This window comes from Arachis hypogaea, chromosome 3 (genome assembly GCF_003086295.3).
Source record: "Arachis hypogaea cultivar Tifrunner chromosome 3, arahy.Tifrunner.gnm2.J5K5, whole genome shotgun sequence".
NCBI lineage: Eukaryota > Viridiplantae > Streptophyta > Magnoliopsida > Fabales > Fabaceae > Arachis > Arachis hypogaea.
Window position 1 is genome coordinate 128,785,141 of NC_092038.1, and position 141,654 is coordinate 128,926,794.

General features: G+C 33.0%; 17 protein-coding genes across 24 annotated transcripts in view; 11 read left to right on the forward strand and 6 right to left on the reverse strand.

Annotated features, from left to right (window-relative positions):
* The first annotated feature begins 3,350 nt into the window (after positions 1-3,350).
* LOC112782387 (uncharacterized) lies at positions 3,351-4,460 on the forward strand. The gene has a single exon (XM_025824748.1). It carries the CDS (start codon positions 3,351-3,353, stop codon positions 4,458-4,460), a length of 1,110 nt encoding a protein of 369 aa, XP_025680533.1.
* A 141-nt stretch (positions 4,461-4,601) lies between these two features.
* LOC112782397 (uncharacterized) lies at positions 4,602-7,868 on the forward strand. Its single transcript, XM_025824758.1, has 2 exons — positions 4,602-5,582; positions 7,413-7,868. The coding sequence occupies exons 1-2, from the start codon at positions 4,602-4,604 to the stop codon at positions 7,866-7,868; spliced, it is 1,437 nt and encodes a 478-aa protein (XP_025680543.1).
* Positions 7,869-8,170: 302 nt separating this feature from the next.
* Positions 8,171-10,165, forward strand: LOC112782405 (uncharacterized). Its single transcript, XM_025824768.2, has 2 exons — positions 8,171-9,183; positions 9,496-10,165. The coding sequence occupies exons 1-2, from the start codon at positions 8,171-8,173 to the stop codon at positions 10,163-10,165; spliced, it is 1,683 nt and encodes a 560-aa protein (XP_025680553.2).
* Positions 10,166-15,919: 5,754 nt separating this feature from the next.
* On the forward strand, positions 15,920-19,655 carry LOC112791522 (transcription factor VOZ1). Of its 2 annotated transcripts, none has more exons than XM_025834382.3 (5): positions 15,920-16,243; positions 16,829-17,076; positions 17,227-17,376; positions 17,965-18,466; positions 18,571-19,655. In XM_025834382.3, the coding sequence occupies exons 2-5, from the start codon at positions 16,849-16,851 to the stop codon at positions 19,122-19,124; spliced, it is 1,434 nt and encodes a 477-aa protein (XP_025690167.1). In that variant the 5' UTR covers positions 15,920-16,243; positions 16,829-16,848; the 3' UTR covers positions 19,125-19,655. The 2 variants fall into 2 exon arrangements, with proteins under 2 accessions (XP_025690167.1, XP_025690168.1); XM_025834383.3 differs by having other exon boundaries at positions 15,973-16,243; positions 16,833-17,076.
* Positions 19,656-20,410: 755 nt separating this feature from the next.
* On the reverse strand, positions 20,411-21,911 carry LOC112791523 (transcription elongation factor 1 homolog). Its single transcript, XM_025834384.2, has 5 exons — positions 21,583-21,911; positions 21,062-21,184; positions 20,907-20,977; positions 20,767-20,788; positions 20,411-20,655 (listed from the first exon to the last, which is right to left on the reverse strand). The coding sequence occupies exons 2-5, from the start codon at positions 21,172-21,174 to the stop codon at positions 20,595-20,597; spliced, it is 267 nt and encodes an 88-aa protein (XP_025690169.1). The 5' UTR covers positions 21,175-21,184; positions 21,583-21,911; the 3' UTR covers positions 20,411-20,594.
* A 467-nt stretch (positions 21,912-22,378) lies between these two features.
* LOC112782416 (protein FAR1-RELATED SEQUENCE 5-like) lies at positions 22,379-25,037 on the forward strand. Its single transcript, XM_025824779.3, has 3 exons — positions 22,379-22,390; positions 22,501-24,882; positions 24,969-25,037. The coding sequence occupies exons 1-3, from the start codon at positions 22,379-22,381 to the stop codon at positions 25,035-25,037; spliced, it is 2,463 nt and encodes an 820-aa protein (XP_025680564.1).
* Positions 25,038-46,329: 21,292 nt separating this feature from the next.
* LOC112782425 (uncharacterized) lies at positions 46,330-52,472 on the forward strand. The gene is made up of 6 exons (XM_025824797.1): positions 46,330-47,755; positions 47,908-47,963; positions 48,045-48,180; positions 48,274-49,204; positions 51,056-51,188; positions 52,242-52,472. Exons 1-6 carry the CDS (start codon positions 46,330-46,332, stop codon positions 52,470-52,472), a joined length of 2,913 nt encoding a protein of 970 aa, XP_025680582.1.
* A 1,554-nt stretch (positions 52,473-54,026) lies between these two features.
* Positions 54,027-56,105, reverse strand: LOC112791525 (transcription elongation factor 1 homolog). 4 transcript variants are annotated; one of them, XM_025834392.3, is made up of 5 exons: positions 55,834-56,105; positions 55,089-55,216; positions 54,865-54,935; positions 54,432-54,453; positions 54,027-54,319 (listed from the first exon to the last, which is right to left on the reverse strand). In XM_025834392.3, exons 2-5 carry the CDS (start codon positions 55,199-55,201, stop codon positions 54,259-54,261), a joined length of 267 nt encoding a protein of 88 aa, XP_025690177.1. In that variant the 5' UTR covers positions 55,202-55,216; positions 55,834-56,105; the 3' UTR covers positions 54,027-54,258. The 4 variants fall into 4 exon arrangements, with proteins under 4 accessions (XP_025690177.1, XP_025690178.1, XP_025690172.1 ...); XM_025834393.3 differs by having other exon boundaries at positions 55,089-55,211; positions 55,834-55,978; XM_025834387.2 differs by having other exon boundaries at positions 55,540-55,945.
* Positions 56,106-59,043: 2,938 nt separating this feature from the next.
* On the forward strand, positions 59,044-61,461 carry LOC112791529 (uncharacterized). Its single transcript, XM_025834396.2, has 8 exons — positions 59,044-59,427; positions 60,087-60,124; positions 60,336-60,422; positions 60,535-60,618; positions 60,714-60,748; positions 60,888-60,973; positions 61,066-61,131; positions 61,217-61,461. The coding sequence occupies exons 1-8, from the start codon at positions 59,361-59,363 to the stop codon at positions 61,249-61,251; spliced, it is 498 nt and encodes a 165-aa protein (XP_025690181.1). The 5' UTR covers positions 59,044-59,360; the 3' UTR covers positions 61,252-61,461.
* Positions 61,462-62,520: 1,059 nt separating this feature from the next.
* On the reverse strand, positions 62,521-64,571 carry LOC112791528 (ras-related protein RABA1f). Its single transcript, XM_025834395.3, has 2 exons — positions 64,042-64,571; positions 62,521-63,204 (listed from the first exon to the last, which is right to left on the reverse strand). The coding sequence occupies exons 1-2, from the start codon at positions 64,260-64,262 to the stop codon at positions 62,772-62,774; spliced, it is 654 nt and encodes a 217-aa protein (XP_025690180.1). The 5' UTR covers positions 64,263-64,571; the 3' UTR covers positions 62,521-62,771.
* A 2,712-nt stretch (positions 64,572-67,283) lies between these two features.
* Positions 67,284-70,092, reverse strand: LOC112791527 (WUSCHEL-related homeobox 9). Its single transcript, XM_025834394.3, has 6 exons — positions 69,860-70,092; positions 69,315-69,357; positions 69,011-69,155; positions 68,119-68,946; positions 67,769-67,988; positions 67,284-67,539 (listed from the first exon to the last, which is right to left on the reverse strand). Coding segments are annotated over exons 3-6 (1,176 nt in total). The 5' UTR covers positions 69,138-69,155; positions 69,315-69,357; positions 69,860-70,092; the 3' UTR covers positions 67,284-67,538.
* Positions 70,093-79,365: 9,273 nt separating this feature from the next.
* LOC112791530 (rac-like GTP-binding protein RAC13) lies at positions 79,366-81,401 on the reverse strand. The gene is made up of 7 exons (XM_025834397.3): positions 81,156-81,401; positions 80,958-81,045; positions 80,381-80,490; positions 80,221-80,284; positions 79,992-80,056; positions 79,819-79,884; positions 79,366-79,751 (listed from the first exon to the last, which is right to left on the reverse strand). Exons 1-7 carry the CDS (start codon positions 81,252-81,254, stop codon positions 79,653-79,655), a joined length of 591 nt encoding a protein of 196 aa, XP_025690182.1. The 5' UTR covers positions 81,255-81,401; the 3' UTR covers positions 79,366-79,652.
* Positions 81,402-84,052: 2,651 nt separating this feature from the next.
* On the forward strand, positions 84,053-87,824 carry LOC112791531 (GDSL esterase/lipase At5g45960). Its single transcript, XM_025834398.3, has 5 exons — positions 84,053-84,465; positions 84,564-84,694; positions 84,879-85,112; positions 86,253-86,532; positions 87,513-87,824. Exons 1-5 carry the CDS (start codon positions 84,180-84,182, stop codon positions 87,704-87,706), a joined length of 1,125 nt encoding a protein of 374 aa, XP_025690183.1. The 5' UTR covers positions 84,053-84,179; the 3' UTR covers positions 87,707-87,824.
* A 22,678-nt stretch (positions 87,825-110,502) lies between these two features.
* Positions 110,503-119,362, forward strand: LOC112791532 (negative regulator of systemic acquired resistance SNI1). 2 transcript variants are annotated; one of them, XM_025834399.3, is made up of 16 exons: positions 110,503-110,825; positions 111,015-111,081; positions 111,201-111,294; positions 111,386-111,469; positions 111,581-111,670; positions 112,225-112,296; positions 112,624-112,693; positions 112,774-112,823; positions 113,018-113,230; positions 113,310-113,380; positions 113,487-113,556; positions 113,766-113,831; positions 113,971-114,123; positions 114,524-114,633; positions 115,100-115,216; positions 118,365-119,362. In XM_025834399.3, exons 1-15 carry the CDS (start codon positions 110,702-110,704, stop codon positions 115,170-115,172), a joined length of 1,407 nt encoding a protein of 468 aa, XP_025690184.1. In that variant the 5' UTR covers positions 110,503-110,701; the 3' UTR covers positions 115,173-115,216; positions 118,365-119,362. The 2 variants fall into 2 exon arrangements, with proteins under 2 accessions (XP_025690184.1, XP_025690185.1); XM_025834400.3 differs by lacking the exon at positions 118,365-119,362 and having other exon boundaries at positions 115,100-116,500.
* On the reverse strand, positions 115,306-119,334 carry LOC112791534 (peroxidase 19). Its single transcript, XM_025834401.3, has 3 exons — positions 118,623-119,334; positions 118,342-118,542; positions 115,306-116,078 (listed from the first exon to the last, which is right to left on the reverse strand). Exons 1-3 carry the CDS (start codon positions 118,905-118,907, stop codon positions 115,500-115,502), a joined length of 1,065 nt encoding a protein of 354 aa, XP_025690186.1. The 5' UTR covers positions 118,908-119,334; the 3' UTR covers positions 115,306-115,499.
* Positions 119,363-131,968: 12,606 nt separating the features above from the next.
* On the forward strand, positions 131,969-138,856 carry LOC112791535 (apoptosis inhibitor 5-like protein API5). Its single transcript, XM_025834402.3, has 17 exons — positions 131,969-132,124; positions 132,307-132,414; positions 132,570-132,731; positions 132,981-133,080; positions 133,170-133,235; positions 134,207-134,304; positions 134,422-134,496; positions 134,607-134,756; positions 134,960-135,025; positions 135,119-135,184; positions 135,263-135,373; positions 135,871-135,960; positions 136,046-136,152; positions 136,945-137,059; positions 137,140-137,205; positions 137,304-137,404; positions 138,064-138,856. Exons 2-17 carry the CDS (start codon positions 132,328-132,330, stop codon positions 138,281-138,283), a joined length of 1,680 nt encoding a protein of 559 aa, XP_025690187.1. The 5' UTR covers positions 131,969-132,124; positions 132,307-132,327; the 3' UTR covers positions 138,284-138,856.
* Positions 138,857-139,117: 261 nt separating this feature from the next.
* The window catches only part of LOC112791537 (protein FAR1-RELATED SEQUENCE 5-like), a 4,017-nt gene continuing 1,480 nt past the window's right edge, over positions 139,118-141,654 (forward strand). For 2 of the 3 annotated variants that reach the window (XR_011880352.1, XM_072233514.1), the window contains exons 1-3: positions 139,118-139,316; positions 139,492-139,828; positions 139,969-141,654. The exon at positions 139,969-141,654 is cut by the window's right edge. Coding sequence is in view for 2 of the 3 variants with exons in the window: in XM_072233514.1 (XP_072089615.1) it covers positions 140,047-141,144 (1,098 nt within the window). In the remaining variant the exon portion in view is untranslated. Of the gene's footprint in view, positions 139,317-139,491; positions 139,829-139,968 lie in introns of those variants that run through there. The other variant, XM_072233513.1, reaches the window with a different exon arrangement.

A 141,654-nucleotide genomic window follows, 5' to 3' on the forward strand; every position in this document is an offset into this window, starting at 1 on the left:
CTAAGTGTGGGCTTAGGTGTGGACTGAGGAGTTGGCTCAGGTGTGGGCTCAGGTATGGACTTAGCTGTTGGTTCAGGTGTGGGCTTAGGTTCGGGTTGAGGCATGGACTGAGGAGAGGATAACTTGGTGGGCTGAGATTTGTTCCTTTTTGGCTGAGGTGATTTTTTTGTGGTCTTACAATAAGGTTGAGACATTGCTTCATTATGGTCCTTATTCACTTTTTTTGGGGGTTCAGGGATAGTTGGCAACTATAGTACATCATCATCATCCTCGCTCATGCAGTCAACCACGTGTGGCTTAGAAACTAGTCAACTACATGCTCAAAATAGATGTTTATGAGGTGATGATTCTTCCTGCAGTCCTTAACCAATGCCAACAGATTAGCATCATTTTATAGCCTCCTCAAGCCATTATCCAGAAGTGTTCTAGGAATACAAAGGTCATAATATTCCTTCACAAAAAACACATCCAGAGTGTCTGCTTCTACACCCATTAATACTTCAATATTATCTGGTTCATAAAATAGATATCCTGATTCATCTGTTTAGAACTTCCCATCATGGTGAAATACAAAGGTCATAGGAGGACCTTCCATCTGCAACCAAAACAGCAACACACTAAACTATTGGATTTTTTTCATAAACAAGCAAAGTAAATTCATCATCAACTACAAAAATGAAAACAAAACACACACATGCAGCTATACAGAGCGCAACCATTGTTCTCAAATTTCGAAAAATAGAGTCATTCATGGATCACCACGAAAGCCCTAAGCCTGAACATATTTTTTCAAACTCTAACATTGCAAACAGTAACAATGGACTTCCAACGATCATATAAGCACATTCATCAAGAGATAAAACCACAATCAAATTCAGAAAATAACAAAAAAAGGCAACCTACCTCTCACGCAAGGCGATGGTGTGCCCTTTTCGGTTGACCAAGGTTGTCGCAAACCGGTCACCTTCAACTCCAACACAATGTCGTTGTCTGTCTAGGCTGATAGTCGCCGTTCAATGCTTCGTCTTGGTGGAGGTGAGAACCGAAGACGAAGGGATTAGAGAGATGTTTTATTTTCAGAAGAAGGTTGAAATTAGAGAGATGAAAACGAAATAGGGATGGAAAATGAAGCGTTGTAAGGGGTGAGAAAAGAAAACGACGTCGTTTAAACGTTGGCTAACATGTCACGCTAACGGTCAAGTAAGCAAATGGTAACACCATCAATCAAATAATAGACAGAAGGACTAACATTATCATTTTTAAATTTTTAGGAGACAATTTTGATTAATTTATTCTTTTGGAACCAATTTGGAGATTGAGTAATCTTTCAGAAACCAATTTAAATATTTACTCTAATGAATATCTATGGGGCGGGAATTCTTTTCCCGTTTTTCGTTTCCATTTAAAAAATTGCCTCCCATTTATGTCTATTTTGTCCCTGTTTATTTTTTTCGCATAAGAGGGCGGATACTCGTTACTATTAAACTAAAAAAAAAAACAACCATGAATACCTGTAGATTATTAAACCTATTCAATATTATTCAACTAAATCTCCAACTAAAATAAAATGAAATAGAAAAATTTGCAACATAACAAAATTTGGTCGATAATTATAGCTTTGTGATAGTACTTTCTTCTTATAATGATACAAAGTTAAATAATTGGTTGGTACAAATTTAAATATTATACATATCATTAATTTATTTCTAAATACAATCTAAAAAAAACTAAACATATACTTACATTATATATAAAAGGTATTTGAATAATTTCACTCTAATAGGGATTTAGCGAATCTCCATGAAGCGAGTACTTTAGTCCTTGCCTCTATTCCCACGTTTATTTGTGAAGATGGATTTTTGTCCCCGTAAAGATTTAGTGAGTCTTTATTTTCTTTTCCGTCACGGATAATTCCCATAAATACCTGCAGATTCGAATTTTTTTTGCCAATTTCTATTAGTGAGTGGTGACTAGGTAGCGTTTGGTTACTGTCCATGTCCCTCTAAGACATGGACACGGTAACATACGACCTCCGTTTTGTTTGGCGAGACATGAAAACTTGATGGACATGGAAAGACATAGATGGATATAAATACAAAATTTGTGTACAATCTATAAGTTGAAACACTAAGACATAGATACAAGACTGATTTTCTTCTCTTTAAATTTCAATTTTAACCCTAAACCCTAGTAACGTTTCTTCTTATCTCTCCTTTCCTCTTCCCTCCTTCATCTTCTTCTGCCTCTATCATATTCCTTCAATCACTCTTCCCTCTGCCACCGCTACTCTTAGCCACCCGGAAAGATCTGTCGCCCATCATTGAAACAGTCACAAAGTTGTCGCTGTTCAGCCCTCATGAATAGAAAGTTGCTGTGCCGTCGCAGAGCCATCATCGTCCATCCCTCGCAACCCAACAACTCACAACACCGTTGTCATTCACCCCTTGCGGCCTAGCATCTTGCAACGCCCACCTCTTGTGACACAAGAACATTCGTATGTCGTGTCTACTCATTTTTTTTCTATTTCACAATTGCCATCGCCATCAACTTGTAGCCGCTATTGTCTTCTTCTCACTTTTTATTGCGTCACCTCATCTCTCTTATCCTCTTAATTTTTTTTAATTTTGGTTAATTATTACTGTGATTACTAGTTGTTTTTCTGTCAATTTTTTTAGAGAGACAAATAATTATTATTAAGAAATTTGTTTTAAGAATTTTTGTTAAATTATAGATGATGATGATAATAATAATAATAATGATTATAGTAATTGACATGTATCGCGATATACTCAGCCAAGGAATCAGCACTGACTAACCGCGATATACTCAGCCAAGGAATCAGCACTGACTAACCGAACATCTACAAAACAAATCAACACTTCCCTGCTGAGTCATCCGCACACCAAGTGATATCTTCTGTCCGTTACCCACAAGACCGAACACAAGTTAAAGATACCAATAACAGCACTTGGAAAACAAACCGGAATCCCAACACAACTCGCACCTATAAAGCCAAGCCCCATACGCCACAAAAAGACAGGTCACAAATTTCACTTCAGTTCCATTACTCTTATCTCTTAACTCACATACTTACTTGAGCGTCGGAGTCCCTTTTGCAGGTGCTCCCGCCGCCGTGTTTCGAAGCGCCGAGGTTATTCACAACACTGCTTCCTGACGACTTATAGTTCAAATTGGAAGCCCAGCAACCTCCTTGAGATTCTCAAACCTCGGTTTATTCAGGACAGAACATTTAGCGCCCACCGTGGGGCCCGAAAGTTACGCTAACCCCACTTTTGTTTAACCACATATTGCTTTGTATTCTTCTACACAGGATTTCACAGCTCCTATCCATGGCTGACAACGGAGTCTTTCAACCCACTCAGGCCGAACTCATGGCCCAGTTAACTGACCTACAGGCAGAAGTAAAAAGACTTACCGAGTTATCCACTCAGAATAATGTCAACAAGCAAAAGGACAATGGACACAATGGGAAAGGCAACGCGAGCCTACTGAGCATCAACCCACCAAAGGAGAAACTGACCTTGGATAACCCATTTTCCGAGGAGATTACCAATTACCAAATGCCAAAACATTTTACATTACCTTCATCACTCGAGCCATATAAGGGGATTGGTGACCCCCGGGCTCACATTAAGAAATTTCAGTCTATGATGTTCTTTAACGGACCTAAAAATGAACTTGTTCTTTGCAGGGCTTTTCCGACCTACCTCGACGGTGCGGCCCTACTTTGGTTTTCAAAACTACCTGAAGGATCAATCTCTTCCTTCGAGGAATTGGCAAGATCCTTCATAGACTACTTTGCGGCTGCACGCATTTATGTCCACGGGTCAGATTACCTCGGCACCATCCGCCAAGGTCCACAAGAAAGCTTGAAGGACTATTTAACTAGATTTGCTGACGCAACAATGGAGATACCTGATCTAGATCCTGCTGTCCATCTTCACGCCATAAAAGCCGGCCTCAAGCCTGGAAAATTCAGAGAAATAATTGCTGTCACGAAACCGAGAACCCTGGAGGAATTCCGAGAAAGGGCCGCAGGGCAGATGGAAATTGAAGAACTTTGCGAGGCCGAGAAAGTAGACAGAAAGCAACCCCGAAAGGAAGAGAGCCGAACAATCAGATCAGGGGACAACAGAGACACCAGAAAAATGTTTAAACTTATACCGAAGTTTGACAACTACACCAGGTTCAACACAAAGAGAGAAAGGATCATCAAGGAAATACTCAACGCCAAAATCATCAAACCCCCTGTTAGGGCCGGAAGCTACCAGGACCAAAGATTCGTGGACAGGACCAAGCACTGCGCCTTCCATCAGAAATATGGTCATACCACCGACGAGTGCATCGTAGCCAAAGACTTGCTGGAAAGATTAGCCCGACAAGGACTCCTAGACAAATACATCGAAGGCACGAGGCACAAAGGAGCAAAGACAGATTAAGATGAGCAACAAACTCCGAGGAACAAAGAAACCGACAAATGGCCAAGCAACAATCCCCTAAAAGGAGTCATCAATTGCATATCAGGAGGATTCGCATGTGGCGGAGAAACAGCCTCAGCACGAAAACGAAGCTACCACACTATGTTAGCAATCGAAGGAACAACTCCACACAACAAAGAGGTGGATGACCTTGAGATCACTTTTAACCAAGCAGACATATGCTCGGCCGCACCGCATGCAGACGACCCAGTGGTAATTTCCATCCAAACAGGAGAGTTACTGGTAAGAAAGGTCCTTCTGGACCCAGGTAGCAGTGCATACGTTCTCTTTTATTCTACCTTTCTAAAAATAAACTTATCTGAAAAACTCATACAACCCTCCTCCGGAGAACTAGTAGGATTCTCCGGAGAAAGAGTACCAATAAAAGGCTATATATGGCTAAAAACGACGATAGGTGAGAACCCATCATCCAGAACCCTCGATATACAATACCTGATAGTCGACTGCATTAGTCCTTACAATATTATTCTCGGGAGACCTGCTCTGAACATGTTCAGAGCAGTAATATCAACTTTTCATCTATGTGCTAAGTTTCAGGCACAAGATGGCAGAGTAGCAACAATCCACTCAGACCGACAACAAGCTCGGCAATGTTATAACTCAAGCCTAAAAAGGTCGGATACGAGGAATAAACAACATGAGGTCAAAGTAGTACAAACTATGGAGGAAGTCTTATCCCTAGCCGAGCTTGACCCCCGGGGAGACGCAGAAGAAAGACCGCAACCAACAGATGAACTTCAGAAAATCCAACTGACATCAAAGCCAGAACAGGTAGCATACATCGGTCAGGCGCTACAAGACCAAGAAAGGCCGGATCTCATAAAGTTACTACAAGCCAACTCTGACCTGTTTGCTTGGACCCCAGCGGACATGCCTGGAATAAGTCCAGACGTCATCTGTCACAAACTTGCCACCAACTCAGCAAGCCGACCTATAGCTCAAAAGAAAATAAACCTAGGAGCAGAGAAATCAAAAGCAGCCTTAGAAGAAACCAGCAAACTCTTACAAGCCAACTTCATCAGAGAAATCCGCTTCACCACATGGCTCTCAAATGTGGTAATGGTAAGAAAAAACTCAGGTAAATGGCGCATGTGCGTCGATTTTACAAATTTAAATAAAGCATGCCCTAAAGATGCCTGATGAGCGGATAATTTGTACGCTTTTTGGCATTGTTTTTAGTATGTTTTTAGTATGATGTAGTTAGTTTTTAGTATATTTTTATTAGTTTTTAGTTAAAATTCACTTTTCTGGACTTTACTATGAGTTTGTGTGTTTTTCTGTGATTTCAGGTATTTTCTGGCTGAAATTGAGGGACCTGAGCAAAAATCTGATTCAGAGACTAAAAAGGACTGTAGATGCTGTTGGATTCTGACCTCCCTGCACTCGAAGCGGATTTTCTGGAGCTACAGAAGCCCAATTGGCGCGCTCTCAACGGATTTGTAAAGTAGACATCCTGGGCTTTCCAGCAATATATGATAGTCCATACTTTGCCCAAGATTTGATGGCCCAAACCGGCGTTCAAATTCACCTTCAGAATTCCCAGCGTTAAACGCCGGAACTGGCACAAGAATGGGAGTTAAACGCCCAAACTGGCATAAAAGCTGGCGTTTAACTCCAAGAAGAGTCTCTACACGAAAATGCTTCAATGCTCAGCCCAAGCACACACCAAGTGGGCCCGGAAGTGGATTTTTATGTCATTTACTCATCTCTGTACACCCTAGGCTACTAGTTCTCTATAAGTAGGACCTTTTACTATTGTATTTTCATCTTTGGATCATTTTAGAGCTTTTGATCATGTTTTTATGATTGAACCCTCATTGGGAGGCTGGCCATTCGGCCATGCCTAGACCTTGTTCTTATGTATTTTCAACGGTGGAGTTTCTACACACCATAGATTAAGGTGTGGAGCTCTGCTGTACCTCGAGTATTAATGCAATTACTATTGTTCTTCTATTCAATCCCGCTTGTTCTTGTTCCAAGATATCACTTGTTCTTCAACTTGATGAATGTGATGATCCGTGACACTCATCATCATTCTCACCTATGAACGTGTGCCTGACAACCACCTCCGTTCTACCTTAGATTGGGTGAATATCTCTTGGATTCCTGATACACGATGCATGGTTGATCGCCTGACAACCGAGTGCTCGCCTGACAACCGAGCCAGCCATTCCGTGAGATCAGAGTATTCGTGGTATAGGCTAGAACTGATGGCGGCATTCAAGAGAATCCGGAAGGTCTAACCTTGTCTGTGGTATTCTGAGTAGGATTCAATGATTGAATGACTGTGACGAGCTTCAAACTCCTGAAGGCGGGGCGTTAGTGACAGACGCAAAAGAATCACTAGATTCTATTCTGGCCTGATTGAGAACCGACAGATGGATAGCCGTGCTGTGACAGGGTGCGTTGAACATTTCCACTGAGAGGATGGGAGGTAGCCACTGACAACGGTGAAACCCTTGCATAAGCTTGCCATGGAAAGGAGTAAGAAGGATTGGATGAAGACAGTAGGAAAGCAGAGAGACGGAAGGGACAAGCATCTTCATACGCTTATCTGAAATTCCTACCAATGAATTACATAAGTATCTCTATCTTTACCTTTATGTTTTCGTATATCATCATTCATATCCATTTGAGTCTGCCTGACTAAGATTTACAAGGTGACCATAGCTTGCTTCATACCAACAATCTCTGTGGGATCGACCCTTACTCGCGTAAGGTTTATTACTTGGACGACCCAGTACACTTACTGGTTAGTTGTGCGAAGTTGTGTTTATGCCATGGTATTGAACACCAAGTTTTTGGATTCATCACCGGGGATTATTTGTGTTGTGAAAAGTATTGATACAATTTCGCGCTATCAATGCCTACCCCTTACCATGCATTGATAAGCTTGTAGACAACGCATCAGGTTTCAAAAGCTTAAGCTTCATGGATGCATACTCTGGGTATAATCAAATACTTATGCATCCTGAAGACCAAAGCAAGACAGCATTCATAACGGAACATGGAAACTTTTGTTATCGAGTAATGCCGTTTGGCTTAAAGAATGCAGGTGCAACCTATCAACGCTTGATGGATAAGGTCTTCCATCACCAAATAGGACGCAACATGGAAATCTATGTAGACGACATGGTCGCCAAGACCACCAAAGAAAAATCACATTGTGAAGATCTCAGCGAGATATTCAGACAAATCCGAGCATATAATATGAGACTAAACCCGGAAAAATGTGCTTTTGGGGTAAAAGGAGGAAAATTCCTCGGATTCAAGCTCACCTCACGAGGAATCGAGGCAAACCCTAAAAGTGTTCGGCAGTACTCAATATGGCGAGCCCTAAAACGATAAAAGAAGTGCAACAGTTAGCAGGAAGGATAGCTGCATTATCTCGATTCATACCCGCAGCATCAAACCGAGCATATCACCTTTTTCAGACAATATCGAAGAACAAAAAATTCCACTGGACAGAAGAGGGCGAGAAGGCTTTCTCCGAGCTCAAAGCAATCCTATCAGCACCACCCGTGCTGCAAAGGCCAGAAATCGGTAAACCTCTATATTTATATTTGTTTGTTTCAAATTATTCTATAAGTTCGGCTCTTGTCCTCGAAACAGGAAAAATATAACGGCCAGTGTACTTCATCAGTAGAGTCATGCAACCAACAGAGCAACGATACCCGAAGATAGAACAACTCGCCCTGACGCTAATAATCACAGCAAGGAGACTAAGACACTACTTCCAAAGCCACACAATTATAGTGAGGACGAACCAACCATTAAGACAGATACTGACGAAACCAGAGCTGGCCGGACGTCTCATCAAATGGTCCATTGAACTTTCAGAATTTGACATTCAGTTCCAACCCAGGTCGGCCTTAAAAGCACAAGTACTGGCCGACTTCATCTCAGAACTAACGACCGATGAACGCGACAAGTTTTGGGAACTGCACGTGGATGGGGCATCAAGCCGAGAAGGAAGTGGAGCAGGGGTCATTCTCAAAGAAGGAGACAAGGTAATAGCCGAACAGGCACTCCAGTTTCACTTTCCAGCAAGCAACAACCAGGCCGAATACGAAGCCCTCATTGCAGGACTCAAACTCGCCCTGAGCTTCCAAGTACAGAGCTTGACAGCACACTGCGACTCCCTCCTCGTGGTCCAGCAAATCCGAGGAGAATTTCAGGTAAAAGATCTGTTGCTTGAGCGATACTGGCTCATAGCAAAGGATCTCATTTCAAAATTCAATTCATTTAGCATACTGCATGTCAATAGAGAAAAAAATGTGAGAGCAGATGTACTATCCAAGCTCGCAGCCACTAGGGCAGACACACAAACATCCACATTAACACAACTCTCACTAGAAAAACCAAGCACCGAACTACTACACGTGATAAATATTAACCACCTCCATGATTGGAGAACTCCTTTCCTTGAATATATTAATACAGGCGCCATACCAAGAGACGAGCTCAAACCTCAACATTTCAGACGAAAGGCCAGTCTTTACACAAGCGTAGGAGGAAAACTCTATAGACGAGGATTCTCACAACCACTGCTAAAATGCCTAAGCAAAGACGAAGCAAAAGAAGTAATGGACGAAGTACACGAGGGAGTCTGTGGAAACCACATCGGAGGACGAGCACTTGCGGCTAAAATCGTCCGAACTGGGTATTACTGGCCAACCGTAAAAAGGGATTGCATAGCAAAAGTCAAAGCATGTGACAACTGTCAGAAACACGCAGCTATATCTACAAGACCAGCCGAGCTATTACATAGCATGGAAGTAAGCTGACCATTCTACAGATGGGGGTTCGATATACTCGGCCCATTTCCAACAGCGACAGGCCAGGTAAAATTTCTCTTAGTAGCGGTAGACTACTTCTCAAAATGGATAGAGTCACAACCATTAGCAAAAATAACGGCCGAAAAGGTACGATCATTTATATGGAAAAACATTATATGCCGATTTGGAATACATAGGGAGATAATATCTGATAATGGTAGGCAATTTACAGACAATAAGCTTGGTTCATTCCTAAAAAACTTTGACATAAAGTATCATTTTAGCTCAGTCGAACACCCACAAACCAATGGGCAGGCTGAAGCTGCTAACCGAGTTGTATTGCAGGCAATAAAGAAAAAACTAAATGATGCTAAGGGAGAATGGGCGGAACTGATCCCAGAAATATTATGGGGCTACAACACAACAATACAGACCACCACGGGCGAAACACCCTTTAAACTAGTCTATGGGTCTGAGGCACTGATCCCTATTGAGGTCGGCATCCCCACCTTGAGAACCGAGTTATACAATGAGCAGCACAACTCGCATGCAAGGAATGCCGAGCTTGATCTAGCCGAAGAAGCCAGGGAGCTAGCAGCCATCAGACAAAGAGCAATAAAACAAATAACCGAAAAGAAACACAACAAGAGAGTATCGCCGAGGACATTCACAGAAGGTGACTTAGTGCTCAGACGAACAGAAGAGGCCAGACGTCCCCCAGCCCATGGAAAGCTCGCCGCTAACTGGGAAGGTCCATTCCGAGTAATAAAGGTGCTCGGCATGGGGGCTTATCAATTACAAACATTACAAGGCAACCCAATATCCGGAACCTGGAATATCTCCTCTTTAAAGATGTACCAATCCTAAGTCGAACAAATCGCGGATGAGGGTACTCTTTTTCCCCCTTAGAGCTTTTTTTCCCAAAAGGGTTTTTGCCTAAGGAGGGTTTTAACGAGGCCTGACGCACAATATACTTAATCATCAATATTCAAGTCTAATCAAACACTTCACATTTCATCATCGAAATATGCAAAATATACATTCAACTACGAATGATTCCGTTACGAACTATCATACTTACTATCATAATAAAGTAAGATCCCAAACACAAAACATAGGCCGGCCTAAACATGGTCGGAACCAGCAAATAAGTTCAAACTAGCTAACACTTCGTCCACAATTATATAAGTTCGCTTACAAAGAAAACAAAAAAGAACAACATCCAAACTAAGAAGGAGGAGGAACATTCTCATCATGCTCCTCTACACTCCCATCCACAACCAACTTCCCATTTACCACTATCTTCGTCATATCAAGTCGATCAATATCAAATTCAGGAGCCAATAGAGAAATCTGGCTCACAGCCCGTTCAAAGCCATAGGAGAACATCTCCATACCGTTCTCTTCCAACTCATGAATACGAGCTGTGAGCCCTCCCTTCGCAACATCACTTTCTTTCACCTCAGTTTGCAATAGCCGAATTTGATCCCTCAGCCGAGCTATCTCCTTTTTTGACTCCTTTGCCTTCGCAATAACATCATCTTTCTCTTTTATTGACTTCTCCAATTCTTCCACCTTTGACTTATACGACTTCTCCACAACCGCAGCCTTATCCACGACCTCCTGTTGCTCAGCATCAATGAGTTCGGTAGTGCGATCGACACACATCAAGCGGGACCCAATGATCTGTAACCGCCACACCAAAATAAGGACAAAACTATAAAGAAAGAATGAAGAGGACTTCAAATAACAAGAAACAAACCTGAACGAATTTGCCAAGTCCTTCCATACCAATCCGGCGAGTTATAAGCATATCCCCTGGGTACTGAAAGGCCCGGTCAGAAAGTTCAACAAAGTTGAACTGCTCGCTCCAAAGAGAATGAGAACTTGACTCCGCAATAAAGCCATGAAGTTTTTTCTGCCGTTCAAAAACAGGGTCACCACCGCCAAGGACTTCCTGGTCAGCCTCAGAAATAACCTCCAAAGACACATCGTCCCTCTTCCTCTTGAATGAAGAAGCCGGACGACCAACGGAAGAAAAAGCTTGATCACCACCCTCTTTATGCTCGGCAGGACCAACAGTTTTCTCCTTTTTCTTGTTCAAAAAGGATTGCAACTTCGAGGGGTCCAACAGAGGTACTCGCCCACCTACAAAATAACCAACAACATCAGTAAAACCAAACGAACAGTGGTATGGACGAAAATCAAACACAACATTACCTATATACACTTTCAAACCCTCAATGTCACCCGAATCATACAAATGCAGAATGTCAGAAATAGACATACACTCCCCAGCGGCAACACTCTCAACCAAAAAATCCAACACAAACTCTTCCTCCTCACTCCGCTCAGACGCCTCAAGAATCTGACTCGGCTCAGAGCACCAATAAAGAGGAAACCTTTCACTAAACTCATCGTCCAGATAAAACGGATACTCGGACTCAATGGACCGGACTTTAACAAAAAGGGATTTGAAGTTTTTAAAGGAAGATTTGTAAAGAAGAAATATGGAACGACCAGGGAAACTGCTCAAGCAAACCCACAAACCTTTTCGAGTACCTTTTGCTTGAAAGAGTGAGAAAAACAACGTAAGAGAACAAGGAAAAGACAGATAATCCATTAAAACCTGAAAAGCGCGAAGAAACGCCCAGGAGTTAGGGTGTAATTGCGAAGGAGCACAGTTCAGTTGGATAAGAACATCGCATTCAAAGGATGAAAATGGAAATCTCACACCAAGTTCAACCATGCATAGAGTATACATATAAAAATATAACCAGTCCCCCCTTCTCTTAAAAACCCTATCATCACTAGAGCACGGGAGAAGTTCAACAGTAACCCCAGAACCACTCCTTACGAAATTCAATCATCTCAACTCAGAAAGGGAGTCAACACTAGTAAAAGAAGATGACCGGGTTCTAACATCTTCATTAACCCAATGGTAAGGATCATCCTCCCTAACCTCAACAGCCTATAACTTCTCTTTCAATTTTTCCCCCGCCATGAACTCACAGAGGCAGTAACAGTAAAAGACGAAGAGAGAGAGAACACTAACCTTTCGAAGACATAGCAAGGATAAAACGGTGAGAAGACAAAGCAGTAAAGCGTAAGTTCCAAAAGATGTGATTATTGCAAGCCCACTATTTTAGTGGACAAAGCTAAAACCATACCCATTACAAACGTGGAAACCGAAACGGCATTAATGCACAATAAAAACGACACGGTTTACTAAAATGAAAAAACCCCTCAAGCAGGCCCACTATACATTTACCGCGCAAAAAGAAAAAATAAAAATTCAAAATTCTCAAGAGCTCAGCTGCCGTTCCTAACACACCACCAGCCAAGCTTGGGGGCTATGATGTGTATCGCGATATACTCGGCCAAGGAATCAGCACTGACTAACCGCGATATACTCGACCAAGGAATCAGCACTGACTAACCGAACATCTACAAAACAAATCAACACTTCCCTGCTGAGTCATCCGCACACCAAGTGATATCTTCTGTCCGTTACCCACAAGACCGAACACAAGTCAAGGATACCAATAACAGCACTTGGCAAATAAACCGGAATCCCAACACAACTCGCACCTATAAAGCCAGGCCCCATACGCCACAAAAAGACAGGTCACAAATTTCACTTCAGTTCCATTACTCTTATCTCTTAACTCACATACTTACTTGAGCGTCGGAGTCCCTTTTACAGGTGCTCCCACCGCCGTGTTTCGAAGCGCCGAGGTTATTCACAACACTGCTTCCTGACGACTTATAGTTCGGATTGGAAGCCCAGCAACCTCCTTAAAATTCTCAGACCTCGGTTTATTCAGGACGGAACAGTAATATTGATGATAATCGTAGATAATAGTAGTAATAGTAGTATTTTATAAAGATAAATTTAATATTTTAATATAAATAAAAATTTAGTATATTATTGTGTATATTATTACTTAACACAATGAAATATATATATTTATATTTAAGTTTATATGTTGTTATATTTTTGTGTCTATTTGGTAGCATTTGTTTTTGGAGGCAGCACAGAGACATAGACAACACATGTTTAAAAAATGTTTGGAAGCAGAGACATGGACACTGAACAAATCATCTCTAAGACAGTTTTTTATACTTTTGTGTTCATTCTTTTATGTAGGACAATGATGGATACAGAAATTTTTATAAATTTTGTTTTCTTCTTTCTGCTCTTTCTCTATCTCTTTCTTTTTGAGGTACTCTCTTTCTTGTAGAATTTTTTATTGGGGTGGATAATTCTTTCCTTCTTATCATTTTTACTTCAATACAATTTTAACCTTATATTATATTATTTGATTTGTAATAAAAATAACAATAAAAATAATTAATCTTAAAACTTTTGAAAGATAAATATTATCAAAAATAAAATTATCTTTTAAAATACTAAAAAATAATTTATAAGTTGTAATTGATTTTATATAATTTAAAGAAAAATTAATTTTTTAAAAAGAAAAATCAGTTTTTAGATAAAAAAATAGTTTTCTAAATAAAAATAGATTTTTATATGCAAAAACTAATTTTTTTTATCTCAAAACGGATTCTTTTTTAAAACTGATTTTTTTATTTAAAATTAATTTAACTTATTAACCTAAACAAATTTTTTTTATTAATCAAACTCAGATTTATTTTTTTTATTAATCTTAACCATATATATTCCTAAATATTAATAATAAATTTAAAAATAAAATAATTATATTTATAAATTTTATTTTAATATAAATACTATTATATATTTTTTTACTAAAATTTTTAGTCTCTTCAAATATTTTTTTAAGTTTCATTTGTACTCTTATGTACTCTCATTTTTTATTAAATTAGTTTGTACTTGATGTAAAAAAATTTAAAATCATATAACTATTATAATCATTTCATATAATATTTTAATTTTATTTATGTGTATTCAAACATAATATTAAATATTACATTATTATTTTATATATCATATTCAAATATAATACATAAAAAATAAATTTTAATATCTTTATTTTATTGTCTTTATCTTAATATTGTGTTTTGTCTTATCTTTAAAAACAAACACAACTTTTATTTTTTGGTTTGGTGTCTTAATTACCAAACGAGGCATTAATAACACTTCGGAAGAGCAGTCTGAATGGCCGCACTTGTTGAAGTACGTGGCCTTTATTTGAAAAGCGCGAACCATGCATTATGGAATATATTGGAATTTGGGCAAGTTGTCAAACAAGGCTTTAATTTAATTTATTGACACAAGTCAAGTAAGAAAATACTGTACAATTACAATAACTTAATTAAAGAACAAATTCAATTTTATATTTATTAAACTTTCCAAAAGTTTCCATCATTATTTTCTCCTACCAATGTTTTTCCCCCTCTTCTTCATGTCCTTTCCATGGTAATATTCTTGTAAGATATTTAGAACATGGCACATATATATAAAATTTAAAATATTTTTTAAATAAATTATAATACTTTAATATTTTATTAATATTAAAATATAAATTAATTTTTTAATTATTTTACATACTTTTTAATTATATAAAAGATTTGAATTTTTTATTTTAATAATTAATAATATATTATTTTAAATTTATTTTAATAATATATATTAAAAATAAGACTAAATACATTAATATATGATAATATCTAAATATATTAAAATATATTTATAAAAAGTTTTTTTATTAAAATACAATTAAATATAGAAGACATACGTATTAAATAAAATATCAATAATATGTGGCATCTAAGATTTATTTAATATACAGACATAATAATTTAATAAAGTGTACATATTTCATAGATCACTGTAATTGTGACATGCAACAAAATTTGTTTTTAAATCAAATTACAAGAATAATTAATCTATACTAGTATTTTTACCTATAATAATATTTCGAGAATATAAAACTTTTGAAATTATATCGACTTTGTTCTTATATTATAAATTATAACAAAAAAATTTATAAAATTAAATTATTTTTACAAAAATACCGTAAAAGACAAAAATTTTCGCCAACTTAAAAGATCAGAATTTATATATATTATTTTATTAATTTTATTTTTTTGTAAAATATAAATGCAGAAAGAGATATAAAAAGAGAGAGATTGTTAATTTTAGAAAAAATATTTTATTCTAATAATAGTAAAAGAATATCTAGTAGTATATTTTAATATGTCAAATTAGTAATATAAAATATAAATTATAAATTATATATAGAATGAAAAAGAATGAGAAAAATAAAGAAGAAAGAAATGAAAGAAAACAATTTATTAATTTTGAAAAAAAAATTTGTTTTAATTTTAACGAAAAAATATCATGTGATATATTTTAGTTGTTAAATTAATAATAGAAGAAGCTATATTTTTAATTTTAATTTTAATTTTTATTTAATTTTAATTGTATTTAAATAATATATTATATATTTTAATTATTAAATTTATAATTAATTATTGATAATGATATGTTAAAAAAATTGAGTTGGCTGAAAAATAAAAAAGACAGACAAAAAGAGAGAAAAAAAGAGAATACTTTCATTTTAGAAAAAAAATATTTGATTTTAATTTTAAGAAAAAATATTATTTTAGAAGAAAAGAAAAGGAAGGTTTTCATTTATTATAATATTTTTGTTTCGCTTTATTATTAACTATAACTCTTTTACGAAGATATATTCATCGTTCACAGTGGAGTCACCATTGCTTTATTGGCTCAGCACAGTGAGGAAGAGAATGAGAGAAAGTCACTAACACAAAAAAGCTCTCTCTCTCTCAAGTTCAAACCCTTTATATTTTCCTGGCCTTATCAATCTTTTTTTTGTAAGAGATAGAGAGAGAGAACCGAACTCTTTCTTTCTTTCTTTTCAGCTCAAAACTCACACCAGCCATTTTTATTCTTATTTTTCTCTCTCTGGAAAAAAAGTGGTGTTCACAGAATCTCAGGTAATAATATTTCCTGTGTTTCAGCCTTATGCTTAATCACACCTTTTCAATCGATCTCCTATGTTTTGTTGCGCTTTTATTGTGGTTCATCCAATTTAGGTTTTGGATTTTTCGATTTCTTACTTGATATTGACTTGGGTCGGTTTTACTTTCTACCTAGTGGATGATCCTTCAAGCTATGATTATGTGTTTATTCCAAATTGGAGTTCATTTTGGTGCTTTGCTCATCCTTTTGCTTTGTTTGTAATGAACTTTTTTATTTTCAGTTTTGGGTACCGATTTGTGATGATGTGGATTCTGAGTAATTTGATTGCTTCGATCTACATATTTGGGTTTCATTTTTACATCGGTAAAGGGGTTTGTGGTCTTACTATGTGTTTAGTTGATCAGTGAAAAATGGAGGCGAATTTTTATGTTGGATTCTTAGTTTTAAAATTTATGGAGTTTTTGGGATTGTAGAGTGGATTGGAATATGCTTCTGATCATGATAACCCTACCTACACGTTGCAAAATCTTTTGGAGTTTTTCTGAAGCATGTTTTCTGTATTTGTTTTATTTGTGACGAACTGAAGCTCATTTTGTTAGGAAGAGCTTGAGGCAGAGCAATGAAGAAGGTTTCCAAGACCAGCTGCAAGTCTGTATCACACAGGCTCTTTAAGGACAAGGCGAAGAACCGTGTTGATGACCTGCAGCTGATGTTCTTAGATCTGCAGTTCGCAAGGAAGGAGAGCCGTACAGTCGATGCGGCTGTCCTTGAGGAGCAAGTTCATCAGATGCTTCGTGAGTGGAAGGCTGAGCTCAACGAGCCCTCGCCTGCTTCTTCTTTGCAGCAAGTAAGCTAATATAGTGGACTTCATTTGATATATCTATCATGGGTGCTTTCCTTTCTAACCAATATTTGCCAATTGTGATTGGCATGTGTAAAATTGAATGACAATGTTAGTGGTAAAGCTGTGATTGTGAATTGTGATATTTAAATATAGGGTGGCAGTCTTGGGTCATTCTCCACAGATATCTGTCGATTGTTGCAGCTTTGTGAGGAGGAAGATGATGCATCTAGTCCATTAGCTGCCCCTAAGCCTGAACCTAATGATCAGACGCAGCAGATTGGGGCTAAGGTTGTATTCCAAGAGGTGAGAATCTTTTTCCCTAATTGGGGTTAATCATATGATATAATCGGCCATAATAACTATCTGGTCTTTGTGGCATGCACTGTTTAATTGTTAACTTTTTTAAGTTTATCTGTTTTTATTCAGTGCATTAGTGTAACTTGTATTATAAATCAGGGGTGACTCTGGCAATACAGGTGTCTAACATCATGTCAACATTGTCATACAATACGTTTTCTTATCACATGCAATTCTTTTGGGTTATCCTTAGTAAATTTTACTTGATGAACCTGGCCTTTGAAATATGGTTAGGAGAAAATTGGAATTGTTGATTCTGACTATTTTGGACCAACTAAGTAATGAGTAAGTTCTTGAAAGTGATCAAAGTATCAAACCAAAGATTTGTGCTTCATTTTGTTTTAAGGAGGGGCTTTTAATTTGTTCCTTGTTTTACCTCCTTGGAGTTGTGCCTTTATTCAATTTTATAGATAACACCCCCCCCCCCCCAAATAAGTGGAGTTCTACATGTATTTTCATCCATTATATCAAATATTGTATCCCATCTGTAATTGTAAATTTGTAATACGTATCATTGATTTAAACGTAACGCAGGGTCAGCAGCAACATGATTTCCCATTGGTTGATGAGCGCAAACACTCCATCTCAGGAGTTCAAAATGTGGCAGCTAACAACCTGGAAGGACCTGCTTTAGAATATCACCAGTTTGATTTGCATCAGGACTTTGATCATGGTTTCTATACTGGTTTTAATGGGATAGGTTATTGTGAGGAGGATGCTATTCCTCAAATATCTAGCTACCTGCCAAGTATCTGCCCTCCGCCTTCTGCTTTCTTGGGCCCAAAATGTGCACTTTGGGACTGTCCAAGGCCTGCACAAGGGTTGGACTGGTGTCAAGACTACTGCAGTAGCTTTCATGCTGCTCTAGCCTTGAATGAAGGGCCACCAGGTATGTCCCCAGTTCTACGACCAGGGGGCATCGGTTTGAAAGATAATTTACTTTTTGCCGCTCTTAGTGCAAGGGCACAAGGAAAAGATGTTGGCATCCCAGAATGCGAGGGAGCAGCAACTGCGAAGTCTCCATGGAACGCACCAGGTAATATCATCTTTTTTTTCTTTGGCTATCACTTTGGAAATGTACCAGGCACACAGGTTGACAAAGTTGTCCTTTGTGATTACTTCACTTCTTGTTTGATGCAGAGCTCTTTGATCTTTCTGTTCTCGAGGGTGAGACTATCAGGGAGTGGCTCTTCTTCGACAAACCTCGAAGGGCGTTTGAGAGTGGAAACAGAAAGCAGAGGTCATTGCCAGATTATAGCGGACGTGGTTGGCATGAATCTCGAAAGCAAGTGATGAATGAATTTGGAGGTCTGAAGAGATCCTATTATATGGACCCGCAACCACTGAACCATTTTGAATGGCACCTCTATGAATATGAGATTAGCAAGTGTGATGCATGTGCTTTATATCGGTTGGAACTAAAGCTTGTTGATGGGAAGAAGAGCTCTAAGGCAAAGGTTACCAATGATTCAGTTGCTGATTTGCAGAAGCAGATGGGACGGCTTTCTGCCGAGTTCATGTCTGATAACAAAAGGCCTGCAAAAGGCAGAGCTAAACTTAATGCCAAGGTTGGCTTAGGTGGTGTCTATTCCTCTTCAGGTAGAGTGGCTCCACTAAATGGAACATATGATTATGGTTTAGCTGCACCATATGACTATCTTGTTGATAACATGGGCGACTACTATGGAACATGATCTTCTTAAAGGGATGCGTATGATGATGCATTCAGCTTGGTTATACATTATTCTGTGCTGGGTTTTCTTTGTCCTCTTTTATCTTGGTCCTTTTATACTTTGATTCTTAGTAACAAGAATACAAGGTCATTTTTTTGCCTTGTTGAAGATATTGTGAATAGCTCATTCTCACTGGAAGGCGGCTGCAGAGGCTGCTGGTTGCTGAATTCTAACTTCGGGAGATGATCACTTGCAGCAAAAAATTGCTGTATATCATTTATGATTAGCAACTTGGTGAATGTTAGCATTATATTGCCACCATCAGAATTGACCTATTTAGGTACAAAATTGATGTATTCAGCGCTGACTCTATTTTCCAAACCATGCTAATATAAGTCATTTACATTATTTTATGTTATCAGTTACAGGACAAACTTTTCGAGTTACATGATGTTGGATGTGTAATAACTAAAAACAAGTTTCGGTTCCTTTTTTGAGTAATTTTTCAAACTCAAAAAGGAATTGCAATTTTAAAGTCACCATTGATAGATCTACCTTGTGTTTCTGTTGCACAAAATGGGTAATGCTAGTTCAAATTCGAGCAATTTATTAGCAAAAATTAAGGATTTGCCATCGATGTATAATTCAAATAAAGGGAGATTTGGTTGGTTTTAGAGGGGTATCTGGTTATCATTAAATGTTATCTCATTATAGTTAAATTAGTTATGTTGAATGGAACAGAAGATCGAATGGTAAAGAATGAACATTCCAGACGATAATATTTAGTATAATGGGGTTTATTATCAAAATGATGGTGGAATTTCGTGTTAGGTAATTTAGACATGTGATGTGAACGGTAAGAGATTTGTAGAACATTTGGTCATGATGATAGATAAGTAGTCATGGACAAAAAGAAACCTAAGAAGATTTTGTATGAGACGATTAGAAGATAATTAATTATAAGTGCTTATTTTGGACCTGAACATTATAGGATACAATAATATAGTTTAGGAAGGTTATCAGGTGTACCGGAAACATCGGTGTTCCAGTTGTTTTAACCGTTGATCTGAATTATAAAAAATATATATAATATATATTAATTAAAATCAATGGTTAAAACAACTGGAATACCAGTGTTCCTAGGTACACCTGATAACTTTCCTATAGTTTAACTTATATAGCCAATCTCATTCAAAAGACAAGGATAATACTGAAAACCTCGTCCGTAATGATACACTTTCAGAACTACGTTTAAGACCTTGTCTTTCCTTAATGGGAAACATAATTAGCTATTTGCGCATTGAAAATTGACACGAGACAAACACACATTGCAATAGCAATTATTCTCATTGTTTTAGCGTACATGTAGTTTTACAAACTCTATTAAAGAGTAATATAGGAACAAAACATGTAGTTGCACCAGTAGGAGCTGACACAAATACAGAATTTTCCATCCACTACTGCTCGAAATGGATTCTTATAATCACACTACTAAGCACCATCATCTTCCGGGTTGTTCACCCGTTCACATTCATCAATCCATTCACTGTATCTGCATTGTTCAAATGAAACTTCTTGAGTCAATCAAGTGGTTGTGTTTGTAAGACAAAGCGAAGAAAGAAGGGGGAAAGGGAGAGGTTTTCTATAGAAATATTTAACTTACATGTCTATTGGTTCAGATAAAGCTGCAAAAGACAACAAACATTCCATGATCATCAGCAGATTTAAAAAACAAACTTGAATATGGGTTCAGATGATCGGTTAAATTGGGAGGCTAAAACTTTGATGTCTTCAGAAACAAACCTGTGACAGTAGTGCTAAAGCTCTCTTGGCAAATCCTGCAAGAAGCTTCCCCTATCAAGTTCTTCATATCACTGTTCAAAAGAATCCCAACAATTAATCCTCCAAGGAAATACAAAGCATGGAATCCTCTACAAACGCTAAACGAAATTGCTTACATTCGGCATTCGACACTGGTGCCGTGATTGCAGAAAGGGCAGCTGAAAACAGTGTCAAGCTTATCCATCCGCTTCTTTGGAGGTGGCTTTGCTGATGATTTCCTCTTTCCCATTGCTCAAATCCTGATTTTTACATAAATGTTTGAGCACATAAAATCAAAGCTAGAAACTTCAATCAAGCTCTCAAAATCTTGAATTTTTTTTACAACATTATTCAAACTATCTAACCACCAAAATTCTAAGATATTTTTTATTTCCCCTCTAAAAAAACACATTATTAAACCAAAAAGGTTGAAAATTAAAACTTGTTAATTCAATGAACCCTAGAATGCACATAATGAATCAATGATCGGAATCTACAAGTACAAGCAATGGAAAGGCGAATAGAGAAGCAAGAACTAAAGATGAATCCAAATCCCAGCCTTTTCCCCATTCGTTTTGGCGAATTGTGTGGATCAAAACAGCGGCAATGTAAACAAGATGAAAGGAAAACGTAAGCGATAAGGGAATAGAAAGCATACAGAGGTGGAAGATGAAACAAGCGCAGGCGATGAGAGAGAGAGAGAGAGAGTGGATGTGATTTGAGAAATTGAATGAATGAACGAATGGAAGGAAGGAGAAGGGAGAAGAGGAATGGGTAGAGAGTGGAGACAGCAAAAGATTGTGTTTTATATTGGGTTGTGAATCCCACGCGTGATGCGCTCATCGTATCATTATTTTGAAAAGATTATATTAAAAAAAATGATGAATTGACCTGGACCATGACCAGGTGAAGCGAACCATGGATCTGATGATGGATGATATGAATGAGGGAAATTTTATGGTGCTGACAGAAAAAAAAAAAAAACATGCTATGAGAATTATACGTGTCTTGTTTAAGGTGAATGATTCGGTGGTCCTCACTTGTTTTTTCACCAATTGTGGTGAAAACTTAAATCAACGGTTAGATCATTATTAAATTTGATCCAACGGTGGGTTATATTTTGTCAATTATAATCAATTTTTTTTTTGCAATTAGTGGTATATGAACTACGGCCCAATAGAATTTGTTATTTCCATAAAAAATTTTACTAAATCCTAAATTTCACCCACACACAAAATTGAATTTCATAATTTCCAACTAGTTAAACACACAATTGTCTCCTTCGTCAACATCAACATCATTATCTTCTTCTTCACTCTAATATTAATTCTGTTGATGTTCAACTATACATCTCCTAAGTTTCATATTTTACACCCTTACAAGCTTTTTTCTTTATAAAATTTACGGCGTATATCTTATCTCTCAATCTCTGCGAGGAAGTAATCTGAATCCCAATGTCTAATGAGGTAGGTTTTTCATCAATCTGAAACCCTAAGTCACACTCTTAGGATTAATTTTGATAGATTTCTTGCATCATGCCATCAAATACCTAGCCTAAATTAATTTGTTCATGTAGGATTATGTAGATGACACCAATAATGTTGACGGGTTTCACGGGAATTTGGAGAATCCCTTGAGAAACAGTGATGAGCTCCTGGACGACGATATCTTCATGGATGCTAACTTGGCAAATGCAGAAGTTGGTGCTTCTGAATCCAATGAAGGTACCCATTTTGATCAATTGGATGAATCTTATAAGATTGACGGGTGGGAGGACATAGGAAAGACTGAGTTCTTGAATATTGTAGATGTTGATATAAAAAGATATCATTTCAGTGATCTAGGAGTGGCTTTTGATTTCTACAATGCATTTGCCAAGTCAAAGGGATTTAGTGGTCGAAAAAGTAAGACGCGAAAGCACAATGGGATAATCAATCGACAGAATTTTGTTTGTTGTCGCGAGGGCTTCCGACGAAAAAAGGCAGATAATATGCATACCAGAAAACAAGAGCCTAGAGCTGAAACTAGATGTGGCTGTAAGGCAAAGGTTCAGGTGTCATTTGACGTTGTTAGTGGTCGCTGGATTGTTTCAAAATTTTCTGATTTGCACAATCATGACCTTCTTCCTCCAATTTTTACTGCAATGCTTCCTGGTCACAGAAAAATACCTGCTGCAGATATTGAGCAAATAAATATAATGAGGAAGGGTGGATTAGGCACTGCACATATTTTTGCAGCACTCTCAAGCCAATCTGGTGGTCACCACAATGTTCCCTTTTTGCCCAGGGACTTGTACAATCAAGTCGCACAGCAACGTCGACGATTGAAGGGTGATGCTAGTGCAGCTCTTCAATTTTTGAGGAAGATGAAGTCCATTGATCCTGTCATGGTTATAAGATATGAGGTTGATAGGTTTCACTCGATAAAGAATTTATTTTGGTGTGATGGAATAAGCCAAATGGATTATCAATTGTTTGGTGATGTATTGGCTTTTGACGCTACTTACAAGAAGAACAAATATCATTGTCCGCTTGTCGTTTTTTCGGGTGTTAATAACCATAACCGCACAGTTGTCTTTGCGGCCGCTCTTGTGTGTGATGAGTCAGAGCAAACATATATTTGGTTGTTAAAAAGTTTACTGGAAGCAATGAAGGGGAAGGCCCCAATTTCAGTTATCACAGATGGTGCCCTTTCAATGAAAAATGCAATCGAAAAAATTTTTCCTAATGCACATCATCGCCTATGTGCTTGGCACCTTATTCGCAATGCCACAAGTAATGTAGGTAATCCTAGGTTCACATCGCAGTTTAAGAAGTGCATGCTGGGTGATTACGAGGTTGGTGTATTCCGTAGTAAGTGGGATCGGATGGTTGAAGAGTTTGATGTGCAAGACAAGCAATGGATAATTGATATGTATGATAACCGTCATAGTTGGGCAACAGCACATATCCGTGGGAAGTTCTTTGCTGGGTTTAGGACCACTTCTCGATGTGAGGGGTTGCACTCAGTTATTGCAAAGTATGTCAAGTCCAGGTATAATTTAAGAGATTTTGTAGAGCACTTTGATAGATGTGTTGCCTACATTCGTTTCAAAGATAGTCTAGCAGACGTTGAATGTGCACATGGAGTACCTGTGATGCAAACTCATTTATTGTCATTGGAGAAGTCTGCAGCTAATTTATATACAAGAGAGGTATTTTTTCTATTTCGCCCTATTATTATAAGGTCTGGTTCAATGAAAGTGTTAGATTGCATTGATGTTGGTTCTTATATGTTATACACGGTGGTTAAGTATGGTAGTCCTAACGATACATGGCAAGTATCTTTCTGTGATTTACCAATGGAGTTTACTTGCTCCTGTATGAGGATGGAGTCATTTGGCATTCCTTGCGAACACATTCTATCTGTTTTAGTTACACTTGACATTTGTGAATTGCCAAAATGTTTAGTTCTAGATAGGTGGACCAAAAATGTGAAACAACAAATACAAGATACAAAGGGGTTTACTTGGGATTGCTTAAAGTCTACCCAATACTGGTGTTTGATGGACTGGTTTAGATTGGTGGCTACACTATCAGCAGGTAAAGATGATAGGTTCAGGAGCATGAGGGATTGGGCGATAAACACAGTGGATAAAATGAAAGCCGATGATACTGCTAGTGCAGTTGCTTCTAATAGTGCAATTCCTGCCACTCATACAGATCCTCGTGACCCCCCAATTCGTAGAAGAGCTAAGGATCGTGCCGGACAACGGTGTAGTATATGCCGGGAGCTCGGACATAACAAAACTACATGTCCAGATCGGAGTAAGTATGATAGGGGTTCACATGAACGGCATAGTCTACCTACAGATGATGATGCATATGAGGCTATGTGGGATGAGGAAGAAGACTTCATTTATGAGGAAGATGAAGGTGAATGTGCGGTAAATTCTAGTTCTGAATCTAGCAGAGATCAAGTGAGACATTTCTCAACTTTGATATTTTATTTACTGACTACTTTAAGATTTTTCATGTGTTGCTCATAAATTTTGTGTTATTTCAGGATATGGAGATAGATGACTCTAATTATGAATTTGGAAATGAGGACGATGGAGCCAATGAAATTAATTAGTCCTATATTATTTTTGTTTCATTTAATTTGTAATGTGTATTACGTATTATTTACTTGTTCCAGCTCAAATTACCTTTGATTTAACCTTTAGTTTTTTTTTGTCTTTTTGAAATATGGATATCTTCTATTTAAATACATCACAAATGTGGGAAACTAATCCTGTCTAATTTGGTGTATGTTGGGTTTAAGTTCTAACTTTTAATTATGTCTAATTGAGTTTTTGTAGTTACTGATTACCAATTTTAAGCTACATTGATGAAAGATGAAAGATGAAAGCTGGGAATAAATATGGTGTTTATGTTAAAATTTGAGGGATTTTTTCATCTTGTCTTTTGTTTTGGGTATTAGTGTTTCATAAGTCTGAATGCTTGGATCTTATATTACTCTTCATATAATAACAAGGATATTCAAATTCATGCACTAGTAATTTTATGTAAGTTAGTTGGTGGTAGATCATACAATGGCAAAACTCAATCCTTTTAACTTCAATTCATTCATTAGTTATGCTATGCAGGTTAGTTAGTGATAGATCATACAAAGACAACAATGGACTCTTTTAAATTCATTATTCTAAGTTGTCTGCTGTTTTATGATTATATTTCTATTTTAAAGTGCTACTTTTTCACTAGTATGAGACACAAGAGACTTACAAAAATGCATCCTGTTAGTAAAAAATAGTCACTCAATTTTTTTAATTCATCTCAATTTTTGAGAAATTGAGATGAGTTAATTATTTTTTCACACATTGAAGTCTCTAAAAATAGAAGAAAATAATGTAAAATAGTCCTTTGTTATCCTCTATCATCATCTCTGTGACTATTTCTATGACAGGTTTCTTTTTATGTTAATAACATAGTGCTTTAAACTATGTGCTCTCATTTCATTGTTCTTTAATGATGAGAAGATTTTTAGTTATTAGTTAAATTTTAATATTTTTTGCACCTTGCAGTAAGATTGCTATGTGCATCGGTTTAATTCAATGTGAAAAATGAGTAAAAAATAATTTAAATATGATTAAAATAGTTTAAATCATAAGCATGGATAATTATCTTATCCATAAGCAAAATAAACATTTTGGAACTTAAATTCAAATACCTAAGTTAATAACTATATGATAGAAATATTTTTGTACTCAAATTTAAATATCTAGTTAATTTTTTGCCACAACTGCATTCCACCATCGATCTGTGCTTATTTGAACGTCTCGCTTCCTTTCGTTGCTCTCAGATAATACAAGCTTCAAGGTGCTACTCATGCGGACCTTCTCATCCTTGAGCTACATATTCACCAAATTGGCACTTTAATAATACGATGATTATAAGTAGAGCTAAGACAACTCAAGGTGTGTACCCTTACCACTCCGAGGACAGATGGGGTGAAGTGAGATTCCATATTCAGCCATTGCATAACCCAACAAGCAGAATTTTCACTGTGTCAGATTGTTAAAGTTTGATTAAAACCTGAATGGAAGGATGTGCATTGACAAGAGAAGCGAAAACATACTAATAAATGGTCTACCTTGATTCCAGTTGCGGTAATCCATATCCTCTGAGTATATCCCATTTTTCAAAATGGTTCTTACTTGGCATTCCATGTTTGACATAATCCTCTGATAATATTATTTGAACAAGCACTTGTCCCTGTAACCATGGCTTTATGAGACACAATGGACCTTGTTTTAGCATATCATGTTACTTGCTATATTGAGATACTTACTATTACTTTCATGTCTTGGAGCCTTTGTTCCTCGCCATGTTTTGGTGATAACACATCGAAATAATAGGTTACCTTGTCTATGATGCTAAAGACTATAAGATACCAATGACCAACCTTCTCCTTAACTGGTATATATACCTAAAATTTAAAAATTTCTTTGATTTAAATATCATGTACACAACAAATGATATATATACCTAAATTAGTTTTGTCCTCTAATTTTAAATATTTAAATTAGTTAAGGTCAGTGGACATACCCACTTAATATTCTTGTTGGGTTGCATAAAATCTTTTCCATAGTCTCTGAGCAAGTCATCCAGTGTTTTATCTCTAAAGATGTCCTCCTGGAATTTGATAAATAATGTATAGCATAACACACAAAATATGAGACTAGTCAATTCAAATTGTATTAAATCCAGTTAATCATTCACACAATTGTACAAGTTTCTAGACATAACACTCATATTAGACTTACTATATGCTACATTGTTACACATATTTAGAATTGTTATACTTAATAATTGAGATTACCGCAAATAATGGTGGTAAGCTCCACAGTATCCTTTTGTTACTCTGTTCATGTGTTGTTCTAATAGCCATCAGTGTAAACACCTGCAGTTTTAAGGTAATTTATATTATTGTTTCGATATGTAAATCACCGAAGAATTAATGAGTTAGTGTTGTTAATTTTATGAAATTTTAATTCTTAAATGCAAACCTCTTCTGAAATCTCATGCCCCGGGCACATGCATGTTAGCTGCGCTCTAGAGATTCTGCAGTCCCCATGCTTAATGATCTCCTCTCTGCAATAGAGTTCAGTGAATTGGATAAACAAATTTTAGTTCAATGTCATCTTCATGTAAGGTTTCTCATGGAGACACTTAAAAAGCAACAACTTACTCCCCATCAAGTGATGAACAAAAGATATATGCTCCGATTTTCTCATGTTCTTTTCTTAAATTCATCTCAGGGACTGGTTTGAAAGTGAATGATAACCCCGCTAACGATGCAACATCATGATTGACTTTTTTCCCTGATAGGATTTTCCCTCTTGGTGCAGCAGCTTGGAGATGCAGTTGCGTACTTAGTGTTTCACCGAGGGTGCTGCGATGGTTATTCTTTGGTGGGACAGTGCTTGAGGCATTTTCATTTGACAGCATATGCTATGTTTTCCCCATCCATCAACATTAGTAATGGAACCATATCACAAGATAAAAAATGATATTACAAATCAGAAAATTCATGAGATGCAAAGTGTTACCGGTGTTCGAAATCTTGCCGTGCTACCTATTGCCACTAAATTTCCCTTAGAATTGTTGCCAGCGGGAGCTTTCTGGGTTGGCTTAATCCTATGCGGTGGCTGAGACATGGTTGTAATCACGTGACTCCTTGGAGTTACCACCCTGTTAATGGATTTTGGAGGTGGCATATCAACTGTATTGACTTCAAAAACTTCCTTTGGGTCCTCATCGACATCAGTAAGCAAGGTAATCAGGTCCATTTCTTTATCCGTGAGCTTAAAATTTTTTTCCTGTGCATTGAGTTTGGTAGTAGATGCTGATTTTAGTTGTTGTTGGACCCTCTCAGTGACACCTTCACTGAACACACCTGGATGAGGTGACCTCATTCTCTGTTTCTTCCTCTGCCCTCCTTTGATCCCACTACTTGAGTCACCGTTGGCAAGAAGGATAGACTCAACGTGAGCCAGGGCGTTTATCTGTGTATCAATTTTTTTTTCAATGTCGTCAACTTTTTCCCGGAGTAGTCGTATCTCAGACAGCAGAATATCCATCAATGTGTTATTCCCCTCCATATTGAAAATGGCTGAATCGATGATCCTTGCATTCTATTGCGTACGCATTCTTTTGTGGGGGTGATTTACTACTGAGGAGTGTATGTGTCTTTTTGACTTCAGCCACCTTATTTGCTTACACATGGCTACACAAATTCGCCAAATTAGAAAAGCACATATGTAGACACTAATGTCCTACCACTGCCAACGAGTGTGACATAATTTTGTCTCTTTTGTGAGTCTTAGCAAATAGTACTGCATGCTCTCTCTTTTTAAAGTGTGTTTGTTGAGGTTGTACCTGTATACCAGTCGCCCAGGCTGTATTGGCAAAGTTTTGGACATATATGTGGTCTGGTTTGTCCTTGACATATAAGCTTTGGGTGGTGATGATATGAATTTTTGATTAAAAATCATGCCTTTTCTTAGAAATTTATTCTAATAACTGTGTATGGTAGTGAAATTAAAGAATTTAAATGACCTAAAAAAGCTTATGTGGAAGTGTATAAACTAAGGTGTCGTTAGCTTAATTAATAGTAAGTTTAGACATTAGATAAAATTACATTAAAATAAGACAATAAAATTAGATTAATTAACAGTAAACAATTTGGCAAGAGGTGAACCCTTTCAAAAATACTAAATGACAATCAAAATTTACCATTTTAAACAAATATTTAACCAATTATAAATCTTAAATACTAAATTTTAAATTATAAACTTATAAAATAAATTCTTGTATGATATTATTTTATTAGTAAGAAAGATTTAGCAAACTTTTTCTATATTACTTTATTTGATCTTCATTTAATACTCCCTCAATTAAAGACAGGATCAGATGTGTGGGATACTGGTATCACATAGGCTGTATAGTAATCCGATAGTAAGTAACTATTATAATCAAACAATAGGCTATTTTCATTATGTAATCATATACTATGACAACCATAACTCATGCGACCATCTCTCGCATTTGTCCTCCCAACTGCATTGCTCGATATTCGTACATGATCGTGCCTTGTCCAGAAATTTTCTGCACAACCATATTTTGGCGCCAATATGAGTCCATACAACTTCCTATATCCCATATTATTCCCTATATAACATATGTTTCACAATTCAGTATTACACACAGAAGGAAAATCAGTCACAGAAAAAACTCTTCAATGGAATTCCTGAACTTGGAGGCATTTGACATCACCGGCTCTGTTTCACAAGTTTACGGCAGGTAACAACATTAAGATTGCAACTTCAGTGTGTATTTTAATATAAGTTTTCATTTGTTGGGTCCAGGTATACTAACTTACCTAACTATATTGTTCACCATATGCTTGTAGTGATGCTTTTGCCAAGGTTGAAAGCAACCATGACCATGCTGTCCCAGAAAAATTGGTGGACGTTGGACAAGTTGACAACACCAATGGAACAGAGTCTTTGCGTGGAGAGTCTAAAGAAGGGACACATGCAAACTTCAATTCTAATGGAGTTTCGATTGAGATCCCGCATGATGCACAACAATTGAATGAAGTAGTTGGAGGTGGACAAAACATGCTCTTCGTAGGCTCGCAACAGCTGGATCCTTCCCAACACGGCTTTCAGATGTTTAAGGAGAGTTTGGCCACTGGGACGTGCCAACAAGTGGATATGGAGACAAGGCAATTCATGCGACAGCTGATAAGACTCTTTGAGGTAAAAAATTCAAAATAAGATTATTATTATTATTATTATTATTATTATTATTATTTAATGGCCTGTCATTCACAATGTTCTCTGAAGTTTTTTAAACATTTATATCAAGCCAAATGCTTCATTGTCTTGTAGGAGCAACAAGTTCAAATTAAAGAGCTGAAGGGATCAGTTGAGAAATTACAGGCTGAAAAAGAACCAAAAAATGATCTTATTGAGAAGCCTGCAGAGGATTTAATATATATTGATTCTGATGACAATTTGGTTTACACAAACAAGGAAGAGAAAACCCCAACTAACTTAGTTCCTTCTGGAATTCATAACATCTCTCCTATAGCTCCCAATACTGAAGAGAATTTAGTGCAAGCTCCAGCCTACACCAATATCATAAGGAATAGATTGTTCAGGACCCCTTTTACTAGAAAACTAAAAAAGGAGAAGGGAACAGGTTTAGCTACAGTTAACAGTGCAGGTAATCAGGGGCCAACCAGGAAAAGCCCTCCATTGAAGAGGCGTTGTGTAGGCCAAGGCTCTCGTCGGACCAATGCTACCACAAAGGTACCTTGTTTAATTTTGTGCTAAACTCAATCACAGTCAATAATATAGTTGCATTACTTTGTCTCCATAACTTGTATTAAATATATTTTTTGTGCAGAGCGGGAGAAACAAGTTCAAGGTAACACCTGCAATGGACTTCAATGATGTGCAAGCTAGGATATTTGCATACATCTTCAACAGCGGAGTGTATCAAGAGTAAAAATCTAAACTTTATGTGTTTGCAATATCATAAAAAAAGACAATAACCACATAGTCAAATTATAATTATTGATTAATCCATGTGTTCTTGTTGACTCTACAAAGGGAGTATCTGGTGAAGATGGGCGAAATGACAGCTACAAGAAAAATCATGCATAGCCTTCTTCCTGAAAATGATATAGACGAATTGGTCGTGCAAATGCTATGCAAAAATGTGACACTCGCTCAATTTGCTTACCCTGACCCCTACATTTGGTGTCTTCCTCCCACTTTTGCGGTTAGTTAGTCCAATTGCATGAAATATTATGAATATTGTGATCATAACATAGCATATTTTAATAGAGTTTATCAACTATACTCCAATAATTTATTTAACATGAATTTTGATTGATAGGAGGATGTGCATGAGAAAAAGAGTCAAGCACTCATGCAGATGGAGTATATGGACACTTGGATCAAAGCATCAACACAACTGCAATATGTAAAATGATCCTCTCCTTTAAATTCTACAAAATCTTTAATTTGGATACAGTATTGTTTATTGTTACCTTTAAGTTTAAAGGCCCTGTGTATTAAGAGTAATTATGATATGTGAATATTCTATATGCTATCTAATTAATCCAAATTTCAAGATCTATGTGCCAATTGAGGATCTCGGTGCCAATTGGTTTGCGATGGTAATTGGAATGCACCAAGAGGCTTTATATTACCTTGACTCTAATCCACAACCGTACTTGGTTAGAGATAGAAAGGCTCGGATGCGCGATGTTGTAAGGCTTCTTTTCATAAGATCAAAAATTACAAATTAGGTGTTTGCTATCAAATAATTTAACCACTCAAAAATTCTTGGTAATTTGTAGGCCAAAATGTTGTTCAAAATAACAACTGAATGCTTTGACACGGATGAGAAATTTCTACCCCATGGCTTACCGGATTGGCCAATTATTGATGGAAAGGGCATACCAAATTGTCGCAGCGGGTAGTTGTTAAGCCACCAAAAAATATTTAGCTGATAGTATAATTAAATAACATTGTATAGTAATTGTTTGTTATTATTGCAGTACCAATTCTGCTAGCTGGGTTATTTCATGGATCAACATGGAAAATCAGTTTGATTATGATCTCCCAGGCATGGTGAGCTACTTGGCTTTGATTACTAATTCTTATCACTATATTAATCAAGGAAATTTCTTTTATTATTTTATTTAAAAAGATAATTGAGTTTCTCGTGTAAAGAAAAACATTATTCATTGGATTGCAATGGGGAGGACATTAAGAATGTTAGAAATTATCCTATCATTTATCCAATCAAATATATATACTAATAGATAACCAAACTCTAACAAAATATAAATTTCATGAAACAGTTGGAACACAACTTGCTTCGTGCTAAGTTAGCGGTGGACTTGGTTACTAGTCCCTTCAATCAGTTGAAGAATGAGATTCTTAAAGATGCAATTGAGTGGGAGAAGCACCAGGTGGGAGCATGAAGGACCAATACCTAAGCATTTTCTTTGTGGCATATGTAGCCCGTATTATGTAGTTTGCTTTAATTATAAACTAGATTTATTTTCAAGCTTTAATTATCATCTAATTTTATTTTATTTGTGCCAGTTTGAATATTATGGGTGTACTTACAAAGGCCTTAACTTTAATTATTATCTATATTATGGATGAATCACTTATTTATCTTTTTCTTTTATTTTATGGCAGTCAAAATATTGGTTGCTCAACATTCATTATTCTTAGAAATTCTTTCATAAAAATGTTATTAAATGCATGCTTTTAATTTTGTAGTTTTATTATATGACATTTCTCCAAATTTATATCTATTTACTGACTAAAAGACTTGTATGTGAAGTCCTGACACTATTTATTTTTAGAGTTCATGAACATACTTTTACAAAACTAAACATGTATTGATTGTCAACTATTTATGTTACTCAGTGACACAATCATATAATTATAAAAGCATTAAGTATTAATTTATGCACAATAGTACATAACATGATATTACATCACAATCCAAGAGTATTAGCAACATGAAATTGTGGTCTTTAAGTTGGACATAAAGTGAAAGATACTAATTATTGAGTCTTAATTGGCTGCATAACAATGTCAGTTACACAGAATTATGAAATTAAATTAAATAGCATAACATAACTAATCAAGCTCTAATTAATGGTCCTTTATTTTGAGACTCATAACTAGTAGAAGAAATGGATATCTACATTAGTGATCCAAAATTTCAAACTGTGCAACCTGGGAAAGAAGATAAAGAAAAAGATTTTAGAAACATAAATCTAAGTCACAAAGAACAATGTAACAGTTTCAAATTAGATGTTATATAACTTCAGTGTTGATAATCTATATTATAGCATTAAGAAAAATATAATATTTATTTAAATTGATTTATTTATATTAAAAGGAAGCTCATTTAAGCTTTACATATTATGCAATTCAAAAGAATTTTACCAAAGCCCTTCAATTTGTCTTTAACACAATGAATGTTAAGTATTATGAGCGAAATTTACTTCATCAATTCACTAAACTCAGAATCATTTACCTTCAAAGAAGAATGCATTAATTAATGTAAAGTACTTCAGCGAAGCTGATAATTATATGCACAAGGAGATTTGAAGCCAACCCCTCCTCAAGATTTGTATAAGTTCAAAAACAATTGAAGATATATATGAATGCATAATGTATTCTTAGTTAGGTTTTTCGATAAAGTGGAACTAATTTTCAATTTGCAGCATAATAAGCAACACACAATCTTTATCCTTTTCAACACATTATTGCAGAAAGTTAAGTTGCAGTAGTTACTTTAAAATCAAAACCAGTTTCAGTTGAAGTCACAATTACAAATAGAATAATCAATAAAAATCATAAGTTAAACATGAAGTGACAAAATGAAAAATACAAAGAACAGGGTTAATGTTATCTCATAGAGGTGAAGCTTTTTTTGGTCTACTGCTAAGTCATGGAGATAGAGGAGTTTGCTAGATTTGGTCCACCACTGCAATGTAGCAAAACTATCTTCTCATCCACCACAACAAAAACTACAAAATTAAAAAATTTTGTGCCAAAATCGAACAGGGGACATTCAGATAATGGGAACGGGTAGTGCAAAAGAGAGCATTTCTAGAACAATCAATGAGTCAACAATACTCGTCGCCACTATCGTCCCCATATAGGTGACTGTCTTCCACCGATGCTATGCACCCAACAAGAATACAGTTTCGACAATTTTCTCCTTATCTAAAGTCGTTAATAATTTAACATTGCTTGCAGTTGATAAATAATAATCTAATTAAATAAGTAAATAATGCTAGAAATAACCTAATTTTAGGCTAGGTATTTGATGGTATGATGCAAGAAATCTATCAAAATTAATCCTAAGAGTGTGACTTAGGGTTTCAGATTATCCCATTGTGCTTTCGCGTCTTACTTTTTCGACCACTAAATCCCTTTGACTTGGCAAATGCATTGTAGAAATCAAAAGCCACTCCTAGATCACTGAAATGATATCTTTTTATATCAACATCTACAATATTCAAGAACTCAGTCTTTCCTATGTCCTCCCACCCGTCAATCTTATAAGATTCATCCAATTGATCAAAATGGGTACCTTCATTGGATTCAGAAGCACCAACTTCTGCATTTGCCAAGTTAGCATCCATGAAGATATCGTCGTCCAGGAGCTCATCACTGTTTCTCAAGGGATTCTCCAAATTCCCGTGAAACCCGTCAACATTATTGGTGTCATCTACATAATCCTACATGAACAAATTAATTTAGGCTAGGTATTTGATGGCATGATGCAAGAAATCTATCAAAATTAATCCTAAGAGTGTGACTTAGGGTTTCAGATTGATGAAAAACCTACCTCATTAGACATTGGGATTCAGATTACTTCCTCGCAGGGATTGAGAGATAAGATATACGCTGTAAATTTGATAAAGAAAAAAGATTGTAAGGGTGTAAAATATGAAACTTAGGAGATGTATAGTTGAACATCAACAGAATTAATATTAGAGTGAAGAAGAAGATAATGATGTTGATGTTGACGAAGGAGACAATTGTGTGTTTAACTAGTTGGAAATTATGAAATTCAATTTTGTGTGTGGGTGAAATTTAGGATTCAGTAAAATTTTTTATGGAAATAACAAATTCTATTGGGCCGTAGTTCATATACCACTAATTGCAAAAAAAAAAAAAAATTGATTATAATTGACAAAATATAACCCACCGTTGGATCAAATTTAATAATGATCTAACCGTTGATTTAAGTTTTCACCACAATTGGTGAAAAAACAAGTGAGGACCACTGAATCATTCACCCTTGTTTAAGAGTGAACGCGTGGTTCTTTTTTTATTGTTCCTTGTCATAACTTTATGAATTGATTTTCTGTTACCCGTTTCCTTATGTGAGGTTAAACGAAAATAATTATGAAGTTAATTAACTAGGCTATTTGCACTGAACGTTTGAGTGTATGTATTATTAATTTATTACACCTTTGTGTAAGTTTTTGGTTTGGACTTTGGATTATTTTTTGTAGATTTCTATTTACTAAAAGTTTTAGTAATTGGATTTACAAATTTTATTTATTTTTAATATTTTAACTTATCATAACAATATTTATTTAGCTTTTTATTCCAAGAAAATAAAATGTATTATATCAGCAATAATCTATATTTTGTATTAATATTAATATAATTGTGATGGTAAAATAAATAATATAAAACACATTTATTGTTATTGTAATATATTTAGTTTATTTTAATTATTTAATAATTAATATTAAAATATAAAATATTAAAATGTTAAGATTTTTTCCTAACAAGTTAAAATATATTATATTATGTCATAATAATCAAGATAGTATAAAATATGTTTTTAGGGTTTAAGTAATATTTTTTTTTATTATTCTACTATACAAATTTTTAGGTTCGATATTTTTGTTACAAGTTAAAATATTTATAAATTAATAAAACAATAATAAATATATTTTTTGTATTATTATTATTATTGAAAAACTTCTCCTTTTTAATGGTTTTTTTTTTCGTTTTTTCATCCAAATATAAATACTAATAGGTTTTCTTAGTAGTAATTGGACATCAAGTTATGGGACTTCTATTCACTTGATAAATATATTATTTTTATACCTTTTAATTTTCACAAGCTAATAAAATTTTGGAGATTACCCCAATTATAACCACCTTATTAATCCATTCTTATTCCAATATTCATATTTTTAAATTATCAATACAATCATAAAAAAATATATTATTTTTTTTCTATTCATCATAAATAATGATCATAAAAAATAGTATATTTTTTTGTTCTCTTTATACACAATTTTTTTAAAGATAAACAATACTTTTCTCTAATAATTTTTAACAAATTTTTGTTTCAGATATTTTAGTATGGGTAAGACAAAAAATCAATATCATATTATCATATTTTCAGTATTCAATTTAGTCTTGAAATTCAAATCGGTATTTAATTTAGTCCTTGATTTTTCTAAATGACCAACTAAATTCCTTAAATTCAGAATGTGCGTCTCCGTTAATTCCTCGCAAAAGTGCCGTCTAAACGTTACTGATGTGTAATGTTAACTGCCATGTGGGCATTCCAACTGTATGCTGATGTGTGCCAAAGTTGAATTTGTTTCAAATTGGTATCTGGAATTACCTAATATTACCCAAATTAGTCTATTTCAATTATAAAACCCTAATTGACTTCCCTTCTTCAAACTGTATGCTATGTTCTTCTGTTCTTCGACTCTCCTTCTCTCCTCCGACTCTCCTTCTCTTTTGTTCGACCTCTCTTCTTCGCCGTAAAACCCAAATTGATTTGTTGTCTGTATGAGTGATGATGGGTGGTGGCGACAGAAGCTAAAGTAGCTCAAGTACGAACAACTCTGCAGGCAGACCTTATGGCAACAAAGGAATGTGAAATAGGGGAGGTAAGAACGCTGTTTTCTGTAATTGCGGGCTTCAAACGGTGATGAAGTACTCAACAACGGTAGAAAATCTTGGTAGACCATTTTATGGTTGTCCGAACTATGAGCTAAGGTTATGGCTGTGAAGAAAATGTTAAGATGGTTTGAGTTTGAGTTTGGATTCACCTGCATTTTTTTACTTTGCAGTATGAAATTTACTGTAATTTTTTTCGCTGGGCTGATGGATGTGAAGAACAAGTTTCTACAACACCCATTCCACTAGAAGTTTTGCATGAGTTAAGTTGGAGGATGACAAGTTTGGAGGGTGATGTTAAGACCGTAAAGATGATGACAATGGTGCTGCTGGTTTTTGCAGTTACTTTTGGTGTGTGTTTAGGTTTTAGTTTGTTGAGGTTTATATTCAACAAATGATGATTATGTTATGAAATTTTAAATTTCTTAAGTGGTATGTAATGTCTTGATGAAGATGGAATGAAAGGAAATGAAACACTAATTTGACATGAGTTCAACTCTTGATGCTGCACTTATTCTGCTAAAATTGTGTTCAACTAAACCAGAAAGAGATAAATCACAACATGAAGTAAACCAAAAACTTCATTAATTTAACATAGTTAATTTCGGAACATGGAACAAGTATTTTTTGTGCTAAAGCACATTATGCATAACATACTATCACAACCCAAAACATCATAGGCCATAACAACATTCAAAGGTCATGCATACAAGTTTCAAAGGTTACATTACAAAAAGACAGCATTGTTTAACCATAACATTAAGCTACAACAATAGGAACTCAAAAAGTCACTACACATTGTGCTAGTTAGACATTTTTTCTTAGTGGATTGAATTCTGGAGTTGGAACAAATTTCAAGAAGGAGGCCAGTTTTTCAGAGGTTGCTGCACTAGCTACATGAATAGTCTCTCTTGAAATCTCAGTTGGATGTGGAGCAGCCGCAGCAGTAGCAGCAGTGGATGAAGTTGTCCTCTTCACAGGGATTTTGTCTATGCGTCTCTCACATTTAATTTTCAGATTCCTTTTCTTGGCATTCTTTCAAGTCTTTGCAGTCTATGATATCAATAACAATAATACAAGTGTCATTATATGGATTTGTTTGTTTCCAGATTTATTAACTCAATCTCTAATTTTGATTAATATTTTTAATACTATTATTACCTGAGTTGCAGGTTCTTGTTCAGCTCCTAGACCCCTTCAGCAGCAACTTCTGTTTGAGTATCAATTTGTCCCCCTTCAGCACCAACCCCACATTCTTCAGTAAGAACCTCACCTTCATTACCTTTAGAACCAGTGTCACCCTTATTTGCAGCATCTTCAGCACCCTTTGCAGCAGCTGCTAGCTCATCAGCCTTTTGTTTCTTTGCTATTCTACAACTCCTTATTGTGTGACCAACATCTCCACATGTTCCGCAGGTGAATTTGCCATATTTTTTCTTCAATTTTGTTGCTGTGCGCTCTTGGCTCCCCCGAACAGGTGTCTCATGTGCATCTTTTTTTTCTTACATAATGTGATGGCCTGCCACGGGGTTTGCTCCTTACAGGTGGTAAGCAATGGAGGTATTCTGATGTTTCCCACAACTGTTGGCCTCTTACCGGGTTGATATGGTATTCATAAGTCTTGTTGTATGAGCCCATTGTTAGCCATGCATGGACATAATTCTCGGGTCTACCATTTATGACTGAAATTGCAGCTATTGTATGACGACAAGGTAACCCTAGCACATAATAAATTTGAGTAACTAAGTGCGTTGATAGGTATACTATGGTGCAATTACACAAAAAAATAAAAACAATCAAACAAAATAGTACTTACCCGATAACTGCCAAGACCTACAGCTACATGTTTGGTTTCCCAAATCAACCACCACATTATGTGGTTCACCATGCACTTCAAACATCACTTCAGCCGCATCTCCAGACCACATTGGTGTATAATACCTACTGTAATTCCTTTCCTTTGCAAGTCTACTTTGTTGAATCGGAGGTAAGTGTCCCACATGACTAGAGAGTTTCAGTTTGTTCCTTGCTATACTAGTCATGGCATACCTCCTAACCTCCTCCAGTAAAGTCAGCACGGGCTTGCATCTGTATGGTTTGGTGGCAGCGTTGAACACCTCACACATGTTATTGCAGACATTGTCAACCTTTGGAAAGTCCTTGTAGTGAGCCCTGATCCATGCCTGCCTAGAAAACTTGTCTAAATATGCCCACGCCTTCTCATTCACCCTCTTTATAGACTGCATATGTCCGTTGAATTTCTGGACAGTCATTGTTCTAACACACTTCCAAAGCAAACTCTTCAAGTGTGAGTCCTTCCGTTGTTTCTGAAAGTTTTGCCAAAGGTGCCACGCACAGAAGCGGTGATGCGCACCTGGCATAACTTCACGCAATGCTGGGATTAAACCCTACAAGATAACAAAGTAATCACTTAAAAACCTGAGCAAATAACAGATTCTTGATTTTTACCAGATATATAATAATAAATTGAAAAACATGGTCTAATTTGAACTTATGCGCTTAAGGATTCTTAAATTCTGCAATTGGAATGACAATAGTATACTAAATGAAGTTGATTGCATAAAAAAACCAAAATAGTCCTTCGAATTTTGTTCATTAATCCAAAATGGTCCTTTAAATCATTTATCGTGCCTCTAATTGAAGCATATATGGTTACCTTCTGCATGTCAGAGATGAAGCACCAACCATGCTCTGTCTGATCTCCAATGTCTTCATGCAAGAGCTCCAAGAACCACTTCCAGTTGTCTTTGTTCTCAATATGAACAATTGCCCATGCAATTGGGTACACATGATTGTTCGCGTCCTAACCCATGGCGCACAGCAGCCATCCTCCATAATAGGTCTTCAAAAAAATTCCATCTAATCCTATCAAGGGTCTACAGCCACCCACAAAACCTTTCTTGCATCCATGCAAACACACATAAAACCTTTCGAAGACACCTTCTCCGTTAGGCATTGGACTAACACCTAACTTGACAGTTGAACCTGAATTAGATATCAACAACTCCTCTGTATAATCTCTGAGTTTAGCATATTCTGCAGCTTCATCACTCCTCACTATTTTTCTTGCATTACCCAAACCTCTTGTCATTATAGTCCTAGACAATTATATTCCAGTTTTTGCTTTAAAGTAATTAAACACCTCATAGTGTCTAAAAGCTGGGAGCTTCCTAACCTTCTTAACAAGTACATCAGTTACCCAAGATCTAGTTGCATATCTATTCTTGAAAGTTCTCTCACATGTATGATCATCATTAAAGGTCTTAATCTGCCAACATCCATTCGGTTTGCTATAAGAATAAAACACCATCCAGGGACAATCTTCATTCTTGCATACTATCCTACATCTAGTAGTATCATTTTTCTTGTACCTTACACCTCTACCCTCTTGCAATGTATAATTTCTAATCCCTTTCGTAAAAGCATCCCTAGTGGTAAACTCCATACCTAGCTCTAATCTCACATGTCCAAACTTAGCAGTATCATTGAAGATGGGATTTGCAGCTGGGTCTGCTTCATCTTCAGAGTCTGGTGGAGTCTTCAGTTCATCAGATTTTCAGCTATCATCAGAAAAAGACACTGCCATACAGATTCATGCATTACATCATCAACAGAAACAGAATAAAATCAATACATATGCACATTAATTATAATATACGTTACATACATTGCAAGTTTTCTTCATTCTCATCATCATCTACCTCCTTCTCATAATCAGATGCATCCATTGATGGGGGACGAGAAGTATCTTCATCATTAATAACATTTTTCTTACCTTTGTCATTGTCACTGGTAGTCTTCCTTTTTCTCTTATCGCTGGTAGGACCAACATCATCATTGTTGTCACTGCTTGAGTCCACAGAGTCAAGTGGCATGTGTGGCTTGTATAAACTGTTCTCTGTAGACTCATAGGAATCAGATGAGCTATCAACATTCAAGTGAACTGACTCCTTGCTTGCTTGTTTCCTCCAGCCTTGTGATATTGTGATATACCTTCTAGGAATTTTTGTAGACGTGTTGAATTTAAAGTTAATAGGCTTGGATTATTTTTTTGATGTGCTATTTTTTTTTATTTGTGGATTCTTGGTTGAGGGAGTGGGTTGAGAGCAAATTTTCTGAGATACGAATTTAGATGTAATGGAATTTGGTTGTGATAGAGATTTAGGGGACTTTGCCTTTGAATATGATTTGTGGCCTTTAAAATTTAGGGCAGTTGATTTTCGTGGATTGGGCTTCGAGGGAGTGGGCTGGGGGCAGTTGGCTTGGAAACAATGGGCTTGGAGGCAGTGGGCTGGGGGGTAATGGGCTTGGGAGCAACGGGCTGTGTCATAGTGGGCTGGGGGGCAGTGGGTTGGGGGGCAGTGGAGATGGGGCAGTGGGTAGGGGACAGTGGACTTGGTGCAGTGGATTTCAGTTCAACTGGGATAAAGGTAAATGGTTCTTCAATTTGACTTAATATTGTGCTGGTTTTCTTCACAGATTCAACACCTTCTACTCTATCTTCTTCCATGCCTTCCATTCCGACCTTCTGGCCTATAGCATGATCCTCCTCAGACAAATCCATTACATCAATTATATCAGGAATCGAAGGTCCGTGCTCAAAATAGATGTGGATGACGTTGTTATTCTCATGGCAGTGCTTAATCATACTAACAAGGTCCTGGTCCACTTTCAATCTCCTAAGACCAAAATCCAACCCATCTTTAGGGTCCAAAAACCAACATGCTTCAGCCTTATCATACCCCAATTCTCTATAATAACCTGTTACCGCAAACACGTCAAGATAGTCTTCATCAACTCCAACCCATTCATCATACAAGTTAGAAGTGTAGATAAAATTTCTCCCAGGATCTGTCTCAAACGCTCTACCATGGTGAAAAATAAGTTTCAATCGATCAGGCATCTGAAGTTTACAGCACAATGCACAAAACAGACAGGATTATTCATTTTGTCGCAGAACAGCCATATTACAAATAACTAGAAATCAAACTATATTTGTAATAAGAATGCATATATTTACTTCCTATTGACTATAACTTAAACCAGACTATGATTTATGTGGTTACAAGTTACATATTAGAAACCCTAAACCCTAACATTTGCGCCATCAACAACCACAACATTCTAAACCACTCCCTTACATATACAACAATGCATTCACACATAAGTATCAAGAATCCTCAATGAAATACAAAAAATGGAAGAGAATGATCAACTTGAACTGTTACCTCTCACCGTCAATAGTGTACAAAGGTGATGCTACGTCGATAACTCATTCACTGACAGGACAGAATAGATTCTAAGGATGATCCTCGGCGAGCAAACGTGAGTGGGAAGTATGGGAAAATGAAGGGACGTAGGAGAAGAGAAAACTTTTATGAGGTTTTGGTGGAAAACGTTGAAGTGGAAGGGGCCAACAAGAATTGTTTATTCAAAGGGGGAGAAGGTGTTATTGGAAACGACGTCGTTTTACACACTTAGGGCATCCACTCCTTAAACGACGTCGTTTAATGAAATGCCCACATGGTAATTAACGTTACACATCAGCAACGTTTAGACGGCACTTCTGCGAGGGATTAACGGAGACGCACGTTTCTGAATTTAAGGGATTTAGTTGGCCATTTAAAAAAATCAAGGACTAAATTGAATACCGATTTAAATTCCAGGGACTATTTTAGGCATTTACTCTTTAATATTTTAACTTATCATAACAATATTTATTTAGCTTTTTATTCTAAGAAAATAAAATGTATTATATCAGCAATAATCTATATTTTGTATTAATATTAATATAATTGTGATGGTAAAATAAATAATATAAAACACATTTATTGTTAATGTAATATATTTAGTTCATTTTAATTATTTAATAATTAATATTAAAATATAAAATATTTAAAATGTTAAGATTTTTTCCTAACAAGTTAAAATATATTATATTATGTCATAATAATCAAGATAGTATAAAATATGTTTTTAGGGTTTAAGTAATAAATTTTTTTACTATACAAATTTTTAGGTTCGATATTTTTGTTACAAGTTAAAATATTTAGAAATTAATAAAACAATAATAAATATATTTTTTGTATTATTATTATTATTGAAAAACTTCTCCTTTTTAATGGTTTTTTTTTCGTTTTTTTCATCCAAATATAAATACTAATAGGTTTTCTTAGTAGTTAATTGGACATCAAGTTATGGGACTTCTATTCACTTGATAAATATATTATTTTTATACTTTTTAATTTTCACAAGCTAATAAAATTTTGGAGATTACCCCAATTATAATCCATTCTTATTCCAATATTCATATTTTTAAATTATCAATACAATCATAAAAAAATATATTTTTTTTCTATTCATCATAAATAATGATCATAAAAAATAGTATCTTGTTTTCTTCTCTTTATACACAATTTTTCTTTTAAGATAAACAATACTTTTCTCTAATAATTTTTAACAAATTTTTGTTTCAGATATTTTAGTATGGGTAAGACAAAAAATCAATATCATATTATCATATTTTCGGTTAAACTATTGTTTTAAAAATCATAATTTGATGTAATGTATGTTCTGTCCAAAGTGTTTTTAAACATATAATATGAACATTCTTCTGTGACCTTATACTTATTTTTAATATTAATGATTAAATAATTTAAATAAACCAAATATATTACGATAACGATAAATGTGTTTATATTATTTATTTTATTATTATAATTATATTAATACTAATATAAAGTATAGATTTATTGTTGGTGTAATACATTGTTTTCTTGAAATAAAGCTAAACAAATATTGTTGTGATAAGTTAAAATATTAAAAATAAATAAAATTTGTGATTCCAATTACTAGGAATTTTAATTAGATAGAAGCCTATAAAAAAAAATCTAAAATCCAAGCCAAAAGCATACACAAAGGTATAATAAATTAATAATACACAAAAAAAAGTCAAAAGATTTAGATGTTTAATTCAAGACAAATAGCTAAATTAATTAACTTCACAAAGTCACAATTATTCACGTTTAACCTCACATAGAAAATCGGAAAATAGAAAATCAATTCAGAAGATTGGAAAATGGAAACACAACAGGAAGAATAAAAAAAGAAACCACGCGTTATTCTACAAATAAGATACTATAATTTTTGTAGCATGTTTTTTTCTTCCGTCAACACCATAGAACTTTTCTTTAAATTACGTATTTATTTGGGTATCACTCAATTCATAGAAAAAAAATTCTAATAAAAATATAATTTTTTAATATATTTAGTAAATTTTTAGTAATAAAAATAAAATAATAAAAAATAAATAAGAGATGTTAATTTAAAGTTTGTTTGGACATTATTTTAAAAAAATTTAATAATTTTTTTAAAAAAAATTTTATAAAAATAAAAGTAATTTTATATTTAAATATTTTATGTAAATTTTTTTATTTATTAATTATGTTTAAATAAAATAAGATAAAAATCTTTTTTTATTTATTTATTATGTAAAAAATATTTTTTTTAAAAAAAAATCATTTAAAAAAACATGTAAATGATACCTTTCAAAACATATTTTTTTATTTTTTAGTATTTTTGTTTTACTATTATAAATTTACTAAACACACTAAAAAAATAAAAAAAAATTATTAATTTTTTTTTATCAATTTGATGGGCCAAACAAGCACTTATACTAATGAAAAACTCTCTTCATGCTAATCTCATGTGGAGATTTTCTGTGGGATTAAATTAAGAAAAATATTGTGCAATGAATAGTGAATTATTGTTGATGATATATAAGTTGATAACAGACATAAAGATTACATAGACGATATACTTATAGTCGTATATACACATGAAGTTTATGGGATTTTTTATTTTAATAAATTAAATAAATTTTATTTACTGAAATAAATAATTTTAAAAATTATTATAAAAATATGTCAGTCTCTATTATCTCATTTACAATGTTAGATAGTTTAATAATTTTATAAACAATAATGCGGTAGAAATTCCATAAATATAATTTATATTAGTGTAAAAATAATCTATTTTTCTTGCTTAAGGTGTTTTTTTATTGTACTGTAATGTAATTTTTTATTAATTAAAACAACTATCCATAAGATAATTATGTTCTTAAAAAATTTATTATTTAAAAAATTAGATTTTTGTTTAAAAAAATTAATCTAAAAGAAATTAAAAAGAGTTTTAAAATCAATTTAACTTATTAGGTAAATAATTTATTATAATATTTAATTGATAAATTATTCACAATTAATTTAAAAAATTATATTTAACAAAACCAAAGTTTTTATTGTTATTATTATAATTGTTTTAGTTTATTATTTCATAGACCAATTTCTATTTATTAGATAATATTCACAAAAATCTCAAAGCTGTCAACACCCTTCTTCAGAGAAAAAAATTTCCCTTCATCACAGTAGCATGACCCGTTATGTGCTCAAATAGTCAAATGCAAAATGTACTTTCTACTGTTGTTCCTAATTCTATTTCTACTTTTGATTTTAGAGAAATGCTTTTGCTCAAATTTTAGCAAGATAGGCCTTTTAGTTTTTCCTAATCTTTTTCTTTTTTCCCCTTCAAAAAAGGACATGTAATTTAAATTAGAAAATAGCAAATTATTTTTTTTATAATATTATTTGCTCATCTAAAGTGTACTCATTAACATTATATTCATTCTGATGATAAAAATACAAAAAGTTAGAGCCACCACCATGAATATTAACTATTAATTTCAAAGATCATTTTAAAATTTAAATTTAATTTAAAAAATTATTTTAAAACTTAACTCTATCAATATATGAATTTAGTATATGAAAATTTTAAGTATTAACAAAGTTTGTTTTAAAATTATATCCAAATTCCAAATCCAACTAATTTTTTAGGATATTTTATTTAAATAAATATAAAAATATTTTAATTAATTTAAAAAATTAAAATATTTTCATACTCATTTAAATAATTTTTTTCTCATCTCTGTTAGTTTCTTTAAAAAAAGAAAAGAAAAAGAAAACAGTGCATTGGTATGCAGTGCAAGTGTATACTTGAATTTAGTTCCTTAAGTCTTGAAAATGACTCCTAATATTTATAAATTACCAAAATAAATTATTTGTCTTTTAATATTATCAGAATACAACACTTATATATTAAAGACGTAAACGTATCTTTTTTTTTTTCGTGCCTATGTTAATCAACATTTACAATGTCAAAAATATTAAAAAAGAAAAATTAAAATTGTCCTCTAAAAACGGCAATTTAAACTAAACAAAACAAAAAAACTTACTTTTGATAGGGTTAGTGGGAGTACGTACTCCATACTCTGTACAATTTTGAAAATCGAAGATGAGCGGTGGAGTGAGCGGGGAAGAGACTTTGAGGGTGAAACACGGTGAGGCAGCCGATAATGTCGGCGGAAGAGATAAGGGGGAGAGCGGGGGAGGGATTGCATCAGGAGAAAAGGAGGATCATATTTCGGGAGGGGTTTCTAAGCCTTTGAAGGTTTCTTTCAGGGACAAAGTTGTGGGTTCCAAGATTGCTAAAACTTTTTCACTTGTTGAAACTTTATCGGGAGATAACATTACGATAGTTTCTGGGAAGCAAGGAGATCTCTTACCACCGAGTGTCACATTTACCCAAGAAGCTAAGAATTGCTTGGCAGAACCTTATAAGGATGCTATAGTGATTAAGGTGCTAGGTAAACATTATAGCTACACTGCATTGTCTCATAAACTCCGAACGGTATGGAGGATTAAGGGAGGTTTTGATTTATTGGACGTGAGATTTGACTACTTTCTTGTGAAGTTTGATGTGGCTGAGGAGCGAGAAAAGGTTCTCTTAGGAGGTCCATGGATGATTGAGGGAAATTATGTGGCTGTGAAGCCTTGGGACCAAGAATTTAGATCAAGTGAAAACTGTTTTGGAGCAACTTTAGTGTGGATTAGAATTTCTGGATTACCAATTTGGTGCTACCAAGAAGATGCAATGCTCCGTGTTGCGGCTGCAGTTGGCATTCCCGTTAAGGTTGATTTGGCAACAAAATTAGCTGAAAGAGGACGATATGCTCGAGCCTGTGTTCAGATAGATTTAGGATTGCCAGTGACTAAGAAGATTCTTGTTGAAGGTGTTGAATATGAGGTTGAATATGAAAGTCTTCACCTTATTTGTGGCTCCTGTCTCAAGTTTGGTCATGATATGAAGGTGTGCAAGACTGACAGCAATGCAGGAGGAGGAACTAATGCCAAGGTGATCAGCGATGTAGCAAAACAGCCAGAAAGCTCAAATTCAAAAAATCCAGTGCATGTGGAAAAGGCAAGTTTTCATTTTGGCAAGAATCTTGGAGATGAGACTATAAATGTTACTGTCCCGAATTTGGTGGAGAGTGATTTGCATGCTGTTCATGTAGACCATGCACAACATAAGAATTTGGAAGGTTGGACTCAAGTGATTAGGAAAGGAAAGTATAAAATGGGTCAAAAGCCTTCTCCTAGTACCCATCAGGTCCAACCAAAAGCAAAGAAGACTCCTAACAAGGCTACCAGTACTTGGACAAGGCCTAACCACCAACGTACAACACATGCTACTGGATCCAAAGTAAAATTAAGCAGGGGCATCAATATTGGAAAATCGGTTAGTGTGGCTTCTTCGGTGACCCGGCACAATGTTCATTATCAGCAGCAATGTGAGACAACAAATGGCACTGTGCGAAAGCGTCCTCGCCCAAACTCTTTGCAGAATTCACCAGTAGATAAGGATGGAGCATCGACGGCAGGTATGGTGCAAGTTTCGACGGAGAAAATTGGGCTGCCACTTGAGAGTCCATTAAAGGCAGGATTGTCAAAGACAGGGACAACATGTTGAGTCTCGGGTTTGTTATTGGAGCTCCCTTTTTGCTGTTTTTTATGGATAGTTTCAATATCATAGCCTGGAATGTGAGGGGTGCGTCTAACAAGATGGCCCGTGTGCATTGCAAAAATTTGGTGAGAATATATAAACCATCTTTCTTCTTTCTCTTTGAGACTCATACCATGTTTAATAATTTAAAAATTTTTTGGGATAAGTTGGGTTTTCATTGTGTTGGTATTGAGGAAGCAGTAGGACACAGGGGTGGCATTTGGTTTCTATCTTCTATTGCTAATTCTTCTTGTGTGGTTATTGATCAAATTGACCAATGTATCACAGTGAAAGTGAGTGTGGGTAACTTAGTTTGGCTTTGTAGTGCAGTATATGGGAGTCCTCAATTCGAAAAAAGATGTATGCTTTGGGATCATTTGCGTTCTATTAATTCAGGCCATAATAGACCATGGATGGCCATTGGTGATTTTAATGAGATTGTGGCACCAGATGAGAGTACATGTGCTTATTTTTCTTCTCACAGAGCTAGTCTATTAGCTACTACTCTAGATGACTGTGAGCTCTTTGATCTTAAAGTGACTGGTAGGAGATATACTTGGTATAGAGCAGTTCAGGCTAGCAGGGACTTGGCTAAAAGGTTGGATAGAGCTCTAGTTAATGAGGCGTGGATGTCAATGTTTCCTGAGGGTTATTCTGAAATTCTTAGCAGGCTTCATTCTGATCATTGTCCTATTTTAGTTCGTTGTCATGGTAGCCCCAGAGTGAAAGGTTCTCGTCCTTTTAGGTTCCAAGCTGCGTGGGCAACACATCCTTCTTATAAACATGTTATTAGTAAGGCTTGGAATCAAGAGTTTGGAGGCGTTACTGAAAGGCTTAAGATGGTTCAACAGGCTTCTTTGGACTTCAACTCAAAGATTTTTGGAAATATTTTTGTGCGAAAAAATAAGCTGGAATATCAGATTGATCAGATTCAACGGCGTTTGGAGGTTACCGATGTGTTATCTCTGAGAATTAAAGAAGCTGAACAGAGGGAAGATTATAATAGGCTTTTATTGCAAGAGGAACTTTTTTGGTACCAGAAATCTAGAGAGCAGTGGGTCAAGTATGGGGATAGAAACACTAAATTCTTTCATCTTCAGACTTTGGTGCGTAGAAACCATAATAGAGTACATGGATTATATGTTAGAGATGGGTCTTGGTCTACTGATCCAGATATTCTCCAGGAAGAAGCCCTCTCTTTTTACAAAAATCTCTTTGGTACAACGGAAGAGGTTGAGGTTGATTGTTTAGGGGATGTTCTGATGCCCACTCTAAGCACTGAGGCTTGTGCTAGGTTAATTGACCCTGTCTCTTTTGCGGAAGTCAAGTCAGCAGTATTCAGTATGAGCCCTTTTAAGGCTCCTGGTCCAGATGGCTTTCAAGCTTATTTTTTTAAAGAATATTGGGAGATAGTAGGCACTGAGATTTGGAATATTGTCCGGAGCGCTTTTTTGGGAGAGTTCTTAAATCCTAGCATCATGGAAACTCTGATTGTGCTTATTCCTAAAATTGATAATCCTACCTTTATGAAGGATTTCAGGCCTATTAGCTTGTGTAATGTTGTTTATAAAATTATCACCAAAGTATTGACTAACCGACTTTGGCCTTTTCTTCCAGATATTGTTAGTCCTTTACAAGGAGGTTTTATTCCGGGTCGTGGTGCTCCTGATAATATTATTGTGGCCCAAGAAATTTTGAATTTCATGAAGCACACAAAATCCAAGAAAGGTACTCTTGCTTTTAAAATTGATCTTGAAAAAGCTTATGATAGGGTGGATTGGAGGTTTTTGGAGAGTACTCTCATTGCTTTTGGTTTTCCTATCATCACTGTTAATTTGATTATGACTTGTGTCCGTGCATCCTCTCTTTCTATTATGTGGAATGGGAATAGATTGGATAGTTTTGCTCCTAGAAGGGGGCTTAGACAGGGCGATCCAATGTCTCCTTACTTATTTGTGCTTTGTATGGAAAGACTTGCCTGCTATATATCTCATAAGGTGGTCGAGGGTGTGTGGAAACCAGTTTCTGTCACTAGGGGTGGCCCAAAATTTTCTCATTTGATGTTTGCAGATGATCTCTTACTCTTCTGCCAGGCTACAAAAAGTCAAGTCTAAATGGTCATGCATTCTCTTAATATTTTTTGCAAGGCATCTGGCATGAAAGTGAATCTTGAAAAGTATAAAGCTTTTTGTTCTAAAAATGTGACTGCTCGTAGAAGAGATATTTTTACTAGTGTTTCTTCAATACGTTTTGCTTTGGACTTAGGAAGATATCTTGGAGTTAACCTTAATCATTCCCGTACCAGTAGGGCTTCTTTTCATTCGGTGATTGAAAAGGTGAGGGGAAGATTAGCTAATTGGAAAGGAAGGCTTCTAAATAAAGCAGGGAGACTTTGCTTGATCAATTCTGTTGCAGCATCCATTCCTGTCTATCATATGCAGGTATCCTTTTTTCCAAATTGGGTTTGCGATAAATTATCTTCTATGATGAGACAGTTCCTTTGGAAGGGTCAAGTTGATGGTAGAGGTCTTTCTCTTGTTAATTGGAGGACCGTGATCACTCCAAAAAAAATTGATGGCCTGGGTGTTAGAGACCCTGCGTGTGTTAATATATCTTTACTTGGTAAATTGGTGTGGCAACTTTTTCATTGTCAGGACAAGCCTTAGGTTGCTCTATTGAGGGCGAAGTATCTGAGGAATGAGGGAGTTTTAGATGGCCTTGTCCCTTGCAATGCTTCTCATGTTTGGAAGAGTATCTCAAAGGCTTTTGGTGCTCTTAAGGATGCCTTCTCTTGGTGCGTTGGGTCACTTGATCAATCTTTTTGGTTTGACAATTGGAGTATTGAGGGCCCAATTGCTCAAGATGTCCCTTTTGTACATATATCTGACTCTGATTTAACTATTAGAGACGTTTGGAAAGATGGTCAATGGAATCTCCATGATATTTTCTCTATCATTCCAGAAGATGTCAAACAGCGTTTGAATGCTTATAATCCGGATTTTAATGCTGGAGAGAGTTCGGGTTGGTCGTGGGGTGTGGCATCTTCTAGACTCTACTCAGCTAGGAGTGAGTACAGTTGGCTAGCCAAAAGAAAGTTTGACTGGAATGAGCATGATAATTGGTTGTGGGTATGGCGTCTGCATATTCCTGAGAAGTATAAGTTCTTGATTTGGCTCAGTCTCCATAATGCTATTCCTACAGCAGAGTTTCGTTTGGGTCGTGGTTTAGCTTTATCTAGCACCTGTCATCGGTGTCAGAATGGTTCTGAATCCACTCTTCATTGTCTTCGGGAGTGCCCTAGTGCCAAGGAGGTCTGGACCCTTTTAGGCTTGTATTCAGATAACTCGAATTTACATGATTGGCTCTACAGAGGTGCAAGGAGTGGAGATGCTTTTCTTTTCTTTTCGACTATCTGGTGGATTTGGAGAAGCAGAAATCATGACTTATTTAATATAGATGATTCATGGAGTGCTAGTAAAGTGGTGAGTTTGATTCGTAGTTCAGTAAGGGAGTTTCACACTATTTTTGCTATGCATCAATCTCTGTCTCCTCCTTCACTTTGTTTGCATTGGGTTCCACCTCCAGTTCATTCTGTTAAATTGAATTGTGATGCTAGTTGGTTTGCTCCTTCTGGCTATGCTGGTTTTGGTTGTATTATTCGCAATCCTGATGGATGTTGGTTGAAAGGTTGCACTGGAAAAGTCGAAGTGTGCAGTGTTCTTTTTGCTGAATTGTATGCAATTTGGAGAGGTTTACTTCTTGCTTGGGAGAGTGGATTTCGTGAGGTTATTTGTGAAACAGACTGTTTAGAAGCTCTTTTCTTGGTAAACCAAAGAATGCTTAGTAAGGATATTCCGGAATGGGATTTGGCAAAGCATATTCAGGAGGTTATGAATTGGAATTGGAGAGTCTCTATTCTTTTAATTCAGAGGACTGCAAATAGTGTTGCAGATTGTATGGCTAAAGCAGCTGCTTCTGTCGCGGACATTCACTCGAATTGGAGCCAACCATGGAGTGAGCTTCAACATCTAATAGATTTAGATATGACCCTAGCCAATTAATTTGGTTTTGTCTCTTTTTTCTTTCTTTTCTATTTAGTCACCAAAAAAAAAAAACGTATCTTTTTCATTTTTATAATGTTACGGACCTGACCTATGGAATTCCACACTTGGGATAGCCTCCAAACCCGGTTACCCAGATCCAAACCACCTCACCTTTTAAGAAGGTCCGGAATCGACCCAACAATCAAATTTAAATACCTCCCCTTATCTTACCCAAAGAAGATAAGATAAGATAATCACCATTATGAGAGCCCCATGTCTCCTCATGTATGTCATTCACTCTATACATCTTATGTTTCTCAGATCCATTTTTACTTAAGCGTCGGAGTGCCTTTGCAAGTACCACCCCATCGCTCCAGTCAAATAATCCGACATCCGTCTCGACCTGCAAGTTTCCGATCCATCTCTCAACCCGTACTGAAAGCATCCAGTACATATATAAACCGCGATAGGGATGTGGTAGATTATGATTTGGACGTAAACCGCAGTAGTAGTTTTGCGATTTCTGATCAAATGCTTAAAAGGCATAAATGATAAACCACGGAACCTCTACAGCGATTTATGCTTGCCTATATCAATTTAAAAGTTGGATGAATGATTAGGACCTTGTTTTATATCATTTTCAGGTTATATCAATAATAAACTTTAACATCTGATTGTTGTGCCTTATTTTGAATTTGAATTGGTTAGTTTGGCAGGTGCTTAAATACGATTTAGGTTGAGTCTATACTCTACACGTTTTTGAGTTGACACTACACTAGTTAGTATAAACGATGATATGTTAAACTTGTATTCATATAAAAAAAATTCATTTATCTACAATGTGTTGTATGCATATCATTCCAACTATCATGAGTTAATTAACTTAATATTCATTCTTTTTGGTGTACCATTCTAGATTCATTACAACCTGATGTAAACGAAAGTGGTATAAAAATAATATAAGTTTTCATAAGTAGTATTGTATTAAACTCAACAAAAAAATATGATACAGTTCATACAAATAACACCAAAATATATAACAACCTCAACCACTCGTACATGTGTACTTAATGCATTACAATAAATCACATAATATTAAAAATTTTAACCTCTCATCTTCTTTTCTTATTCCATTCTACCTTTAGAAAATGAGAATAGTTCTTTTCAAATTTTTTTATAGCATTCCAATATAAATTCTATATTGTTAATTTCAAAAGACTAATTTAACTGGTAGCACTCAAACAAAATTCTATTTTCCAAATTTTTGTATGAGTTTTATATCATAGGAACTCAACTTTAATTTAAAAGATGACTCAGATAATACAAAAAAAATCAAATTGGATTTAATGTCAATATAAATAAAAAAATAGGTTCGATGAATCTAAAACTACTATTATGCATAAACATGTTAAACTTGAAGACTATTTATGTGAAAGGTCTATGTAAGTACGATTAGAAAATATTGAAGTAGTTGTTATAATTTTTTATATTGACAATGACATATCATTCTTTAGAGAATATATAAGCAAACATAAACCGCTATAGAAGTGCTGCGTTTATGCCTTTTAAGTATTCCATCAAAAATCGTGAGAAAAATATAGCATTAAACCGCTACACCCCTACCATTGTTTAATACCCCTACCATTGTTTAATAGAAAAGATGCATTTACGTCTTCAATGTATAGATGTTATATTCTAGAGAAAAACCCAAATCAACCCTTGACAATTACCTCGAAAGACAACGAGCCCCTGACAAAAAAAAACCCAACCCGACCCCTGATAAAAAAACCCAACCCAGCCCTTGACAATTACCTCGAAAGGACAACGAGGCCCCTGTGCCAAAAAAAATCAATGTTATTTTTTCTGACACAGGGACTAATCAGTCCCAAAACAAATTATCAGGGACCAGATTGGGTGTTTTTTTTCTTGGGGACCTCGTCCTTTCGAAATAATTGTCAGGACCGGATGGAATATTCACTCTATATTCTAATAATATTCTTGCCCTAAATTTATCATATAAGACAATCTCATTCTTTATTTCTCTATCCACCACAGTTAATATAACTTATCTACCATTTAAACTATTACTACTATTGGGACTTACAATTTTACATAAGCACACTGTAAATAACATGACTAGCATCTGTATTGTTAATCAATGTGGCATCATCAAAGTAGGCATATTACTTTCGTGTGCATTGTAAACACTACTAATCATCATAATAGAGACAGACATAATTACAATGGACAGTAATTCCATTCATATTTGCTAAAACTGGATTATTTAAAACGCTACTAATCACCATCATCTTCCAACTGGATTCTTATCATCACACTACTAAGCACCGTCATCTTCCGGGTTGTTCACCCGTTCACATTCATCAATCCACTCACTGTATCTGTATTGTTCAAATTAAGATTCTTGAGTCAGGAAAAAATAATAACAAATAAAAACCAAGCAAGGGAGATAGAGGCGGAGCATAGTTTTGCAGATATAATTGTTGAACTTACATGTCAATTGGCTCCGATAAAGCTGCAAAGAAAACAAAAATATAAGACCACTAGCCTCAGCCACATCTAATTGTGCAAATAAATATAAAGATTAATAAACCCAGTGATGTATGACTTTGCATTTTCCAGATCAAAAACATGTATCAACAACGCTTAACCAACCAACCAGAAATTATTATTTATTAGCTTTAACAATAGATCTTGTTTTCTTTCGAACTTTTCTCCTATTTTCAGAATGGCTTGACAATATAACAACGAGACAAGTCTAAAATGCTTCATATAACACACACCATCTCCAACTTCATCAAAAGTATGATAAGATACACCAAGATAATATCATCAGTTAGTGGTATTGAAACAAAAGCCTATTTATCAGTCACCAACTACTTTAAATAAGTATGATAAATGTAAACCACAGTACATTAAAACCAACCTGTGACAGTAGTGCTAAAGCTCTCTTGGCATATTCTGCAAGAAGCTTCCCCGATCAAGTTCTTCATATCACTGTAAAAGAATCACAAGAATGAACTTAGAACCGAGTACTATCAATATTCTAACAAATCAAATGGCGGCTTCCTGATTGATTTTCAGTGATACATAAGCGTTGAGGTCTTTATGCAAGTGGCATACTTTACAAAAACACAAAAAATTGCTTACATGCGACATTCAACACTGGTGCCATGATTGCAGAAAGGGCAGCTGAAGACAGTGTCCAGCTTATCCATTCGCTTCTTTGGAGGTGGCTTCGACTTTGCCTTCCTCTTTCCCATCCCACAAATCCTGATCTTCATACAAGTGTTTTCAAGCAAGCAAAAGAATCAGTAAAAGAAAACAGTAAAAAAAATTCCTATGCATTTCCTAAAAGGCTAAGACTTCAGAATTTCTTTCTAAGTTCTGAGTTTCACATGGAGTAACAGTCTGCAAGCCATTACAATTTTCCAGCAATTCAATCAAATAGGCAATTTTTTTTGGCTCCCTTTCTATGATTAACACTAATTAGAAATTGCTCCCAAAACAAAGAATCCTACAAGAGTACTATAATTTTCGGTTGATCATAAAAAAATTGAAAGAAAATTCCGATTTCCCCCTGCAGGACGTATCTACTTACCAGATTTTTAATAGCTAACATTCACAAACCCTAAACGACACAAGTCCCATCATAGTCCTCTCTCCGAATCCCCTTCCCCGGAACACCAGAAAAAAAGGTACATAACAAGATTAATACAAGAAAGGTTGAAACTACTTCATTTGACTTCTTGTTTACACAAATTTTCAAGCAGGAAAAACAAACAAAAAAAAAGGAAAAAGAAAGAAAGAGAAAGAAAATTACAGATGAATTCTGTAATACATACGATGAAAAGAAACTCAAAGCAAATAAGGGATTAAGGAAGAGATAACGTACAGAGATTGGAACAAGAAGCAGCACAAAAAGAGAATGCAGCAATTGGGAGTGAGGACTGAGGACTGGAAAGAGAAGTTAACCAAAGCGCTTACTTTATTTTAACTTTTTCCTTTTTCCTTTTTCCTTTCACCAATGATTAAATATCCTTTAATTATTAGGGTATGTTTGGTTTATGGATATTACTAGAGTAAATTTTACACGAACCAAACTACCGTTAGTTTGCGTTTGTTTGGCAGATAAAATCCAAAGATATAATCATATAAGACCCTCCCGTAGAAAACTAATTTCAGTCCCTACTTATAGTTCACCTTTCATAAAAAATAATTTTATATCAATTTTTATATTATAAATAATAAATAAAAATTTAAAATATATTTTTTTTGTTAAAAAAAAAATAAATTTTATGGTCTCATTTAATTAATTAATTAAAATATTTAAAATTAATGTAATTATTCTTTTAATAATATTATTTAAATTTATATTATATTAATATAATTATTTTTTTAATAATATAATTAATATTTAATATTAATTTAATTATTTATATTAATCATAATTTAAATCATTAAAATAATTATTAATTAAATAAAATTATAATTAATTATTATAATTATTAATAAATTAAATGAATTTTAATTATTTAATATAATTGTTTAAATAATTATATTAAATAATTAAATCATATTTAATTTATAAATAATTATAATATTTAATTATATATAAAATAAAATATATGTATAGTTAATATATATTATGCAACGTTAGTTATTATATTAATAAAATATTATTTAATTTTTTTAATTTAATTGTCACATGTTAAAATATCATTGATTAAAATGAAAAGAAATCAAGTCTCTCTTAGCAGGACTTTGTTTGCTTTAAAAATTGTGATGGAATTTATCTTTATTTTATTCCAATGGTTAGTCTTTACTTTTTGTCAGACAAACAGTGAACCGGCCTTCGTTTATTTATCATTGGCCATGCTCTAAAGAAGTAAAGATACAAAATCGTAGGGCCGTCAAAACGAATCAAACTTATCGAGTTAGCCCGTTTACCTATTTAAATGGGTGGGTTTTGTCTCTAAAATTAAGCTCATTTATAATTCGGGCTACACAGGATGAGCCCGATTAACCCAAAAAATGACAGGTTAAACGGGTTAATTCGCGGGCTAAACGGATGGCTCGTTTATTTATTTTTTTTGCATTTTTTAAAAAAAGTAACACTTCAACCCGACATTTCTTTCGATCCGACTCGAAAATCTAACCTATCAACTAAAAAAACATTATTTTTTAAAAGTTTTTGACATAGAAATAATATTTTTTGTCAAAATATTTTTCAAAAAATAAAATAAAAGGATAAATGGGCTGACCCGTTTAACCTATCGGGCTGACCATAAAAGGTCCGGGTTAACAAATTATGGCCCGCGAATGGAGCGGGTTTAAACGGTTCATCCCATTTAACCCACGGGTTTAGCGGGTTAGGCCTAATGGGCGGGGTTAGCCCGTTTGACAGCCCTACAAAATCGTATTTACCAGATAAGATATAGATATAGATAAAAGATATTGGACTTGTTTGGATGCTATTTTGAAAAAAAAAATTAAAGATATTTTTTAAAAAAATCTTTTATAAAAATAAAAGTGATTTTATATTTGGATATCTTATACTAAAATTTTTTTTTTATCTATCAATTATGTTTGAGTTAAATAAGGTAAAATTATTTTTTATTTATTTATTATGTAAAAAATATTTTTTTAAGCAAAAAAGATCTTTTAAAAAAAGATATAAATTGTAGCTTTTTAAAAAAAAATTTTTATTTTTCTAGTGCTTTGTTTTTATTATTAAAAATTTATCAAATACACTAAAAAATAAAAAAATCTTATTGAAAAAGATCTTTTTTTATCAATTTAATGACGCTCAAACAAATACCTTATATTTAAAGATACTGAATTAATCCTAACAAAAATGATGGGAGACACTAACAAGAAACACAATTTATTTTTTATTTTTATTATTTTTTTATAATATATTTTTTATTATTATATTTTTTTTTTGCAAATTTTTTAAATAAAAAATGAAAATAAATTAAATTTTTATAATTTGTTTTAATTTATCACCAAATAAAATACAAAATATTAAATTTTATGTTTCTGTCATTTGTGTCTTATTATCAGTGTCTTATCTTATCCATTCTGATAATCAAACACACCATCATTGTTTAGTAAACCTAAACCTACTTTATTAAAATGTGTCTAAAATATTTAAAAATTATAATTATTTGAATATTTTTTAAAATAATATAGAGATATATACCATACTCGAAAAATTTTAACGTTGACAATTATACAATTAAAAATTATTCAAATAAATATTTGTCATGGCGGAAGGAGTCGCAATGACGAATGGCTGCCATGGCGTAGGGGACACAGAAAGAACGCAACAACATATTGAAGAAGAAAAAGCAAACACAAGAACACGGCGAAGTACTGTCATGCTAGAAGGAGACACAATAACGTGCCAAGGTAGTCTGGCGGAAAGGGACACGAAAGGAGACGCAGCGCCTTGTTGAAGAATTCAACAGAAAGCGGCAAACATGAAGAACGCAGCGTCGTGCCATGGCAGTCTTCTTCTTCAATTGTCATGGCAGAAGGTGACGCAACCACATGTTGAAGAAGAAGAAGAAGCGAACACGAAGAAGAAGGAGGTTGTCAGAAACATCACCGAAACTCTCTGCCATCATCGAAACTCTCTTTCGACAGTCGCATCAGCATTTTCGTTTACTGTGCGTCATCTTTTTTATGGTCAGGTGATTTTGTCAAATTTTAAAATTTTTTAAACATTATTTTGTTAATAAAAAAAATTAAATACTATTTTATTAGTACCAAAACCTTTTAAATACCAATTTATTATTTATCTCAATAATATATTCAAATAATTATTTTATATTCGAATAGTTTAAATGAAAATTTATTATAAATAATTTATTGTATTTGAAATGTACTTAGGGTCATATCTTATAATTTAGATAAATATCTTTTAATTTTATTAGAATTTTATAACATCATAATCTGATGTTAAATTTAGATGATAAAGATAAAGATATAAAGTGAAAATATAAATATAATTTTTTTATTTTTATACAAATTAAAAATTAATAATTTTTTAATTTAAACAAAAAAGCATATATGAAGTGTGATATTAAGCAAGCGATCCAAGCCTAAATCTGACGCTACTTAAATAAGATAGTCTTTAAAAATAACAGAGAAAGATAAGATAAGCAATTTGTTTAAAATCTACCTTATGACGATACTTTAAAAACTAAATCAGTAGTTGAATAATCCTAAAATTGACAACTAGGGTTTTTGACAAACGAATCGATTGTGACAGAGGGTGCATCCAATTTTCCTCTCGATTCTGAAGATCAGTCCCAGCAAAAAGAAGAAAAAAATCTCCACACGGCATCATTGCTGTTAACCACATAAAGTCCCACTCGGCTTCACTGCTACTTTCGCGTGTTACTATTTTACGCCATGGGAAGGGGAAAATTCAAGAGCAAGCCCACAGGTCGCCGCCAGTTTTCCACCCCGGAGGACATGGGTAAGCACAATTCAATTAATCCCCTTTTCAATTTTTTTTTCTCCTTGATCCCCGAGAAAATTCTGTTTTTCAGTGTAGCTTGTTCTAAATTAGCTTTAAGATTTGGGAGGTTTAACTTGTATTGGGTATGCTTTGATTCCTAACCCTACGTAACTTCTAATTCCATATTTCTTTAGCAAATTCTGATTTTTAAGCTTGAAAGAATATTTACTATTGATTTTTGGCTTGTGAGTATGTTCCAAATTTTTCGTATGGAGGTTTATGCTTATTATTCGAATTTCGGAAAATTCTGTTTTTTCTGTTTTTGGGTTGATCCAGATTAACTACCAGCTTGGGAGATTCTCGAATATGTTGTTTATTTGAATTCAAATTTACTGGTTCTACCTTCATGCCATGTGAAATAGAGTTATGTGCTTCTGTTTGATCGGTTCTAGATTCTATACTTGAATGAGATATGAGAAGCTAAGGATTTTAAGTTATGTTGTAGTTTTATTTTAGTGTTTTAGTCCTTTGCGTCTATTTGGGTGTCTCTGTTGTTTTTGTTGCAGGCATTTTTGCCTCTGTTCTAAGGGTCATGTAATTTTTGAGCTTCTTCCTATTGGAAGTCAAGCGTTGCTGAATTATCGTTAAAAACCTGATATTTCCACTGATTGCTGCAGCTGCCGGTACGTCTTCTCGTCCCAAGACTTTCAGACAGGTTTTCTTCTGCCTCTTATTCCTCAGCTCTTTATATTCTGTGTTATTCATGTGTGCACACTTACACATACTTATGATCACTTAAACACAGGATATTCTTTGTTGTATGCATGGAGTTTCTATGGGCATGATTCATGTTTTAATCTTTACACTGTTAAGTTTTAATCTTTGCATGGAGTTTCTATGGGCCTTTGTATTTGTGAATTTAATAGAAAGAAGCTGAGCATGAAGAGTCAGAACAGGAATCTGAGGAAGTATCCGAGAATGAATCTGGAGAAGAATCTGAAGGAGAAACTAAAGTCAGTATTCTACTTCCAATTGTTGATTGTTGAGTGTTTTTGTGTCTCTATTTCTGCCTGTATTATTGCCAAATACGAAATTGACTGCATTGTTGCCATATAATGCCTACAGAAAACAAAAGGTACTCAAGGGATTATTGAGATTGAAAACCCTAACTTGGTGAAGCAAAAGAACGTGAAGGCTAGAGACATTGATGTGAGTTCATCTTTCTGCTTTTTGGATCTTCCATTGACATATTTGTAGTAATTATGTTATATGGGAATAATAAGCACGTTTTCTTCAAAATGCAGATTGGGAAAACAACCGAGCTTTCAAGGCGGGAAAGGTATACATTGTTATACTTTTTTGAAAAGATAATCACACACAACTTTTTCTTTCAGTCATAAATTGGCAAAATATTGGGACTGCAACTTCTGTATTAACAGATTTTGCTAATGTACTTACAATTTACCACTTGTTTACAGAGAAGAGCTAGAGAAACAGAGAGCTCATGAGCGCTACATGAGGTTGCAAGAGCAAGGAAAAACAGAACAAGCAAGGAAGGATTTAGGTACCAGTACCTCCTGAATAATGCATCTACTTGTTTGTCAACAGAAATATATATTCTCTAAATGATTAACTTTCTATTTCTCTTGCACGCAGAACGTTTAGCTCTTATACGTCAACAGAGGGCAGAAGCTGCGAAGAAGCGTGAAGAAGAGAAAGCTGGTAAGATTTTAAAACTGTTTGGTTTGTCTAACCCTCATTTTCTTGTACCCCCGGATTGAACTGATAATTAATCAATTTGTTTCAGCCAAAGAACAGAAGAAGGCTGAAGCTCGCAAGTAAAATTCTATGGGAGATTTCATGTGTCCTTAGTTTTAGTCAAATTCTGTAGGTGCAGTATGTGTTTTCAACGCATTTTAAACTTCTGTTAATTTAATGTTATATTGGGTTTTAGATTTACCAATCCGCTTTGGTAACATTTTAATGCAAATATTTCCTCATTCACGTATCTTGAAATCAGACTAATTTTATATATATCATTATCTTCCTCCACATCTTTTTCTGTCAGTATGATTTTCGTTTCTTGTTTTATAATCAACCTCATTTTTAAACAAGTGTTGGGTCATCTACTTGGTTAAGATCGATGGTTTTGCGATAAGCACATTGGATCAATTGTTTGTTGGCTTGTTGCTTCTTCAAGGTTCATGTTAAACAAGCTCCAACATGATAATTTTTTTACACTCTGTTTACGAGTTTGGAATTTTGATTTTGAAAGGGAAAAGGGTTCTAGGTGTAATGTTTAGTTTATTTTATACTCCAAAATTTTTCTTTTGTTCCTCTTTACTTTTTTCTAAAATCCAAACTTACACACACATTAGATCAAAGAATAAAAGGTGGTGACTATAAATTAGCTCAAAACACAACCTTGACTAAAAAGGTTAACAATTTCACAGTATTTGCTAAAAAGGTTAATAATTTCAACTAGATTAGCATTTTAGCTAAAAAGTTGACTTCAAAAACTTAATAATGTTAACTCTAAAATCAATTAGTAAATATTTATTTTTGTACGTATAAGAATTTAATAATTGATCACCATTTAGATAAATAACCTGATACTTGTAAGTTGTAAGTTATTAATAACTTAACGTAACTTATTGTTAAATGTATTTTATGGAATCATGTATTATTTTATTTTTTATACGTTTATATTATTTTAATAATTATTTTTAGTTGGGGAAGTAAATCTGTAAATCATATCATTTTCTGAATAATAAGATCACCTTTTCATTTCATCAAAACCTTCCTAAATTACTCCTAATTCTTGTGATTTATAAACAATCGAATATCCATATTTTATTTTTATGCCTCATGTTTACCCATCTTTTCCTATGAGTTACATTCCAGCTATTATTTTCTACCTATTTTCTATTACTAATGACTAATGAATAAAGTTACATCGAAATTTAAAAAATTCTGTGTATATTAAAAATCAATATCTAAATCAGTATCTATATATTTGTGTATAAAATATAAATACTGTCATTTCACATATTTCCTTGGAAGTAGATGATAACAAACAGAAGCGCATCAAAACCAAAAGGAAACAGCACATAAGAAAATATGAAATTAGATAAATTGGATAATTATGAATATCTTAAAAGGTTAAATGAAAGTGAAAAACACCTAAGCTCTAGCTAATATCCAACAGATTCCCTCTTCCGACCAAAACATAAACATAAATTATGGTTTGATGCTGCTCTCTAGAATATCATTCTGATGCTGTTGTCTGGGCAATCTCTACATGGTTGGTTATAAACAAGGCAGATTCTGAATTTAAAATTACAGACACTTGTACTACATACTCAATTAGAACAACATCCACCTTTTTTCACCGCTGAGACGTCGTCCCGGGAACCAACATTGATCGTCTGCCCTTTTGGCAATGCTGCTGGATCATTACCAACTTCAAGGGCCTTCTTGCTTACGACGCTGTGGATCTGGGTCAGGACTTCTGTGAAGGCATTCTCAACGTTCATCGACTCAAGGGCAGATGTTTCCATGAAAAAGGTGCTCTCTCTTTCAGCAAAGGCAGTGGCGTCTTCGACGGAAACTGCTCGCAGATGGCGCAGATCTGCCTTGTTTCCTACAAGCATTACCACAATGTTGGCATCTGTGTGATCTCTCAGCTCCTTTAGCCATCTCGCCACATTTTCAAACGTAACATGGCGAGTAACATCATAAACTAGTAGAGCACCAACAGCTCCTCGATAATAAGCACTTGTAATTGCCCGGTACCTTCAATGAAGAAAAACAAGCTAAGATAGATATCTTACATGAAAATTTAAATAAGCACTTGTCATGCAACTTAGCATGTTGACATTGCAATCCAAAATGCTTGAGATCTAAAAAAGGAAGATCAATGTTATTAGTTCCCACTTCCCACTTTGATGCATAAAGAACAACAGGGGAGAAGAGGTTTTCTCTAGGAGATTTCAAAGAGAAAATTTCATTGCATTATTTAGTTAAAAATTGTGCATGACATTAAATCTAGAAGAAAGTTGAAAGTCCAAACATAAAAGTAAAGCTGTTCCTCAAAAATCCTTTTACATGAATTCAGAACCAACTTAAGCATTTCCCACATATGACACTAGTATCTATACCTAAACTGTAAGAAAAATTGCCACAACGATATTTTCCTTAACCATCTGAGATCTTCACATTTTAAAATTCTTTTCAAGATGATACGGACAGGCCAGGAGCTTGGAACCAACATTGAAATGCCTACTTATTGCCCCAGATGAAGGCTAAGGAAACAGCTCAGATTATTCAAACGGCTATTCAATACCATAAATGGCAGGACCGGCAATAAAGCATAAGAATACAATAGCTTTAGCAAGAAGCAACATTTTGCTTGCTAACAATGTTCCTTGCAAGGAAACAGAAAGCTCCAATGTACCTCCTATCTAGCTACTACAAACAACATGGCGCATGAAAAAAACACAAACAAACAACAGCACTTTAAACCACCACCACATCAAAAATAAAATCAAAGCCACTCATATGTTTAAAAATAAATAAAATTGAAATGAAGCATGAATGGAACAAGAGAGAAGGGAGGAATAAATGTAGAACCTCTCTTGACCAGCAGTGTCCCAAATCTGAGCCTTGACAACCTTATCATCAACCTTAATGCTTCTGGTGGCGAACTCAACACCAATGGTGGACTTGGATTCAAGGCTGAACTCATTCCTTGTGAAGCGAGAGAGAAGGTTCGATTTTCCGACGCCAGAGTCACCGATCAACACCACCTTGAAGAGGTAATCGTAATCGTCGTCCGCTCTGTAGGCCCCCATTTCCCAGAAAGAAAACAAGAGAAATAAAGGATTTTGATTGGGTGAATGTGAAGGAGGCTCAAATGGGTAGTTGAAAATGGAAGTGGAAGATAAGGGTCATGGTTGAAGATGGAACGAGATTTGGAAATTGGAAGGGAGGTTTAAAAAAACGAAACTTTGTTAGTTTGTTAAAGAGTGAATTGGAATTGAGAAGCAAAGTGAAAGAGAAGGAGGTAGGCGCTGGAAATGTGGGATTCTTCGTTGGCACAATGTGGGAATCAGTCACGCCGCTCAAATCTTAACTGGGCTTTCACCAAAAATAACACTTCCACCAAAAACAATTAACTACTTTAACCCTTCATTAACGTCATTTTTTGCTTACTATAATGCTTAATTTCTAACATCAAATTTACAAATTAAACTGAATGACAAAGTATGATCATGTACCGTATGCAATAAACTAACAGTTTTTGTTTAGAGCTTTTTTTTTAATGTTGTCAATATAATAGAAAGTTTTAATTTAATCGGTTATATTAGAGAGAAAAAAATTGTTTTATTTAATATTCATTTATTCTAGCAACTATTAATAAATATTAAATAATATAAGCTTTGACAGTTTTTAATTATTTTTTTGTTAAAAAACATTTATGTAATCTATTATTTAAAGAAAAAATTCACATATCTTTACATAAAATTGATAATTAAAAAACTTTAGATACATTTAATCTATTATCTCACTATTCTCAATTAGCAATTTTTTATTAGTCTATTATCTTACCATTTTCAACTATCAATTTTTTATAAAGATAATTATACATTAAGTCTATACCGAGATTTAAATATGTACTATTATATATGTAATTTTTGGAAAAAGGAAATTTAAATAGCACACCATCTAATGTTTCTATAAAATCGGTTTCGCTTGAGAACCAACTCAAATAGAAGCCAACTCTAACTAACTAATTAAAAAACAGATTTATTACAAACAAACAAAAAATTCAACTCTCACTACACTAATTTTTTAAATTTTAAAATCAGAAATAAAAAAAAGTTGGCTTATATTTATAGTTGACTCTCTACACTTTCTTTTTTAAAAAAGTGAATATTAATGTTTTTATTTTGATAATATCACTTTTTTTTTTATTTTATAAATTCATGCAAATATGTAATCATGTACAATCATATATGAAAGTAAAGTTATCAAAAACTATGAATGATAATATCATTTTCCCTTATTAGAATTTGAAGTAATATATTCTATTCCCATCCCCTAATTACAACCTTCAATAGCAAAAAGGCATCCTATCTAATTCTAAACATTTTCTCATGAGCACCAGACTACTGCTACTCCCTTACGTTGGAAACCAAGTATGAGTGTATGACACCCATTTTTAAGAGAAGTGTTAGCTGCGGTAAGTTTTGTAATTTGTAGTTATTAATTAATTATTGTTGTTGTTTTTAATGGTGTGAAATTTTATCTAATAATATAAAATTATTTATTTTTTTTTACTGGTTAACAAAATTTTAATAAAAAATACTGTTCTCTAGACTTTTTCCATTTTTAATTTGATGAGTGGTGAGCAAACCATATAATTACATCTTCGGATCCTCTTCACAAAACATTGGCATCATATTTATATACATGAAATAAATACTAACTAATTTTTTTTTCACTAAAAAATATATTAATTCCCTAAACATTTCTCTATAGATATATAAAATTAGCTTATCAAAAGTGCGTAAATCAAGCTATAGGTTCTAGATAGCTAGTTGGAAGAGAATAAAAGAAGTGGTGGGTGGTTAACTGGTTATGATGATTCAAGTTTGTGGGCATCATTATAGCATACGTGATGGTTCATGCATATACATGAAAATCGATATGTTTTGGTATAAGTGATGATGATGAGTGTGACATGGCATTAACAAGTCCATCTCATCGCTTAGTCAAATCATATCATATCATATGTATTTATGCATCAATTGAAACTTTGAAACATATGCATAGATGATGATATCATAAGCACTGTTCTTATGAAACCGCAAGTAACATAACGCAATCCAAATTTGCAACTGTGCTGGGTGTTGTTCTCTCTAATATTTCTCATGTACGTAAGTATATATGTAGCACACTCCAAATTGAAGACAAAAAGTTCCAATTTTTGTAAAAATAATATTAGGACCATACTCTTTCAGGCCAGACTTTTCTGCTCCCTACAAACCAGATGCCATTTTAAATAGCAAAACAGCGATCCATATCCCATCTATTAATTTATTATCATTAAAATTAAATAGCTTTAATTATATATATAAACAAAGTTAAAATATACATAAACGCTCAACATTTCTAGAGTAAAAAAGTTATCAGTAGAAAATCTTCCAAATATATAGCTCCCTAACAAAATTAAGTTATCAAATATTTTTTTTTGTCAAAGGAATAAACATTTCTCATCTATTACATATTTCTCAATTATTTCTTTTCACATACTTTTTCTCATCACATATATGTTAAAAGTTTAAACTAATGTTCTTTTAATGATATTTAAAAAAATTTAAAAAATGTGAAAAAGGAGAAATATATGAATACAAATTTTATTTATTAATTTTAACCGGTGTTTTTAATTAATATAATTTTTATAATTGAAATTAAAAATTAAAATTATTAGCATATCGAATATCTGGTACACTTAAAAATTAAAATCTTCCTATATCATCATTACCCTTTATAAACTCTCCTTATCTATCTCAGAAAGGTAACATCAGTATGCAGTAGAAGTATTGTGGCAGCAAAAGAAACATGATGAATTATGAATGGAAAACTTTTTTTATTTTGGGCAATTAATGTTAACTTCAAATATAAACAAATGAAACCCAAAAGCTGGCATAAAATGAGAGCAGTATGATCTCACCTAAACTGGCACTTCAAATCCTCAATAACTCCATCCACATTTATTTTAGTATTTAATGCACACATGTACTTAACTTAGTTTTTGGATCATTATTATTTATTTCTTGCAGGTGATTCCAATAAGAGCAATATGATGATGATGCCAATATATATAACTTGACATTAAACTGAGTCAAAAGAAAATAGACGGAAAATACATAATAGTATTCATGATTTGGAACTTAAGTAGAGACTTTGATTGTCAGTTTCAGGAACGAACGCTATTCCTAACCCTAACAGCAATAATTAGCTTAGATATAGGGAGACATTCAGAATAAAAGAAAAGAACGGTAAACACAATTCATGACACACAACAGCATGTATCCAAATCCCCTTTTCCATCTTTCCCTAAATCTGCAAAATTAATTTAATAACACAATAAGTACAAGTAATAAGAAAGGGATAAATATTATTAAGAAAAATAATATAAAAAGATAAAAATTCAGATAAAGTAAATTTTATTTAGAATTAATAATTAAAAATTATTATTTAAAATTTTTAATTAAATTATTAACTGCAATTGAATTTTTATTTTATTGAAATGAAAATAATTTATGGTGGCGAGAGAAAGAAGGAAAGAAACCAGATGAGATAGTAAGAGAAGCCATGCTGGAGAGGGTGGAGGGTGACGCCCCAGTCATCGGTGAGAACGGTGTGGCCGGAGGAATCGATAAGCACCGCCTCATCACCAAAAGCGTGACGCACGTTAAAGGGACCCACATCGACTTCGCATGCCATGTCATTTATGTACACCGTACATTTCGCCGCTGACGCATCACCACTACCACAACCACCACCTGCACCTGACACACACCACACCGAATCAAGTCTCATGTGCAGATAAAATGCATACAAATTAAACCTAGCTAGCTACCCTAAGCCATGCACACGTCCATCTACACCAATTCATTCTTTGATAAATTTATTTGTTACCTTGAAATGGGGATGGAACAGTAATTGGTGTAGCGGTTGTGTTGGTGAAGGAAGGAGGAGGAGTTGAAACCGGACAGAAGCTGATGTATTGTTGTGGCTGCCTAATCTTGACGGTGGCCGCTGCCTTGTCTTGTTCATGGTATCTCTTAGAGGACGGTTCTACTCCTCCATGGCTCATGATTTCGCTAAGGAGCAGATCAGTGCAAGGATCAACGTTTTCTTGATAAACAAGATGAGGAGGTTGATGATGATTACCCACACTATTAGAGATCTCAGTAGTTGCAACCACGCCACTACTATTATGGAACACAGGGAAGAATGGTTCGATCGGTAGTGGTGGAGGAACCAAAAGATGATTGATAGTGTTGTTATTATTGGTGTCGTTGTGATGAAAGTAGTTCTGGTTCACAGAGGCTGTTGGAGAATTAGGCAGCAGCATCACCACATCGGTGAAAGCGGGAACGAACTTTGGAGATGATTTGTCAGAGGAAGAGGAGGAGGATGAGTTGGTAGTGGCTGAGATGAATTGCTGCTGCGGCGGCAGCGGCGGCGGTGGTGACGGTGATGGAGTGTTGTTATTCCTACTATTATTATTAGTGAGGTGGCGAAGCTTGTGCTTGCTCCTTGATTTGCGGTTCTGGAACCAGTAGAAGACGTTGGCGTCACCCACTTGACCGTACTCCTGTAACTGCATCCTTATCTTCCTTATCTCATCCCTTGGAGGGTTCACCATTCCAGAATTGAATATCGCCTCCAGAATCCGGATTTGTTCTGGTTTTGGGTTCCATCTTGGCTTCGGTTCTGGACTCTTCTCATCACATCCTAATCCTATATACAAATATTATTAGCTAGTAATTAATTTTAACTACTTAATTGGTTTTTAAATTATTACCTGAAATAGGATTATAAGGAGCTGATCTGTGGCAAGATGCAGTAGTAGTTGAGACCATGTCATGCTGAAACTGGTTGCAAGGCTTCGATTTGAACATGCTTGGCCAATGTCTGTTCGAAGAAGCCATCACTAAAATTTCAAGTCCCTGCAATATACACATATATATACCTTACAAATTAATTAAATTCACTCTTGATTCTTCATCATGCTTTTGGTAATTGGACTATATATATATACTCAACTGAATCAGATCAATACTAGGTAGATGGCTGGGACAATAATATAATAGAATTAACATACATACCTTTCTCTTCTTTTCTATATAGTCTCTGATGTTTGTGATGAGTCTGCCAAATATATTAAAATATATTAGTCTTATATTTATATTATTATATGTATTTTTCAGTCAGGCACATTAAACGACACATAAATATATACGAAAACATCTTATAAATTAGTATAGCATGATCATGCATGTAGAGAGTAGAATAACTAACGATGATTCATCATAGGCAGTACCGATATATTAGATTTTAGTATGAGAAAGAATGCAAAAAGAACTATCAATAAATTAAAAAGAAATGCAAGAGGTTCTTAAGAATTTATTATGTTTTTAATTTATATTTTTAAATATTAATAATTAACTACTAATAAAATTAAATAAAAAACAAAAGAAATAAACCCTGGACGGTTATATATCTACTTTTTTGCATTAATAGTAATATTGTTTGGAGTGGAGGTACTCTAGAATGAAAGGTACAGGGGAACTGAAGTGAAAGAGTAGGGAGTAGTTAATTCAGAATCTGAGAGCTGCAAAATAAAGATGACAGAAAAGGGTCTTAATGTTACCTAGGGCTTTCAGCAGAGGGAGCAGCAGAGTGATGGATGAGTTCTGATCATCATGTCTCTAAAATGTATTTCTTTTGCAAGTGTATGTGGTGGTGGTATTTATGGAATGAAAGGAGGAAAGAAAAACTAACACTAAGAATAACACTACTAGTAATTTATGTGATTGGATGGGATTATTCTAATGGGAAAGAGGTTGTTGCAAGAATAAATAGGGAGGGGGTTTCAAAGGAAGAAAAAGGGTCAAGGAGAAGCGTTTGATTGGAAAAGCGGTGGTGGGTTAGTAATTGCAACTTTTCCTGTAGTTTTATTTTGGGCAACAAGTGTAGAGAGAGGGCCAAAACTTTTTGGATTGACTCGAGGGAACCTTATTTATTATCCCCATTACATAAGCCACTAATATTATGGACTAATATTACTACTCTATTTTGACTCAAATTCATGCATCCATATCTCCGGCCACACTTTTAATGGAAGAAGAAAAGTTGGAACTTATATAGTTCTTTGAAAAATGAACTGCCTTTTATTTGGAGATAGTGGACTATTAATATGAATTATGTCCACATAAGGTTATTTTACTACCCATTAATACCAATATTATTAGTCATCAAGTGTTATGTTAATCAGATAAGGATGTAGATATAGTTATTACTTATCAAAATTTCACCTAAAAATTTTCTTAAATTTGGGATGAAAAAGTTAGAATATACAGTAAATGGTGAACTAAAATTTTAGTTTAAGGAACAAGTTTAAATTTAGAGGAAGAGTTATTTTTTTTTTTTTCTAAACAGTTTTTGTCCCCCTTTTAACTTAGGTTGAAGATAACTTTCATTTATATTAGAATAAGTAGAGAACTTCTATTAGTATAATATATTATCATTTGATAATTATTTCATAATATAACAATCAATACTAACATGAACTTTGATATACTAATTTTTTTCAGAGTAATTTTGAGTACTATAAGTGAATAATACAAATATACTTTTGCGCTAATTTAAATGTACACGCATAATAGATGATTTACTTTTGTATAATTAAGGGTATACGTAGACTCTTCTATTATTTTAATTACTTGAACCTAATGTGAATATGGAATATGTACTCCCATATTAAATTTTGCAATTTCCTATGTAAGTTTCTCTAAGTAGTTTATTTTGTTGTTTAACTATTTATTTTTAATAAAAAAATGATTTTATATTTGATCTTTTTATTTTTTTAATCATATTTTTTTTAATTAAAGGTTAAAAAAATGAGCCCTAACTGTACTAAGTAATGGATTCAACGGCAAAAAAATTATTTTAAACATTATATAAAAGGAAATAAATAATATATTTTTGTTGGTTTTGTATAAATAGTATTAAAATGATTATTTAATATTTTTATAATATAAAAAAACTAAAAAATAATTAATTTCACTTTTTCATCATATTGAGTTAATTATTATTTTTATATAATAATAAAATCATTTGAGGTTTATTTTACATGTTTTAGATTATTTATATATGTAATTATGCTAAATTTATATCATAAGTACATATAAGTTAATTTTCATGTATTTACAATGAAATATCATATTATATAAGTATCAAAATTAACAAAATAATATAATTTGAATAAAAAATATTATTATTATTGTTATTATATATATAATTTTTTAGTTTTTTATTTAATTTTAAATTTTCACCGTTTATCTTTTTAATCTATATTTTTATTTCTCTTTTTTCAAATATTTATTACATATAACTTTGAGAGAATACTAATGTTATAATTAAAATTTAAAATCAAGATTTAATTATTTTTAAAAAATTAATTTTGAGTTAATTTTATAATTATTTATATAATTTTTTATGTTAATATCTAATTATATTTTTATATACATAGAAAAAAAATATTATTTTTAAATAACAAGTATAAAAATTAATTATTTCTATTTATCCAACAGACTTAATAATTAACATACACCTAATTAAATGTAAAAATATACACGTTAAATTGTTTTAAATTTTAGATAACGAATGTTAAAATTAATTATTAATAAAAAAATTAAACTTTTCATATAAAAATAATAACTACAAATCTTATTATTTAATTTTTTATCTACAGGTATCTTGGTTTTCTTAGTTAGAGGCTTTTGTCAACCTATAACTTTTTTTGTAAAAATAGTTTAGGGAAAATTATTCTAAAGGACCGTTAGGAAGATTTAATTATTAAAAAGGACCTTTAATACCAAAATTATTAAGAAGGACCAAATTTTTTTATATAATATTTAAGAAGAATAACCAAATCTTTTATAAAAAAATAAATATATCCTTAACTATTTTTCTTCAACCATATTTATTTCAGTAGTCTTGACTACAGAAATTGAAAATATATTTTCTAACCTTTCACAATCATGCACCCATATCTTTTACAATTTGATATCACTTCATTTTACTTCTTTCTTCTGTTTGAATACATTCTCCAGTTTCGGGAGTGTTTCTAAATGAATATCTTGCAACTTGATGTTATGCATAACATCTTGTTTTCTATTATTATCGTCAACTTCTTCAAATATAACTTTGATTGACTCGCAGTTTGTAACCCTCAAGCAACTTAAATTCGACAATCTTTCAACCAAATTATGAGGAATCACATGGACCAATTCATCACATTTCTCAATTATCAGAGTGTGTAGTTTGCTCAAAAAAATTTCATGAGCTTCAAAATTCCATATTTTGCACAAACTCTTTATGTTACTCAGTTTGACTTTGACAGTCTTCAAATTTAGAAAAATTGCATCCTGCTTTTGGTTCACAATAGCAAGCTAATTGAATTAGCAATTATGCTAATATGCTAAATACATTTACTGCATTTAAAGTGCAAGCAACTCATTTGAAATTCTTTTTTCCTTTCAAAAATCCTATCAAAGCTATAACTAAATAGGTCATTCACCGAAGGGTGTAGAAATTAATGTGTTGTATGGATATATATATAAATGTAAATAAATAATCAGTAATTTAAGAAGATAAAAAGATTTGGTCCTTTTTAATAATTAAATCTTCCTAACGTCTTTTAGAATAATTTTTCCTTAATTTTATAAATCTTTTGTATTATGCATAGTCTGTACTGTCAGAATAAAGTAAACCGTAGTTTTTAAAAATTTATATTATGATAATATTATTACAAGTAAAAATACTAATATTAGATAAGTATCAAATTGTGTATGATTACTTTAATCAAATAATTAATTTTCAAACTCATTGTAATTATCTAAAATTATAAATCTAATAGATGAGTTAAAAAAATTTTTTAAACCGTGTGTGAACTGAGAACTATATTTATGTATTGATTTTTAACCGGTCAACTAAAATGTCTAGATTCATTGTTGCATTGACATCTAAGGTAAAAATTGTGATAAGAACCATTATGAGACTCTAATTAACAAGAGGGACGGACCAAGTATAATAAAATTATTAAGAAATACTAAATAAAAATAATTTAAAGAAAATAATTATGCAACGTTTATAAATTGACAATAATATTCTAATTTAATTACAACATTTTTTAATAATTCACATATAAGATTGACTCATAACTCTGGAAGAGTTAAATAAATAACAACAAAACAACACAAATACCCATAAGAAAACATAATCATGGAATAGAAGAGAGTTAACTGAAATATTGTTAAGGAGCTTTGTGATATTGTTGGTGAATAGGATTTGCATATATTATATATGATGAGTGCTATAGTGCCTAAGACATGATGCTTAACTTATTAAAAAGAATAAAAAAAATAATATTTAATAAATTTTAAATATTTTATTTTTATTTTATATATTTTATTTTTTACTTATAAAAATAAGTTAAACAATTTAGATACAACAATAAAAAACATTATAAAATCCACCATATTATATTTGGGGGCTAACAATCTGATTGAAGAGTTGTAGTGTTCTATTGTTATTAAAGTTCTTTGTAAAAATTAAGAGTTAATCAAATTAAAATTTAAATTATCAACATTTTCACTTCATAACGTATCCATTTTTAAACAAAAAGATCAAAATAGTGTACGAGAAGAAGAAATTTTCATCTTCAAATCAAGTCTTAAGATGGATTAAAATCAAAGAGGTTTGAGTTGAAGTAAATTACAATGTTCAGAATATAAACTAAAACAAATAAAAGTATATAACTAAAATCACCTGAGCAAAAAGTTAAGAAAGTTACATAGACTTGTGTAGCCATATCATCAATCAATTAAAAAAGTTAGGATGTTTCATAGCTGACTAAGACGTGTGATTATATTATTACACCAAAGTACTGAGAATTCTTTTATTTTGTCTTTATAAGAGATTCAGTGAATAATATGACGTGATGATATCCACTTTGAATATGAGGAGGAGGAGGAGGAGGAGAGGATGAATGGTTAATCAGCCATGGAAGGTATTGTCTTTATTTCATGGAAAAGAAGAATTTATGATCCAACGTTGTGATTCAGCTGTCAGTGCTTCAGAGAATGACCACACAATATAATGTGTTGTTTGGAAGATACATACATAAATATAAATATATAAATATATATATATACAGCTAGCTAGGTTTGCTAGGTAATTGAGGCCCTATACTCTATATGCAAAATGTGGCACCCAAACACGTCAATAACAAAACAAGGAATCCGCCATACACATTAACTGTTTCTTTTTGTCTTCTTACTAATAATCATCCAACTTTCAATTTGGAAAAGAAATGTTCAACTTTTCTCTTTGTACTTGCCAATTATCCACTTAACATTTCCCTTAATTAAATGGGACTTTCATAATTCCTTAACAAAGATTAATTATATTAATTAAACACATGAAGAGTACACAGTACCCGAAGACAAATATTTGTTAATACATTCTGACGACAGACTGTATGTGTTTCAAAAGGGGACCATGATGCATGGACAACTAATAATAAGTGAAAACGATCTCTCTTAAATAAGGCTAAATAGAAATTCAACTACAATAACCCATCAAACAAATTTCCCATAGAGACTTATTAATTGGTTAATATAGTTTATATTATATTATATTATATATTTATATATCTATACAAGGCTATGAAAATGCAAAACGTGCATTAGCAAAAACAATTTATTTTGTTAATAAAAATGTATAAGTGTGTGGTAGTAGCTGACAGGGGCTTGATCCTCTGGCTACCCACCACCACCTTAATATTTATTGCTATTTTCCCTTTCTAATCATGTTTTTCTTTTTTCTGTTCCGACCATTTTGTCTGCACCAAAAATGAGAGGGAAAATGGAGCAAGTAGTGTCTCAATTGCATGGACCACTCTCCTTGTAGCCCCTTCTTTTTTCTCTGTCAAGTCATTGTGATGACTCCGAGTGATGGGAGATAGAGCTGCGTTAAAAGTAGGGTTTCTGTATATAGTTTACTATTGGTTGGGAGAACCATGATTATAGTCTCCCACTCTTACATTCACATTCCATCCCATTACACACATACAACTTTCTAAATCATTGTGATGCAATTTCTAAAAACAAATTACCAATACTATAAAAAAGAACAACATAGTAATGCTTAACCTTTATGTCTCTCTACTTTGCTTTTCTAATGGCTTTGAACTTGATAAAATGACATCAAATTTTAAATATATACTAGCATAGTATACGTAGCATCTATATTTTTATTTTATTATATTTAAAAATTTAGATCGATGAGTTCAGCATGAAACAATCTATATTAAATTTATTAAATGCTCAACATATAAACACTTAAAAATATTTACATTAAGAAAGTCCCCATAACTGTAGACAAAGAGAAATCAAAGATGGCTAACATTTTTTTCAAATTTTTACCTTACATTTAAACTAAATTAGCCAACTCTTTTAAAATTTAGTCTCTAAGGTTGCTTCTTATATTTTGTTTAGTAATAAACAACAATAAATTATAAAAGTTTAATTTATTTTTATATTTAAAAAATTTAAAAATAAAAATATAATAATAAAAAATAAAATTATAAAAAATTAATAAAAAGAATAAAAAAATAAAAAATAAGTGATATTTTTTATTAGTATCTTTATGTTATTCCTATCAGAATAAATACAAAATATCACAGTGTCTCTACATATCTCATCTTATCATCTGTCAAATATAATTTTGTGTCTTAATATTCATGTGACAGTGTCACATACAGGCTAACATTTTTCAAACTTGAATCTACAAACCGTTGTTATAAGATCCATACATTTGGAACCTACATAGCACATGTGCTAGTTAACCTAGTTAGAAATAGTATCTGTTAATGTAATTAATCCTGAAAATTAAAGATGATGAGATGAGTGAGTGTGCGTGGTAGGAAGCAAGAGTTGCGGAAATTAACAAGAATCAGTAAATGCTAACATGCATGCAGTAAATACTCAACATGCTGAGATTGAATGCTTTTAATTTTGGTGCACATGGTATACCGCAACTACATACATATATGGGGTTGTTGCCATTGCTGCCATGCGAGGGGAACCAAAACCGTGTTTATAGTTTATACTAATACTAATATTATATATACTACATTTCCTCTGGGCACAGAAAATTTTGAGTTAAGAGACAGAAAGTTGTGCCACCCCATTGGTGGTGTAGCCATTTATTTTCATCATGCATTACTTGAAACAGATCCCTCATGGAAACATGTATGTATGTCTTTGTTGTCCAACACTATGTACTAATAACCCCTTAATTCAATCCAATCCACGACCACCTTCACTGATTTTTGTTCATGTTCCTGCACCCTCCTTTTTAAGCAATTAATTTGAGTTTGGGAGCGTTGGGGGATTCTTTCATTAATTCTATGTTTATGGAGATTCTTTTCTTATTTAATACGCATGTCATGTTCATCTTATTTATCTTCTCATAAATTTTATTTTTATATTATTTAGAAAAATAATTAAGGTTGGAAAAATTGATGTTAATCTTTTCTAAGATTAGACATTTTAATATATTATTATGAACTATTCTTTAGTAATTAAGCATTTAATTATATAGATATGCATAAATGATTTTATTTTTAATAATAAAATATACAAAATTGCATTTGAAGAAGAAAAACAAAAAATAGAAGAAGGAAAATATCCGTGAATATTCTTTTATTTACAAGTTTAAAAAAAATTATAACATATTTTTTTGCCATTTTTTTATTTTCCTTTATTTTTTATTTTGATAAAATTAACCGTGTAAAGAAAGTGCAAATGGAGAGTAAAAGATAAGAGTTAAATAGTAATTATTTTGGTCTTTGAAAAATGGGTTATGATATGTGTATATTAAAATTAGCCATCAAAGTCAGCCACTAATATAAAATACATGCTAGAATATAAATACACATTAAAAATAAATTAAATCACACCTGTATTTATATATAAATATATTAGTGACTAATTTTAGTGTACAAATAGCATTTTCTTTGAAAAATTCTATACTACTTATACAATTTGTGCTTAACTGTCTAAAAAACTAGAAAGAAAATGATGAATCCCACCATTTATATTTATGTTACGTAGTTAAAAATTTAGAGCAATGAGTTATAACTCAAATGGTATAGTCTTTTCATATTCATTTAAAAAATTGCGAATTCGAATTTTTTTATCTTTAGTAAAAAAACAATAATTAATAATTATTTAAATATATAAAAAGATATTATTAATTTTAGAAAATATTTTGGGAGCTAATAATTTTTAATATTTTTTATCATTATTTGACTAGTATAACCACTAAATTATCTTTAATAAATAAATTAAATTTTATTATTTTATAAATTATAAAAAATATAAGTGCAAACGATATTAATTTATATATATTAATTCTAGTAAATAAAAATGCAAATTATATATTTTTTTAGATAAATTTTTTGTAAATATAAATATAAATTATTATTATTAATTAAATATTAATAAAAAATAATAATATTTATCTGCCATGTAATACTCTTGTTTTTATTCTTACTGTTTCCAAGTTTTCTTGATAAAGCGGATGAGCATCACACTCAGCAACAATTTCATCACTTATGACTCGTACTGGCCACTCCCTTCCAGATTCGGTTGACAAAGAGATGTCCTTCCATGTAGTACAAATCTAGACTTTGGTTTCAAGCAAAAAATCTTTGGTTTGGATTCTAAGGGAAAAAAGTGGGATTGGGCCTTAATAAACATATCTGATATCTCATCATAACTTATAGCAAATGTTATTGGTGCATTTTATTTACGCTTAAAAAAAATGTTATTGGTGCATAATTACAATTTTATGTAGACCCAAACAAATTCTCCACTCAAGCCTAACACTTTCGTTAGTATATTGAGTGTGTAATCAAAACTTCAGAATTTTTTTGAAATAAATTAAAATAATTATTTATTTTCTAAAATAAATTAAAACATATCTTTATATCTTCAAAACTTCATATTTATGTATATAAAGATGTTTTAAATAATTATTTTAATTTATTTCAAAATAAATCCTCTAAATGTTTTATAATTTTTTATTTATATTTAACATATAATTATAGAATATATGGTTATAGATATTTTTATGAAGTATATTAAATGGCTATTAGAATTTATATTTTTTTTATCATCAATTAATCATCAATATTTAAAAATATAGGTTAAAATATATTATTAAATTACTAAATTAAAAATAATTGAGTTGATAACTAAAAATAATTATTAAAAATAATAAATTCTAATATTCTTCTAATATTTTTTTATTTTTTATTCATGAATTGTGACTAATTCAGTTTGTTTCTTTAGTTTTTTTTATGCTTTTTGGGATACTCTGTGAATTTTCAACTCAGTTACCAAGATTAAGTTCAAAGGCCTCATAAATTGGGTCAGAAAGTACCCATTGATGGAGGCTAATCCTTCTTTTAATTTTGATTTGACTAAGAAGGGTAGCATTTAGATTAATAACGGTCGAGACAAAATAAAAAATCCGTTTAAACAGTTTAAAATTATCTTATTTATTATTTATTAATTATCGTTAAAATAATTATGCAATTTTAGATGTAATATAAAAATGTTATAGATATAAAATTATGGATGTTATATTATATAAGGTAACTTTAAATATTATTTACCTAGCATTCTTATGAAGATTAACATAATAGGATTAAAATCTTATGATGTGTTATTCTATGCAAATGTGTCCAAAGCATAAATTTATTTTGAACACTTTAATTTTTTTAAAATGACAAAGACTAATCCGATGAGTTAAGACTAAAAACACATTGTGGCAGAAAGAACAAATCGACCGGTATATATTAATAGCAAAATAATCGACCCAACTCAAAATCCAACTACGAATTTTTTAACTGCAATAACTTAAGGGCCAACTTAAATATATGTTATTGGAGCCACACTTACATACTGTTGAAAATACTAACGATTTCACACTTCTTTTTTAACAAATATCGGACAGATTTCAGATATTATATTATAATTATGATGATCTAACATGTTTATTTGAAAGAAACAGGGTAAAAAGTAAAATGTAGAAACAAAAAATTATCAATTGCAAAAGTGGATATTCCACTTTCAAAATCCAAATATTGGACCTATGCAATATTACAGAGGAACGAAAATTGGAGAAAAAAGAAAATAATTAATTCAACAATGCAGTACTAAATTTCATTTGCCAGACTTAAAAAGAAGCCTAATATTCTTCACAGCAATAATGTAAAAGAATAAAAAACACTAAAGCTTAGTGTTTTCGATTCTGTTATATTAATGATTTTGGAAATACAATAAGAACAACTGAATAAGAAATACTACTTAGAAGAAAAAACAAGTCCTTCTCTTGCGTGGTTTTTTCTTTGGTTTTTGTGGTCTCAGTGCAACTTTTATTGCAGAGTCAAAAACTATCTTCACATTCTGCAACATGAAGAAAAAAGGGTGAGAATTATGGCTACCTTAAATTCAATTAAGTTGTAACATTTACCTGCTGTGTTTTAGAACTGCACTCTATGTAGGTGATTGCACCAATCATCTTCTTCAATTCTTCACCCTGCAGAGTGCACACCACAAGCATTGTCTACTCCATTATCCACACACAAAAATTCAAGCTCTTAATGCAGCCATTTAAAAAATATATATATATTGTTTGGGACATGCCTGAGCAGTTGTTATTCTTGTAGCTCCAGGATGATCAACGAAAAATTGCTTGTCTTCCCTCAAATCTGTGTATGCAGACGAGTTAAATTGGCAAAAGTTAATTGAAGCAGAATTATAGTAATGCACAATGAGAAAATGATAACTAACATGATAAATATTGAGAAATGAGAATATGAACAAGATTGTCTCTTATGATTTTAATACTACTTCTATGGAATTTTGATCTTACCCAGTTTTGTTCCAACCAGCACAATAGGCACATTTGGAGCATAATGTCTCAGCTCGGGTATCCACTATATAGGAAAAAAAAAAAAAAGACTTAAAAAGGTTGCAGATTAAAAAAGCATAACCTGAATTGCATAATAAGGATTTGAGGAAAGAAAAAAAACCTTCTTGGAAATGTTCTCATAACTGGCTTTACTGATTAAAGAAAAGCATAATAAAAACACATCAGCTCCTCTGTAGCTTAAGGGCCTTAGCCTGTTGTAATCTTCCTGTCCTGTTATTCACTCAAACTCATAAGCTAACAAAAACAACAAACCCACCATCTTGATTCTTTTGACCAAAAACATGAAGGAGAAAATGTACTTAGTATTTAGAAAAAAGTGACAAATAAATCCCTGATAATTTACATTTCCGACAGATTAGTCTCTAAAAAAAGCATCAATAAAGTTCTCTAACAAGATAACAAACGTGGACAAGTTAGTTCAAATTTAGACCCTTTGCCCTAATCATAGGGGCTAATTTGAAAATAGTGTGTCCATTTATTTGTCAATTTACTCTAGCATTTATTAAACTGAATTCCAACTGTTTGAATATATGTGACAAATTAATCATTTGGTATAATACAAAGTGGACTAATATGTCTTTTCCTTCCAAATAGTAACTAAGATCGAAGGTTTAGTCTCAAAAAAATTAAGCTCTCCAAAATTTAAATGTTAAAGTATTGCATATATCTGTTCAAACCTGCAGTATCCCATAAACCAACATTGACAGTACTACCATCCACCACCACATTAGCACTGAAGTTGTCAAACACTGTTGGAACATAATCCTATGAAATAATCAGCAAAGGAAGAAAAACAATATTAGCATAACCATGATTCACATTCTTCCAATTCTAATGCATAACTAGAAAAATTAAGATGATAATGAAAAACTCACGGTGGGAAAGGTATTGCTTGTATAGGATATAAGCATGCATGTCTTTCCAACTGCACCATCTCCAACAGTGACACACTTGATAAATCTGGCTGTACTCATTCTAACCTTATTAACTGAGAAATTTGTGAAGAAGATTGAAGTTGAAACAATGAAAGAACGTGGAAGGAATGGGGTGGATTATATGGATGTTAACAACCTAGGAGGAAAGTCTGTTACAAACCAACTTTAGTTGTGACCCAACAAATTGGTTGAAATTTATAATGATTGCAGTGTAAAGCATTTTCTTTTTCTTGAAGTGCAAGGACAAGACTAAGAGAGGGTAATAACAAAAGTAGGTGGTAGTGCTGGTGTTAGTTGGTTAAGTGTGGGAGAAGGGAGGGAAGGAATGATGATAAAGCAAGGGTTTTGCTTAATTAACCAATGCAATATGATGAAATCAAAGAACAAAACTATTGTATCCATGTCATGATGCAAATAATGTCAAAAAAGTTTGTTGTCACCTACATATTTGGGGGGTGCCTTCGTTTCTAATTATACTTCTAAAAGAAAATTCAAAATATTTATCAATATATAAGCCTTGGGTTATGAACAAAACATGGAAAATATATCAACCATGGGTTATTAATAATTTTGAATTCGAATATTTATTTGTACATTTAAATCAGCTACTAAAATGATTGTAAATGTTTTGGTGATAATTTTTTTTTATATATATACACTATAAATGATTAGACGGGTCGAAGCCCAAAAAAGAAACAAAAATGGAGAAAGATTTTTTTTTGTTCATGGAATGGAGAAGTCTTATGTCTAAAATCCTGGTAAATGTGTTGGAGTCCCATTGACCATGGAAGCTTGACTGCTTGAGGAAGAAATTGATGCGGCAAGTTTTAGTTTTTTTTTTTTTTCATCTCTTTTTTGTCTTGGGAAATTTTCAGTCCTTAAAGAAAAATTTTTATGTTTAAAACAAAAGGATTAACTTTTAGCTCTTCTACTTACAAAAATACTTTTTTTACCTCTTCTATCTTTTCATGGGCCATTGGTCCTTAATTTTTGGAGCTGTTAATATTTTTGTCACCAAGAGACATAATGGGTCAGGCCTAACATCGAGATTTCCGTTCTCTTTATATCCAAAGGAGCCCAGTCTGGCACAGATTAATCTATTTTCTTTTCAATTTTACAACTCGATGGCGTTAATATTGAAATCCTCTGAGACAAATTTTACATACTAATTCTTTAATTGAATTTAATTTTGATTTAATATAGAATAATTTTACACATACATTTAATTATATAATATTACATTAGCAAAAATAACTATCATTCATATTGATCATATAAATAATCATTCAAAAAAATAAATATAGTTACACGACTATGTAAAACGCTTTATATTATTAGTGTATTAAAATTAAGCTCTTACTTAATATCACTTTAAATTTATATAAAAATTCAATTGATTATATTTAAAAAAAAATTACTGATCATATGAATAAATATTACCAACTACTAATATGATAAATAATCATATAAAGTTATTTTTGTATAAAAATAATAATTAAAAATTATTAAATAATTTTATCTTTCATAATTAATGTCAATTTTAAATCAGATATAAGGAAACAAAAATTATTATGTTAATAAATATTGAAGAGCATATATAATTCAATCTTAAAAAATATTCAAAGCTTAGCATAATTATTTTTTTTTGTTATTATTTTTAATCATTAATCTAATTCTTTTAATTTTGTAATTAAGTAACATTCTTTTTAGAATTCTGCTAGAGAGTTAATAGAATATTTATACAATATGTATAATAGACTATTTATTTGATTTAATATAAGTTAAAAAATAAACATTCAGAATAAAATACTACTAATTTTTTAAACGTAATACATCCGTACTATCCAAAATAACTATTCGATATATCCACTAAATCCCATTAAACATATAGTAGAGATACTCCATTTGCTCTCTACATTTCCTCTTATTCTTGACTAGATTAATGACTACCTGCAGGTGGGCAGTCTAGCATTCCTCCTCGGTCTTTGTTCCATATTCACATGATTTTTATGTGTAATCAAACACTTTCTATAACTATTTTAGTGAGGTGAAAAATTAAATCTTCCAAATAAGCATTTCCGAATCCTTGAAACACAAGAAGTTCAAGCTCAGTATCTAGTTCATTATTCATCATCAATTCATCAAAACATCTCCAAATTCTTCACCTGCCTTTGGGCCCCGAATTCTGAAAGCGGCTTTGTCAAATGTTCCAAGCCACAGTCTTGTACCTTTCTTGTATGAATCTCTAATCTGGTCTTGCCTTAATTACTTCTATCTTCTTCTCCTTTGATTTCGCATCATCGCCTCCATCAATTTTCAGATTGGCCACCATAGTACAATCTTCTTCTTCAGTATTATTATTATTTTTGCTTGTAGCTTGTAGAAGAACATCATCTATGATTTCTTCCCAAACATTTATACTCCACTTGTATTCGGTTTGGTTCAAGCTATTTTAAAATTTTAAATTTGTCAATAAATCATTTTTAGACCTGTAAAATAAATTAATTAGTCCTTACTCTGTTAGACTTGTTTGAACATGCTAAAATACAAATCAATATATAAAAAATTTTCACAATTAGAAATTTATTAAATTTATATAATTTTGTATATACATTTTACATACTTGTTAATTGTAATATAATTTGAGTCACCGATTTTTGTCAAACCTTGTCAAACTAAACATTACTGTATAAGACTATACAAAGGTGGTTAAGACTTAAGAAGCTATATCTATCGAAGGTTTTGGAAATGTTTGTTGAACTTGCCAACCAATGCTACCAAATTTTCACCTTGAAGGCTTGAAATAAACGTGAGATGCCCCATATATATTTCGGTCATGAAAATCGACCTTATATTATTGCACTCTATAATATCCGGAATTAGTTCATCCAAAGAGACATGCTACGAAATTCACGAGCATGAAAATATTCCCGTATTATAAGATTTAATTTCAGGGTATTCATCATGGCAATCTCATCAGATGCACATCGTCCCTTGCACCAATATTATTATTATTTCATTTTCATGATTTATTGCTTGTTATGCTTTACGGTTACACTGATTGGAGCTTCAAACAACCGTAATAAGGTGTCTGCTTTATATGTGTTTGGAGACTCCACAGTAGACCCGGGAAACAACAACTACATTAGGACTGCTTTCAAGAGCAATTTTGAACCCTACGGTAGAGATTTTGCAAATCAAGTTCCCACTGGAAGGTTCACCAATGGAAAGCTAGGCACTGATTTTATTGGTAACAACTTTAATTTGATTGATTCTGTATGTGCATATTAAATTTAATTTCTTACTAGCTAGCTAGCTATAGTGATATGACATTATTATTATGCACAGCTTGGTATTTAGGCCTTAAAGAGTTTTTGCCACCCTATTTGGATCCAAATCTCACAAATCAAGAACTCATCACAGGAGTCAGCTTTGCTTCGGCTGGTTCTGGTTATGACCCACTTACACCAACTCTCAGTGTATAACACTACTCTCTTTCTTTATAATTTTCTTTTATTCACTCAAATATATGTTTCATGCCTAGCTCTAATTTGTCAATTTGGTTAACACTATTTTTGTACAAAATTACTTACCTAAATCCTATTTGTGTACATAGATTGGTTAATTTTTCTGAATTTGCATTGGTCTCTCTATTAATTGCAGAATGTAATTTCAATTGGAAAACAGTTGGAACATTTCAAAGAATACAAAAAGAAGTTGGAGAAGATTCTTGGTAAACAGAAAACAGAAAATCATATGAAGAACGCTATATTTTTTATAAGTGCAGGGACAAATGACTTTGTTATTAATTATTTTACACTGCCAATACGAAGAAAGACCTACTCCCTCATAGCATACCACCACTTTTTACTTCAACATGTACAAGATTTCATACAGGTTTCGTTACCAAGTTTTGCTTTCTAATATAATAACAGGGTTAATATTTAATAGGAAAAGTATAGGGTACCAACATATTATCTGTCAACTTATGCCAACTCTTATTTATAATTGTGTTTCATGTAAGTGTGTTCGTGGATGTGTCTAATAATTAATATATTTTAAATACATATATAAAGAGACACATCCAGAAAATATATCTATAAAGACACTTCTATTAAACACAGCTATAAAAAAGACATTTTTATTAGACACATCCACGAACACACTTCCATGAAATACAATTATAAATAAGAGTTGGCAGAAGTTGGCAGATATATTGTTAGTAACGTAGCGGAACCGTATTTAATAATAGTATACTATTTTCCCCTTTAAATTGTTTTATAAAGTGTTTAATTTCCATATACTAATGAAAACTCAAGACATGTTATATGTGTGAATATAGTAGGTAGCGGCATGTTACGGTAAATTTTAGTGTCCAAGGCCGTGATAGGCAGCTTGGAAATTAACAAAATTATCTAATTCAACGTAACCTCCTTTGGCATGTATATTAATAGATAGATGATAAATAATGTATAAAAAAAATAAAATATAAATATTTAGAATTATGACAGGTTAGGAAGATATTGATAATTTAATTAACTTTTATAATTAATTCATTGCAATAAAAAACCGTCAACATACACAAGAAAATAAGATGAAGCTAGGAGTGAAGATAATGTGATTATTTTGTAAAAATAATCGATTTAATAATCTAATATATTCTCTTTTATTTTTATTTGTGTTTTCTTTAATCAATAACAAACTTAAACTTACCTTACTTTTTAATGTATATATCTTTTTATGGACAAATTATTGCAGTTACAACATGATCTTTTTGGTGAGAAAATTACAACATAATCTTTTACTTTCTAAGCTGATTGATGTTATTATTTTTAACAAAAGTCGTGAATGAATAATTATAAAAGAAAAAATCTCAAGCATCAACAATTTTAATTTTATATTCAAAGTTTTTAGTCAATCAGTAGTTAAACATTGCTAATTATAAAATATTATTAGTTCAAATGCCTCCGTGCACATACTTCACACTTGTTAATTAACAATTACTGTTACTAATAAGTATTTGGCTTAATTATTCAGGAATTGTTGAGGGAAGGTGCTAGAAAGTTAGGTGTGGTTGGACTACCTCCAATGGGATGCTTGCCAATCATGATCACATTCAATTCCAACAATGCCTTACTGGAACGTGGTTGTGTCGACATGTTTTCTTCTGTTGCAAGAAATCACAATCTCATCCTTCAAAACCAATTGAACTTAGTGCAATTGAATTCCTCTATGTCTACCGGTGCTAAGATCTACTACGTTGACATATATGAACCCTTGTCCAACATGATTCACGGCCTTGATGATAATAATGGCGGTAAGCGTCGAATCTATCTGCTTCATTTCTAGATTTTAAATATTCTGATACAGAGAATATTTTAAATAGGATCATTTTTGGATATTTAATAGTGGTTATGATATTTTAAAAGAAGAGTGCTAGGAGATTAGTAATTTTTGTGTTTTGTAATCATCAATTAATCATAAATAATGTTTTTAATGGTGTGAGATTACATCCAATGATGGGAGATCACTCACTTTTCTTTTGATAGTTAAATGCTGACCATAAAATACAAAAGTTATTGGCCCCTAAACTTTTTCATTTTAAAAAATATTGTTAAAATTAAAATAACATTTTTTATTATTTAATATTTTTAAGAAAATGTTGTTAAAAGAAGTAGATATAATTATTTTATTTATCTTTATAGTTTTATTAAATTTATAATTAAGTCTTTATAATATTTTTTAAATTGGATCCCACACTATTTTTAATTTTATAGTTTGGTCATTTATAATATTTTTTAAATTGGGTCCCACATTATTTTTAATTTTATAGTTTGGTCATTTCTAATGTAAAAATATTAGAATTAAATAAATATTTCTTTGCATATTGAATGTATTCATAATTAAAAATTTAATTAGATTTTTGACTGCATGTATTTTGGAGAATTATTCTATTAATTTTAACATCTTTAACATGAAAATAACCTAACAAAATAATAAATAGTGTAGAGACTCAATTAAAAAAATATAAAAATTTAATTAAAAATTAAATAAAATTATAAAAATTAATAAAATAATTAAACAAAAAACATATTACCAAAATATAAAAAAATATAAATTTAATTTTACCAACACTTACATAATTAACGTATTCAATATTCATAATAGAATTCGCCTTTTAAATATCAGCGACAAAACTAAAAATTAATCAAAATATTAGGCATTAAAATAGTAAAATTATATATATTTATAACTTACCTGATGATGAGTCTAACCTTGATTAGATTAATTTGGTAGGTTTTGATGAGGTAGATAGTGGTTGTTGTGGAAGTGGTTACATTGAAGCAGCGTTTTTGTGTAACAGAGCTTCACATTTGTGCTCTGATGCATCAAAGTATGTATTCTGGGATTCAATACACCCTACGGAGAAGGCATACTACAATATGTACCTCGCTTCACGCCATGTCATTGATGCACTTGTAAACGTTTAGAAAATATGATTATTTCCGTTGCAATTTACTCTATTTGTATATTGTATATTGTAGATTGTAAATTAAATTTCTCATCACCCTCCTATCCCTCAATATTTTGGTATATATGAAGTTTATGGTATTATATTTATTTTATTTCAATCTGTAACATTGTTATTATAAATTAGCTCTTGTACATGGCATAAGTGATAAGTTAGGCAATTATTGTTCCCGTATTTATTAAAAATTGAAAATTAAATTACCTTTTAACTTCTGTACGATTGAAATCGTGTCTATACTCAATATACATTTATCACGTGAAATAATTTTTTTCAAATCATATATATTATTTATCTATCAATTATAATTTATATAATCTTTTATAATTATATATAAAAATTATGTGCGTATATAAAATCATATATTATTAATATAAATAAGATTTAATTACTTTATCAATTCTTATAATTTTACTAATAATTCTTATATTTTTTTAATTAAATTCTTATGCTATATTAAATTTTGTAATCAAATCCTTACCATGTAAAAAGGTTAGAATGAATAGAATATTTCGTTAAACAAAACAAAATATTCAATTAAATGTAAAGTATATACTCATTTTATTTAATAGAATATTCTGTTAATTCCAATATTTTTATTACAATATATATTCTGTTAAATAAAATAAATATATGCTTAACATTTAATTGAATATTTTGTTTTGTTTAACAATATTCTATTAATTTCAACTTTTTTATATGATAAGGATTTAATTACAAAATCTAATATGGTATAAGAAATATAGAGATTTAATTAAAAATTCAATAAAAATTATAGGATTAAACCAATAAATAATTATAATAAGTAATATATATATATATATATATATATATATATATATATAATCGAGTTAGCTCACGAGCCAATAAATTAAATTTATCTAAACTCAAATTCGACTCATTTAATATATAAGTGGTTCAAATCCATATTCAAACTTAAAAACATATGTAAAACTATAAAAAAAAAACATAATACAAACAGACCTACTACACATATAAGCCTTTTTGTCTTACAAATCATACAAGTTGAGCCAAATCCAACAAAAGGACACTCACTCATACGAGCGTGTTAACACGCGCGCTACTAGGGGCGGCAATGGGTAGGGTAGGGTTTGAACCCAAACCTAACCCTACCCGCGGGCAGTGACGGATCCAGAAAATTTTGGTAGTGGGGGCAAAATTTATATAACATTATAATTATTTTTATAATAAAAATAATATATGTATATAAAAAATTAAATATTAAATTATTTATTAATTATTATATATCTGTGTATAAATATGTGTTGTTTAACTTATTTTTAATGTGTATTTTATATTTTAATATATATTTTATACAAATAATTATTTTTTATGTACATATAACATAATTATTGTTATGATTATATTTTATTATCGTAAAATATGATTAGCCTTCAAAATATCTAATATATAAATTACAATACTAAAATAGTAATTTAAATAATAATATATAATTTAAATTTCTATTATTTTAGGTTTTATATTTTAAAAAATTAAATAATTTTTCTGTTAACTACCATCAAAATTTCTCTCTTTTTATATATATTACTAAATAATTATTTAAAAATTCACTTCCTAACACAATTAGAAGTCGACTCTTATTTATATTTATAGTTAAAAAAGTTCTTTCAATTAATACAGTTGTTATGAAAAAATTAAAGCTAATTTGAAAATAAGATAAATAATATTCTTTTAAGTTGATTTTTAAAAAAGAACACTAATTTCGTTTAAATTTGAGAATTGATCATTCTAAGTTTTAACGAATTTCTAATATAAAATTTTTAAATTGACGATTAAGTACCAAAAGTTGAATAAAAATTTATTGTGGGGTCAAATTTAATAATCTAATGGGGGCAAATAAATATTATTATCATATACTGCTCAAAAAATTTCCAAATTGTAGTGGGGGCGCTTGCCCCCACAACAATGTATGTAGAACCGTCCCTGTCCGCGGGTTGAGTTTTTAACCAACACTCAACTCTACTCTACCCGCGGGTTGAGAAATACCCAACCCTAATCCTACCCATACTCAACCTGCGGGTATCCGACCCTACCCGCATGTTGACAAAAAGAAACATTATAATGACACAAGTATCTCATACACAACATAACCATCAAATAACACAAGTTATCCCATGAGCATTTAAATAACACAAGTATTCAAACAACACAAATTATCCACAAATAACGCAAGTATCTCATACACAATATAACCATCAAATATTAAATTATACATAAAAGTCTTTGTCTAAGTAAATAACATAAACATAAATAAAATTATTTAATTTCATGTCTCCATGAGCATTCCATTTGTTGCAACAACACCATCACTAGTCTATGACTTCAGATACAGCATCATCATCATCATCATTTGCAGTTTGATAATCAGGTTTTTCACCTAAAAATCAAAGATAATAAATTTATTTACTAATCAATAAATATATAAATTTAACATTACCATAAACAAATAGAAATGTTAAATCATAAATAACATCTTTGACGATATGCTACCCACAACCAATTTTGATTACACATAAGAACTTTCACAGTATCTTTATGAAGACTACCACGATGGGGAGCAATTACTCGACCACTTGTGCCAAAAGAAGATTCAGAAGCAACAGTAGACACAGGGATAACAAATATATCTCTCGCAATTTTTTGAAGTGTTGGAAATCTAGCCCCATTCACTTTCCACCAAGCTAAAATATCAAAGTCGGCACTCAAAGGATGAACATCTTCCTCTATGTAATGATCAAATTCAATCTTCACAAATGAACCATTTTTTCTCTTCTTTTGTCTAATATACAACTGGTAAGTAGCATCATCATCTTGCTATGCATTTATCTGTAGCTCTTGTGTAAAATCCTCAAATGCATTACTTGAATTAGACGGATTCTGTTGGTACTCATGAAGCAAGTCATAGCATATCTGTTTGATCCTCTCAATCTTACTTAAAGACTCATCTTGATTTTGACATAACATTGAGAATTTATACTCAAGCCTAGCAAGCTTATACCTAGAATCTAGAATGACAGCAACACCCATCATGCCATAAAATTTTTTTCAATACTTATAAAATTTTACCTTCATACTATATGCCATATTACTAATCAGTGGATTTAGAGAAGCAAACCATTTTTTCAAGGGAACATTTATATCACATACTTTGTTAAAATAAATATTAGCTGTTGGAACTTGAGTACCAGAAAATAATTGTGTCACATCATAAAATAACTTTAATTTACCACAAATTTCTTTAGCAAGGTGTCACTCCTCATTACTTGGCAAACTTTGTAATTAGGATCCTTTTGTCTTAATCGAGAAAACACATTTCGATACAACTATGCAGTCTCTAACATCACATAAGTGGAGTTTCATCTAGTTGGACAATCAAGAGCAATTTTTTTTTGTAAATTGAACAGTTGACTTATTACACCAACTCACAAAGATTTCATGTCTTTTAGGGGTTGAAGTCCAATACACCACACTGCCACGAATTTTTTATACACTCTTCTTAACCAAATTTAGCCCATCTTTCACAATTAGGTTCAAGATATGAACACAATAATGCATATGCAATATGGAACCTCCCAATAACAAATATTTTGAATCTAAGCGCCCCAACAACTCATCAACCAGCATCATTAGTAGAGCAATTATCCAATGTAATAGTTGACAATTTTCTATCTATGTTCCACTCTAACAAACCTTTCATTAATGCATTCGAGAGCACTTCACTCATATGAGGAGCGGAAACATAAGTAAAACTGAAAATCATTCAAAAACATATTTCAATTATTATCTAAAAGATAAATTAATTTCAAGTAAAAATATTAAAATTCATATCAATTACTAGAAGTATAATTTAGAAGATTACCTTAATACGAGCATTTGCAAAATCTGTGAACTATCAATGTAGTGTGCCATGACAATCATGTATCCTTTTTCTTGGTTGGAAGTCCACATGTCGGTTGTAACTACTACTCGACTATCATTTCCATCTATTAGCTTAGTCATGTTAAGCTTCTCCAACTCATACATTTCAAAAATGTCCTTCTTGTTTGTGTTTCGACTAGGCACCTTAAAAATTGGTTGCATTGATGCATATATTTCCTTCATTCCAACATGTTCCACAAAGGATAAAGGGTACTCATGCATACATATGGCCTTGGTAATACACCTTCTTGTATAAGATGGATCAAATACAACAGCATCCGCAACGCTCCTTGCAGGTTTAGACAATGAATCAACAATTGTTGATTGCCTAGAGTTTGCTAATTTGATCCTTTTACAATAGTGGAGCACATGATTCTTCAAATTTGTAGTTCTATTTCTTGGATTGGCTCCAAGAACAGATTTGCAATGGTTACATTTTGCCTTCCAGTATTTTCCCTTTTAAAATTGACTAAAGTATTGCTAATAAACACTCTTCACACTTGATTTTGTTGCTATTTTCAATCGAAGTGGACTCATCTAGAACAAATTTAGCGGTTGCTTCCACCGGGAGTTTTTGTTGTTGTTCTTCTGCAGCCACATCTTGTGCCACTACATCCATGTTGGTACTTGACATTTCGAAGTGAATTCCCTACAAATTACAACTAGTCCAAATAAAATCAAATTACATAATTAAATTACGCACACATACATATAAAATAAAATAAAAAGAAAAAAGAAAGTTCATTTCTATATCAACTTAACTTCCATTAGAAAAATAGCTAAGTCTACAACATAAAAATCACAACTACAAAGTATCCTAATTCTCTTCATACTTTGGATCAGCTATAACAGCATGGTAAGCTACACAAAACAGCACATCACTACACAAAGCAGCTTAAGCATCTTTCACTAATTCAACCACTCAATGATGATGTAAGTCCATGTGCCTCGATTTGAATTGTGAAGGGTCAATTCAATTGGTAAATGATAGTAAATTATCCATAATTCAATGATTTAATTTGTGCATGACTTCCAGCTAGGGGCTAAAAAACAAATAGATAGTTCCAAATTAACAGAAAGATACAAAAGTATATTTAAAAAACTAAGTGGTAGTTAAATTCAACATTTTTTAATACCCATATTTAACATATATAATATATTTGGAAAACTAAAAAATTCAGTTAAAAAAATATAACTACAATTCTTGAAATTAAATTAGATGAATCGAATTTGTTGTATATAAATTAAACCTGGACCATCATGTTGCAACGTTTATATTAATCTCAGTAAAACTTCTGGAAATTGTTTAGTATGTATCACTGATCTGAATGCGAAAGCCTGATGATGCTTACTAAAAGCTACAAGATATTATTATTATCATAATTAATTAAAATGTGACTATATCACTGCTTTGAAATTGGTAAAGAAATGCATTAACAAAACACAAAACAGCACATCACTACACAAAATAATCACAACCCACCCACAAAACAACAGCACAGCTAAATACTAAACAAAGCATTAACAATTTTAAAAAAATGAAGAACAAGTGAGCAAGCATTGACCTTCGATCTGAGGCGGCGAGCAGAATCACCAGATGAATCAGCACAAACACAAACACAAAATCACAACACAGTTCAATAACAAGTAGCACAAACACAAATCACAAACACAACAAAACAAAGAATAGAGCAGTGAGCAGTTAAAAAAAGAGACAACAGAGTAGTGAGCAAAAAGCCAGAAATAGAGCGCATGAAAAAAATTAAAAAAAACCCGAAGAACAGAGAGCAGTAAGCAGGCAGTGCTGACCATCGGCGACCAGACTAAGACGACGGCATGAGCAAAGGGTAGACGAGGACGACGGCGAGCAGAAGACAGGCGAAGACGACGAACACCCAGAGTGCAGACGAAGACGGTGAGTGAGACGAAGATGAAGCTGTTCGACCAAGGGGCTAGGGCTTAGTGTGCTCTATCCTAAACGTACAACGACGCCATTTATTTGACTGAAGGTTGCTTTTGAATTGATCTCTCTTTTTCGTAAATTTTTGACAAGACTAATAAGTAAAGTTTACAAATTTATTAATTTGGTTTAATGGCCAGGAACCTTTTGCACACGCTTAAGGTCCTTGGTTCAACTTCCATATGTAACATTTTTAAACATATATAAGTATAACACATATTATGGAGGGTGCGGGTAGGGCGGGTAGGGTTGAGGCTCAACACGTACCATACCCTCTCCGTGTCCAACCCTACCCGCAGCGGATCGGGTTGGCAACCCTACCCGACCGGGTTAGGTCGGGTTGGGTATTCGCGGATAGGGTCCATGCTGCCAGGCCTACGCGCTACTCAACGGTTTCCATAGCATGCACACTCACCATTATGAAAGACGCTTCTTCTTCTTCCTCAATCAAAACCACAACTGTCAAGATTTAAACCACGTTCGAAAATTTTGAAGAAACTCTCAAAATCGTCGCCAACACTTGAGGAAATTAACAAGAAAACTTCAAAATCTCCATCAAAAAACACCAAAAGATTATTCAAGCTACTGTGTCACTAATCTTCCAGGTTTTTCATTTTCTATTTCTCATTTCAAATGCGAAACACTATATCATCGTATTTCTGTTTATTAAGTGTATTCATTATGTGTTCTTGGTTGAAAATAAATGTTACTATTATCGTCAAACTATTCAAATCGATGATAATTGGTTTACATATTCTTTTGTGAATAGTTTAATGTATATTTTAATGTGTTTTTTCGCATGTTTGCATGTTTGAAACTGAGTTTGTATGAATAGAAACTTTCGACTGTATTTTAAATAAATTCGACTGTAACAGGTGCTGTTGTTATTGAATAGTATGTATGTGGGTGGTATTTGGGTGTTTATCATGTGTATTCGAGTGTAACTGGTGATGTTTTGGGTATATATCATGCAAATTCGAGTGTAACTGGTGATGTTTTGGGTATATATCATGCAAATTCGAGTGTAACTGGTGCTGTTGTCCTATACTATGTGTAACAAGAAACAGAGTATTGTCCTTGTACTTCTGGTGTCATTTTATATATGTTTGGTTGACTTGAATATCATTTTGAACTCATATAATGTCATGTAAATCGAAAAAATAATAGAGGTGTATGTGGCTGGTATTTGGGTGTATATCATGCGTATTCGAGTGTAACTAGTGATGTTTTGGGTATATGTCATGCAAATTCAAATGTAACTGGTGCTGTTGTCCTATATCATGTGTAACAAAAAACAGAGTATTGTCCTTGTACTTCTGGTGTCGTTTTATGCATATTTGGTTGACTTGAATATCATTTTGAACTCATATAATATTATGTAAATCCAAAAAATAATAGAGGTGTATGTGGCTGGTATTTAGGTGTATATCATGTGTATTCGAGTGTAACTTGTGATGTTTTGGGTGTATATCATGCAAATTTGAGTGTACTGGTGATGTTTTTATCTATTAACAATATTTTTTATTCCTTACAATAAAAATGGCAAGTAAAAACCCAGTTGGAAAAAAATACAATGTAAGCACATATATCTTAGAACAACTCAATTTTTTCTTCTATAAATATAGCTTATTTAAATGATTCTCGTTTGGTTTGTTTACAGCAAACCAAGGACTTGAGATACTTCACAAGACTATTGAATGAAAAGTTCCAAAACATGAGCGTAGAAAAGAAGGCCATCGTTCGAGAATTAGGATTTAATGGTTTGATGCACAACCCTCCGATGAATGTGACACATAAACTCTTGAAGGAGTTGGAATATTCCTTTAATTTGTCAAAAAACAAATTGGATACCCAATACGGTGCATTGACTATTAAACCCAAAAAAATAGGAGCTGTCCTTAGCCTAAATGCATCAGGCAACTGATTACACAAAACATTTATACTTAAATTCTTTGTAATATATTCTTCTGATCTTGTATAATCAAAAAATAAATTGAGGTGTATATGGCTAGTATTTGGATGTATTTCAAGTGATTCGAAGTGTAATTGGTGATCTTTTTTGTTGCTTCTATAGGGGACCTATTTCCCGAAAAAGTTAATTTTAAAGAGCTATCTGAGGAGAACAAAGAACTTTATACAAGGTTCCAGGGGAAAATATTGAAGAATCTGACTGATGAGATGATGGATATTGGTGTTCACACTGATTAATATCACTTAATGTTCAAGAGGATTTTCATCCTTTATATTCAAATGGCGTTTGATGAGCGGATATTTTATACATGGGGGTAATTTCATGTAGTTTTTAGTATGTTTTAGTTAGTTTTTAGTATATTTTTATTATTTTTTTGGCAAAATTCATATTTCTGGACTTTACTATGAGTTTGTATGTTTTTCTATGATTTCAGATATTTTCTGGCTGAAATTGAGAGAGCTGAGCAAAAATCTGATTCAGGCTGAAAAAGGACTGCTGATGCTGTTGGATTCTGACCTCCCTGCACTCGGAATGAATTTTTTGGAGCTACAAGAGCCCAATTGGCACGCTCTCAATTGGGTTGAAAAATAGACATCCAGGGCTTTCCAAAAATATATAGTATACCATACTTTGCTCGAAGATAAACAACGTAAACTGGCGTTTAACGCTAGTTCCATGTTGTATTCTGGCGTTGAACGCTAGAAACAGGTTGCAAGTTGGAGTTAAACGCCAGAAATAGGTTACAACCTGACATTTAACCCTAGAAATAGCTCAGGCACGTGAGAAGCTCAAGTCTCAGTCCCAGCACACACCAAGTGGGCCCCAGAAGTGGATTTCTGCACTATCTATCTTAGTTTACTCATTTTCTGTAAACCTAGGTTACTTGTTTAGTATTTAAACAACTTTTAGAGACTTATTTTATACCTCATGACATTTTAGATCTGAACTTTGTATTCTCTGATGGCATGAGTCTCTAAACTCCATTGTTGGGGGTGAGGAGCTCTGCAGCGTCTCGATGAATTAATGCAATTATTTCTGTTTTCTATTCAAACACGCTTGTTTCTCTCTAAGATGTTCATTCATACTTAACCATGATGAAGGTGATGATCCGTGACACTCATCACCATTCTCAATCTATGAACGCGTGCCTGACAACCACATCTGTTCTACCTTCGATTGAATGAATATCTCTTGGATTCCTTAATCAGAATCTTCGTGGTATAAGCTAGAATCCATTAGCAACATTCTTGAGAATCCGGAAAGTCTAAACCTTGTCTGTGGTATTCCGAGTAGGATTCAGGGATTGAATGACTATGACAAGCTTCAAACTCGCGATTGTTGAGCATAGTGACAGACGCAAAAGAATCACTGGATTCTATTCCGACATGATCGAGAATTGACAGATAATTAGCCGTGCTGTGACAGAGCATTTGGACCATTTTCACTGAGAGGACAGATGGTAGCCATTGACAATGGCGATCCACCAACACACAGCTTGCCATAGAAGGAACCTTGCGTGCGTGAAGAAGATGACAGTAGGAAAGCAGAGATTCAGAAGATAAAGTATCTCCAAAACTCCAACACATTCTCCATTACTGCGTAACAATTACTAATTTCATGCTCTTTTATTTCTTACAATTGAAACTAAAGAACCCTGTTGGTATCTTGACTAAGAATAATAAGATAACCATAGCTTGCTTCAAGCCAACAATCTCCGTGGGATTGACCCTTACTCACGTAAGGTATTACTTGGACGACCCAGTGCACTTGCTGGTTAGTTGTGCGGAATTACATAGTGTGAGTGTGATTTTCGTGCACCAAGTTTTTGGCGCCGTTGCTGGGGATTGTTTGAGTTTGAACAACTGACGGTGAATCTTGTTGCTTAGATTAGGAAAATTTTGTCTTTTTTGTTTAGTGTCACTAGAATTGCATCTTTTATTATTCCTTTTTAAAAAAAAAATTTCTTCAAAAATATTATTTTTCTTTATTAATTGTTAGTTTTTCATTGAGTCTAGTTACATGTTTTAAGTTTGGTGTCCTTTGTGTTTTTGTCATCAAAAAATAGTTTTTATGTGTTCAATCCTTGAATTTGTTAAATGTGTCTATTTTCTTGGGAATAGTTGCCCCTTTGAGTTTTCCTTTTTAAAATCTTTTTCAAAAATAATTTTCTTTGATTAAATCTTGTGCCAAATTTTAAGTTTGGTGTTCTCTTGTTAATTTTTCTTTAGTTTTTGAAAATTTTATTTTGGTTTTCTAAAAATTTTAAGTTTGGTGTTCCTTGGATCACAATATGGAGGACATTTTGGAAGTGAGCGAACAGCCACAAGAGTCCTCCAATGTGGCTTTATTGGCCTACTCTCCATAAAGACTCCCGAGAGTTTGTACTTAATTGTGACAGTTGCCAAAGATCTGGTAATCTGCCTCACAGTTATGCCATGCCTCAACAAGGAATCTTGGAGATTGAGTTGTTTGATGTATGGGGTATGGACTTCATGGGGCCTTTCCCACCATCATACTCAAACACTTATATTCTGGTGGCAGTGGATTATGTATCCAAATGGGTGGAAGCTATTGCAACACCCACTAATGATACTAAGACAGTGCTGAAATTTCTCCAGAAACATATCTTCAGCAGATTTGGTGTCCCTAGAGTACTAATCAGTGATGGTGGCACTCATTTCTGCAATAAACAGCTTTACTCTGCTATGGTTCGATATAGAGTCAGCCACAGGGTGGCAACTCCATATCATCCATAGACAAATGGGCAAGCTGAAGTCTCTAATAGAGAACTTAAAAGAATCCTGGAACGGACTGTGATTAACCGTAGAAGAGATTGGGCAAGAAGCTTGGATGATGCTCTGTGGGCATACAGAACGAAATTCAAGACTCCTATAGGGACCTCTCCATACTTGCTTGTGTATGGAAAAGCCTGTCACTTGCCAGTGGAATTGGAACATAAGGCCTACTGGGCAACCAGATTCCTAAACCTTGATGCCAAGTTAGCTGGAGAAAAATGATTGCTCCAGTTAAATGAGCTAGAGGAATTCAGACTCAATGCTTTCGAAAATGCAAAAATTTACAAAGAGAAAGCAAAAAGATGGCATGATAAGAAACTGTCATCCAGAGTCTTTGAGCCAGGGCAGAAAGTTCTACTGTTTAATTCTAGGCTCAGATTATTCCACAGGAAATTGAAATCCCGGTGGAGAGGTCCATATGTGATTACAAGTGTGTCACCATATGGATACGTAGAGCTTCAGGATAATGATTCTAACAAAAAGTTCATTGTTAATGGACAGAGAGTCAAACATTATCTTGAAAGCAATTTTGAGCAAGAATGCTCAAAACTGAGACTTGATTGAAGCTTAGTAATAGTCCAGCTAAAGACAATAAAGAAGCGCTTGCTGGGAGGCAACTTAGCCATTTTGTTAATTAATTAAATTTTACAGGTTCATACTAATTATCTTCAAGTTAAAATAGCAATTGCATGAGTTCACAAAGTTACAGAAGGATTAAGAGGATAAAACAGCAAAAAGAAGCTCACTAGTGCAAACAAGCCAGTAAGAGCTGCTTTGGGCATTAAACGCCCAAAAGAAGCATCTACTGGGCATTTAACGCCAGTAGAAATAGCCATCTGGGCGTTAAACGCCAGAAAGAAGCAACTTCTGGGCGTTTAATGCCAGATTGACAGCATCCTGGGCGTTCAGAAAAATGCCCAGTGATAAAGGATTTTCTGGCGTTTAACGCCAGCCAGATGCTACAGCTGGGCGTTAAACGCCCAGGAGAAGCTACAAATGGGTGTTAAACGCCCAAAACATGCAGCGTTTGGGCATTTAACGCCAGGATTGTGGGGAGGAGGTAAATTCGTTTTCACTTCAAATTTTTTCCATTTTTCATGTTTCAATTCATGATTTCTTGCATAAACATATTACAAACTCTCATCTTTCAACTTCAATTCCAAAAATTTTTAATCCTAAACATGTTTCTTAATTTTTCTTCAAAGATCTTTTCAAACCTTTTTCAAAACTCAATTATCTTTTTTAATTCTTTTCAAATCTTTTTAAATTCTTTTCAAATCTTTTTAAACTCATCATATATTCTTTTCAAAATTCAGATTTATCTTTTTCAAATATCTTTCATAACTTTTCAAATTTTAAATTATATCTTTTCCTATCATACTTATCTTTTACAAATCATATCTTCTATCTTATCTTTTTCAAAATTTTCGAAAACCCACCCCTTCCCTTTAAATCCACATTCGGCCTCCTTCCTCTCCTCCACCATTCGAAATTGGCTATCCTTCTATCCCTCTTCTTTCCTTTCTTTTGCTTGAGGACAAGCAAACCTCTAATTTTAGTGTGTTTATCCGTGATCACTAAACCAATACTCACTAATATCATGGCTCCTAAGGGAAAATAAACCACTCCAAGAGGCAAGAAAGAGAATATTCCAAAACCACTTTAGAATCAAGGGAAGTTCTTAACCAAAGAACATTCAGACCATTACTACAAAATAATGGATCTAAGGTCAGTGATCCCGGAAGTTAAATTCGATCTGAAAGAAGACGAATATCCGGAGATCCAAGAGCAAATTCAAAACAGGAGCTGGGAAATCCTAGCTAATCCTGAAACAAAGGTGGGAAGAAACATGGTTCAGGAATTCTACTCTAATCTGTGGCAAACAGACAGGCAGAGAATAGTTGGAACCGCCTTCTATGATTATCGGCCTTAGTCAGAGGGAAGATTGTTCACCTTCACCCTGACAAAATCAGGGAGATCTTTAAGCTTCCTCAGCTGAAAGATGACCCAAACTCCTTTAATAGGAGAATGATGAGAACAAATAAGGACTTGGACGAAATTCTAGAGGACATATGCCTCCTTGGAACCAAGTGGATAACCAGCACCAATGGTGTCCCAAATCAACTCAAGAGAGAAGATCTCAAACCAGTCGCCAGAGGCTGGCTGGACTTCATTGGGCGTTTTATACTGCCCACTAGCAACCGCTCTGAAGTCACCATCAAAAGAGCAGTAATGATCCATTGTATTATGTTGGGAAAAGAAGTGGAAGTTCATCAGCTGATTTCTTGTGAACTTTACACAATTATAAACAAGAACTCCAAAGATGCCAAATTGACTTATCCAAGCTTAATCTCTATGCTATGTAAAGATGCTGGGGTGAAGATGGGAGTAACTGAGTATATCTCAGTTGAGCGACCAATCACCAAAAAGTCAATGGAAGGACAACAAGTGCAGGACGACCCCATCAAGAGGAAAGCACAGGAGTTCCTCCCGGAAATCCCTCAAATTGAATACTGGGAGCACCTTAAAGCATCTGTCACCAAATTGCAAGAAGCTATGGAGCAACTAAAGGAAGAACAGCAAAATCAAAATAGCATGCTTTGCAAACTGCTTAAGGAACAAGAAGAGCAAGGGCGTGAACTGAGGGAACTGAAGCGTTAGAAGTTGTCTCTTGAAGGGCCAAGCACCTCACAGATTAAAGGAGCACCCACCTCCCAAAATAAAGGTTGTTGAGTCCTAATCTTTGCCTTAACTCTGTGATAATTGTTCTTATTAGGAATTTACCTTAGAAGTTATATATTAGTAGTAGCAATTAGTATATCTATTTTGATTTTATCTCCAATTAAGCTATAATTATTTTTCTCATCATCATCAAACATAAATAAAATAATATATTTTTAGAATAAAGAGGCAATATTTTTTTCGAGTTTTTAATAAGGAAAATTCTAATTATTTAGATGTGGTGGCAATACTTGTTGTCTTCTGAATGAATGCTTGAACAGTGCATAATTTTGATATTGAATTTTATGAATGTTAAAATTGTTGGCTCTTGAAAGAATGATGAACAAGAGAAATATTATTGTTGATATGAAAAATCATGAAATTGATTCTTGAAGCAAGAAAAAGCAGTGAAAAAAAAAAGAGAAGGAGCAGTAGAAAAAGCCAATAGCCCTTTAAACCAAAAGGCAAGGGTGAAAAGAATCCAAGGCTTTGAGCATCAATGGATAGGAGGGCTCAAGGAAATAAATCCAGGCCTAAGCGGCTAAATCAAGCTGTCCCTAACCATGTGCTTGTGGCATATAGGTCCAAGTGAAAAGCTTGAGACTGAGTGGTTAAAGTCGTGATCCAAGGCAAAAGAGTGTGCTTAAGAACTCTGGACACCTCTAATTGGGGACTTTAGCAAAGCTAAGTCACAATCTGAAAAGGTTCACCCAGTTATGTGTCTGTGGCATTTATGTATCCGGTGGTAATATTGGAAAACAACGTGCTTAGGGCCACGGCCAAGACTCATAAAGTAGCTGTGTTCAAGAATCAACATACTAAACTAGGAGAATTAATAATACTATCTGAATTCTGAGTTCCTATGGATGCCAATCATTCTGAATTTCAAAGGATAAAGTGAGATGCCAAAATTGTTCGGAAGCAAAAAGCTACTAGTCCCGCTCATCTAATTAGACTCTGAGCTTCACTTAAAATTCTGAGATATTATTGCTTCTTGATTTCTTTTTATCCTATTTTATTTAGTTGCTTGGGGACAAGCAACAGTTTAAGTTTGGTGTTGTGATGAGCAGATATTTTATACGCTTTTTGGGGGTAATTTCATATAGATTTTAGTATGTTTTAGTTAGTTTTTAGTATATTTTTATTAGTTTTTAGGCAAAATTCATATTTTTGGACTTTACTATGAGTTTGTGTGTTTTTCTGTGATTTCAGTTATTTTCTAGCTGAAATTGAGGGAGCTGAGCAAAAATCTAATTCAGGCTGAAAAAGGACTGCTGATGCTGTTGGATTCTGACCTTCCTGAACTCGGAATAGATTTTTTGGAGCTACAAAAGTCCAATTGGCGCGCTCTTAATTGGGTTGGAAAGTAGACATCCAGGGCTTTCCAGTAATATATAATAGTCCATACTTTAAGCGAAGATAAATGACATAAACTGGCGTTTAACACCAGTTCCATGTTGCATTCTGGCGTTGAACGCCAGAAACAGGTTGCAAGTTGGAGTGAAACGCCAGAAACAGGTTACAACCTGACGTTTAACTCCAGAAACAGCCCAGGCATGTGAGAAGCTTAAGTCTCAGCCCCAGCACACACCAAGTGGGCCCCAGAAGTGAATTTCTGCACTACCTATCTTAGTTTACTTATTTTCTGTAAACCTAGGTTACTAGTTTAGTATTTAAACAACTTTTAGAGAATTATTTTGTATCTCATGACATTTTAGATCTGAACTTTGTACTTTTTGACGGCATGAGTCTCTAAACTCCATTGTTGGGGGTGAGGAGCTCTGCATCATCTCGATGAATTAATGCAATTATTTTTGTTTTCTATTCAAACACGCTTGTTTCTCTTTAAGATGTTCATTCGTACTTAACCATGATGAAGGTGATGATCCATGACACTCATCACCATTCCCAATCTATGAACGCGTGCCTGACAACCACCTCCGTTCTACCTTCAATTGAATGAATATCTCTTGGATTCCTTAATCAGAATTTTTGTGGTATAAGCTAGAATCCATTGGCAGCATCCTTGAGAATCCGGAAAGTCTAAACCTTGTCTGTGGTATTCCGAGTAGGATTTAGGGATTGGATGACTGTGATGAGCTTCAAACTCGTGAGTGTTGTGCGTGGTGACAGATGCAAAAGGATCAATGGATCCTATTCCGACATGATTGAGAACCGACAGATGATTAGCCGTGCGGTGATAGCGCATTTGGACCATTTTCACTGAGAGAACGGATGGTAGCCATTGACAACGGTGATCCACCAACACACAGCTTGCCATAGGAGGAACCTTGCGTGCGTGAAGAAGAAGACATGGAGAAAGCAGAGATTTAGAAGACAAAACATCTCCAAAACTCAAACACATTCTCCATTACTGCGTAACAATTACTCATTTCATGCTCTTTTACTTTTTACAATTGAAGCTAAAGAACCCTATTGGTATCCTAACTAAGAATAATAAGATAACCATAGCTTGCTTCAAACCAACAATCTCCGTGGGATTCGACCCTTACTCACGTAAGGTATTACTTGGACGACCCAGTGCACTTGCTGGTTAGTTGTGCGGAATTACATAGCGTGAGTGTAATTTTCGTGCACCAGAGTTCCGCTTCAAGTATGTCTGCCTCCGTCGGAGACGAGAGCACCAAGCCCTATGGAGAGTGAACCAACCCCTTTAAACTCCCCGAGTAAAAAAATTAGAGAAGAAACAATTAAAGGGTAAGGAATAATATTTGGTTACATGTCTTTTATATATAGGTGTATTTGGTTCTTATTTAGGTATATCTCTGGTGAATTAAGGTGGATTTAGTTTTTTTCTTATTTAAAACCTTTTCTTTAACTATGCAGCACTCCACAACCCCATCAACCTGCTGATGGCACACCCACAGAGCCAGCAGCTCCTTCTAAAATGTAAGTTCTACAAAATATAACTCTCTTTCAATATCATTCGTCTATTCTTATTCTTATAATATTTTATATGTTAACATGCAGTCAACCAGTCCCTCAAGCCACTGCTGCATTGATAATGATAGTCAAGGCAATATCCTTTGTATTAAAAGAATTTCCTGTACCATCATTCAACTTTGGCTTTACTGATTCGAGTTAGGAAGAAACACTGATTCAGGAGGGGCGATCGGCGTCTGAAAAGGGAAAGAGTCAAGAGAGCCTGATTATGGTTGAAGATTTAGAGGAACTGGTGGAGCAAGTTGCAAACACAAGAGTTGCAGTGGCCTTGAATTTTGTAGAGGATAGAAGTCTCCCGCTCCAAAAGTTTGAAAAGTTTGAAACTCCTGCGAGGAGGAGAGAGGTGTCTGGCGACCTCAAAGAAAAGTGTTTCCTTTGGGCCACTAATATAAAAACCTATGCAGATGGAAGCACTAATGAATGGGAGTCAATGTACATCCTCAATGCTCAATAACCGATGGAGATCTAAAAAATCCACTTTGCGTTTTAAAAGCTAGTACATATATTAAAGTTGAGGTAATATTAGAATAAGACTAATGATTTTATTATGAGTTATGACTGCAATGTTGATGTAATTAATTTGGTTTTTAATTTTTTAGATTGTGACTACAATGTGTCTAATTCTCAACAAAACAAGAATAAAAAGATTTGAAGAACAAGTTTACTGCCTGCCCTTGATATTGTGGTAAGGTGTATTAAGCTCAAATTTCGGCGTATTTATGTAATATATTATGTGTAGTAACTATTTCTTTCGGTGTTATACAAATTCTGCAGAATATGGCTTTGGGGAATCATGGCGGTGGCGAGTTCTTACATTTAAAAACAAAAAGGCCCTTCGACATTCAGGACTACTCAATATTCATCCCTTATTTAGACATGCAAAAATTGGCATCCCATCCGTATGTAAGTTTTCGTTTCTAAAACTTCTTATCTCACTTCTTTCATTAGGTGCCAATTAAACTAAAACATTGTTCCGTCTGGCCAAACTTCAGATATTTGCCCGGTTTACTATGGAGAACATTGGTGGATATGGATGACAGATGTTAAAAAGAGGAAATTTCGTATCATTGACCTGCATCACAAGACTTGTCATTTGAAAGAAAGAATGAAACTTAATAGATTTGTTGTAAGCTGATTTTGTTTTCTCTATAAATTCCTTGGTTTCTATCTGTTGTTAGCAATATAAGAATTGGGTGTAGTGTTATTTAAAATAAGGTGTATTATTTGATCATTTGGTGTAATCAGGTTTTTAAATGTAGTCTTTCTTATATTTTACTTTTTTTTTGTTTTTAGGACTATGTAATTTTTAGAATGAGGGTATTTGTCGGGGACAACCTCTAGTTAAAAAGAATGATCAAATTGAACCACCATATGTTGACATTGTGGAGCAGAAAATGAGGTATAAATCTTTTTCTTTGAGAAATTTTGTCTTTTCTCTTAGTGTCATATTTTATTTTGCTAGTTTATTTTTGTTTTTAGCTTCGATTGTGAGGTTTATGTAATAAAATGGCTCGAGATACTTGAACCGAAAAACATTAAAAAGGACAAATATGACTAGAAGAATTGGACACAGTTAATTAATTATGTTTAAAAATATATAACTCTCTATTACTTTGATAAATTGATGGAGTTTAGTAAAAAGAAATTTCTTTAAATTGTAGGCGGAGGTGGACCATTTCAGAGTTGAATATGTTTCGCGGATTTTGTTTCATGAGATGAATCAAGATAGAGATAGAGCCATTCAAAAAAGTGAAGCAATCAGATTGTCCAAGCCGTCTGTAACATTGTTGAGTCCTTATTGTTAGTTAGGTTCAGATGATATTGACAGTGATTGAATGTTGCATAGTTTGTGATTAATTTAAACACATACTTTTTGTATAGATTGTGAATATTTAATCCAATCTTATTATAAATTTTGTTTGCATTAGTAAACTTTTATGGAGCTGTCTGTGTTGTATTCAAAAGGTGTTAATTACAGGTTCTAAAAAATCAAGGAAAACAAAGATCAAATATACTAATACGCCGAATTTTTTTTATAATACAGCCAAAAAAACATGGAATACACCCGTATTGAGTGCTTATATATTTCTCTTTAAAATCTAAGCACGAGTTATGGCAATTTAGAAATTTAAATTCATACCCTTCTTAGGTATTGAATTGTATATGTATTTTAAATGTAAAACAAATAAATCCCTTCAAGACATTAATTTCTAACACAAACAGCAGCATCTCAAATACATACATACATACATACATACATACATACATACATACATACATACATACATACATACATACATACATACATACATAATATATATATATATATATATATATATATATATATATATATATAAAGAGAATGTCAAAATAAGAGCATGCATAATACACTAAAAAATATTCATCGCTACACCCAAATAGTGTCAATTTACACCCTAAAACCTGTATTGTGCTACTGAATCTCTGAACTGATAATTCATAACATGTCCATGATATTGGTTGGAATTTGATTGCACCATTAATCCGCCATAAAAAAAGGTTGATACGCGCTTCAAATGTTCGTGATATGAAGAGTTCAAGTGTTATTTAGAAGATATTAGTTTACATTTTTAAAATGTTTTAATTTAATGTATTGTGAATTTGTTTATTTAATTACTAGATTGGGCCTTATGTGTATAGGCTTTAAGGTTTTCTTTGTTTTAACCTAATAAGAGGTTATAAATACCTCCTTAGCTATTGTAGTCATAGTATAGAATGATTTAGAGGTTTCAAAACCCCCCTTTTGGTTTCGTGATGAAACCATGGTGTGGACAATTGAGATTGAGGAGTCTCTCTCTTTTGCATCGGGGAATTGAGTAGAAGGTTGAGGAGTCCCTTCTATTCGATTCCCAAACTATGGCGTTGACAAGTTAGGTTGAGGAGTTCCTTTCTTGTTGCGTCAAGAAATTGGGTAGAAAGTAGAGTGATTCTCTTTATATTCAATTTCAATCTATCCTTATTGTTTCTATTTCAAGTATAATTTATCTTTTTTTTTTATTCAATTTCAATTCTTGTCTTGTTTATCCTATTGTTTCTTTATCAAAGGTTCAACTGCGAAAAAATAAACTCATATATTAGCAAAACTATTAACAATAATAAACTCAATTACCCACCCTGTTTAAAGAACACCACTTTTACCTCGCTTAGAGCTTTCATTTTCTTTTTCTTTGAACCATTTGCAATATGTTTTTCCATCTTTGAACCTAGTCTATTTTTGGGACGTCCTCTTGTTCTCACATTTGGAGGGCTTTGAAGCTCGTTAATAGCTTCCAAGTTAGCATCTTCGTGAGATAACGAATATTTTTTGTTGCTTTTGGCTTTTTGTTCTTGCATCTCAACCATGTCATTATCATAAGCGCAGTGCATAATCGCAGTGCGCTCCTCGGATTCTGATGCAAATTCACATATATTCTGCAAACAAAACACTAATTTGTCAAATCTCTTGCTTCTTGGCTCCAACAGAGGCTCGTCAAGGCTGCTCTTGATGTGTGTGTGTCTCCTCTTTACGTTCTTGCTCCATCGTTCCAATATGTATCTCGGTGAAACTTTGTTTACTCGTTCAAACCTTAACACGCTTAGTGCGTGACAGCACAATATCCCTCTTGACTCGAATAATAAGCACTGCATTTAACTTCAATTCGGTTGTTAGCGTGTCGTATGTAACCGCAAATTTTTTGAATGTTTAGTTGGAAACTTGTTCTACAACTTTATATACCGAATAGCCTAGAGCAGAGTGCTTTGATCTTGTGATGCAATTCACCTTTTCTCTGAATTGTGCTTGGACTTTCCTAAACTTATCGTGAGTATACACGTGTTAAAACTAAGCTTCTATTGAGGATTTTATTGCACACAGTATGATGGTATGAAAATCTGCAACATCCGATTCTCTCTCTCTCTTTGCTCCCTCCTTCCTAGGCAATTGTCGTATTGTTTGATGAATTAGATAAATGAGCTATTCCGTGTAATGAACTTGTTAAAAAAAGCATGTATGTTCTTGCTCTTTTGTATGCTTTTCATCCCAGCCCATAAAGTAGTGATCGAGATAAACTGGAATTCATATATGACGGTCTTTGAAAAACTATGCAAAAAATGCCTAAATCAGAACTAAGATACACCAAAAAACTTGCAATGTACACTTCTACTGCATAATTAAAAAAAAAATATTACCTGAAAACGACTTGTTGTCCTAAAGACCGTACTTCATCAGAAAATCATTCCAATTCTTATCAAATGATTCTTTCGTAAGAGAGTTCCAAACAACATGGCTCATCTCTTGTTCAAATTCTTGGTGTCTCTTGTAGCCATTTAATTTTCTTGGAATCTTCTTCATGATTTGCCAAATTCACTACCAGTGAATTGATGTCGGCAAACAAGCCTCGATAGTCCTTTGCATTGATGGCATTGATCGGTGAGAATGCCTTTCGGAATATTTCTTCTCATGCAACGAAGCCAACATTCAAGTAACCATTTGAATGATTGAATATCCTCATTTTTTCATCAAAGTGCATCCGAGAAGTGTTGACTAACCGTGGCGATTCACCCTGGCAAAAGAACAAAAAATCAGATTATACACCTGAATATGACGAAACAGAAAAAATAGTTAAATTCGCCGAAATAATCTCTCTTTACACCCAAAAATATGCAATGTACACCTCTGCTGCAGATTTAAAAAATAACATTACCTGAACAACATAAACCATAACTAAATATTACCTGTTTTGCATTGTAGGTGGTATGAAATAAAATAACATCTCCGAAATACTCACAAGCAGCCCTGCTCCTTGCGTCCGCCCAAAAGGCAATCTTAATCGACTGATCGACCTCGAGTTTGAGCTCGAAAAAGAAATTCCGATTATTCTCTTTTATTCTTAATAAGTATTTCCCGAATTCTTTTGCATCCTCTAGTTTCAAAACATTCCGCACTTCTCTTGTGATGTAATTTCTCACGTATTTTTCGATAAAATTTAACTCCCAGTGACCCCGAACTGCTGCGACAAATGATTTGTATGTTTTGCTTTGTCTGATTCCAACTTCCTCATTATTTTCTATTGTACGATGCACTGACATTCTTAGTTTCCTGCGTTGTTTAAGCATCTCTACTTGATTTGGACAACAGGAATGTGAATGATGCAACACGACCTTCGAAATGATCTAAACACCAATGTCCTTCAATATGTATATATAAATTCTTACAGGATAATTTAAACCAGCTGAGGAATTTGTCTTCTCGATCAGAGATATTTTCGATTTTCATTTCCCCTATCTACTACATGTAATCAATTGGTTCTTAATTTCATTACTCTTCTTATTTGTGCTCCGAACTCTTGTAGAAAAACCTGCAGCTTTCGAATAATCTTTGTAGAATTTTGTAGCATCTCCCAACCTTTGGAACACACTCCTCATCAACATCGCACAGAAATTAAAAAATACACAAAAAAATCCACAATACACCATATTAAAAGTTAGGATAAACTATAGAATGCAACAACCATTATTCAATAAGCATCAAATAGAAACTAAAATAATTCAACTGTAAAATCTTAAACTATGAACAAACTACATTGTCTAGATTCAAACCTCACCTCACTATTTGATTCGAGTAAAAACAATAATACAAGTCACCTCGTTCAATTGAAAAATCAGAACCTGTGAATACACCTAAAATCTCCTTTATTATACCCAAACATGTTTGATTTACCCCAAAAAATATGATATAAAATGGACATCAATTTTCATCAGAATAACTACATTACATTCAATTCAAACAATCAACAATGAACAACAATTTTCACAAGTAAGGTTCACAACATTATTCACCTGGATAATAAAAAACTATTAACGAAAACATTAATTGGAATTCAACCACATCTCAGGCGCCAACGAGCTATACTCAAATGTCATAGTCTCCTCACACTCACCTAAAAGGTTGCAGGTTTGAGTTTCTTTATCTTCGGTAAAAAAAAAAACCACATCTCAGACACTTTATTCGATCTGAATTTGAATCATTCATTATCTTCAAAATAATTTCAGAGCTTGATTTAGGAAAAAAGGACTTGTATGGACTTGTATAGTAAAATAACTTGTATGTGAAAAATAATTGATATACAAATATATTATAATATAAGTTTAATTTTGATGCACTGATCATATATAATGTTTTATATAATTGTGCAATCACATCAGTTTAATTAGATCATATAATCAATATAAAAAATAGTTATTTTTATTAATATAATATTATATAAAATTATTTTATACTTACTATATATCAAAATTAAATTCTTTAATAATATTATACTAAATAATAAAAAAGCGTATTTAATTTATATTTTGTATCTTGTTTCTGTCTCCCAATATCTGTCGGTCTAATGATATATAAGTTTCTAGAATTCTAGTGAAGTGAAGTTTTTTGTTTAGTTTGCCAATTTTGGCGGGAAGATACACAAACCATTGATTTCTAAATTTTATTTAATGCTATTGAAATTTTGAAATTGACACAGAAAAATTCGATAGTTTTGTTGTTTTTTGGCCAGAGAGGAAAAGAAAATGGAGAACCCTAGCAACATGAGCAGTGGAAGATTGAACAGAGGCGGTGAGGGAGGGATAGGAATGGAAGATAGCATGTTGGCCATGCTTGATGCCTCCGAAGCTCATGATGCCTTCGATGATCGTAAGATTCGTAACCATCACAGTAAATTTTTTTTTTTCCGAATAATTTTTCTGTTTGATTCTTCTTTCCATGTTCACTTGATCCTTCATTGAGTTCGCGCTCACTTAGAAAATCCATGTGTTTAAACTGGGTTTCGGTCATAGAAAAGTTTCTGTGTCTGTTCATTCTTAGGGTTCATAATACATGCAGGGATTGCTTTTCTGGATGCTGTGCGTGCTTCTTCAATTATTCAAAAACACCGAAAGCTTCCCACTGGGTAAGTTGCTTGAAAGTGTAAGGTGTATTTTGTTGTAATGTGTCTACTTGTGTGTTGAGCTTTATTTTTTGTTTTTGTGTTTTTTTGTTTTTTTGTTTTTTTGTTTTTGTTTTGTGAAGAAAAATCTTTAGGGCAATCTTCCGTATGCTGAGGACTGGGAAGTCTTTAGAGGTGATAATGGCGAGTTATAAGCTGCTGCTTGATTTAGACAAGGTATTTGACTGTCACATGATATTCCTGCTTTATATTTGTAGTCCTCAATATAACTGATACTTTCAATTTTGTAAATTCTTTGTGGGTTTAGCACTTCCCTCGTGTGTATTCAACCGGCAATGATAATTCGAAATCATCTGCTAATTCTCCATCAAAATTGGTTGTCGCTGAAAAGGTACAAATGGCTATGAATCATCTCATCTATTGTTTTCTTTCATTCTAGGTAAATTTAATTCCAAATATAGGATGCTAATTGAACTTACAAATGCAAAATACTTCTTGGTAGGCATGGTCTCCCCTTCTTGTGTTCCAGGATAATGCCAATTCTGTTGGTGAAGAAAGTAAAAAACAGCCTGATCAACCTCTTGAACCCTCTGTGAGTTGGTTTCTTCTTCACTAGTTGTTGTTTTCACTACTTGTAACAGTTTTAACTGTGTTGATGTATTTTATTTTTATCCTAACCTTTCCATGAAAAAAATTATTACTCTTATACAGCAACATATTTTCCCGTAACTTCTTTTGAGATGTTTGTATTGCCTACCTGATTCTTTTTATCCAAATTTATGAGAAGCTACTTTTGGATATGCATGTACGAAATTGCAGATGATGAAATAACCAGTGATACATTTTATTGCATAAGTCCGTTGACGTGTTTCATAGAAATGCATGCTAGCTATCTGATTCTGCTCCTTTAATGTGAATAAGTCATATTAATCTGTTGTGTTGCACAATATTTCGTAGCAGGCAGAGATAATTTTGTTGTAGATATAAAATCATTGCAACTAAATGAACTTATTTCTGTTTGTTTTCAACTTAGATTTTTAAAATTTCAGCTTCTCTGAGGTTTCCATGGTGTCTTTCCACTAAATTGCAATTTGATATCGAATTCTTGAGCTCATTTCGCTCTTCATTTTTCTTTACCAACCTTAGAGCTTTCATGATCTGATTGAAGAGCTTGCCGAACTTTCATCTGAGACTGAATTTCAAGCATCAAACATGAAGGTTAGTTCACCAACATTGTATGTTCTGTTCTAGAATATGTGAATACTTGTCTAACGTTGGGTATGTGATAAAATTCCAGCTGTTGCTATTCCATGTAGTCAACTTTTTAGCTATATTTTCCATTTACACAAGTCTTCCCTACTGTTTGTGTATATATTTTAAGCTTTAATTCATAAGGGTACAAATTAAGTATAATTTTTCATAAAGATAAACGATATTTGCGTTCTATATGTTAAGCTTTTAATTCATAATGTTACAAACTAAGTGCAATTTTTCAACAGGAAATAAAAGTTACTAGTGTTATTTCTTGGTGTAATCTCCTTGCAGGCATTGCAGAACATGTTACTCTTTCAATATCTTGTCGTTGTTCTTGAAGGCGATTTTCTACCACGTAACGGTGTGTATGAAGTTGCACTCATCTGTGTTGCAGCTGTACTTTAGCCTACTTTTTATATTCTATGTAATGTTTTCTTGCAGCAACCATGAACTGGAACATGCAGAGGGAGTCTATGCTCAATATTTTACTGGTATTTGTTTATTATTACACCAAAAGCACTGGAGGACTTTATCTACTAAACAATAAAAAATAACCATATTGATCAACATGCTAAGTAAATGAATACCAGTAGTCTTCATTCCATATGTCCTGTTGTTGAGATCTTATTTTCTCTTGATCCATCTCCTTGAGAGATTTGTTTCTTGATCATAGTTGCTTTTGCAGGGATCTAGGAAAATAAACTACAAAAGCATGATGCAGGACTGCTTAATAGTTTTTTGTCAACTATCTCAACTTCAAAATGAACTCAGTAACCATCTAGAGATTCAAAAGAGTACTGAATCTCAGTTATCCAAACACTTTCATACTGCACTATCTTTTGCTTTACATGAAGTAGTGAAGAACACCTGTGTCTCTATGGATAAGTTTTTTGTTATGGTAAGTTTCTGAAAAGATTATGTATTTGAAGTTCAAACAACTTATTATTTTTTTTTATTAATATTCTGGATTATTTTAGATTATGGACCTTGATATATCAAGGAAGAAAGCAGATCTTGAAGGCCACACAACAAGAGCAGATGGTCTGAGGTAGTTGTTTCAAGTAATTATGTTTCTCTAGGTTCCTTTCAATTGATTTTTCATTTTTACTCAATGCTTCTGGCTAAAATATGTCTGACATCCTATTTTGGTGCAGAAAACCTTTGATGGACATACTTTTAGATCAACTAGCTTACAGCATAGATACCGTCCCCGTATTTCTTAAGGTTGAGCGTGAATATTGTCTCTCTGCTCCTCTCACCCTTTTTGCAAATAACTGTCTGTACAGGATTATCCCTTTCCTTTTGAAACATTTTCTTCTAGTTATATTAATCAAGAAGCAAAATAAATCTCACTATATAATATTTACATAGTATTGATGACATGACAGTTATGTTATGGCTAATAGTTCTGTTTTTACTGAGCGTGATTGCAGACCTTCAGTGAACCAAAATGGAAACTGGAAATAGTTGTGCAGTACCTGTGGAAATACATGACTAAGGTAATCAGCAGCTAGATTGTTTGAAAATGTACTTGCTTAACATTATGTATTGTTACTTTTGAAATGGAGCCTCAACGGATAGTAAGCTACAGGTTTCATAATCTCTATTTAATTTTGTATGTTTTATGCATAATTGCAGCCTTCTGCTCGCACTCGAAAGTCAAATGGCTCTCCTGAGGATGCCACATTTGAAGTGGCTTTGAAATGCATCTCAAATAAAACTGGCACTAAAAGCATTACTAAAAAAATTGGTCCAGATGTAATGCAGTTCCTTTTGGCTTTTGGTTTTCAGGTACCGGTCTTTATTCAATGAGTCGAAGCACCATATATATTTTTTTGAATGACAAAGCTTTTAATAAACCTTTTGAGATAAAAGTACAAAGCTTTAGGAGTTAAACCCTCCTAAAGGTGAAATGAAGAGAAAGAACACAGCAATGAAAGGCAAACCAACCTGTTCTGCATATACATAACTTCTTAATCATGAGTGTTGGATGATGGCTAGTTTGGTATCTTTAAACCTCATGGGACTAAGGACTAGCTAGAGATTTTATCCATTTTTCTAATATGAAGCATTGTCTTTTTTGCCCTCAGGAAGTAGAAGTATGTTCTCAACTATCCCAAATAACTGTATGAGGAGCTTCTAAATTAGTTCTTTCTTTTTTTCAATAAAAAAGGGTTTTATTTGCTTTCAGGCGCGATTATCAATACTGTCAGAAGGAAATGCAGAAGGAGGAGTCAGTGCTCTTGCAGACTTGTGTCAGATGTTTATCTCTGCTTTTGAAAGTTTGAGAAGCACAAATGAGTAAGGGCACAATTTCTCAGGACTTTAATCTTACACTATTCTTGCTTGCTTATAGTTGCATTATCTGGGAGATGACTACGTAACAAAACTCTTATTTATTTAGGGGGCACATGTTAAGTTTACAACTTAAGAAAGTTTTTATTGAAAATATAAAAAATTTAAGTTTCCAATGCATTTGTTTTGCATTCATTAAATGAAAACATTTAAAGTTTTCAACCAATGGTAAGCTTATCATGTGCCCGTAAAGCACATGTTAGCTAAACCCATTTATTTAATGTAAAAAAAATGATTGCGAGTGCTAATGGTATGTGAAACCATGTCAATTTGAGTATCCTTCCATGTTGGAGTATTGATATACTTCAAAATTTGATTAAATATCCTATAAAAATCCATGATTTATTTAGTAACCCAAGATCCATAATTTTAGTATCTTGACAATTTTCTGATTTTATCTATCATGGTTTAGATCTATGGAGATTTTCTCGATTGGGAAAGAAGCACTATTTACTGCGGCAACTATTATCTCCATGAAATCATAGGATGGAAATAACTGTCGACTTTATCAAATTATTCTGTCCTACAAGTAAGATCAACTCCTTTTGTTACCTTACAGTAATTGCAGGTTTCCTTTTATTTAATTTTTCTTTTGTCTTTACTTTACTCTGATTGGAATTAATCAATTCTCCAAAGTAATTAAGTTGAATCCACCAAGACACGAAGTTACAAATAATAATGTCATCCCAACTATTGCATACATAACTGCACATAAACAATGAATTACTTAAACATGAACTTAATAAAAGATACATTGAAGTCACTTGTCCAGTTATGAATGCAAGAATTGTGTCAATCCCATCTCCCAATCTTCATGCATGCATGCTGCAGTCTCTTCTCTTCTCTCCATGCTTTTTCCCTCTCTTCACTCCCACCAAACTCAGTCTATCCATGGCAGCTGCAAAAGCTTGAAAAAACTTGTTCTTATCATTTGCAAACTCTTGAACCAAAGGCTTGGTTCTTGGGTCCAAAACCAAAGCCTGGTCGGAAGCTAACAACCCCATCTTCTTCTGCAAGTTACCATAATATGCTTGGTCAAATACAAATGGTGTAGTTGCATCAAATGGGGCAACAATGTCCAAGTTTCCACCATAGTTAGGGCAATACATTCTCAGTGCATTGAGGAGTTTGGGGTCAACGTTTGGGTCTGGTTGACCGTTGCCCTTGTAATTGTATAGCCTTTTCACAAAGTGCTTGCAGTGTGCAAAACCTATTGAGTGGGCACCAGAGAGAGCAACCATGTCTTGTATGGTTAAGCCTTTTGAGTTGAAGAGCTTGATGAGCTGATCAACGGTGTAGTTTGCATGAGGGATGTTGGGTTCCACCCTTGATGCCATTGATATCCTCCCATCCCATCTTCCCTTCTTCACTTGGTAGTATGGTCCCCCTACCTGTGCCACCAGTTACACAATAAATAGTCATTAATTGTGATGGAAAAATATTATATGCATTATTTTTGTATACACTTCATGTGTATACTTTTTACTTTTGTATTAAAAGTGATTGATAAAAAGTGAAAAAAAGATTAAAAAAAAAATTGTATTTTGTACCATAAAACGAAGGGGTGCATGTAGTGTATCAAAAAGTGGTACAAATATGATTTCTGAGACCAAGATGTATTATCTGTATTGATTCTTTTCATAGATTTTTCTATTATTAGATATAGTGTATCACTATTTGGAGTCTCATAGTCATAGATGTGTGTTGAGTTCGTGTTAAAGGAAAAGTATATAACATTTTTCATTGTAATTTTTGCGATTCATACCTTTCGATGATAGTGTATTATTGAATATTACCAGTTGGCTTTCTTAAACTCAAGCTGTTACAGTAGTTGTAAATTTTTATTAAGACTAATATGTACGTTTAGTTGATTTAGAAAAGGAATTATTTTGCACTCTTAACTAGAAAGGCTGAGATTTATTCCATTGAAATGGATAGGCTACCATATCGTTTCATTAAATCTAATTAGAAATTCGATTGAACTGACATGTTAGTTTAATGGTTAGTTCACTAGTTTACAAGTATCGGATGTTCGAATTTCGTTTTATGCATGTAGTAATTCATTGGTCAAATGATAAATCCTTAAATAGAGTTTAAATTTGTGATAAATTAGTCTTTGATATGTCACATTGGGAGATATCGTTTAAAAAAAATCTTTGACTAAACATAAATTGAAATTAAATTATTCAGTACTTTTAAGCACAAGGCTCCAACGTGTGTAAATCTGACATCTCATAGACAAGGACAATATTAAGTTATAATAATTTAGACTCAAGGTTTAAGAAGCTTTGCTTAGCGTGTGTATATATAAAATTTGACGGGAAGTCGGGAAGTACAAAAGTTATGGATATCATAAAAACAATAATGTTATGTTTATAAAAAATATTAGTTATTTGTATAAAATATAAATATATAATAATCAATTTAGTAGTTAATTTTTTAACTACACTTAACATTTTTATGAAACAAACTTAAAAGTTGACTCACGCTGCTAAATCTTTGTATATGAAAGTGGTCACCCTGCTCATGTCACTATAAAACTACAGTTAACAATATTGAAAAAAGACATTAGATTCTTATGTATTAACCGTTACCGTTTGATTATTATTAAGATCAATTTGTCTGTTTCCTAGATATAAATACTAAGAGTGCCTTTAATTTGTATTTTCATTTTCAGAGAACTTTATTTTTAGATTTTGTGAAAAAAGAATAATAATAATAAGAAAAATTTGTTTTTCTATTTTCATTTTTTATTTTATTATTTTCCTTATAAAACCTTAAAAATTGAAAACTTTTAAAAACAAAAATACAAACCAAACTCATCCTAAGTTACTTTGAATATCCCAAATCTAGGCCAGTCAGTACCAAAATACCTAACCCATTTTGTGTCTTTTCCAGCGGATAAATTAGCTAATCGAAAGAGAATTTTATTCAACATAACTGCTACCTTTTTTGTCTTTATTTAGGAAGGAAAAAATGGGCTTTTTCTTTTAGTTTGTCTGGTAAAATAAAATAAAAAGCTGTTCCAAAGCAATGCAACTTTTTCAAATATACATCTATTGTCATAAAAACTGGCAAACACAAAAGCTGCAATATATTCTAGGACTCCTTTTTGTTTACTAAGTTCTGTAAGACCACAATGCTTAAAATTTTAGGTCTATAATTTAATTTTTAACCCTTTTCATTATTAGTATTTCCCAAATTTTAACCAAGTTGGGTTGGTTTAGTGGTTAGTTCACTAGTCCGCTCAGTATCGCGACGGATTAGTGCTTGGCCTGTGACCGTGGAAAACCAAAAAAAAAGTATTTCCCAAATTTTCTGTTATTCAATTAGGGGGAACAAGAAGTTTTTCTTTAGAACACTTTTCTTCATAAACGGTTTGGATGTAAATCTACTAGAAAGAAACTAAGAAGCACTTAGAGAAAGGAGAAGAAAATTTCATTATCCATTATATAACCACTATATTGATTTCTCTAATATCAAATAAGCCTATTCTTCATGCCATTTCTATGCAAAATTTTCTTGACCTTATGAAAGAGAATAGTTTGCAAAGTGGCCACACTTGAAGAAAAACAAAGGAAGATTATAGAAGAAGAAAAAAGAATGTAGTAATCAAGTATTTTTATTAACTGAAACGAAGAAATGATTACTTACCAAGTGCACATAATCTCTTGCAGCAATTGCAAGAATGTCTGCACATGAAACTACACCAGGACATTTTCTCTCCACTGCTTCCTTAGCCTTCATCACGGTCTCAAAACCTTCCACTCTCAATTCTCTAGTAACCTCTGCATCTTTCTCTGCCAATTCTTTGCTTCCTTGCTTTGATGCTATTAGAATAGATCCATCACACCCCTGCATTCACGGGTTTGAGTCATTTCAATAAAGCATGCAATTATTACATGCATGCAAGCAAGCAAAGCTAAAGCATTTACTTCTACAAAACAATCATGGAAGAAGAGGTTAATGGTGGCAGGCCCAGAAACAGGTGATTCTTTGAATTGTTGGTTGGTGACTGACCCTACAAGCTGTTCTACATTGGGACAAGTTCTTGCATAGTAATCAACTGAGACCTGACGATGGCGGCGGGTGGTGTTGTTGGTAATAATTTTGGCTAAGCATGGTGTAGTAGTTCCAGCTACAATGATGAAGAAAACAAACAAACAAGTGAATTGAGATGAGAAGAAGCAACAAGCAGTAGAATATTTAGGGACAGACATGACTTTGTTGGAATAATGAAGCAGTTTAGGACAAAGGAAAATAAAAGGGTGTTATTGTGGTTGGAATAATGATAATGATGTTGAAATGTTTTGTTTGTATGGTACAGATTTAAGGGGTTTTAAAGGGAATCAAGTCTCGTGAATCTGAGAGAGAAGGGAAACAAGAAGCTGAGTTAGTAGTTGGTGGTTACAAAGCCCCAAAAAAAAATTTTTTTTTTCAGAAAAATCCAAAAGACATCTCCTTGAAGAACATGTTGAGACTTTGAAGGTTTGCCACCTGATAACAGCTTTTCTGACGTTTCTTCTATTTTGTTTAATCCATAATGGATTTATCATTTATATGTTTGGTCAAATGGAAATTATTTATATAATGTAGGGTCTACATTTCATGGCATCTTGATAGGTGTCTCTGTTTTTTTCCTTTCTTAAATGGTATTTTGATTTAATTTGGATTCCCTAGAATATATAATCTCAGTGACAGTTGATACAATGGAGACAAAAAATATAGTTTATCAATTATCAATGATTATTTTGAAAACAGTAAAGTTGAACTATCATTATTAAAATATATGTGGCTTCAAATTTTGATAAAATGTTAAGGGAGAAACTCGTGATGGTGATGAAGAGATTCATTCACGTGTATGAATATATGGAATTGCAGCAGCTCTGGATCGTTAAAAATGTTGGCTATAGATTAATGGGACTGGCCAATGAATAGCTATGAGACATATATTAAGGATAGTTTGGAGTAAACTACAATTTTTTATTTATGAATAAACAAAATTAATTTTGTATTAACGAAATATAAGTAATTATTATTTTTATTTACAAAAGTTTAGAGTGATAATAAATCTATTTATGAATGAAATTAACATATTTAAATATTTTTATGCATGTAGATTATTTTTTTACAAAGCAAATTTTATTTATTTTCGAATAGATTTGTTAATATTTAAAACTTTTATGGATAAAACTTACTCAATAGTTTGAGTATTATAGTTGAGAGTCACCAAAGAATGAGAGTAGCAAAATGAAATATTAATATGAAATAGAATGATTAGTGTTAAAAAAAACTCTTTTTATTGAAGTGTAAAACATTAAGCAAAAGGTCTTTGGTATATTTGTTAAAAATTCATTAAATAAATAGTATATAATATAAGAAATTTATAAATTTAATACCTTAAATATTTGGATTAGGATGTACTAATGTCAATTTCTTTTTGTAATTTATCACTTATTCATTTAGTTCTTTCCAATAGTTGAGTTCCTCTGGATACTTTATCCAATATCATAAGTGGATTGGATTTCAAGGACTCAGCAAGGATATAAAGCAAACTAGTAAGGGATGACTATTAACATTTACAAAGGATAAAGGATATTGGTTTTTGCACAATTATTTTGCACTGTAAAAATGTAGGAGTTAAACAAATATGTGAGAATAACATTTTTAATGTACAAAAACATGGTTGAAGGAAAAGGATAACAGAGAGAGTCAGCAGAACCACAAGTCCACAACACAACCACTGAGCATTGAGCACTACCTTTGCATGAATTAATAAATGCATGGCATGTGCACTTAAAGCCTAAACACCCCACTCCTCCTACCACTAGATGAAAAAATGGTTTTCGAATTCACAATTCTTTTTTATATGTATTCTGAGTAAATTCACTTATTTTTAATGTTGGAGAATGATATTACAATTTCTATGTTTGATAGTACCACTTCGTATATAATTATATATGATTTTTTTATATTGTATATTTGTATGAATTTATTAAAAAAAGAGTAATATTATCAAAATAGAAGTAATTGATAATATTCGGTCTTTCTAATATAACATGATAGAATTGAACTAATTTGCTAGCATATCTCAATAAATAGTTAAAGTGTTGGGCTATGGTGGGAGAAACCAAATGAAAAAACATATAATGAGTCTCTTGTAGCACCACTTTGAATACTTTTTAACCATCAGATCGATGAATCATCAGTTTTAAAATTATTTATTGGACCACTATAAAAAATTTAAGACACTACTACGTCCAACTCAAAACCTTAAAGTATTAAATTAATGAGTCTTTTATTTTATAAATTTTTTATATTTTTTTATTTTTTTTGAAATAAACGAGATTAATTTTATGCACTCCTCACACTTGTAATAATATGCCAAGAAAAAACACCATTTGACTTCTCGCAAGGGAAAAAAAAGCGCATGTAACGAAACTCTAAATTAATATAAGTGCTCATAGAATAATTAATCCAGTGCATGTATGTAAAATAAGATGACCAAACTGCTGAGTTTGTCTTTTATTCCTTTCTGAGGTTCGTCTTAAGTGTTGAAAGCCCTTGTTGTAACCATACTAAAAGCTAGTGGACTGTGGACCATCTTAGCAATATCATTCCTCTTGTATGGTGGGTGCCTGGGTGGTGCTACTTTTTTCATGACTAGAGTTATTATGACTTATGAGTTATGGTCATTCTTTTTTTTTTTATTCAAAGAGTTATGGTCATTCATTCAGGGACCAAAGTGAAAGTGACACAACTTTTAATATAACTTGGGCTCCACCCCTTTTATTTTTTGGGGTCAGCTTGTTATTAAGAGATGCTTTTTTATTGTTTTGTTAAACAACATTATATTGTCTCAAAAAAAAAAAAGATTATATTATTGTCACTAGAAATATTTGAGCCTCATTATTAAATCAAGTATATATCTTCTGCATGCTTAGCAGCTTTAATTAAATTCAGTTCAAACTTCTTCCATTTTCAGAATGATACTTTTGGAAGTTGCAAATGCAAAGTGGTATCATGTTATGTGAAAAGGCAATGTTGAATTAAACATTTTAGTTTGCTATTTTCTATTTTCTTTTTACGTAGGAATTATTCATAGTAGAACTAGAAGAAATTCTTTTCTCATCCATAAAAGGACAAGCATTTCTATTCCACACAACGATGTCCATCTTGTTTATCTTCTCACTCTTTTTATGTCGCTTTTCTCATTAACAACCAAAGGTTGGGATGCTCCAAGAAGTAAACAAGAGACTATACCTAAACAAGCAAAAAATAAAATAAAACAAAATTACACTCAACATCTTTTCTTATGGTTCTTTCCGAACTCATTTTTTTTCAAAATAAACTAATTTTATTGTTAGGGAACTACTAATAATTTAATAGGTAAAATATATTTTTTATCTCTAAAGTTTAACAAAAATTTAAAAAAAAAATCTCTAAATTTTATTTTGTTTCAATTTTATTTTAAAAGTTTTCGATTTGCATCAAATATGCCTTTGATGGATAAGTTTTCAAAAAATTTAGAACCAATTCAACAACAATTATATGAGAACAACATTCAATACAAGCAAATCAAACATAATTATCAAGCATTATTGTTGGATTGGTCTTAAACTTTTTAAAAATTTAGCTGTCAGGAATATATTTAATACAAATCGAAAATTTTTGGGATAAAATTAAAATAAAATAAAATTTAAGGATATTTTTAAAATTACTATCAAACTTTAAAGAGAAAAAAATACTTTATCTAATTTAATATTTTTTTTTGGTATTCTATCTAATTTAATATTATTAGTGATGTTTTTGTTCTCAATAACTGATTTTATTTTTGTGCAGTGAATAATTGATCTTTGGTCAACATGTATGTTACGCGCAAGCCCATGTGGGGAAAATTTTGGGCGAACTTGGATATAGGCCCAAAATAAGGCCTGAAACGTTTTGTTTTATAAATTTGTTCAACAAATTTAATGAACTCATCATAAGCTGTCGGCCTCTTACCAAGTTAAGTTCATAAGTCAAAGCCATCGATTCTACTAAAATTTTCAAGCTTAACCACTGAAAACAAAACACTGCCACTGATTCATTCAATCGTCAAATTTGTTCCTTTTTCTCATTTCTGAATTCTACGATGCAAAGGGTATCTTCAACAATCTCAAGGACTGAAACGTTTTGTTTTTTAAATTTGTTCAACAAATTTGGTCAATGTGATATATTGAATAGTGAGTTAGCTTTGATGGAATCATGGAATGCAATTCATCATAAAGCTATTATGTTGTGTAACAATTTATGTCTCCTTTGAAGAGTTTTGTTTATTTATTTGTGATAATATGATTTGGCTTGTTTTATTTCAATATGACTTGGGAAGAGGTCATATTGGAGCATTCATGAAAGCAAAACTTTATAACCTACTGGAGCATAGAGCTTCAGAATGGTATTATTTTTTCTTTTTTAATTATTATGGTTGTTATTAAGATATTTATCACGATATTTGTACCATTCCAAAATTCATGTTCTCACCTCAGCTTTGTTTATTCTTGGCAGCCGATATTTTGTCATTCCTGTTTGGAGAGGAAGTGGTTATACGACAATGTTTGTTCAAGGTTTGATAAAAAAATTATCTCGGTTATCATTTAGTCTAAATTTAATTTAATATTCACCACAATTATTATCATAATATAATAGATATAATTAGTATATTTAATATTATAGTAAGATATATAAAGAAAAAGAATAGTAATTAGTAATATAAAAGAGAGAAGAAAGATTATTATTACTTATGTATAAAGAGAGAATAATATTTATTGTTGTGTAACATTAACGGAGGCTTAACCTCCTATTTATAGGTATACAGAAGGAATATTTTCAACCTTCATTAATTTTTATTCTCTCTTGAGAATGTAAGCCTCATATAGGAAATGGGCATTCATGTCCCATTCTTATTACAACACTCCCTCTTGAATAACCATTTAGAATTATTGTCTCGTTAAAACATTACTAAAAAAAAACCCAGTAAGAAAAAACCTTAGTGAAGGAAAAAGAGTACAATATCCTTTAGTGATGGGGACTACCTCGTTAAAAACCTTATCAAGAAAAACCCAATAGAAAAAAAACCTGACCAAGGAAAAAAGAGTACAGTCTCCCCCTCTTGTCGACATCAGTTGATGTCTCGAAATCGGCGCATCCCAATCTCATGTACCAATCTTTCAAAGGAGGATTTTGGGAGTGACTTTGTAAATAAATCTGTCAGATTGTCACTTGAGCGGATCTGTTGGACATCAATTGTCCCTTGATTTTGAAGATCATGAGTGAAAAAGAATTTGGGAGAAATATGCTTTGTTCTATCACTTTTGATGTATCCGCCTTTAAGCTGAGCAATGCTTCCTGTATTATCTTCAAACAGGACAGTTGGAACTATCTTATGATCAATCAGTCCCCATGATGATAGAATATATTGGATCAAACTCCTGAGTCAAAAACACTCGCGACTAGTTTCATGAATCGCTAGTATTTCGGCATGATTAAAGGATGTTGCAGCAATCGTTTGTTTTGTGGACCTCCATGATATAGCTGTACCACCATATGTGTACATGTATCCTGTTTGAGATCTCCCTTTGTGTGGATCAGACAAGTATCCAACATCTGCATAGCCAACAAGTTGTGACTTGGATCCATATGGATAAAACAATCCCATATCAACCGTTCCATGAATATATTGAAAGATTTGTTTGATTCCACTCCAATGTCTTCTGATTAGAGAGGAACTATACATTGCTAATAAATTCACCGCGAATGATATGTCAGGTCGCGTATTATTAGCAAGATACATTAGCACTTCAATGGCACTAAGATATGGTACTGCAAGACCCATGATATCTTTATTTTTTTCTTTAGGACGGAATTGATCATTTTCCACATCTAAAGAACTTACGATCATTGGGGTACTTAAAGGATGTGATTTATCCATATAAAATTTTTTCAAGATCTTCTCTGTGTATGTTATTTGATGAATAAAGATCTCATTTTTTATATGCTCGATCTGCAGGCCGAGACAAAATTTAGTCTTTTCAAGATCTTTCATCTCAAACTCTTCTTTTAGAGTTTTTATAATTGTTGGAATCTTTTCAAGAGTTCCAATGATATTTAAATCATCACCGTACACAGCAATTATAATGAACCCAGATGTAGATTTTCTTATGAAAACCCATGGACAGATATCATCATTTTTGAATCCATTTTTGGCCAGATACTCAGTAAGACGATTATACCACGTTCGTCCAGATTGCTTTAGACCATATAAAGATCTTTGCAATTTAACTGAGTATAACCCTTGCGAATATTCATTGGATGGTTTAGATATCTTTAGTCCTTTAGGGACTTTCATATAGATATCCCGATCTAATGAGCCGTATAAATAGGCTGTTACCACATCCATTAAATGCATATGCAGTTTATAATATGCAGATAAACTGACCAAATAATGCAATGTTATCGCATCCATTATAGGAGAATACGTTTCTTCATAATCTATACTGGGTCTTTGTGAAAAACCTTGTGCCACAAGTCGGGCTTTGTAGCGCACAACTTTATTTTTCTCATTTCGTTTTCTCACAAATACCCATCGGTATCCAACATGTTTTACATCTTCAGGTGTACGGACTACAGGTCAAAAGACTTCACGTTTTGTAAGTGAGTATAATTCAGCCTTCATGGCTTCTTCCCATTTTGGCCAATCATTCATTTGTTGATATTCTTCGACTGATCTTGGCTCAAGATCCTTACTTTCATGCATGATATTTAATGCCACATTATATGCAAATATTTCATTGACAATTGTCTTATTTCGGTTCTATTTCTCTCCTGTAAAGACATAATTTATCGAGATCTCGTCATTTTCACAATTTTCAGGTACCTAAACGTCTTCTGGTGTTAAAACTATATCAGAATTTTGGACAACTTTAAGTGTCTCTACTATGTCTTTTTCAACAAGAATAGTATTTACCTCTTTTCTCTTTCGAGAATTTTTGTCTTTGGAACCGACAGGCCTGCCACGCTTCTGGCGTATATTTGCTTCAGTGGCTACTTATCCTACTGGGACATCAATTCGAATTGGGATATTTTTCGTTGGTATATAAGATTTGGTTATTCTCTTTGTATCGAAAAATGCATCTGGCAATTCATTTGCTATTCTTTGCAAATGTATAATCTTTTGAACTTCTAGTTCACATTGCCCTTATCGAGGATCTAAATGCATCAAGGACGATGCATTCCAATTAAGTTCCTTTTCAGGAAGATTATTCTCTCCCCCTAATGTTGGAAATTTTGATTCATCAAAATGACAATCCGCAAATCGGACTTTAAATACATCTCCCGTTTGTATCTCAAGATACCTCACTATAGAGGGAGAATCATATCCAATATATATCCTCAATTTTCTTTGGGGTCCCATTTTGGTGCGATTAGGTAGTGTAATGGGACATATATCACACACCTAAATATTCTTAAATGGAAAATATTTGGCTACTGACCAAAAGCTAATTGCATAGGAGATAACTTATGATAACTCGTTAGCCTCAAACGAATGAGTGCTGCAACATGTAAAATAGCATGCCCCAAGTCGAAGTTGGGAGATTTGTTCTCATAAGTAAGGATCTAGCTAGCAATTAATTGGAGGCGTTTAATAAGTGATTCTGCTAACCCATTTTGTGTGTGAATATAAGCTATTGGATGTTCAACACTTATTCCATTAGCCATACAATAAGCATCAAAAGCTTGGAAAATAAATTTACCAGCATTATCAAGACGAATTGCTTTGATTGAATTTTCTGGAAATTGTGCTTTTAATCGAATAATTTGAGCCAATAATCTCGCAAACGCCAGGTTGCGAGAAGATAATAAGCACACATGTGACCATCTCGAGGATGCGTATATTAGGACCAGAAAATATCTAAAAGATCCACATGGTGGATGAATAGATCCACATATATCACCTTGAATCCTTTAAAGGAATTCAGAGGACTCAAAACCAATCTTTTCTGGTGATGGCCTTAAAATTAACTTTCCTTGAGAACATGTAGTACAACAAAATTTACTCGTTTTGAGAATCTTCCAGTTCTTTAGTGAATGTTCATGAGAGTTTTCAATAATTCTCCTAATCATGGTTGTTTCCGGATGACCCAATCGGTCGTGCCAAGTTATGAATTCATTTGGGTTAGTAAACTTCTGGTTTATAATGGCATGTGATTCAATTGCACTAATCTTGGTATAATACAACTCAGATGAAAGAGAAGGTAACCTTTCTAATATAACTTTCTTATTTGAATCATGAGTTGTGATACATAAATACTCATGACCTCCATCATTCATAGTCTCAATATGATATTCATTTCGGTGAATATCTTTAAACCTCAACAAGTTTCTTAGAGACTTGGTAGACAATAGTGCATTATTTATTATGAATTTTGTTCCTCCGGAAAACAAAATTATAGCTCTTCCGTAACCTTCAATCGCATTGCCTGAGCTAATAATAGTATTAACATATTCTTCTTTTAGCACAAGATGGGTAAAATATATATCACTTTTGAGAATGGTGTGTGAACTTGCACTATCCGCAAGGCATACATCTTCATTACATATCCTTGCCATTCTCTTCAAAGACAAATAATAATAAAATGAGTAGTATGCACAGCTAAATTGAATACTTGATCGGAATTATTTTTCTAAGAAACACTGTACATAAAAATATAATGTCATATACTAAAATTTTATTTTAAAACATGACCAATTTAATGATTTCAAAAGTCATAAACATTAATATTTCATTATTTATATACATCATATTTGAAAACTCAAATACATAGAAAATAAAACTTAACTATAAGTTTTTTACATTATTTATTTACATGAATACTTAACAATCTCACATATTAAACTATTCCATCATTGATCAAATGACCAATATTCCCTTCAGGATCCTCAAAGAAATTAGATACATTATAATGAGTGGTGGAATTTTCAACATCATTTGAAACAAAATTTGTTTCTTTTCCTTTGTCATCCTTCTTCAAAGATGCTTGATAAAGATCGACTAGGTGCCTTGGTGTCCGACAGGTATGCGATCAATGACCCTTTCCACCACAACGAAAACACTTATCCTTTGTTGATTTAATTTGCCCATTATTCTTTTCTTTATTCCACTTCCAGTGAGATCCTTTCTTTTGAACGTAATTCATTTTCCTTCCATAATTTTTCTTGTTGCTAAAACCTTACCATTTACCTCTCTTGGGGTAATTTGTCGCATTTACTTCAGAAAATGGGGCGGCGCCAGCTGAGTGCATTTCATGATTCTTTAAAAGCAATTCATTGTTGCATTCAGCAACAAGAAGGCAAGAAATTAATTCAGAATATTTTTTATACCCTTTTTCTTGATACTGCTGCTGCAGGAGCACAGTCGAGGCATGGATGGTTGAAAAAGTTTTCTCCAATATATCATTATCAATTATCTTTTTCCCACATAATTTCATTCGTGAGGTGATTCGAAACATTGCAGAATTATATTCATTTATGGATTTAAAATCCTGTAGACGGAAGTGCGTCCATTCATATCGGACTTGAGAAAGTATCACTATTTTTTGATGATTATACCTTTTTTCATGGTCTTTCCATAGATCTACAGGATCTTTTAATGTGAGATATTCATTTTTCAATCTTTCGTCAAGATGACGACGAAGAAAAATCATGTCTTTGGCTTTATCCTTCTGGGATGCATTATTTTCAGCCTTAATGGTATCTCTAAGATCCATTGAATCAAGATGGATTTCAACATCTAATATCCATGATAAATAATTGCTTCCAGATATATCAAGAGCATTGAATTCAAGATAAGAGAGTTTCGACATAATGAAAATTTGTTACCTGAAAAATTTGATCAGAGTCTCGTGCTGATAACGTGTTGTAAAATAAATAAATATAAAAGTATAATTATATAACTCTAATAGTAATATTCACCACAATTATTATCACAATATAATAGATATGATTAGTATATTTAATATTATAGTAAGATATATAAAGAGAGAATAGTAATTAGTAATATGAAAGAGAGAGAAGAAAGATTATTATTGCTTGTGTATAAAGAGAGAGAATAATATTTGTTGTTGTCGGCTTAACCTCCTATTAGACATAAAGAAGAAATATTTTCAACCTTCGTTAATTTTCATTATCTCTTAAAAATGTAAGCCTCGTATAGAAAATGGACATCACGTTCCATTCTTATAATAACAAATGAGACAATTATTGACATAGGAAATGGACATCACGTTCCATTCTTATAATAACAAATGAAACAATTATTGACAAAGTTGTCATCTAAAGTAAGTACTTCTATAGCCGTAACTGGTAAAGTCCATGTAAATTTAATTAGGGTTGCTTTGTGATTATAGCATAATAGTAGGATGTGTTTACATTTAATTTTTTTGAATGCTTCACTTTTTAGTTTGATAATTTTTTATTCTTTTAAATATAAACATGATTCTGCTCTCAAACTCAAATTTAACTAAAGCTAAGAATTATAACTTTTGTGTTTATATTTTCAAGTTAGATTAAAATTTATTTTTTATCTATCAATTTTGTCCTCCATTATTTTTATGATTAATTTTATTATTTTTTATAATATTTTTTCTCTACTACTCTCTCATGAATATTATTATTCTTTATAGAATTTTTATTTTTTTTGTTTATATAATTTTTTACCTGTTATTTTTTTTATGAAATAATAATAGTAAAATTATAGCATATTAAAAAAGAGTACTAAAAATACTAAAAATATCTATATAAAAATATCATAAAAAATTTTTAGATTTATTTTCATCACTATCAAAATAAATATTTAATTTTATTATTTTTAGTACTCTCTTTCATAATTGTAATTTTAGTGTACTATGTTTTAGTGTATTTTTTTTAATATACATTATGATCTCCTTAAAAAAGATAAATTAAATAAAAAATTAATCATAAATAATAATAAAATAATTAAAGTCATAAACGTTGGATTATTAAGAATAAGATTATTGGAATATTAGAATAAGAATACTATGTAAAAGAATACTAAATTAACATTTTGATGTTAATACTTAAAATTTAAGAAAAATATAATATATATATATATATATCTAAAATTTATATTTTTAATTTTAATTAAAAATATATTTTACTAATTTTGATATGTTATTTTTATTTTAGTAAATAAATATTAATTCTATTATATAATTAATTAATAAAATCTATTCAAATATCTAAATTAAAATGATAGGATAATATAAAAAAATTATTTAAATTGATGTCTATTTTAATAATTTTTATCTAGAAATGATTTTGAATAGTATAATCTAAATAATATTTATTTTATTATAATTAATTTTAATATAAAAATTGTCAAATATAAATCACTTTAATACAAACTTACTTTTCATAACAATTAAGTTTGTAAAATTAATTTTATATAAATTTTAATTTACAAATTAAAATCCAAACACACGTAAAAATTAATAAGAATCCACTATCGTTTACATCCAAGTGAATAGATAGTTGGTTTTCGCTAATAAAAAAAGATAAAAGACAAAACGGTGCAGTATTAATTTAGCATTTATCTAAAGAAAACTGAACTCGCCCCATCTAAAGATGAGGTCGACCCTTCATCCCCTCCATCACAAATTAAAAAGAACACGAAAATATTATTTTATTAAAATCTAAAAAAATGGCTACATATGCAAAAATTTACGGCTGTTAGTTTTACGATACTTGTCCCAAAACACACGACACGCATGTTAAGAAAAAATATTTTAATAATAATAGAAATTTATATAAAGAAACAGAACTTATCTCATGAAAATAAACATAAACTAACACAATAGTATTACACTTATTCTATAAAGTTACATCCTTATTAACAGCAAAATAAAAAAATATTACTTTGATATTATAAATAAGAGAAATTCTTTAAAAGATACCAATGAGATAATTATTGACAAAGTTGTCATCTAAAGTAAGTACTATTATAGTCGTAACCCGTAAATTCCATGTAAATTTAACTAGGATTTCGTTATCATTTAAGTCTTTATGGCATAGTAATAAAATGTGTTTAGCTTCATGCTTGAAACATTAAATGTATATTTAATTTTTTTGAAAGTTTCATTTTTTAGTTTGATAATTTTTTCTTTTGAATGTAAACGTAATTTTGCTCTCCAGCTCAAATTTAGATAAAGCTAAAAATTATAATTTTTATGTTTATATTTTTATATTAGATTAAAATTTATTTTTTATATAGTTAATTTTATTATTTTTTTATAATATTTTTTTCTACTACTCTCTTATGAATATTATTATTCTTTATAGAATTATTATTATTTTTTTTGTTTATATAAATTTTTTACCTGTTATTTTTTTTTATGAAATAATAATAGTAAAATTATAGCATATTAAAAAAATACTAAAAATACTAAAAATATCTATATAAAAATATCATAAAAAATTTTTAGATTTATTTTTATCACTATTAAGATAAATATTTAATTTTATTATTTTTAGTACTCTCTTCTATAATTGTAATTTTCGTGTATTATGTTTTAGTGTAATTTTTTTATAATATAAATTATGATCTCTTTAAAAAAGACAAATTAAATAAAAAATTAATCATAAGTAATAAAAAATAATTAAAATCATAGATTTCAAAATAATATTAAAAATAAGATTATTGGAGTACTAGAATAAGAATATCATGTAAATACTAAATTAACATTTTGATGTTAATACTTAAAATTAAAAAAAATATAATATATATATCTCTAAAATTTATATTTTTTAATTTTAATTAAAAATATATTTTATTAATTTTGATATGTTATTTTTATTTTAGTAAATAAATATTAATTTTATTATATAATTAATTAATAAAATCTATTTAAATATCTAAATTAAAATGATAGAATAATATAAAAAAATTATTTAAATTAATGCTTATTTTAGTAATTTTTTATATAGGAGTGATTTTAAATAGTGTAATTCAAACAATATTTATTTTATTATAATTTATTTTAATATAAAAATTGTTAAACATAAATTACTTTAATATAAATTTATTTTTCTTATCAAAATCAAATTTATAAAATTAATTTTATACTAATTGCTGTTTGTAAATTGATTCAAATACACGCATAGTAATTAATAAGAATGACCTGTGTTTACATCCAAGTGAATAAATAATTGAATTTCCCTAGTGAAGAAGATAAAAGACGAAACGGTGCACTATTGGTTTAGCGTTTACCTGAAGGAAACTGAACTCACCCCATCGAAAGACGAGGTCGACCCTCCATCACTGAATCCCAATTCCCAACTCAACCCTCGCGCGCGTGAGACGAGAGCTGAGCTGTTTCTTCAGGTCAGTACTAGTTTACTGCTACAGTTAGTCAGTTAACATTCACACTTTCTTTCTTCCTCAACGTAGAGTGAGAACAACTCAGATTACCACACTCAAATCAAACATAAACCTAAAACCCATCCCCTTTTGGTTCTTCTTCGTCGCAAGCTAATTTATCCCTTCGATTTCAATTCCAATTTCAGTGGCAGAACCTTCCAATCCCAATGACTGACCCTTCCGAAGAGGCTGCTTACATCGAGAAGCTCTACGAGTATGGCGAGAAGCTCAACGCTGCCACCGATAAGTCTCAGGTCACCTCTCTCTTTCAGCTACTACTAACGAAACATATATTATTGAAGTTCTTTATGTGTTTTTACTTTTTCCTTTTCAGTTTGGAGTACTAGGGTTTTCGATTGTGTAATGGTTGTGTCTTGAATCGTGTTTATTTGTTTGTTTGGATTGGCAGCATGTGAATGATTACCAGGGAATCATAGATGCGGCGAAGACGAGCGTAAAGGCGAAGCAGCTCGCCGCGCAGCTTATTCCTAGGTTCTACAAGTTCTTCCCTGACCTCTCTGGTCCCGCCCTTGACGCCCATCTTGATCTGGTTGAGGCTGAAGAACTTGGGGTCAGTAGCTATACTGCTTTTAATTCTGCATATCTATTGTTTCTTTTTATTTTATTCGTCTTTACATGACAGGGAGCAATGTTAGTCATTTGATCTATGTTGTGGATCCTACCTAGTAGGACAAGGCTTTGTTGTTCTTGTTGTGTTTATTTATTATTCTTTTTCCAGTGAAGGAATGCAGTGTTATTATTCTTTCCTGAGGTTTGTTTTCCCTCTTTTGTGTTATGAATTTATGATCCTGCTGTACAGGTACGGGTGCAAGCAATTAGAGGACTGCCTCTTTTCTGCAAGGATACGCCTGAAAACATTGGGAAGATGGTTGATATTCTAGTGCAAATTCTTGGGTCTGGTATGTTGCAGTCTTTGTTTGAAGATTTTGCATTCTTAAGACGTTGGTCTCAATTGAGATTCTGATTTTTACCCCCTTGTTGCTTTTAGAGGAATTCGTGGAGCGTGATGCTGTACATAAGGCTCTTATGTCTCTGCTGCGACAGGATGTGAAAGGTATTCTGATTTGCCCTTATGCTAGGAAAAAGTCTCTCTGGCAGAGCAGATTATGGTAGTTGAATGATTTAAATTTTATTAAGCACCTTCAGTTAATCTAGATTAAAACAGTGTGTCCACATTACTCTAAAGCAAAAATAACTTGCTTCTAATTCTAGGTGTTGCATAGTGTGATGATTGCTGAGTTGCATGTACACTAACGTGACATGGGAATAGAAATATAGCAAAATGCCAATCCAAAGCCCTATAGTTGGTAGCTGGTAGTAAAGTGCTTAAACTTGAATTCAAGAACTTCTTCTGATATATTAATCTTCATTATCATGTAAACTAATTCTCAAGCTGATCTTACATTTGATTTACTCTATGTGCAACTTTTTCCTTTCACGGGTAGTAAAACTAGCCAATCTTATCTATAAACAACGGAGCCATCAGGCATGATCCATGTCAAGCCTTGTCATCTATGTATAATGGAAAAAGAAAATGGCAATCTAACAATACTCTTGTCTAACACCTAACTGATGGACATGGTATGTGCTTTTGGGAAATATGTTACTCTGAAAGTATTGGTTTGTCAATTGGCTGGAGTCGTCACAATAGTGGGATGAATAGTGAGTCCTATTTAGAAAATCCCCCCTAGTTTTTCTTCCCTGCACCCAATTAAGATCACCTGTATCATGTTATAGTATGGATTGATGAAGAGATAAAACTTGAAACATTTACTCAGATAGCAAGGATGGGATTAATTGCCTGTTCAATAATTTTGTAAATAAAGCTGCAGGGAATAGTGTTGGTGGACTTACGATTTTTTCGTTGAAAGCTACAGTTAAAGAGAAACCTGTATTGTTATATAATGCATATTTGAATGCTTAATTAATAATATTGAAATAATCATACAATATTATTTATAGATTCCAAACATTATAATTAGTGGTGCATTTTGGTTGTCTCTTATAGCATGATTGTCAATGCAGCTTCTTTGACGGCTTTGTTTAAGCACATTGGGAGTGTTGAAGAGCCAAGTACAGATGAAGTTATTCGTGAAAAGGTTATCAACTTTGTTCGAGATAAGGTGAGTAGAGAAAGTTTGACTATAATGTCCATATTATTATTATTATTATTATTATTATTATTATTATTGCATCATTAAAATATAAGCATATGCTGAGTTTCAGATATCTTTGTTTAGGTTTTCCCTATTAAAGCTGAACTGTTGAAGCCCCAAGAAGAAATGGAAAGACACATAACTGATCTCATAAAAAAGGTATTCCTAATCAGCCTATCTTGTTACTTTTATCAATTGAGTTTAGTTCTCTGCTATTGTTGTTGTGTCTTTGGATGTTGATGAATTTTTTTGGTTTCATTTCATCGCAGAGTGTAGAAGATGTAACTGGTATAGAATTTAGAATGTTTATAGATTTCCTCAAGAGCTTGAACCTATTTGGAGAGAAGGCTCCGCCTGAGAGGATGAAAGAGCTGATTGGAATCATTGAAGGGCAAGCTGATCTAGATGCACAGTTCAATGTCTCTCTCTCTCTCTCTCTCTCTCTCTCTCTCTCTCTCTCTCTCATCCAGTTAGACACACAAACTTGGTCATTTTGGGTATCAAAAGAGTCTGTTTTATATTTATACAAGATTGTATGATTTTAGGCGTAATATTAGTTGCATGTTTAATATTGTTATTTGTTGGTCTCATGCTGTGGTTTCTTAAAACTGGCAATTTGTAGGTTTCCGATGCAGATCATATTGACAGGTTGATATCATGCCTTCATATGGCACTTCCATTTGTTGTGGTAAGGAGTGTTTACACCCCTTTATTGTTTTCATACTGTTTTTCGTTTAGTCTTTTTTCTTATTTATTTATTTATTTGATATTTTCCTTGCAGAGGGGTGCATCTAGTAACAAATTTCTCAACTATATAAACAAGTACATAATACCTGTTTTTGACCAGGTAATACTTTAGATAATTAAGTTGGGAAGAATAGTCATGTCTATCAATTTATTCTTAAAATGATTCTATCCCTCTCAGCTTCCTGGGGAACGGAAAGTAGATTTGCTCAGAAGTCTTGCAGAATTTTCACCTTACACAACACCGCAAGATTCACGCCAAATGCTTCCTTCTATTGTTCAGTTGCTGAAGGTATATATTATTTAAAAATGGCATGTTTGACATATTTCAATGCGTTAATTCTTGGATAGGGCACTGCTTCTTGCTATGAAAACTTTTAACGTTTTTTGTCTACTAAGTCTAGTTTATTCTGTTATATGAAAGGTCAAATCTCTGTTCCTTCAATTTTTCTACTTCGTTATTTTTATGAAAGAATTAATGTTTGATTACTAAAAGATTGGATTATATCAGTTTATTCCTTCAAAGTTTATTTCATCGTTGATCACTTAAATATCCTATATTTATTCATGAGTCCTGACAAAGACAAAAGTAAGGTCACTTTTTGAAGACTATATTCATTTTGAGTCAAATTTATTAATGATGTGATTAATTATTGTGCATAATCATTCACAGCCTCAATTAATACAAAAAAAAAATCTCAGGACTACGGACAATATATCAATTTGCTCTATATGGGTGTAATTTCTTCTCTCTTTTTATGTTTCATTAAGCTGGCTTGCTCTTAACAGAAATATATGACTTGGAAGAAGTCTGGGGAGGAGATGAACTTTACATATGTTGAGTGCTTGTTGTACACGTTTCATCACCTCGCTCACAAGGTATTACCTCTATCTTTAAGAAAATATCATAATGTTGTGTTGGCACCCTATATGCAAGGCATGGCTGAATTTGATTATTCTGTAGGTTCCCAATGCTACAAACAGTTTATGCGGTTATAAGATTGTTACTGGTCAGCCATCTGATAGGCTCGGAGAGGACTTTTCAGAGCAATACAATGATTTTACTGAGAGGTATTATGATTATCCATCTTTTAATAAAAATAAAACAGAGTTCACCAGATTTTTTGTTTCATTTTCTTAAGATCATTTAACATATCCTCATATTTGTTAGTAGATTTTTCTTGTTATGTGATCTTCAGTAGAACCAAGGCCATACATATTCAATCTATACATTGCCTCAATCTCTTTCAAGAATTCATTCTCGACTCTTATGTCACCATATCCTGTTTCTATTCTTTCAAATTTTAAGACATTTTAACTTTTTCATAACCTTAAAAGGCTTCCCTGCCTGGAACATCTTTGTGAAAATTCATGATTTCTACTTATCTCAATTGGCATCGTGTTAGTGCTGTCCTTGTTTACCAACTCTCCCATCATCTGGATTTTGGTGCCCAACTGTTTTTAAATTCTCCTTTTCCTTATAGATTGTACCTCTCATCTTTACTATCTATTATGGGGATTATTGTGCCATTTGAACCTATTGTTATTAGTTGGGTGTCAATTCAGCCCAAAGTTAATACGTAATACCCTTTTATGAAATGGATATTATAACCTGATCATTGTATGAAGCCTGCACTTAGCAGGGGTGGGTTATTAACATTTTAATATTAATAGGCTTTTTCAGAGTTCAATAAGAAGTAAACTTTGTTATTTGTGAGTTCTCAGTGACTGTTCAGTCCTGTTCTTGAGAGTGGTCTACTAGTAACTTTTTTCCATTGTTTTACCATTTTTGACCCGTTTTGTACAAACTTTGATGATTTTTGTTTTCTGATCACCTTTTTTTTTTGTTATTTTCTCACCCAGGTTGAATAATGTTGAGGAGTTCACCCGGGCCACGATTAAGAAATTAACACAAGGAATGGCTGAAAACAGCAAATCTATGGCTGATGCTAAAACTGATGAAGAAAAGGAAAAAATTGTGAGTTTTTGTGGTTTTGAAGTAATGTATTGCCTTTCTCTGATTATGTTGTGTGCTAACATTTTTACACGATGTTGCAGAAAACTAAGAAACAGAATGCTACAACTGGGTTGCGGACCTGCAACAACATTTTGACCATGACAAAGGTAAGAGGGCTGCAGTGCCAGCTTCTTTTGCAGATGTGCTGTCACATACGTTATTCTATTTTCTTATATATATTTACTAATTTGATTTATATGATCAGCCATTGCATGCTAAAGTGCCGACTTTCATTGGAGATAAGCGAGTCAACCTTTCTTGGAAGGAGGCAACAAAACCTGCGTCATCTACCACACCAGCAACTGGGTATAGTTCCTTCTCTTCTTTTAAATATCATTTTACTCTTTTTCCCTAGTGACAGTAGCTTTTTCATCACAATCCTTTGCTCTACAGAGCATGGGGGTGTTCAAAGCCCAGCTTGGCCTGGACCCCAAGCATATTTTGCTGGGTTTGGTTTTGTTATCTTTACCCGATGTCCTTTTTGTGCTGGGTTCGGGTCATGCATTGTTGGACTCGGCCTTGGCCTGAGCCCATGTTTTATAAATAAAATACATACTTTCAAGTGGAATTAGTAATGAAATGTTATGTTTTTATATTTCAATTAATATCTTTTACATTATATTGTGTTATTCTTGCCTTAAAATAATTTATTTTCGTACAAATATTATATAATATTTATTAAATTTAATCTTTACAGATAAGGTTTTTAGGGTTTAAAATATTATATAATTTATTGAGTTGACCCGGTTTAACCATATTGTTTCGGGTTAATTTAGGGTGGTTGTTGGTTTTTAAAATAGAACCGGAAACATATTACAATCGGCTCCGGGTCTAACTAAAACCCAGCCTGACCCAGGCCATGTTCACCCCCTAGCTTGGAATATCAAAGATCTCATGGCTTTGGCCTTTGTGCAATATAAATATTTGAAATTGATTAACTTATTTATTTATTTATTTTACTTCAGATCCAAACGATCTTCTGGTTCTACTAATGGATCCAACAATATTCCATCAAAGAAGGGTCGAGGAGGTGGTGGCGGTTTGCCAAATCAGCTTGTCAATAGAGCGCTGGAAGGATTATCTGGTGGTGGAAGGGGTGGTCCAAGGGGCAGAGGCAGGGGCTGGGGTGGTCGAGAAAGAGGAAGAGGAAGAGGAAGAGGAGGAGGAAGAGGAGGGTATCGGTAACTTTCTTGTGGTGACATAGATCACATTGGATTTCAGGTGACTACGAATAGGGCCTGTTAAATGTACTAAAATTCTTTGTCAGAGGAAGTTTTGATTATAGTGGAGGATCAGAGTTTACATTAGTTGTACTTTGTCGGAAGCTTGTTTATGTAACGTGCCGACTTGTTGATCATTTTTCCAAATCCATTTGATGCAAGCAGCAGGTGAGAACCACTTGAAGAAACTTCTTATGCCCCTTGGTATGTATTGCATGTAATTTAATGACAATTTATTTCAAAACCACGACTGTCTAGTAGAATCAGTTTCAACCTATGTCAAATTATAATTGGTAAGGTTCTTTAGCACAATGATCGGAATGCATTCTCTCCTACCGATTATAAGCAATTTCCAAGTTCATACCCTTGACCTAATTTGTTAGGTAGGATAAAATTTAGGTAATGTTCCTTAGATATTTGTAATATTTTTCTCAATTAAATGTGCGGATGTCGTGCTTTCAGTGGTGAGAAATTTTTCCTTATATATCTTACTGTGGCTTATTTTTTAATGAAGCAAGATGGATCAATCATTTAAACATTTTGGTTGTCTTTTATTTAGAATAGATAGTAAGAGGAGACGAGTCAAATACGAGATTTTAGACTCAAACGTAGATATCTTTTAAGCTGGATGTTTTCATAAGATGGTTTATGTTGGCTTTGTACTTAAATTTATTTTAGTCCATACTTGAAATAGATGCTTATTAGTATACTTGAATGTTGGTCTTAATCGGATAACATGTTAAAAGAATATTTGGATTAAATTTTAATGTATAAAAATGAATATTGTTTTTCCTTTCAGACTGAAGGGGTGTTATAAGATCTAACACTCAACACAGAATAATAATCAAAGTCCTGGTGGGGAGTTGACGCCAAAATGAGAAATATTGCGTGTTTACTTATTGACAGATATCTCTATATTTTAGATGGGCACGGATTCGGTACGCGCTCTCTGTTAGCGCATCGAAACGCCAAAATCGTTTGGCGCACCGGTCAGCCAGGTAGTGCAAGAATATATATACTTGTTTTTGTTGGGTGTTTTCTACAATTTCGTATAAAATAGAGGGGTCAATTTTCAATTTTTAAAATAAATACATTTAAGTTAATTCTACAATTAGTTGGATACTCGAGTTTAGTTAACAGTTATTACTACGGCTAACTCTTCTTCTAGCCCAGGTTTTCTTCCTTCCCTTCTCCTCCGTCGCAATCGCATCGTCCCTTCCTATCTCCACCATCGATAATGACTCAGCTAACTTCTTCTTCTCCCCCCACTCACCGACGGTGGCTTTGGCGGCGTGTTGTTCCAGCAACTCATCTGACGAGATTCAAAGATTTTGAACCACGAAACGCTATTTTTTTTTGGGATTGAGAAATTGTTCAGTGTTAACGATTCTGTTTAGGCGGATCCAAGCACACAATCAGCCTCACCACCTCTGACGACGACGGTACCTGATCTGCATTGTCGGTTGTCTTCGGCAGTAGATGGCTTCGCCGTCTCCATAATGGAAAGAAGGTACCTGTTGTATTATCAACCTTCACTTGATTTACAAATATCCCCCTTTTTCTTCGTCATAGGTCTACAATTGTCTTTGAAGTACATCCCCCAATTTTGCGTGTTTCGCCAAATTACCGCATTGTTGTTGTTTGGCACAGGGTTGCCGGGGATGAAGATACCACTGGGGTGAAGCAGACCATGGAGTTGGATTGGTTGAGGGTGAATGCTTTGCAGGGATGGAGTTGAACGAGTACGATTTACAGGAAGATGAAATAGAACACGACCATCCGGTTGAGGGCGAACGCTCTGCAGGGATGCAGTCAGACGAGCACGACTTTCAGGAAGATGATACAGAACACGATCATCATGCAGAGGCCGATGTCGACAATGGGGATGCGGTTGAATTGGAAGATAGTTTGGACGGCGCCAGAGGAATGTCTGACAATTATGCGGAAGACGAGTTTTACGCTGTTGATTCTGTGGAGTCGATAGGTTGGATTGATTTTTTGAACTTGAGCGAGGAGGATGTTCTTCGGTTTAATTTCGCAGATGTTGACATTGCATTTGAGTTTTACCAGCAATATGCAAAGCATCATGGCTTCGGCGCGAGACGTTCCAGAAGCGAAAAACGCGGCGAAGTAAGGATACGACAGGAGTTCGTGTGCCACCGACAAGGGTACCGATCCCCGAAGTTCTACTCGATGCCTAACCGGCAAAAGAGGCCGAGGGCCGAGACATGGTATGGATGCCCTGCAAGGATGCTACTCCGCATGGACGATGAATCAGGACGTTGGCACGTTGCGTACTTTTCAGATGCGCATAACCACCACGTTCTTGAGTTACGATTTTCTTCCATGCTCCCGGGCCATCAGAGGATGAGCGAAGCAGACATCGAGCAGATGAACGACATGCGCAAAGGAGGCATTGGCGTCTCTCGAATCCACGGTTTTATAGCGAGCCTGGCCGGCGGGTATCATAATGTCCCGTACACAACAAGGGACATGCACAATGTAAATACGAAGCAACGAAGGGAGGGTGGCCTAGATGCGGAATCGTGCCTAAGGTATCTCCGAGAGTGCAAGGCAAATGATCCAGCACTGTACTACAAGGAAGTTGTTGACGGTGAAAGCGTGTTGCAACACTTGTTTTGGTGTGACGGCACCAGCCAAATTGATTACCAGGTGTTTGGAGACGTGGTTGCATTTGATGCAACGTACAAGAAAAACGTTTACCTTTCACCTCTTGTGGTATTCTCCGGTGTGAATCACCACAACCAAACGGTTGTCTTTGCCACTGCACTGGTGGCAGATGAGAAAGAAGAGACCTATGTCTAGCTGCTTCAGCAGTTGCAAACTTCAATGAAAGGGAAGACTCCTGTGTCCATAATAACCGACGGTGACAGGCAAATGAAGTCTGCGATCGAGCAAGTTTTTCCAGAGGCTCATCATCGACTCTGCGCTTGGCATCTACTCCGAAACGTCACGAGCAACATCCGAAAGCCCAAATTCACCAGGATGTTTAGGGATTGCATGCTTGGCGACTACGAGGTCCGAACATTTCAGAGAAAGTGGTTTGAGATGGTTGAGAAATTTGGCGTCGCTGATAAAAGATGGGTACATGACATGTACAAGAGAAGGCACAGTTGGGCCACATCACACATACGGGAAAAGTTCTTTGCCAGATTTCGAACAACATCAAGGTGCGAGGGCTTGCACGCTGTGATATCACGGTATGTTAAGTCTCGATACAGTTACACTGAGTTTTTACGTCATTTCCATCGATGCTTGATGTTCGTGCATGCAAAGGAGGTGGAGGCTGATTTCGAGTGTGCAAAGGGTGACCCT

What these genes read in the sequence shown, in the direction of transcription:
- LOC112782387 (XM_025824748.1), top strand. Translation starts at nt 3,351, where the DNA reads ATGGCTGACAACGGAGTCTTTCAACCCACTCAGGCCGAACTCATGGCC.
- LOC112782397 (XM_025824758.1), top strand. Translation starts at nt 4,602, where the DNA reads ATGTTAGCAATCGAAGGAACAACTCCACACAACAAAGAGGTGGATGAC. An exon ending in GGCTCTCAAATGTGGTAATG is followed by an intron (nt 5,583 to 7,412) that starts GTAAGAAAAAAC and finishes TGCATTGATAAG; the next exon opens with CTTGTAGACAACGCATCAGG.
- LOC112782405 (XM_025824768.2), top strand. Translation starts at nt 8,171, where the DNA reads ATGCAACCAACAGAGCAACGATACCCGAAGATAGAACAACTCGCCCTG. An exon ending in GCTAAAATCGTCCGAACTGG is followed by an intron (nt 9,184 to 9,495) that starts GTATTACTGGCC and finishes TGGAATACATAG; the next exon opens with GGAGATAATATCTGATAATG.
- LOC112791522 (XM_025834382.3), top strand. Translation starts at nt 16,849, where the DNA reads ATGAAGAAGGTTTCCAAGACCAGCTGCAAGTCTGTATCACACAGGCTC. An exon ending in CTGCTTCTTCTTTGCAGCAA is followed by an intron (nt 17,077 to 17,226) that starts GTAAGCTAATAT and finishes ATTTAAATATAG; the next exon opens with GGTGGCAGTCTTGGGTCATT. An exon ending in GTCTCCATGGAACGCACCAG is followed by an intron (nt 18,467 to 18,570) that starts GTAATATCATCT and finishes TGTTTGATGCAG; the next exon opens with AGCTCTTTGATCTTTCTGTT.
- LOC112791523 (XM_025834384.2), bottom strand. Translation starts at nt 21,174, where the DNA reads ATGGGAAAGAGGAAATCATCAGCAAAGCCACCTCCAAAGAAGCGGATG. An exon ending in ACCAGTGTCGAATGCCGAAT is followed by an intron (nt 20,978 to 21,061) that starts GTAAGCAATTTC and finishes TCTTTTGAACAG; the next exon opens with TGATATGAAGAACTTGATAG. An exon ending in TTATCTGAACCAATAGACAT is followed by an intron (nt 20,656 to 20,766) that starts GTAAGTTAAATA and finishes TGAACAATGCAG; the next exon opens with ATACAGTGAATGGATTGATG.
- LOC112782416 (XM_025824779.3), top strand. An exon ending in CTGAATCTAGCAGAGATCAA is followed by an intron (nt 24,883 to 24,968) that starts GTGAGACATTTC and finishes GTGTTATTTCAG; the next exon opens with GATATGGAGATAGATGACTC.
- LOC112782425 (XM_025824797.1), top strand. Translation starts at nt 46,330, where the DNA reads ATGAGCGGTGGAGTGAGCGGGGAAGAGACTTTGAGGGTGAAACACGGT. An exon ending in CACAGTGAAAGTGAGTGTGG is followed by an intron (nt 48,181 to 48,273) that starts GTAACTTAGTTT and finishes CTATTAATTCAG; the next exon opens with GCCATAATAGACCATGGATG. An exon ending in AGTGCCCTAGTGCCAAGGAG is followed by an intron (nt 51,189 to 52,241) that starts GTCTGGACCCTT and finishes TATGTTTCTCAG; the next exon opens with ATCCATTTTTACTTAAGCGT.
- LOC112791525 (XM_025834387.2), bottom strand. Translation starts at nt 55,560, where the DNA reads ATGTTAGCTATTAAAAATCTG. An exon ending in TGTTAGCTATTAAAAATCTG is followed by an intron (nt 55,217 to 55,539) that starts GTAAGTAGATAC and finishes ACTTGTATGAAG; the next exon opens with ATCAGGATTTGTGGGATGGG. An exon ending in TTATCGGAGCCAATTGACAT is followed by an intron (nt 54,320 to 54,431) that starts GTAAGTTCAACA and finishes TGAACAATACAG; the next exon opens with ATACAGTGAGTGGATTGATG.
- LOC112791529 (XM_025834396.2), top strand. Translation starts at nt 59,361, where the DNA reads ATGGGAAGGGGAAAATTCAAGAGCAAGCCCACAGGTCGCCGCCAGTTT. An exon ending in AATCTGAAGGAGAAACTAAA is followed by an intron (nt 60,423 to 60,534) that starts GTCAGTATTCTA and finishes TAATGCCTACAG; the next exon opens with AAAACAAAAGGTACTCAAGG. An exon ending in ACAAGCAAGGAAGGATTTAG is followed by an intron (nt 60,974 to 61,065) that starts GTACCAGTACCT and finishes TCTTGCACGCAG; the next exon opens with AACGTTTAGCTCTTATACGT.
- LOC112791528 (XM_025834395.3), bottom strand. Translation starts at nt 64,262, where the DNA reads ATGGGGGCCTACAGAGCGGACGACGATTACGATTACCTCTTCAAGGTG. An exon ending in GACACTGCTGGTCAAGAGAG is followed by an intron (nt 63,205 to 64,041) that starts GTTCTACATTTA and finishes TCTTCATTGAAG; the next exon opens with GTACCGGGCAATTACAAGTG.
- LOC112791527 (XM_025834394.3), bottom strand. Translation starts at nt 69,137, where the DNA reads ATGGCTTCTTCGAACAGACATTGGCCAAGCATGTTCAAATCGAAGCCT. An exon ending in TCCTTATAATCCTATTTCAG is followed by an intron (nt 68,947 to 69,010) that starts GTAATAATTTAA and finishes ATTTGTATATAG; the next exon opens with GATTAGGATGTGATGAGAAG. An exon ending in TGTTCCATCCCCATTTCAAG is followed by an intron (nt 67,989 to 68,118) that starts GTAACAAATAAA and finishes GGTGTGTGTCAG; the next exon opens with GTGCAGGTGGTGGTTGTGGT.
- LOC112791530 (XM_025834397.3), bottom strand. Translation starts at nt 81,254, where the DNA reads ATGAGTACAGCCAGATTTATCAAGTGTGTCACTGTTGGAGATGGTGCA. An exon ending in ATGAGAACATTTCCAAGAAG is followed by an intron (nt 80,285 to 80,380) that starts GTTTTTTTTCTT and finishes TTTCCTATATAG; the next exon opens with TGGATACCCGAGCTGAGACA. An exon ending in CAAGAATAACAACTGCTCAG is followed by an intron (nt 79,885 to 79,991) that starts GCATGTCCCAAA and finishes TGCACTCTGCAG; the next exon opens with GGTGAAGAATTGAAGAAGAT.
- LOC112791531 (XM_025834398.3), top strand. Translation starts at nt 84,180, where the DNA reads ATGGCAATCTCATCAGATGCACATCGTCCCTTGCACCAATATTATTAT. An exon ending in GCTAGGCACTGATTTTATTG is followed by an intron (nt 84,466 to 84,563) that starts GTAACAACTTTA and finishes TATTATGCACAG; the next exon opens with CTTGGTATTTAGGCCTTAAA. An exon ending in CACTTACACCAACTCTCAGT is followed by an intron (nt 84,695 to 84,878) that starts GTATAACACTAC and finishes TATTAATTGCAG; the next exon opens with AATGTAATTTCAATTGGAAA.
- LOC112791532 (XM_025834399.3), top strand. Translation starts at nt 110,702, where the DNA reads ATGGAGAACCCTAGCAACATGAGCAGTGGAAGATTGAACAGAGGCGGT. An exon ending in CTATGCTCAATATTTTACTG is followed by an intron (nt 112,824 to 113,017) that starts GTATTTGTTTAT and finishes TTGCTTTTGCAG; the next exon opens with GGATCTAGGAAAATAAACTA. An exon ending in TTTTGGCTTTTGGTTTTCAG is followed by an intron (nt 114,124 to 114,523) that starts GTACCGGTCTTT and finishes ATTTGCTTTCAG; the next exon opens with GCGCGATTATCAATACTGTC.
- LOC112791534 (XM_025834401.3), bottom strand. Translation starts at nt 118,907, where the DNA reads ATGTCTGTCCCTAAATATTCTACTGCTTGTTGCTTCTTCTCATCTCAA. An exon ending in TCCATGATTGTTTTGTAGAA is followed by an intron (nt 118,543 to 118,622) that starts GTAAATGCTTTA and finishes CCGTGAATGCAG; the next exon opens with GGGTGTGATGGATCTATTCT. An exon ending in CAAGAGATTATGTGCACTTG is followed by an intron (nt 116,079 to 118,341) that starts GTAAGTAATCAT and finishes CTGGTGGCACAG; the next exon opens with GTAGGGGGACCATACTACCA.
- LOC112791535 (XM_025834402.3), top strand. Translation starts at nt 132,328, where the DNA reads ATGACTGACCCTTCCGAAGAGGCTGCTTACATCGAGAAGCTCTACGAG. An exon ending in GCTGCGACAGGATGTGAAAG is followed by an intron (nt 133,236 to 134,206) that starts GTATTCTGATTT and finishes TTGTCAATGCAG; the next exon opens with CTTCTTTGACGGCTTTGTTT. An exon ending in ATGAAGAAAAGGAAAAAATT is followed by an intron (nt 137,060 to 137,139) that starts GTGAGTTTTTGT and finishes ACGATGTTGCAG; the next exon opens with AAAACTAAGAAACAGAATGC.